The sequence below is a fragment of the Bufo gargarizans genome, chromosome 3, assembly GCF_014858855.1.
Source record: "Bufo gargarizans isolate SCDJY-AF-19 chromosome 3, ASM1485885v1, whole genome shotgun sequence".
Taxonomy (NCBI): domain Eukaryota; kingdom Metazoa; phylum Chordata; class Amphibia; order Anura; family Bufonidae; genus Bufo; species Bufo gargarizans.
Genome location: NC_058082.1, coordinates 497,046,612 through 497,190,790, shown reverse-complemented (window position 1 = coordinate 497,190,790; position 144,179 = coordinate 497,046,612). Strand labels below are relative to the sequence as shown.

The window sequence follows — 144,179 nt, the reverse complement described above, 5'->3', positions numbered from 1 at the left end:
CCTATACTATCACCAATATTCTATTTCTATACAGAGTTTCACCACTCCCCACGTTAGTATGTACGTTGCCCCCTTGGGCATCCACAATTTCTTTTCCCCAGGTGTATGTAAGAGTGGCGCTGTCTCTCCTTTTCTGGCTAGTTGGTAGACGCCCTATGTGATGTCATTCTTCTGACTACCAAGTTATAAATACTCTTCTGATCACCAAGTGTTTAGCTTCCGCTAACACTATCTCCAGCTGCCTTCTTCAACACCTGATATACCCTGTCTTTTCTCTTTATTTAGTCCCATCACCTTTGGCGCTCCGGGTTTAACAATACCTCTGGGTTTTCATTGACCCAAGTAACATTCGTTAACCTCCTCCCCCTTTTTTTTCTCTTATGTGCTCAATGGGTTGTCTCTGGTCCTAACCTTATTCCAGGGTGTTTTAGTTTAATAAGGGCCTAGGTATACCGCATATGAATATTCCTACCTTTAAGGTCTATTCATATTGATAGGTAGTTAGGGCCCGGATTAGGGTTATTTAGGAGGTGACCTGTTCCTTCCCTAGTGTCCAGGCCCAGTTACTGTTCCCCTTCCCTCCTGTGTTCACTGTGGAGTTTTCCCCCACACTGATCGTGAGTGACATTCACACACCAGCTATCCACAACTCAAACTGAAGCTATAAACCGCATAGCATAGTGGGAGAAACAACAATAAATAGAGAAGGTTAAATGACCATAATAGCCACACCTGGGGAAAGAAGGTGTGGCAAGCACCAGAAACAACACAGACATCATTTGATCCAAACAGAAAACATGTCAGATCAAATCATGTGTTGCCAGTGTCACCGATCTCCGGCCACCTGTCGCGGGAACGTTCATGACACTTTAGCTCAGTAATATGAAGTAACTTGTCCTCCTATGTGATTAGGACAGGTTTTGTGTGCACTAATAGGGCGGTGGCCATTTAGTTTCCCCTGATGATTGCTCCCTAGACAACATGAGCCATTATAAATAATGAAAGGTATTTGGGAATATATTTAATATAAAGTAATATTTAAGTATTTTCATTTTCTTAATTCCTGGAGAATCCATTTAAGTAAAAAAATATCACGAAAGGTCAACTAACTCTTTCAATGTTTTTCAATAGTTTCTCACCAAATGGTATGAGATAACACAGTGCCTTGTGTTATCATAGTCGTTTTTTAGCTCAGATACATCTGTGGCTCTGCACAGGGGTGAGATCTTACTGCAGCAGTGGCATCACAGCAGCTCTAAGGATCCTGGGTCTTGGAATGGCTCATATGTAGCTTTTATGTATGGGTGAGTGAATTTTTATGTTACAATTACAGAACTCTGCAAAGAATCCCATAAAGCCATAAATGTTAGTATATGCACCAACTGTGGACAATGTAGATGTCTGCACCAACTGTGGACAATGTAGGAGATGTCTGCACCAACTGTGGACAATGTAGGAGATGTCTGCACCAACTGTGGACAATGTAGGAGATGTCTGCACCAACGGTGGACAGTGTAGGAGATGTCTGCACCAACGGTGGACAATAAAGGAGATGTCTGCACCAACGGTGGACGATGTAGGAGATTTCTGCACTAACGATAGACAATGTAGGAGATGTCTGCACCAACGGTGGACAATGTAGGAGATGTCTGCACCAACGGTGGACAATGTAGGAGATGTCTTCACCAACTGTTGACAATGTAGGAGATGTCTTTACCAACTATTGACAATGTAGGAGATGCCTCACAGCTGAAGGTCTCCAGTGCACACATGGTACAGAGGTTGTGGAATGGTTTACTTCTCAGTGGTCAGAAGCTTTCACTCCGGTCCTTTCCTCTTATATATTTATAAGACCTCGCTTATCTACAACTCCTTTTACCTTACCTCTTGCCTCATCTCATCTGGATATGGACTCTGTGATCAGGATTATTCTGAAGATCTTTGTTTCATGATGGCGTACCTTCATTTACCTCCATTATTAAAAGCTGTGCTAGCTCACCTTGAAATGGCTGCACCTAGAGGGGATAAGCCCAAAATGGATGAAAAAACAAAACAAAAAAAATACTCTAGGGTATTTCCAGATGATCCTATATAAAGGGATGTATGGCAGGAGTGTGGTCCTAGCCGGACAGGTAACAATATATGGGAGCTAAATTATAGCAGGGTGTTTCAGATCCTGCAGTCTCAGTTCAGTGGGGAAACCCCCCTAAGGTAAATAGTCCAGGGGCCAGTCTGGCTAGGAAGACTTTTTTTTTCTGGCAGTCGGTTATTCCCTGTCAGGGAAGTTCTAGTCAGAAAGATTGTTTCCTGCTGAAACATAGTAATTCCTTATCTATGGCAGTGTGCAAAGCGTTTTTTGGCTTCAGTTTTCTAGGGACATAAGGATAGATTCCCCATGAAATCTCGCTTAGTCACTAACATTGGGGGTCCATTCACAGAATCATATCCAATTTTGCAGACCACAAGTTGCAGATCCATAGGACACAGATACCGCCGTGTGCATTCTGCAATTGCGGTTCAGAACATCCTGCCCTATGGTGGTAATTCCTATTCTTGTCTGCAATAAGGACATGGGTAGGACATTTTCTATCTCTTTTCGGGGCTGCAGAATGGATGTGCGGATGTGGACAGCACACTGTGTCCCATTGTAATAATGGGTCAGCATGATATCTGCAAGTTGAGGGACATGTCGGAAAGAAAAAATACTTTTGTGTGAATGGACCCTTAATGACCCTCTGAGTTCATGTGATTCCCATAGACACTTGTTGTTACAGAGGGGTCTCCTTTCCACAATATATCTCTAGTTTCATTCTTGTCATTTTCATTCCAAAAATCACCTAGAGGGGCTCAGACTAGACAGATAGAGAAGAGTAAGTTCTACGTTTCAGGCTCTCCAAGCACTAGAAAGTAGAAATATGGAACAGGGAAACTTAAAATTTAGGACACCAGGCTTGCGGTGGGAGCGAGATTACAAAACCTTTTCTCAAATTGTGAAAGGATTATGTCAGACACCTGGATAGAATCTTGTACCCAGGTTACTCCCTCAGGTTAAAGAAATTGCCCCCCAAGGCAAATAAGTCAACCCTTCACAAAGCCTCATATGGTAACATAGTAACATAGTACATAAGGCCGAAAAAAGACATTTGTCCATCCAGTTTGGCCTGTTATCCTGCAAGTTGATCCAGAGGAAAGCAAAAAAATAAAAACTGTGAGGTAGAAGCCAATTTTCCTCACTTAAGTGTGTGTACCATTAATAACCACCCTCTGTTTTCTATCACTGAGCCAGTTACTTACCCACTTACAGACGTTTTTCTCCCAGTCCGAGCAATCTCATTTTATATACTAACCTTTTATGTGGTACAGTGTCAAATGCTTTGGAGAAGTCCAGATATACGACATCCATTGATTTGCCGCTGTCAAGTCTAGAACTTACTTCCTCATAGAAACTGATTAAATTAGTTTGACATGACCGATCCCTCATGAAGCCATGCTGATATGGCGTTATTGGCTTATTTTCATTGAGGTGCCTCAAGCACCGGCGTACCGCCCATAGCAGCAGACCACGCATTTGCTATGGGGCCCGGGAGTTTAAGGGGCCCGGGCAGGCTGATTGACCCCCGCCCCCCTTTCAATCGACCGTCTTCCTTGCTCCTGCAGCCACCTGCGAAATCACTTCACTGCTCTAACCTCCCCCTGACCTCCCGACTACTGACCTGGAGAGCCCTGGCCTGCAAGGTATTGTGTAAGCTCCCGCATCTCACAGCGACACAAGCAGCACATTCTATGTGACCGTTATGTAGTCGCTCACACTGTGAGCTGCAGAGAGGGAGGGGGACACACTAGTGTGCTGGACGGATGGTTAAAGTGTGTGATGTAGGTGTAGCAGGGAGACAGGGAGTTAGTGGTTGTGCTGGTGTGTGAATATACAGTATATATACATACATACCTATATACATACAGACCTGTCCACAGCTTATTAACCTCACAACAGCTTCCCAAAATTCTTAGATCCTTTTCCATGTCAGTGTTACCCAGTGTTTTACCATTTAGTATGTACGGGTGACTTGCATTATTCCTTCCCATGTGCATAACCTTACATTTGTCAGTGTTAAACCTTATCTGCCACTTATCTGCCCAAGACTCCAATCTATCTAGATCCATCTGTAGTAGTATACTAGACTTCAGACCCCCACACACATATGCTTGAAATTCTGAAGGGGGTTCAGTCCATGCCTCTCATTGCCTTACTACTGTTTCTAATAGGGCAATGAGGGGCAGGGACTGAATTCTTTTCAGAATTTGAACTATATGTCTATGTATTATTATTCGTTTTGAGCAAACTTGTTTTTTCAAGTTCGGCATACAAGGTTCGGGTTATCTAAGAATTCCGTTATGAATCCATAACAGACTTCTTAGATAACCCGATGTCACGGAAGGTGTATAGAAAACTAGAAGACACAAAATGAAGATCCGACTGACTGGATCCAAAACTAAGGAACAAAAGGGAGAACCCTGCAACAGACCTGGCTCTCTCCCTAACTGCTCAGCCTATGCAACAATCTCAATGGTAGATGATCGCATATCCTCGTACCTCAACTGTATAACACCTGAACACCCTATAATATTCAGGGGACACGACCACCGGCTCCCTACACTTGATACGGAGGGAGTCAGGGTCACCTGGGATCCAGCAAACAGGAAACACAAATGAATGAACAAAACTTATCTGTAGAAGACTCAGTAGTTGCATCCAGCATGCATACACTCCAGGATGTTGTATAAACCGCAAAGTGATGCAGTATGGGAAGGGATTTAAAGGGATGCAATCAGTGCAACTACATGACAGCTGAGAGAGGCTAACGAGATGAGAAAAGGAAAGCAAAACAAAAGGAACCTCAAGGAGGAGGTTCTGAAGGACGTCTGTCAGAGCTTCTTCGATGTCTGGTGGTGACACCCGAACCTTGTACGCCGAACTTGAAAACACAAGTTCGCTCATCTCTAGTTATTATGTGTGTGTATATAATTTATATATATATATATATATATATATATATAGAGAGACGAAAAAAGTCGGACTGCACTCCAAAATGATGGTGAAATAAAGTGTTTTAATCACCCATAATATGGCAACTTGCGACGTTTCGGCTATATATATATACACACACACACATATATATATAAATACATAATACTAATGACAACATCTGCATGTACTTTTATGGGGGGGGGGGCAATTCTAAGTTTTGCTATGTACGCCCCTGGCTCCAAAATAGCATCTCTTATAAAACCTTCAAAACTGTTTACCCACGACAGATGTTAAACTTACCGGCCTATAGTTTCTGGGCTCTGGTTCTGGACCCTTTTTGAATATTGGCACCACATTTGCTATGCGCCAATCCTGTGGAACACTCCCTGTCAGTATAGAGTGCTTAAATATCAGAAATAAGGGTCTGGCTATGACATTATTTAATTATCTTAGGTTACGGGGGGGGGGGGGGGGGCCCATACGGTCCTGGCGATTTGTCTAGTTTAATCTTTTTACGACGCCGCTGTACTTCTTCCTGGGTCAGACAGGGCACTTTTAATGGGGAATTTACTTTTACATTCTGCATTTCATCTGACAGTTTATTTTCTTCAGTGAAGACAGTGGAGAAAAAAATATTGCTTTCTCCTCATCGCTCTATGCAACAACCCCCTCATCACTCTGTAAAGGGCCGACACCTTCAGATTTATACTTTTTACCATTTATATAATTAAAGAACATTTTAGGGTTAGTTTTACTCTCTTTGGCAATTAATCTCTCGGTCTCTAGTTAGGCCATTTTTTTTGGTTTTTTTTTACATATCCTATTTCAGGATATGTTTGTTTCAGGACTTCACAGGAAAATTTTGACCTCTTTTCCAGGAAATTTCTGGGGTCTTTTCAATAGTGGATGCAGTGCCAAAGCCACAGGTTAGATGGAGGCTAGATCTGACGTGTCTAAACAAATACCTTCTCTGAAGAAATTAATGATGTGAATTTATGTTTTGTTATCAACATTCTCCAGCGGGATGATTTTATGGCCATCAGTCACCAGGGTTTCTCATCTTCGAATCACTGGCTTTTGGCTTCTCATCATCGGCTGGTGTTTTTACTAAGTTAGTTGTGGCACTAACTCAGCCCTTAGCTTCCAGTTATACTCCACAAACTGGTTGCTTAAGCTCTCACAGGAGCGGTGTCATGGTCTTACCTTCTGCTGTTCTCCTTCGTTTGACATGTGCTGGCGGCCATCTTGGTTTCTGGGTTTCTTGTAGCCTCCCACCCTGCGGCTTCTCCTTCCCACTGGGAGGAGCTGGATGCCTAGCTCATATATATAGGAGGTCTGTGGCTTCAGTTCCTTGCTTGGTCCTCCTGTGTGCACATGCTTCTAAGACTGCTGCTGCTTCTGGTTCCTGATCCTGGCCTCGTCTGACTACCCCGCTGGTTCCTGATCCTGGCTTCGTCTGACTACCCTTCTGGTTCCTGATCCTGGCTTCGTCTGACTACCCCTCTGGTTCCTGACCCCTGGCTTCACAAGACCCTGCTCCGGTTTAGCCATCCGTTTGGACTTTTGCTTACAGCTTGATTTGCAATAAAGCCTTCTTATTTCCACGTATCTCTTGTTGTACGTCTGGTTCATGGTTCCTTGACAAGCGGATCCAGAAATCAAAGTGGATGTGAGATCTAAGGTCCCATCACCATGTGCCAGTCAGGATCCAGTGACCCCACAGCAAATATTTGAACAAGGCTCCCCCAGCATCTTCTATGTAAGCCACCCCCCCTCCCGTGAAACCGCCCCTCCTGTCGCTAGTCAAGATCGGTAAAAGATTAGGCCAGGCAGCCGCTCTGTCTACAAATATATACTTTCCTGACCTCTTCAATAGAAGCAGTAACATGGGCATCAGTGTACATTGCAAACCAGTATTGTTTTAGGATGTTTATAAAGTCTGAGTTTAGCAAAATGGAGTGGCTCTACTACTCTGTAGGATAGAGAGGTGCTCAATATCTAGGTGTAAACTCCAAACACCAGAAAGTAAAAAATTCTAAGTAATATTGGAGATATGGCACTCAATATCTGGAAAGTTTGCTCAAACAAGTCACTTTATTGATGCAATAACTTTTTAAAAAAAATAATAATTAAAATGTCATACAAAGTACGTAATTTGTACAGAAATTAAATAACATAATGATAAAAATGTCACAGTTGACAGTATAAAAAATCACTTATAGTGTATATATACACACATCAGACAGCAAATGGGTGCTTGTCTGTAGTCTGATTGAATGGATCCAGAAAGTTAAATTCCCAACACTAGAGCACTGAATATGTTATTGCTCAGTAGTTTTCACTAGAGCACTGAATATGTTATTGCTCAGTAGTTTTCAATTGAGAAATTAATCAAATGTCACCATTAATTCGGTATAAAATAATCGCCGATTATCATTATTGTGGTGCAGTCGCAGGATTTTCGGATTTAGTTGTAGAAGTTATTCCGAATATACATATATCACAGTTCATGGAACTTATCGGATTTAAGTTCAGAAGTTGTTAGCTCTAGATAGATCAGATCAGATTTACAATTATGGAGAAAGAGCACAGAATTACATGAGACAAAGGACACCAACTCACCAAGAAATACAGAACAGGGTGAGACACAAATCACCAGGCCAACAAGAAATTCAGAACACAAGACACAGATCCCCAATACGGGAACAGAGAGATACACATTGGGAGGGAAAAAGAAGAAGATACGACGGGGAAAGGGGAAGAGGGGCACGAAAACACAGATAGAAGATATGACACAAAATTTAGTGGTCAATTTAAGTAATACAACACTAACAGAAACACAGATGCGTTTACTAAACAAGGGGCTTAAGTTCGCACCCACGCAGAAATTAAACCATTTCGATGCCTATATTGGCGTCGAGAAATTTGTTAGAAAGTTATGTCTTAAAAAATACCACCTTAAAAACCCTGTGGAGAGACCAGTGACGGTTACACAAGAATATACCCATACAGACTTAAAAAATAAATCTAAGAAGTATCCTATACAGGAATTAAGTCAGGAAATTATTGCTTTCCGTCAATCAGTTGAATATGACCTAAGAAAGATCAAAAATAACAATAGGGGATGTAACATTTCGAATCAGGAAATAAAAGCCATAAAGGAACTACATATGAAAGAAAAAATAGTGATTAGATCAGCAGATAAGGGAGGGGCCATTGTTATTTGGGGTGAGGAAGATTACAATAAGGAATGTCTTAAACAATTGGAAGATGAGACTACATATATGAGAGTAAAAGTCGATCCGACTAAAGTCTATCAAGAGGAGTTGAAACAACTGTGTGAAAGAGGAATCTCCCAAAATGTAATAAATAGACAAGAATATGAGTTTATATGTGATACACAGGCAAGAATGCCAATGTTTTACTGTCTGCCGAAGTTACACAAGAACCCAATACAACCACCCGGTCGACCTATAATTTCCGGGATTGGTTCAATTACAAGCAATTTGTCAAAATATATTGACACCCACCTCCAGCCGACAGTAAAAAATATGAAAACTTACATTCGAGATACGACACAAGTTATAGACATTCTAGAAAAGTTAAAATTTGACCCCAAGTGGACAATGTGCACATTAGATGTACGGTCATTATACACAATTATTGACCACCAACAAGGGACGATAGCTATGAAGGATCAATTATTAATGGAAGGTAGACTCAAAAAAGAACAGATAAGCTTCCTAGAAGAAAGTGTTAACTTCATTCTGTCCCACAATTATTTTTGTTTTGGCTCAAATTTTTATGTGCAAAAGTGCGGTACCGCCATGGGCACCAGGTTCGCCCCCCAGTTACGCGAACCTCTTCATGGCAGATTGGGAGGAGAGGTCTGTTTTACCGCGACTGGGGACGGACCTGGTGCTATGGTATAGGTATATTGACGACATTATTCTAGTATGGAATGGGGACACTGGTTCGCTAACCTCCTTCATAGATGGATTAAACAGGAATGACAGAAATATACACCTTTCATCCAAGATATATGATGGAAACATCGAATTCTTGGACCTAAATATCCAAATTGAAGGTGAGTAGAGTAATCTGTAATACCTTTCTGAAGGAGGTTGCGAAAAATAGTATGATCCCCTATACCAGCGGACATCTACCAAGATGGCTGCTAAATATACCATATGGACAGTTCCGACGCATAAAACGTAATTGTACTAAAGAGGAGCAATTTGAAGAGCAAGCATGCAAAATGAAGGAACAATTTGTAACTAGAGAATACCCAGAAATGTTAGTAGATTCATCTCTAAGTAAGGTGAGAGAATTAGACAGAAAATCCTTCTTCAATCCAACTAAAGTGAAAAAGAAAAATAAAGATGAGGGGACTATGAGAATGGTCTTACCCTTTAATGCCCAATACCGAAAAATACAACATATAATTAAAAAACATTGGCATTTTCTTAACGAAGATAGATTGATAGGCCCATTGATCCCGATCACACCACACATTGTGTATAGTAAGGCCCCTAATTTAGGATTAAAGGTAGCTCCGACAATAAAAATGAAGAAAACCAACAAACCCACGATACAGACAATGTTGGATATCAAAGGTTTTTATAGATGCGGCACTTGTATTAACTGCCGATCGACTAAGTTTCCACGAAAGACACAGGAAATAATATCCCCGACTAACCAACTTAGACATAAAATAAAAGAATACCTCACTTGTAACACTACTAGTGTTATTTATATAATAAGTTGCCCATGCAATAAAATCTATGTGGGAAGGACAAAAAGAACATTAAAGAAAAGAATTGCAGAACATCTTAATAATATTAGGAAAGGCCACATGGACCACCCACTGTCAAAACATTTCAAAGAACATCATGGTCAACAAACAGATCTATGTTTTGCAGCGATAGAGAAAGTGGAAGTAGATTGGAGAGGAGGTAACCATGTGGAGAAAATGTCCAGAATAGAATCAAGATGGATCTTTGAACTGGACACCCTTATACCACATGAATTAAATGCAGAGTTAGAAATCTTTGGCTTATTGTAGCAGATGAAAACTTGGGGTGGTTGCCTTCCACCGACACATGGTTGGATGGTATAATAATTACGTACATTGGACCGTGTCTTGGTGGACGGCACCCACCGCCTATTTAGCCACAATCTCATGTTCATCCAATCTGACAACAGCCCTCCATGTTGGATTGAGTCAGTTGATTCATCTACTTTTAGATGTAAAAAATATGTGAAGGTGCATTTATTTACTATATTTTTTATTAATTAAATACTTTTATATTCATTTATACATTTTAATTCATGTTATTGTGAATAATGAGAGTAAGGAAGCAAATAACATTAAATCCCTTATGTAAATGATTAAGGATGTAATTTCAGCAGCTTTTCTGAAAAAAACGCATCGACCCCAAAAAAACGCATGGAAACCGCACCATTACCGCACATGCGTTTTTTTCAAAAATAGCAAGATTTCGATGTATTATACTTATGGAAGAAATGTGGGAGCTATATCTCTGATTGAATTGACTTTATTATTAAAAATATTCAATTTTAACAATGTGTATAGTATATTGCAATAATCCAGACCAGATTTTGTCACTATGGTACCTGGATTGTGATCCAGGACTGATCTTTGGGACATCTGGAACCAATTAACAAAGATGGTATAAAAAAGGTGGTTTAGGGGGAGCCAGGTCACCACTGAGGAAGAAGTCAGCACCCCTTGGGACTTCGAAACGCGTCTGGGAGGAATCTGGACCCCACATTACCACCATTTTTTGGCGTACGCAAGGAGATCTACAGCTACACCTCCCTTACCAATAACCTCCTAAGTGATCAACTCGTCCTACATCAAGCTCGAAAACTCCTCAGAGTGATACACTCTAATTTACAAGTAAGGAGAAATCGAATATTTGGGACGCTGAGGAAACGGTGACTGAAAAAACCGTATTGAGAAGTGGAGGTAAGGGATTTAAATAGCTTGAAAAAAGGTGGGACGCCACCTAGAGCTAACAACTTCTGAACTTAAATCCGATAAGTTCCATGAACTGTGATATATGTATATTCGGAATAACTTCTACAACTAAATCCGAAAATCCTGCGACTGCACCACAATAATGATAATCGGCGATTATTTTATACCGAATTAATGGTGACATTCGATTAATTTCTCAATTGAAAACTACTGAGCAATAACATATTCAGTGCTCTAGTGTTGGGAATTTAACTTTCTGGATCCATTCAATCAGACTACAGACAAGCACCCATTTGCTGTCTGATGTGTGTATATATACACTATAAGTGATTTTTTATACTGTCAACTGTGACATTTTTATCATTATGTTATTTAATTTCTGTACAAATTACGTACTTTGTATGACATTTTAATTATAATTTTTTTTAAAAAGTTATTGCATCAATAAAGTGACTTGTTTGAGCAAACTTTCCAGATATTGAGTGCCATATCTCCAATATTACTTATAAAGTCTGGTTCGTCTCGTGGTGATCAAGCCAGAAACTCAGGAAGACCTGTCTTTATGGCTTCGTCCGAGAAATACTGAACAAGGTCGTTTTTTCTGGCAATTCCAATTACTCTGGTCAGGAAGTACACTTCCACATTCTTTGAGTTCAGGGGAGATTGTCGCCTCAAGAAATGTATCTGTGATCAATATAAGAGACCTGGGAGCAATATGTCTAGCTCTTCAGTTAGGGCAGGCTCAAGAATCAGTCAGATAATCTCCACCATGTGCTATATCAACAATTGGCACAGGACTCGCTCTGATACACGGAACAGTCAATACAATCAAATTATTACTTGGGCAGTGGAATGTCAAACCATAGACAGCCATCCACATTCAAGGTATTCTGAATGTTCAGGCGGATCTGTTAAAGGGTTTTTACCACCAGAATTACTGTTATGTAGCTGACTGATATAGCGATGCGCTAATGTCAGCACTACATAACAGTATGTTCTTTACCTTTCTCCCTGCAGCCGTTTTGGTAAATGGTCCTCAGGTCCTCTGTTCTGTCCGCCGCGCACCTCTTGATTGATGGCACGGTCTGCCGCATCGCTGCCGAAATCCCGCGCCTGCACCGTTCACTTCTGTATTTGGCGCAGGCGCAGTGAGTGAATGATGCGCTCCTGGTGCCGGATTCCTCACTGTGCCTGCGCCGACTGCGTCACAGTGAGGAAGCCGGCATCAGGAGAGCGGCCTTCACTCACTGCGGCTGCACCGAATACAGAAGTGAACGGCGCAGGTGCAGGATTTCGACAGCGATGCGGCGGACCGCATCATCAATCAAGAGGAGCGGGGCGGGCAGAACAGAGGACCTGGGCGGGATAAAGGGTGAGTGGACGGAGCATCTAGGTGCTGATTTTACGCCCACATAGCACCTATAGGCTCATTAGCATATTATAAAAGTGCTTTTTTTTTAACCAAAACGGCTGCAGGGAGAAAGTTAAAAAAACACACTGTTATGTAGTGCTGACATTAGCGCATTGCTAATGTCAGTCAGCTACATAACAGTATTTCTGGTGGTAGAAACCACAGTTGAAGTCTCAGCGACTGTATTTTTAACAGATTGTGTGCAGGTGGGGTACGCCCATTTAGATGCAATGGGGACAGCCTCCAATACAAACCTGAAGAAGTTCTGCTCTCTGAATCCAGAGGATCCACCAGAAAGAAAGAATAGATGGCCTGTCTTTCATTTGCGAAGGAATTTTTCATCCAAATTTTCCTCCATTTCCCCTCATATCCTGAGTGCTCAGGAAAATTAGACTAGAGTCTCAGCCAAAGCCATAGTGCACATCTGGCCAAGAGGGCATGATCCCTCACTGGCTACAACTTTCCAGAGAAAATTATTGGACATACAGTCCAGCCAGATCTTCTCGTTCAAGCAGGCCTACAGCATCCACACTGGAGATGTTTCAGCTTACAGCCTGGAATCTGACAGTTCAGGACTGAAGAAGGGCTTGTAAAATGTGGTGGTGGAAACTTTGCAGAATCCTGTCCAAAGTGTTACATTTATTTTACAGGAAGGTTTCCAGTTTGGGTTAAAACCTAACACTGTAAGAATGCTTTTTACTGCTGTCACTGCTTGCATAGATGGAGCCTTCGTTCATTCATGCATTTTTTTACATTATTTATTCAATGTAAATTAATCGGTCAAGCCTCCTATTCCAGTCTGGGATCGTGATGTTCTCCTCAAGAGCCTGGTTGAATCTCTATTTCAGCCTCTTACAGAAGCACCACTAAGGTTTGTATCTTGGAATGTTTTATTTCTGTTGGCTGTTGGCAATTGCATCAGCCAAGAAGGTGTCAGACTTTGCAAGCTCTATCATGTAAAGGGCATATCTGAAAGTACATCAAGAAGACTTGATTTTAAGGTTGATGCCCTATATCCTACCAAAGGTCTCATCTGACATGAATGTAAGTTAAGAAATTAATCTATCAGAATCCTCAATCAGCTGATCAAGACAAGCTTTATCTATTAGTCATTGGAGAACTAGGGTCCTTCAGGTCGGCTGACTAGCTGTTTATAGAGAAGTATAAAAGCCAACAAGCCTACACTGCTTGGATTAAGATTACTATTAGAGTCTGCTTCTAGATTTTAAGTACTCCAGTTACCAGGTGGAGTTACAGCACACTTAACTTGGTCCACTTAGTCACTTGGGCAGAGAAAATGGGGGGGGGGGGGGGGGGGGGGGGGAAATTGGATCAAATATGCAGGGCCATTACATGGTCTTCTCCATGCACCTTTACAAAACAATATAAGTAGGATGTATCTGGTGTTTGCGATTCCGCCTTTTGATTATTAAGGCTGCGAGTTTAACTCCCCACCCCCTTGTTTAATACTGCTTTTCAGATACCTTTGTGTTGTGCTGCCTGAAGGACAATGAGGAAACTCTAAATTTGCTTACCGAAATGTATCTTTCCTTGAGTCCAAAGGCAGCACAAATATCCCTCCCTGAAAAAGCCATTGCTTGGAAAAAACATGTCTGCCTAGTGGGGGCACGCCTTTATAGGGGGGGGGGGGGGGTAATTAGTCTGATTTACTAATGATTTATCTTCTGTCCTAGACGGGAGGAGCAAGACCTTAACGCTTTGTGTGTGCTGCTTTTAGACTCAAGAAAATATACATTTCGGTAAGAAAATTTAGACTATTTCCTCACACAGACACAATAGATCCACATCCCTGCACAGAATAAAAACCAAAAGAAAAACCCCTATTTGAAATACACAGTCCAATTCTACCAAAATGTATCATATAACCAAACAAATAAAGGTACTAGATCTGAAATTCCATAATAACCCCACCATCTTTATTAACAATTAATGTTTAAAAATTGATTAAGCCATATAGAATACAGATGAAAAGCAAGGAGGGTGAGCCCGCATGCAGAGTATACAAATATAACAGAAAATCAAATCACCAATCATGTAATACAGGCAAGTACCAAATGTAAGGTACCAAATCCCTATATCAGAAATACTGCAGCAAGGCTCACCCACCACTCCCGATGAGCATTTCACCAATGGCTTCGTCTGTGGGTCCCCGCACAGAATAGGCTGATGATTGATAAGAAGAGGTTGAGAAAAAAGAAGATAAAAAAACTTTTCAAGTTTGTTATCAAAGACAAAATATTAAAGGGTGTATTAGACACCCCGATCACACAGACGATTGTCAGGAGCGAAGCGTTTCCTTCCGGCAATCGCCTGCTCGCTTGCTGACGAGACCGATGCTATTGCATACAGCAATCTCCTCCGCAGCATGGGGAGGAGAGATTGCTAGACCATTGCTCATCCCCATGCTGTACAATGTTTTGCCGGCTGCAGAACACTATTAGGGCTCATGCAGATGGCCGCTGGACGACTGTTCCGTGCATTGGGGACCACAATTTGCGGCCCCCAATGCTTGGGCACCATCCGTGCGGCTGCCACAGACGGATCTCGACCCATTCATGTTGAATGTTCTATTTTTTTGTGGTGCGGAGGCATGGAGAGAAACCCCAAAGAAGCACTCTGTAGTGCTTCTGTGGGGTTCCATGCCTCTGTTCCACACCGCACATTCCAGATTGCTGTTTGCAGGCTGCAGAATTTTCCGTGACTGAAAATTTTTCCATTCATTTGAATGGGGCCACAAGCACATGGATTTCTGCGAGCCCCATTCAGGTGAATGGAACTGATTTCCGGCAAATTCTGAAACAAAATCTGTAGCATATGAAGGCACCCTGAGCAACTAATGACTTCTGAAAATGTTCCACAATAAATTTTTCATGTCTTGAAGCTTGGATGCGCAGTGTCAGGATTCATGCACAACGCCGTGCCTGTATTTCAGTCCGCAAACCACAGATCCGCGAAATACGGATGCCTTCTACGTGCACTCTGGATTTTTCTCACTACTATCAATCAACAGAAATAGCTATTCTCGGCAATATGGACAAGAATAGGACATGTTTTATAATTTGCAGAATGGCTGAGCGGATCCACAAAAATTATAGACTTATGCACATAGAAATGAATGGGTCAGTGTGCTATGCGCAAAAAATGCAGATAGCACACTGATGGATAATATGGTCGTGTGCATGAAGCCTAAGAATACGGTGTAAGTGCTGCAGATTTTCTGCAGCAGAATTTCTTGCAGAAAATCTGCACCATTTCCAGTACCAGCAAAGAGGATAAGATTTCAGAAATTTTCATTCACATGCAGCACAAAAAAAGTTTAAACTGACTTGTGCTGCGGGTTGTCAGTCTTTAGCATGTCAATCTATGCTGCGGTTTTTACATGCAGCTTTTAACCTTTGCAATGCAGGCGATTCCGACCGCGATTCTGATGCAAAAACTTTGTGTTGGTGAATTTCAGCCAGATCTGCTGTGGAAAATTCACAGCAGACAAACCACATGTGGGCATACCCTATATGTTCACACATGTTGATATTGAAGCAGCCAGACACTGTACCAAACAACAACACAGAATGGGGGTCATTTATGACAGGCGCTATGCTAGTTTTTAGGGACAAAAAATCCATAAGACCCCTTTTTTAACACCTGTGCAACAATATTTTGTTGCACAGGGGTTCTTCCTCTGTTCTCACCACTTGGGAGTGGTGAGGGAGTGAAGGGGCGCATGGCAGGGGCCAGGCCAGGGTTGGGACATCGGCCTGAACCTCGTCATAAATTAGGCACTTTCTCCACCAGTGCAAGGGGGAAATAAAACCCCCCTACTGCAGTAACCATCTACTGCCAATATACAGTGGATAAAGCTGTGTAGTTCCAGTGCCTATTTCCGATGTCGGGGATACTGAAAAATAGCTGATGATCAGGGATGCTGGGAATCGGACCCTGCCAATCAGATATATACAGTAAATTTATCCTAGGGATAGGCCTTCAATATAAAGGTCATGGAAAGCAAATTTAAAGGGTATTCCTGTAAGAACAAATTATTTTCATATACACTGGATAGGGCATAACTGTTAGATTGGTGGGGGTCCGACTGCTGGGAGACTGTCACGGATGTTCCCGCGACAGATGGCAGGAGATCGGTGAGACTGGCAACATGTGGTTTTAGCTGACATGTTTTCCGTTTGGATCAAATGACGTCTGTGTTGTTTCTGGTGCTTGCCACACCTTCTTTCCCCAGGTGTGGCTATTAGGGTCATTTAACTTTCTCTATTTATAGTTGCTTCTCCCACAATGCTGTGCAGTTTATAGCTTCTGTTTGGACCTTTGGATATATTGTGGTTGGATCTCGGCTGAGTTCCTGGTGCTTCCATTGCTCCTTTGAAGTTAAGTCTTTCCTTTCCCTTTTGTATTTAGTTTGGGTTTTGTGTGTTGCATTTCCCTATTGTCTGTATTAGGCCTGAAGGAGACTCCTGTTCATCCTTCCTTTTGGAGGAACAGGTAGTCTCGTCCCTGCCTTTAGTACCAGGGTCCTATAGGGCTTTATAGGACTCTAGGTATTCTTGCGTATGAACTCACCTACCTTTGGGGTCTGTTCATACTGGTAGTCAGTCAGGATTTTGGTTAGGGTTTTCACTAGGAGGTGTCCATTTTCCTTCTCTAGTTCTTAGGCCTGATTCCCCCCTTCCCTCCTATGCTCGGTGTGGTGTTTCCCTCTCACACCGAAGAGTGACAGACACCCACGATCACTAGAACAGAAGGAAGCATGTGGACTGCCACTCCATTCATTTCTACAGGACTGCCGTAAATATGTGGGTATATCCAAATTGACTATTTGTGGAACCCATGATCAGTGGAGGTCGCAGCAGTCAGGCCCCCTACCAATCTAACAGATATCCTCTGTCCAGTGGGCTGGGTATAATTTGTTCAAACTGGAATACCCCTTTAATGCATAAAAACAAGGTAAGTAATGGTAGAGACACTTTTTCTAGTCCTAGACGCCTATTTCATTGTGAACCTTTACAAAAAAGATTAAGCAAAGGAAGTGAGGGATGTCATAAATTACTACTACCAAGCGGTTTTACCTTCTCTGCTATCAGAACACTACTGAGTCATTTGAAACCACCTAACAGATAAAGCCTTTGGGGGACATTTATTAAATCAGATGTGTCAGTCATGGCGATTGCACTGTTTTCTAAGACATTTGGTCGATTTTTGCAACATTTGATGTTCCTTACCACTTTTCAAAGTGGTCTATGTTTAAGAGCTAAAAGTGAGATTAGACCTGGATTATGGCTTATTTATTATGTGCGACTTTTGCAAAAATTGCAACCCAAGCCAGGCAGCCCCCTGGTCTACTTTTACACATAAAGGTGTAAACCACATTGCAGTCATGTCAGATATATGATTAAGGCTACATGCACACGACAGTTGTTTTTCTCTGCATCCGTTCCGTTTTTTTGGGCTGATCGGATGGTTACCCACGCATTTCTATGGAGCTGTTAAAACTGTGGTGTAGTAAACCATTTCTTTTCCGCATCCGCTCTCCATGTTTCCCGTCCGCAAAAAAAGTATTGCATGTCCTATTCTTGTCCGAAATAAACATTTTGTGGACCCATTGAAGTCAATGGGTCCGCAAAAAAATGCAGATGACCAACGGAAGCCATCCTTATGTCATCCGCATCCATTTTTTTTTGCGGATGGTTGCTGGGAAACCTGTATATATTAAATTTCTAGAATTACAGCCTTCAATTTTTTTTTGCGGACCGCAAAAAAAAAATGAAGACACACGGAAACAAAACCTACAAAATTTGCAGACAAATGGAACAGATGTGGATGTAAAAAAAACAGGAACACGGATCCGCTATTTGCAGACCACAAAAAACAACTGTCGTGTGCATGTAGCCTAAGATGCACTATTTCATACATTTGGTGCAGGCACAAAAAGCAAAAACTGACTAAAAACTGACACAAAGACAACCGCAAATGATGAATGTCCGCCTTTATTGTTGTTGTCAGGCAACAAATCCCTAGCAACCAGTCTGATTCTGATTATATTGGATTTTTTGCTCAATGCAGACTTGGCACAAAGCTGTGGACGGTGACATTATTACTGTTCAATAATTTTACCTTTTGCATGAGAGTCAACTTACAGTTTTTTACACAAACTACAGAACTGGAGTTAAGCAGTGACATCATCAGTACTAAATTCTGCCCGTGCCAAGCTGCTTCTCTTGGTCAGCCGGCACCACAGACAGCCATTAAACATCCATCATTAATAATATGGTGATACCGATTTCACTGTATGGTTACTGAAAAATTTAAAACTTTTGTTGCAGATTTTTTTGTAACTGGTCTGCAGTGTGCCAGGTTTGGCCACTAGATGTCAGCAAACATGAAAATAGCAAATATTGATATATATACTGTATATATTTTTTTTTACACAAATAGAATTGATGAAAAGTATAACCACTGCTAAAAATACAAAAGAACAATTACCTATATTTTGTAATGTCACTTTCTGATGGAAGTGACTGCACCTTTAAACTTACTAAATGGCTGCAGGTACTTTAGCTTCAAAATTACAGCTTCACAGTAAGCAGTATTTTATATCAGTCTTCAAATGGTGGTTAAAGAGGTCACCCTATTCAGGGGTGTGGAAATTATAAAAAAAAAATACTTGTCGAAGGACTAAAGCGGGGGCTTGATCTACTTGTCCTGATACAAAAAATAATTTTAAATCAAAACCATATTTAATATAATGCAGTACATCGCGGCTGGCTCACTATGTTGTGGGGCAGGAGGGGGATGATCCATTGAAGTGAATGGCACTGTAGCCACAGCCGCAGGCGATTGGATGCACGGGATCGCAAGGCACAATCATGCCTGAGGTCTTAAAGAAGCATATTTTTTCTTAACAAAAAAAAAAACAGCGCCAACAGGTGACTTCGAGGGTCGGATGTGTTCCTTTCTCAGGCTCTCAGAGATATAAGTACGCATAGCGACTCTTTCAGGTTGGGAGAGATTGTATATTCGTGATTTTGGCAGCTTGGTGCCTGGGATGAGATTAATAGGGCAGTTGTACTCCCGGTGAGGGGGCAACTCGTGGACACCACTCTCGGAAAACACATCCGAAAATTCAGAGAGAAAAGATGGCAAAGTCTTGGTAGAAACCTCTGAAAGAGACGCCGTGAGGCAATTCTCTCTGCAAAACTCACTCCAACCATTTATTTGCCTTGCTTGCCAATCAATGGTGGGGTTATGTTTAGTGAGCCAGGGTAGCCACAACACTAGAGGAGTAGATAATCCACTTAAGACGAAACATGACACATCCTCAACATGAGCGTCACCCACAGTCAAACGGATATTGTGAACTATGCCCTTTAACGATCTTTGAGAAAGTGGAGCGGAATCGATAGCAAAAACAGGTATATCCTTTTCCAAAGTGCGCACCTGGAAACCATGCGTTGTTGCAAATTGATTATCAATGAGATTGACAGCTGCTCCACTATCTACAAAAATCTCACAAACAATGTTCTTGCTGTCTAGCGCCACCCTGGCAGGTAGGACAAAACGAGAACTACAAGCAAACAGCAAACCTTCAATTTCCGCATCAACCTTGACAATAGTAGCAAATGGAAAGTTCTTAGAGTTTTTTTTTGTTTTGTTTTTATTACCCTCAGAAAATGCCATGAATCTCTTAGAGGGGCAAACAATAGCCAAATGATTTATACCCCCACAACAGAAACAAACCCTCTGAGAGCTGAATCCTCTACTATCAGAGGCAAGCAAACCCAGCTGCATGGCCTCCTCCTCAGAGGGGATTGAGACAGACTGAGACCCCTGCGCACTGAATGAGACAGCCCCACTGTCCTTGGGCTGAATATGACAGGAAAGAGTAGTCTCCTCTCTCTCTAAGACGCCTGTCAATACGAACAGCTAGATACATGGCTGACTCTAACGACGCTGGTCTCTCATGAAAAGCGAATGCATCTTTCAATCTTTCCGAAAGACTATGGCAAAATTGACTTCGGAGTGCAGCATCATTCCAACCAGTATCAGCTGCCCATCTCCGAAATTCTGAACAATATATCTCTGCGGACTGTTTACCCTGGCATAAAAGACACAGTTTAGATTCAGCCAGAGCAATACGATCTGGGTCATCATATATCTGCCCCAGGGCTACAAAAAATTCATCCACCGATTGGAGGGGCCGTGCCCCCACCGGCAGCGGAAAGGCCCAAGACTGAGTGTTATCCCTGAGCAGCGAGATGATGATCCACACCCTGTGCTCCTCATCACCAGAGAAATGGGGAAGTAGTCAAAAATTTAGTTTGCAAGCCTCTCTAAAGCAAACAAAATTCTCACTACCCCCGGAGAACGTATCCGGGAGCGAACTCTTAGGCTCGGAACAAACTCCATGAATGCCAGCAGAACCGGTCACCTGAAACTGAGACACAGTTTTACGAAGATCTGCTACTTCCAGCGAAAGACCTTGCATGCGGTCAATCAAGGCTTAAACCAGATCCATGCTTAAGACGGTTATGGCGGTTTATAATGTCACGGATAAAGTTAGCAGATAGCTGGAACATATAAATAAACGAGCGGCTGGCTGTCACGGACGGTGTACAGGAAACAAGACAATGCAACATGCATATATGACTCACTAGATCCAAAGCTAAGGAACAAAAAGGGAAACCCCTGCACCAGACCTGGCACTTTCCCTGGCTGCTCAGCCTATGCAAAAATCCCAAAGGTGGATGGTTGCATATCCACGTACCTCGACTATATAACACCTGAACACCCTACAATAGTGAGGGGACACGACCACCGGCTCCCTACACCAGACACGGAGTGAGTCAGGGTCACCTGGGATCCAGCAAACAGAAAATAACAGATAAATGTACAGCACTTAACTTAGTAGCAGACTGGGAAATAGGATCAGCATGCACACACACTCCAGGAAGAAGTATAAGCCGCCCAGTAATGCATTATGGGGAGGAATTTAAAGGGATGCAATCAGTCCCACTACATGACAGCTGAGAGAGGCTAACGAGATGAGGAACTGAACACCACAACAAGGAAAACTCAAGGAGGAGGTTCTGAAAGGCTTCTGTCAGAGCTTCTCAGCTGTCTGGTTGTGACACTGGCTTGATCCCAAACTAAGGAGCTTATAGGTGAGCCCTATAAAACCCTAAGAGCTCTCCCTGACTGCTATGCACATGCAAGGGTCTGTATGGTAGACGATTGCATGCCCGCGTACCTAATACTGTGTGACACCTGAAAACCCTATAATAGTGAGGGGACACGACCACCGGCTCCCTGCACTTAATACGGACGGAGTCAGGGTCACCTAGAATCAAGCCAGCAAGGAAACACAATAAAGTAAATGACTTATCTGAACAAACAGCAGAAGCAGCCTTCAGCAATGAACACCTCATCCAGGAAGTAGTATAAACCACAAAGTGAGGCAGTATGGGAGGGATTATAAAGGAAGACGATTAGTCGAAATAAGTGACACCTGGCAGAAGGAAAAGAGATGAGAAAGTGAAACCAAAACAAAGAAGATCATACAAGAGGTAGAGAAGAACGTCTGCCAGATCTTCGTACAGAACTTGCGGTGACAGACATGCTTCTCTGAGCTCTGTGCCACGAGCCGAACTAATCCCCCTACAAGTGCCGCTTTACCGGCTCCACAAGCCTTCAAACTTGGTGTCCGACAACCCGAGAATGTCCCGCAACAGAGGGAAGTCGAGAACGATGAGTACACCAGCGCCATCACAGACTTTACCTGAACTCTTTAGAGGTACTGGGCGCTCTGCAATGGCGGATCCCTCTCCAGCTCCAGCTAGCCACGCCTCCTCCACTAACAGTGGCTGCATGCCGGAGCCACAAGGCCAACAACAAGGCCAGGCAGAACTCTTTGCCAACATTGCAGCACTGTTTCGTACAGAACTCTTAAAAGCAGTGGCAGAGTTTACACGCCAAATCCAGGACTTGGGGCAACAGGTCTCTGAACTGGAGACCCGCACTGATGATATTGCGGACGCGCTGGGCTCCGACAGAGCAGACATCAACTCGCATGCAGCGCAACTGGAGGCGCTGGAGTCCAAAATAGAGGACCTTCAAAACCGGCTTCGCAAAGGAAACCTCCGTGTAAGGGGTCTGCCTGAATCATATCTGGACTTAGAAACCACCATGACAGCTCTATTCACGGCCCTCCTGCCACAAGAGGAGCAAAACCTCCTGAAAATGGACAGGGTCCACAGGGCTTTGTGGAAACCCCGCTCGAATGATCTACCAAGGGACGTGGTCCTAAAATTTCATAATCCTGAGGTCAAAGACCTGATCTTGGCTGCAGCCAGAAATATCCCGGAGCTGCCGGGCCTAACTCCATCTGTGCACCTGTATGCGGATCTTGCACCATCTACCCTCCGTCGACGACAAGAGCTGATGAAGTACAGATGGGGCTTCCCCTTCGCACTGTCTTCCCAGCTCAACTCTCGGAACCACACAGTCCGATCGCTATCAGACGGTTTGGAGACACTGCAACGGGTGGGGACGGACCGGAGGCTGCCCCCAAGCCTCAAAGACCGGCTAGGATCTGGACCACGGTGGCACCCACATCAGGCACTGCGAGCCGTTCACCCAGGACCTGAACTTACGAGACCGGGGTGACATGATCTACCTGTTGGACTGACGCTACGTACCATCGACATATTGAGGCACAAGTGTTGCCCTTTTTTGCAAAGTTTTGTTTTTCTATAAGTTTTTTATTAGTGGCCTTATCCTACAGATTTTTGGAGTCCTATATCAGGGATTCAGCTTAGTGGACTTTACTGTTGCCTCAACTAAAAGGGTTGATGGAGATGGAGATTCGCGCCATTTTTGGGCGAGACTTCCTCTCACTCAACCCATCATTATGTGCTGAATTGGTTCAGCTCTTGCCATACTATGCAGTTTACACATCTGTTTTAATGTTAAACGTTTTGTTTCATAACTTTTGTTCTAGAGATCACCCAAATTACAACATTGATAAGGTCCTGCATATAAGTGTAGGGGTGAAGGTGGGGATTCATGAGATAAAGGACGTCCCCTACTTTAGCACACACATGAACTTCTCATACTATATCAGCAATGTATAAAATATTATCCCATAATGTGGGGGGCTTGAACTCGCCTAGAAAACGGAAGAACGGCATTTGCTGTGTATCTGAAACTTAAACCTGACGTCCTTTGTCTACAGGAATTGCACTATACACCCGGGTCCCACCCGAAATCTTTTCACTCAAAGCAGGGGTGTGATAACGTTGTTAAAAAATTATTTCCCGATGTCAGTGACGCAATCGATCCTCGACCCCAATGGGAGATTTGTTATTTTGCTGGGAACATACCGGGAGGAAACACTATGTCTTGTCAATGTGTATGCACCTAATGAAGATCCTGTATCATTCCTAGGGGAGATGGGAACCATTATTGAATCCCTGACATAGCATTTGGTGTGGGGACTTTAACCTTACTATTAACCCTGTATTGGACCATTCGTCCCCCCCCCCCCACTCAGCCACGTACACACTCACACGAGATCAAGATTCGAAAGGTCTTAGAGTCTTTAAATATAGCTGACACGTGGAGGGAACATAATGGGCCACAAAGGAGTTACACATATTACTCACCTATACATCAGTTATACACACGCATCGACATGATATTCACCTCCACGGCCCTTCTCCCCTATGTCTCATACTCTAGACATATTCTCTCTTCCTGGTCGGATCATGACATGGTGTTGACCGACGTAGCTATGGCTGATCGTACTACTTCGGCTTATGCGTGGAGACTAAACGAGTCCTTACTGACACGCTCTGGACTGGTTTATCAACTTCAAAAAGACATCCAGTTTTTTTTTGTGGATAATGTTACTTCTGAATCTGACCCTATGATAATGTGGCTAGCCCACAAAGCTTTTATGAGGGGGAAACTTATCAGTGTAGCCTCACGTATGAAACAAGAACGCCCAGAAGCTCAAAGAGCTTTGGAGGCTAAACTTGAAAGATTGGTACGGGCACATCAGAGATCCTCCTCCCTATATCTCCTAAAGGCCATTAAAGACACTAAACTGCAACTAAACGCTATCCTCTCTAACAATACAGAGAAAGCCCTACATTGGACAGCATCATATTATTATAGATACGCAAACAAACCCGATAAGATGTTAGCCTCCCAGCTTAAGGCAAAACTGAAAATAAACCAGGTTTTTCAGTTAAGTACGTGTTCCCTTGGCCTACTTACCTCCAACCCAGACACTATACACCACACATTTCACTCCTTTTATCAGAAACTATACTCCACTCCCAGCACTCCCTCCGATTCCCACATACAGAACTTCTTATCAGCTGTGTCTATTTTCCGGATAACATCAGAAACTTCATTAGAACTAGACAGACTGACAACCAATGACGAAGTTAAATATGCTATAAACAACCTGAGGAACTACTCCTCTGTAATGTCCCCCCACAAACGAAATAACTATTGCTAAGAAATTTCCCCTTTCAGCACAAGTTACATTATATCTCATATCTAGGGACGCTGTTACCAACCAAAATTGACCTGGTTTATAGAACCAATTTTCTCTCGATGTACCGTAAAATCAAACACGACTTGAAATCTTGGGGCTCTCTACCGGTTTCATGTGTAGGCAGGATACACATAATTAAAATGGTAGTCCTTCCGAGACTTTTATACTTGTTTAGGACGCTCACTGTCCCTGTTCCTTCAGCCGATTTAAAGTCCTTACAGAAGGACATCATGAAGTTCATATGGGCTAACAAGAGACCACGCATCCCTAAATCAACTATGTGTAGGCACAAAGCACAAAGCACAAAGCACAGGGGGGGCTTATCAGTTCTGGATTTGCTGAAATACTATAGGGCAGCAAGATTGGCCCAACTGTTCTTAACGCATTTAGAAAGGAAGAAACAGCCTCTCTGGGTCACACTAGAGATGTTACACATGACACCCTATACTTGGACAGCTCTGATATGGACAGTACCCTCGTTACCACCAATCATCCGCACTACATCCCTCGTATCACATTACTCATTACTGCTCTGGAGATCAGTACGATTTAAGTATAAATTGCAATCTGCCACATCCCCATTGACTCCGATATTTGGTAATCCGCTGTTCCGCCCCGGGTTTGCAACACAACGCCTTTACTTGGTGGATTAACAAGAACCTCTGTTCTCTACATAAATTCTTGCGGCGGGGAAAATTGGAACCAAAGGGCGACTTTGTAGACAAACCCCCCCCCCCCCAGGGGAACACTTAAATGTCAATAGGATATTCTCCTTTCTCCAGTCATTGATGGGAACCGCCCAGAAACTAGATTTTACCCCTTTTGAAAGAATGATGGCTTACTCCCTATACAAACAGGGGCTACTATCCAGAATATATGGACGTTCATCCAGAAGGGGTAAAACTCCCATATATGCTAGCGTGGGAAAGCGACATACGTACAGAATCTTCCATATCTACTGGCATCAACGCTCCCAAACGCTTACGAAGGGCTCTTGGCAGGTCACACTGGCAGAGACCTCTATAAAATTTTTGCATAGAACGTATATGGTGCCGTCCAGGTTGCATCGTGTATTCCCGGAGGTATCTCCGAAATGTTTCAGAGGTTGTGACATGGACGGCACGATGCTACACATATGGTGGAACTGTGCAGTGGTCAGGCGTTTCTGGGATCAGATTTGTTCTTTAATCGCAACGACTCTGGGCTGTAATTATCCCACCACACTCTCATACTGTTCATTAGGCGACAAGCCTTCATGGTTAACGTTCCCCAGATTTTTCTTTTTTTGCTGCACTTGCTGAACTCTTGTGAGGCAGACATCTGTTACTTAAACACAACAGAGTCAGAATTAGTTAACCCCTTCTACCACTGGCCAGTTTTTGCCCTTCTGCCCAAGGCATTTTTTGCAAATCTGACATGTGGCACTTTATGTGGTAATAGCTTTGGAACCCTTTTTTATCCAAGCCTTTCTGAGATTGTTTTCTCGTGACACATAAATTTGAGTCAATATATTACACCTTTATTTATGAAAAAATCCAAAATTTACCAAAAATTTGAAAAATTCACAATTTTATAAATTTCAATTTCTCTGCTTTTAAAACAGAAAGTGATACCTCATAAAATATTTATTACTTAACATTCCCTATATGTCTACTTTATGTTGGCATCATTTTGTAAATATCTTTTTATTTTTTAGGACGTTAGAAGGCTTAGAATTTTAGAAGCAATTCTTTAAATGTTTAAGAAAATTTCCAAAACCCACTTTTTAAGGACAGTTCAGTTCTGAAGTCACTTTGTGGGGCTTACATAGTGGAAACCCCCTATAAATGACCCCATTGTATAAACTACACCCCTTAAGTTACTCAAAACTGATTTTACAAGCTTTGTTAACCCTTTAGGTGTTCCACAAGAATTAAAGGAATATGGAGATGAAATTAGTAAATTTTCCTTTTTTGGCAGATTTTCCATTTTAATATTTTTTTTTCTTTAACACATCGAGGGTTAACAGCCAAACAAAATATTTATTACCCTGATTCTGCTGTTTACAGAAACACCCCACATGTGGTTGTAAACTGATGTAAGGGCACACAGCAGGGCGCAGAAGAAAAGGAGCGCCATATGGTTTTTGGAAGGCAGATTTTGCTGAACTGGTTTTTAGATGCCATGTCCCCTTTGAAGCCCCCCTGATGCACCTTACAGTAGAAACTCCCAAAAAGTGACCCCATTTTGGAAACTAGGGGATAAGGTGCCAGTTGTATTGGTACTATTTTGGGGTACATATGATTTTTAATTGCTCTATATTACGTTTTTTATGAGTCAAGGTAACAAAAAAATGGCACAGTTTTTATTTTTACAACATTCATCTGACAGGGTAGATCATGTGCTATTTTTATAGAGCAGGTTGTTACGGACGCAATGATATCAAATATGTTTACTTTGTTTATTTGTTTCAGTTTTACATAATAAAGCATTTTTGAAAAAAAAAATATGTTTCTGTGTCTCCATTTTCGGAACGCCTTTTTTTCTGCCAATCGTTTTGTGCAGGGGCTCATTTTTTGCAGGAAGAGTTGATGTTTTTATTGGTACCATTTTTGGGTACATATGATTTTTTGACCATTAATTATTACACTTTTTGGGGCAAGGTGACCAAAAAATTTGTAATTTTAGCACAGTATTTATTTATTTTTACAGTGTTTACAGTAAGATCATGTGACATTTTTATAGAGCAGATTGTTACAGATGCGGTGATACCTAATATGTATACTCTTTCTTATTTATTTAAGTTTTACATAATAATAGTTTTTTTAAACAAAAAAAATGATGTTTTAGTGTCTCCATAGTCTGAGAGCCATAGCTTTTTTATTTTTTGACCCAGGGTCTTATTTTTTGCGTGATGAGGTGACGGTTTGATTGGTATTATTTTGGGGGAAATTTGTCAGTAAGCTGAAAAAAAAATGGCTCTTTTTGAGTCATGAGACATTTTTGTATAGCTTGTTGTTACGGACGCGGCGATACCTAATATGTATACTTTTTTTTATTATTTCACTTTAACACAATAATAGCATATTTGAAACTAAAAAATGATGTTTTAGTGTCTCAATGTTCTGAGAGCTAAATTTTTGTTGTTGTTTTTTTAGCATTTTTCTTATGTAGGGTCTCTTTTTTTTGCGGAATGAGGTGACGTTTTATTAGTATTATTTTGTGGGATATATGCCTTTTTGATCGCTTGGTGTTGCACTTTTTGTGATTGAAGGTGACAAAATGGCTTTTTTGACACAGTTTTTATTTTTTTTTCTTATGGTGTTTATCAGACGGGGTGGATCATGTGATATGTTTATAGAGCCAGTCGTTACAGATGTGGTGATACCTAATATGTGTGTTGTTTCCTTTTTTTTCTATTTTTTATTATAAAATTTGGGGAAGGGGGCGTTGTTTTCTTTTTTTACTTAGAACTTTTTTTTATTAAAAACCCTTTTTTTTACTTTTTTTTTTACTTTATTTCTGTTCCACTCTAGGACTTCAACTTTTTGGGATCTGACGTCTGTATTGTAATGCATTGCCTGTTAGTGTGTTACACCGAGTAATACACTAACAGGTTGCCTAGGAGACCCCTGGATCTCCTGGGCACCCGTAGAAGGCAGGTACCGATGCCATGTCACCCTCACTAAACCCCTTCTATGTCGCGGTCAGAGCAGATACAGCCGGCGGATACAGCAGGGGCCCGACTATCAGTGACTGCTGGTCCCCTGCAGTGATTGGGCGCTCACCGCTCAGGTGCCCGCTCGATCACCATGACGTACTATTAGGTCAAAATGAGGGAATAGTACGTCAGGAAGGGGTTAATAATGTGGGGGGTTCAGCCCGCACAACCCAGTATGCAGGTGCACATTGCTATGGCGAAATACAGATACAAACGCAAAAAAACAAATGCAATCGCACTCTGCAAACCAGCACTCTGCCCTGCCTTTATGCTGGATGTTGAATAAGGCATTGGTGTGCATTTTGGCCAAAGCGTAATAAGCCAGTTGGGCTGGTTTTAAAGTCAGTATAAAACTAAGTCTGCTTATATAGCACCTACCAGTAGCCATTTGGCTCCAGGAGAAGTATATAGTGGACTCAGCATGCATGTTGGTACTTGCATTGCTGGATCCGATGAAAGCTGTAATGGCACCGGACGGGGTGAAAAGCAGAGTGTGCTTGGCGAACATGCTGTACCTGCGCTCCCTGGACTTTGTGTGGCTGTCATGGCCCATAACAGGTAGGAACTAGTGTTAGGGACCACTCATGGAGGCGACCTTGACATGGTGAGTGGCTTATTAGGCTTTGGCCAAAATGTACACCAATGCCTTATTCAACATCCAGCATAAAGGCAGGGCAGAGTGCTGGTTTGCAGAGTGTGATTGCATTTGTGTTTTTGCGTTTGTATCTGTATTTCGCCATAGCAATGTGCACCTGCATAGGGTTGTGCGGGCTGAACCCCCCAATTTTTTTTCTTTGTAGTATATATTGGAGGCGTGGCGATCTCCAAGCAGTCATGCACACCTGACCAGTTAGTCTGCCCTGGAGGCTGGTTTTAAAGTCAGTATAAAACTGAGTCTGCTTATATAGCACCTACCAGTAGCCATTTGACTCCAGGAGAAGTATATAGTGGGCTCAGCATGCATGTTGGTACTTGCATCCCTGGATCCGATGAAAGCTGTAATGGCACCGGACGGGGTTAAAAGCAGAGTGTGCTTGGTGTGCATGCTGTACCTGCGCTCCCTGGACTTTGTATGGCTGTCATGGCCCATAACAGGTAGGAACTAGTGTTAGGGACCACTCATGAAGGCGACCTTGACGTGGTGAGTGGCTTATTACGCTTTGGCCAAAATGTACACCAATGCCTTATTCAACATCCAGCATAAAGGCAGGACAGAGTGCTGGTTTGCAGAGTGCGATTGTATTTGTGTTTTTAAGGGGTTAATATACACAGCCAAATCCCTGGTATGAAAGGGCTCATAAAGCAACCATTAGTATGCCCCATGAATGGTAGCAAGCTGTGGCAAACATATACTGTATGTCACTAAGAGTGAACGGGAACGGAAGTGCGGATCCGGAAGTGTGGATGCAGACAGCACATTCTGGCACCATTAAAAATTAATGGGTCCGCACCTGTTGCGCAAGATTGTGGAACGGATGCGGCCTATTTTGTGGACGTTTGAATGGACCCTTAGGAGAAGTTAAATAGCCCGCCTTGAGGGAAGCTCAGTCCTTTAAATCCAGAGGGAAAAAAGCTGGCTGGTTTGAGAGCTGCATTTATACAGGAAGGCAAATAACGCGAGTTTGGGAGCGTTTGCGTGTTTGAGTTCCAGTGTTTGTTTGTATTAAGTGTGTGACTTTAGATTACGTGACTTCAGTAAGTTAGATTTTTATCACTGCACTATATTGTATTTTTCTATTTTCTTGCGTAATCCCCATTTAGTATTTGTTCCATTATTGACAGCACAGTCCAGTGCACATCTTGTCTAATGTATGCAGTCCTGGAACAGCCGTTTGAGGGTGCATATCTTTGTTGAAAATGTGAGCAAATTGCCCATTTGGAATCGCACATCGAGTATCTAAACAGGCGAATTTCAACATTGAGAAGCGTTGACAATTTGGAAAAGAGTTTGCTGCTCACTAAGCAAGCACTCTATATAGTAGATGTGGGGGAGGATGGTAGCAAGGAAGCTCAGGAAAGTGAGGTAGCTAGCTGGGTAACAGACAGCGGGGTAGAGGGAAGAGTGCCAGGGAGGCTAGCCCTGATCTGACACACCCCAACAAGTTTGCACGGTTGGCAGATGAGGGGGATGTCAGTCCAGGGATGGCACTGTTGCAGCTGGACACTTCCTCTGCCAGTCATGGGAATGTCAGCTCCAGTAAGCAGGGGACCAGGAGAGCAGGGCAGGCTAGGCAGGTGCTGGTAGTGGGAGACTCAATTATTAGGGGTACAGATAGGGCAATCTGTCACAAAGACCGGGATCATCGAATAGTGTGTTGTCTTCCTGGCGCTCGAGTTCCACACATCGCGGATTGGGTTGACAGATTACTGGGAGGGGCTGGAGAAGAACTAGCGGTCATGGTCCATATCGGAACCAATGAAAAAGTTAGAGGTAGGTGGAGCGTCCTTAAAAATGATTTAAGGGATTTAGGTCAAAATCTTAGGGCAAGGACCTCAAAAGTAGTATTTTCCGTACCACGAGCCACACAAGAAAGGCAGTGGGAGATTAGGGAGGTTAACAAGTGTCTCAAGAACCGGTGTAGAAAGAAGGGGTTTGGGTTCCTGGAGAACTGGGCCGACTTCTCTGTTGGCTACAGGCTCTATCGTAGGGATGGGCTGCACCTCAATGGGGAAGGGGCAGCTGTGTGGGGGAGAAGATGGCTAGAAGGTTGGAGGAGTGTTTAAACTAGGGACTGGGGGGGAGGAAAATTACGTTATAGGATGGGAAGATAGTGCAGATAGAGAACGGGGGCAAGGTAGTGGAACTGGGGGAGGAATGGAAGGAGGGACTAGAACAGTTCAGAAGGAAAAGTGTAGGGTAAAAAAAATATACATAAACCATTAAATGCATGTATACTAATGCCAGAAGCCTGACTAATAAAACTGGGGAACTGGAATTAGTGATGTGTGAGGAGGACTATGACATAGTGGGAATAACTGAGACATGGCTGGATGATAGCTATGACTGGGTGGTTAACATACAGGGTTACAGTCTGTTGAGAAAGGATCGCCAAAACCGGAGAGGGGGAGGGGTCTAAAGCCCACACTCCGGGACATGAGGGACATGAACATGTGGAGTCACTGTGGGTAGAAATACATGGAGGCAAAAATAATATTAAATTACTAAAAGGAATTTATTATAAACCACATAATATACCAGAGTCCACAGAAAATATACTGCTAAATGAGATTGACGAGGCGGCAAATAATAATGAGGTGGTTATTATGGGGGACTTCAACTACCCAGATATAGACTGGGAAACTGAAACCTGTATATCTCATAAAGGAAACAGATTCTTGGCAATAACCAAAGACAATTACCTCTCCCAACTGGTTCAGGACCAGACTAGAGCAGTGATGGCGAACCTATGGCACGGGTGCCAGAGGTGGCACTCGGAGCCCTCTCTGTGGGCACTCGCACTCTGGAAAAAGTTTATGGTGTACAAATAAGCCTTTGACTTTTCCTGCCATTTATCAGCGAAGGGCACGCTATGAACGGCACAGTCAGAGCACTGAATGTAGGCAGTTATTATAGCTAAATGATAAAGTACATGGAAGATATACTATATTGGTATTAACCCCTTCACGACCGCAATCTGTATATATACATGATAGCTGCACATACCCCGTGCAGCTACCACGTATATAAACGTCAAACAAGCTCTTTAATCCAAGCGCTGCAAAGCGCTTGGATTAAAGCTTCTGCCCCTGCACTGTATGCTGTCACGGACAGCATACAGTGCAGTAATGCCGGCAAGGGACCAATCAGAGTGGCCCCTTGCCGGCAATCGATCCGATTGGTTAGTCTGTGCAGACTAACCAATCGGATCGCGGCAGTGTTAAAATGCCGGTTTCAGGCTCTGATCTGCGCTCTGCAGATCAGAGCCTGAAAGCCGATAGTGTTCCTCATGCACCCCCCCCCCCCCGATCTGTGCCGCTCTAAGACCATGATGCCCCACTGTGCCTTGCCGATCTGGCCCTCATCTCCTTCCTGCCATGCGATCCGCCCCTCCCCGCCCCCTGCATTAATTTTCTGTCCGCCCCTCCGCCCCTCCTGTAGTTTGTACCCCCGATTTATCCCCCCCTCCCTTCCAGCGCTGCCCCCAATTCCCCATTCTGTGTGTGATGGCGGCGGCTCCATTCCCGAGCCGCCGCCATCAGCAGAGTGTCAGCTCTATGCTGACACTCTCCTGTAACCCCATAGATGCCGCGGTTGCGGCATCCATGAGGTTAACAGAGGGAGGGAGCTCCCTCTCTCCACCATCGGGGCTGCAGCGCTGTGATTGCAGCACCCGATGGTTGCCATGGCAACCGGACGCTTTGCAAAAGCGTCCGGTTGCCATGGCAAAGGTGTCCAGTGCTGCCACCTACAGGCAATCTGGAAGTACTATACTTTGGAATGCAAGAGCATTGCAAAGTATAGTACAACTATCAGCCCCACTGGATCTTCAAGATCCAAGAGGGAACTGATAAAAAAAAAAGTGAAAATAATAAAAGTAAAAATAAATCAATAAATAAAAAAAATGTAAATAAAAAAAGACATTGCCTTTTCCTATAAAAAAATGAAAAAATAAAATAAAATACACATATTAGGTGTCACCGCGTCCGTAACGACCGTCTCTATAAATATATCACATGATGGACCCCGTCCGATAAACACCATAAAAATAAAATTAAAAAAACAGTGCCAAAAAAGCTATTTTTGTCACCTTACATCCCAAAAAGTGCAACAGCAAGCGATCAAAAAGGCTTATGACCCCCAAAATAGTACCAATCAAACCGTCACCTCGTCCCGCAAAAAATGATTCCCTATTTAAGACAATCGCCCAAAAAATAAAAAAGATATGGCTCTCAGACTATAGAGACACTAAAACATCATTTTTTGGGTTTCAGAAATGCTATTATTGTGTAAAACTTAAATAAATAAGAAAACGTATACATATTAGGTATTGCCACGTCCGTAACGATCTTCTCTATAAAACTATCACATGACCTAACTCCTCAGATGAACGCTGTAAAAATAAATAAATGAAAACTGTTCCAAAACAGCCAATTTTTGGGTCACCTTGCCCCATAAAGTGTAATAATGAATGATCAAAAAATCCTATGTACCCAAAAATGGTACCAATAAAAACCTCAACACTTTCTGCAAAAAACGAGCTCCTGCACAAGACAATCAGCAGAAAAACAAAAAACATATGGCGTTCAGAAAACCAATCCAGCACAATCTACCTTCCAAAAACCGTATGGCATTCCTTTCCTTCTGCGCCCTGCCGTGTGCCCGTACAGCAGTTTACGATCATATGTGGGGTGTTTCTGTAAACCGCGGAATCAGGGTAATAAATATTGAGTTTTGTTTAGCTGTTAACCCTTAATGTGTTAAAGAAAAAAAATATATAAAATGGAAAACCTGCCAAAAAAGTGAAATTTTTAAATTTCATCTCCATTTTCCTTTAATTCTTGTGGAACGCCTAAAGGGTTAACAAAGTTTGTAAAATCAGTTTTGAGTAACTTGAGGGGTGCAGCTTCTATATTGGTGTCATTTATGGGGGTTTCCACTATGTAAGCCCCACAAAGGGACTTCAGACCTGAACTGGTCCTTTAAAAGTGGGTTTTGGAAATTTTTCTTTAAAATTGTAAGAATTGCTTCTAAACTTCTAAGCCTTCTAACGTCCTAAAAAAATAAAATGACATTTCCAAAATGATGCCAACATAAAGTAGACATATGGGGAATGTTAAGTAATAAATATTTTATTAGGTATCACTCTGTTTTAGAAGCAGAGAAATAGAAATTTGGAAAATTGTGAATTTTTCAATTTTTTTTGTAAATTTGGGATCTTTTCATAAATAAAGGTGAAATATATTGAGTCAAATATATGACTATCATGAAGTACAATGTGTCACGAGAAAACAATCTTAGAATGGCTTGGATAAGTAAAAGTGTTCCAAAGCTATTACCACATAAAGCGACACATGTCAGATTTGTAAATTTTGACCTGGACACTGGGGCATCAATGACCCTTGGTCATGAAAGGGTTAAGGTTAAATTGCCGTGTTAGCACTTTGTGATAAATAAGTGGGTTTAGGTTGCAGTTTGGGCACTCAGTCTCTAAAAGGTTCGCCATCACTGGACTAGAGGGACGGCCATACTGGACTTAGTATTAACCAATAGACCTGACAGAACAACAGATGTGCCAGTCGGGAGACACCTGGGAAATAGTGACCATAAAGTAATAACCTTCCAATTGTCATTTAAAAGATAGCTTCTTCAGGGAGGAACAAAAATACCAAACTTCAAAAAAGCTAAATTTAGCCAACTAAAAGAGCCCATAGGCCTAATTACCTGGTATAAAGTCCTCAAAAATAAAAATACAGCCACAAAATGGGTTTTTGCCTGCGAGTGGGGTGAGTTTTGTATGCGATTGCGTTGCGTTATTCAGTTTTTTCCGCGCAAGTGCAATGCATTTTGCACGCACGTGAGACAAAAGTGAATTTGGTACCCAGACCCAAGTTCGGGTTTGGGTTAGGTATTCTGTAGATTTTAATATTTTTCCTTATAACATGGTTATAAGGGAAAATATTAGCATTCTTTGTTTCAATAGTTTTTATTGCAATTTTTACAATTAAAGATATTTTGGGCATACCTGATGCACATAGGTACAGGAAGATTACATAATAACTTGATAACAGTAACCAAAGTGGTGCTCCTAGACGGAGAACCTTCTAAGAGTATTAGGCTGCTTTCACACCTGCGTTCAGGTGTCCGCCTGGCCGTGCGGAGGTGAGCGGATCCGTCCAGACTTATAATGGAAGTCAATGGGGACGGATCCACTTGAAGATGACACCATATGGCTCAATCTTCAAGCGGATCCGTCCCCCATTGACTTTCAATGTAAAGTCTGAACGGATCCGCTCAGGCTACTTTCACACTTAGACATTTTTCTAAGTTATAATGCAGACGGATCCGTTCTGAACGGATGCAAACGTCTGCATTATAGGAGCGGATCCGTCTGATGAAACATCAGACGGACCCGCTCCGAACGCTAGTGTGAAAGTAGCCTTATTAACATGTGGTGCCTGTAAAGGAAGAATATTACTTGCGCAGAAGAAAGTGGCTACCTATGCCAAGTCTGAGGAAACCATTGGGTAAAGCCGACACTGCTAAACCTGTGTACTTTTGGGGAATTGGCTGTGGTCGAAGAAAAAAGGTCTGTGGAGGCTCTAAGGCGGGGAACAATACGGGGAGGGCGACCAAGGGTTCCAGCTTAGCTGAAATCTAACATATTGCCCTCTGCCCATGGAAAAACCCTTTTCATAAGAGTAAGTAGTGTTAAGTGCAGTTACTAAGTCAGAGAGGTCTGGAGTGTCAGGGGTCTTTCATTTCCGTAACAGTAGCAACACAAATTATGCAGAACAAAGCCCTCAGATGGGCTGGCAGGAGGTCAACTGGCATAATCCGGCCTAACAGGTCTCGGCAAGCGGACCAATATCCTTGGATGCTAGTGCATCGCCACAAGATATGGAACAAGGTCCCCCTACAACCACAACCTCTCCAGCATAGGTTAGAAACAGAAACATACATAAGAGCCAATCTGTCCAGTGTGTAATACCATCGAAGAACCATTTTTACCGCGGATTCTACGTGGGAAGTGCAATTCAAGTGTTTATGAATGATTCTGAGGGCCTGCAGCCAGTCCGCTTCAGAAAAAGACATGTTCAGATCCCTCTCCCAAGCGGTTATAGGATGAGAACGTTTAAAGTGCGTTGGCTAAAAGATGGAATTGTACAGGGGCTTCAATCCCTTCAGGTTGCCCGAAATATATAGTTTAGCCAGATTGTCTAGTTTTACCCCCCGAAGGTTGCAGGTCCTGTAAAAATGGCGGATCTGGAGATATTTAAAGAATTCCCTGCTCGGGATGGAAAACTTTTCACATATCAATTGGAACGGCTGCAATACCCCTTGGTCTAATAGGTCTCCCACTGTATGTATATTGGCCGAGACCCAGAGTGACAGATCTGAGTGAGGGAGCAGAGACCGGAGCAGAGAAAAGGGAAGAGAGGCAAGCGGGGGAGGGTCATCAGCATCTGCCAACGCGTGGTACGTAGACCATGCCCTCAGAGATGCCAACACCGTCGGGCCCAGACCCTTAGGAGTAGGAATCTTCCAAAATGGTAAGTACAACAGCTCCCACAAGGAGTACGGGGCGGCTTGTGATGCTTCCAAATGAACCAAGGTAGGTCTAAAGACAACTGGGCCCAACCCTTCAACATGGAGACCAAAGAAGATATATAGTACAGTTTCAGATCCGGTAACGCTAAGCCCCCCGTACGACGTTCCCGTCCTTCCCAAATATATTTGGAGAGTAAAGCTTGTGCTTGAGAAAAGAACCTCTCCGGGAGGATTATAGGCAAGGTGCGATACATATATAAAAACTTAGGGAGGACAAACATTTTAAATGTAGCAATCCTACCCATCCATGAGGCGTCATATTTGGCAAACTCTATAGGTTCCTTTTCTGTGGAAATTAGGAGAGAATAGTAGTTTAGTGCATACAATTGGGTTGGGGTGTGAGACATGTTAATGCCTAAGTATTTAATGCTATGGTGCTGCCAATCGAAAGTCCAGGTATTACAAAGGGTCGACACCAAAGTAAATTAATAGGTAGAGCTTGCGTTTTGGAGGAGTAAAGGTGATAGTATGAGAGGTCACCATAATGGGAGATTGGGCTATCACCGCCGACAGGGACCATTCTGGGTTTGTGAGGGTTAGACATACGTCGTCCGCATATAAGGAGATGACGTGGGAACGACCACCCACGGTAACCCGATATATTGGTGTCTTGTCTAATCGCCTGGGCCAACGGTTCCATGGCTATTATAAAAATAAGATGAGATAGGGGACAACCCTGTCTGGTGCCATTCGTGAGCGCAAACACATCGGACAGGGCTCCATTTACAAACGTTCTAGCCGTAGGGTTACTATAAAGTGCTCTAACGGTGGTGAGTATAGGGCCACTGAATCCCAACCGCTGAAGCACCGAGAAGGTGAACGACCATCGAAGTCTATCGAACGCCTTCTCGGCATCCAGGGCCAGGGCCAACGCGGGAATGCCATTCTTGTGAACATGATGGAAAATACCTAGCAGGAGTCTCGTATTATAGTAGGTCTGACGGTCGGGACGAAGCCGGCCTGGTCCACATTAATAATGAAAGGGAGAATTTTAGCTAAACGGGTGGCCAATAACTTCACATATATTTTGACATAGGGATTTAGGAGGGAAATGGGCCTAAAATTCTGAGGTTTATCAGGTGATTTGCCAGGTTTAGGGAGAGTAATAATAAGGGCTTGTAGGATTCAGCTGGCAAAGAACCAGAGGACATTGCAGCTTGACAGAAGTCTCTTAGATAGGGGCTAAAACTCTGCCTAAAATGTTTATAATAATGGCTGGCAAAGCCATCAGGGCCAGGGGCTTTGTCTCTAGGAAGAGACGCAATCACAGCCTCCACCTCCTTGGTAGTAATGGGGGAGTTAAGGTCCTGAAGCTGGGAACTAGTTAGTGTGGGTAAATGTAGGGAACTGAGATAAAGGCTGACCCGGTCGTCTACCTCCGCTGGGGCAGGATGGCAGTTCTGTAAATTATAAAGATCAGCATAGTATGATTGAAAGCCATTAGCAATCTCTATGGGGGAGTAAACCTTCTCCTGAGAAGAGGGATGAATAAGGTGAGGGATTCTGCTTTTTGTATGACAAGCCTTAAATCTAGAGGCCAAAATTTTACCCTCCTTGTTGTCCTGCGAATAATAGGTTGCTTTCGTTTTGCGAAGCATTTTCTCATAAGAGGAAAGCATATAACTTCTCAACTCCTGTCTAAGGCGTCTAAGCTCGTCCGCTAACAAAGGAGCAGGATTTGCTTTGTTTTTCGCCTCTACCTGTTGTAACTGGGCCAGGATGTTTGATATCTTTGCCTCCAGTCGCTTTTTTCGTATCGCACCCTGCTGTATAAAAGACCCCCGGATACAGGCCTTATGAGCGTTCCACAGGGTCACTGGATCTGTGTGAGAGGAATCATTAAATTTGACAAAGTCTTTGAGATCTGCTTCTATGCGGGATCCATACTGAGGGTCTGAGAGCAAGAAGGGGCTACTCCGCCACAAGTATACTTGAGGGGAATTAATAGATTCAGAAACCGCCATGGTAATAGCTGCATGATCGGACCATTTGATAGTTTCTAGGAAAGAGTCTTGAGTGTAAGGGAGAAGTGCTCTATCCAAAAGAAACATGTAAATTCTGGAATACACATTATGAACCCCAGAATGAAATGAATAATCTCTAGCAGACGCATGGTGGATACGCCAAACATCATAAAGCTCCTCCTTCCAGAAAGTAGTAGCAAGGGAAGGGGCGGCCCGCAATGGGGAAGAGGAAGTATCCACAGACGGATCTGATGTCAGATTAAAATCACCACAGTTCACCAGTTTTCCCTGTCTTTTCTTCTGGACCAGTTTCATAAACTTGTGAAAGAAGTGTATTTGGCCATGGTTAGGAGCATACAGAGACACTATGGTAAATAGTACATTATTGAGAGTGCATATCAGTATAACAAACCGTCCATGAGGATCTATGTGGTCAGCTACATGGGAGAATGCTACCGTATTTTTAATAGCTAACATGACCCCCCTAGATTTGGAGTGAAAGTGCGATTGAAAAATATGCGGAAACTGTATATGCCTCAGCCTGAAAGCATCTCGCTGAAACAAATGCGTCTCCTGCGCCCCTCGAACATCACACTGTAATACCTTAGATTTTTTTCCACAGGTACGCTCTGTGCATTGGGCTGTTTAAGCCATTGGCATTTATGCTAGCAAATGTAATTACCATGATAGGTTAAAATAAACAGCATTCTATTACTAGCAGTAATAAGAGAGATACCAGACACAGAACGTCTCCCAGCGAGGACGTCTGCATCAAAAGGACATAGGCAGCACAAGAAAAAACAGGCATTGTATGAGCACCTAGAGAACTTAACCCCCAAGAAGACAGGAGGTAAGACAACAAACTTAAACAAATGTAAAACATAATAGGCCTAAAAGAGGCTCAATACAAGGAGTAGGGCAAATGTCTCGTCTGCAACCTAGGAACAAAGTAGGTGTAAGATCCTCACCTGCTTTGCACTCCAGGGGAGCCAAGAGGGGTCCTCGTGGAGTTGCGGGACAGGTTATGCGTGTCTCTGATGCACCAGCGCTGACCCCTTTGCGAGCCAGTGCGGAGATGCGTTCGCGTGGACATCGGAGGGGAGGACCGTCGGAGTCCCGGGGACAGAGTGGCCAGGCGAGTGACAAGACGCCGCGGCCAGGTTTGTCTCCGGTGTCTCCTGCGACTTCCGTTTCCGCATCTGGGTCCACGCGCTTGCATACTCGCGCTGAGTCAATCATGCGTCCGTGCGTACGCACGAGGGCAGGTTCGCAAAGGGATACACGGTCGCGAGTACGCGCTTCTTATGCACTTCGTCGACCAGTGGCGCATATTATACTGACTCACAAGAGCAAAGTGGATTAGGGAGCCAGCCATGGGTTAATCAACTTGTGATTGCCTTAGGCCTTGTACTCAGGTGCAGGGCAATTTGTTCACCTATGGTAGTGGACACTTGGCACCCTGGGATTGGTCAGCAGGCATTTAAAAGGAGGTCTCTCAGGGTGATCAGTGCCCACTGTTATTTCCCCTCAACCAGGTATAGGTCACAACTCCTAGTGACTGAAGACTGCCAGGAACTTTGTCCTTACAGCGGACCCAAGATCTGGAGTGACTCGACTGCCAAGTGCACAGCATCATTCAGCACTGGTTGGGACTATTCCTGGAATCTCCTTGCCTGGTTTTTTGTTATTATTCCTTGTTACCAGCAAGTGTCCTGGACGTTTATGTTTCTGGTGAATAAACACCTTTTTGCTTTCATCACTGGTCTGTTTGTTGGTGCCTTGCATTACAGTAGGTTAGGGTGACAGAACCCGTACTACGTAAAGCACCTGAAGGCGAGGCATACTCGCCGTGCAACACGGTTCAGTGTACTCTTGACCAGTCTTTGCGGACTTTGGCTGGAGTGTGGCGTTGAGCTTCATCCGTGGAGGAAACAGGGATGTTCCAACTTTGTAGGAGTGCATGACCCTCTTCCAGGGTCTTAATCTTGTGGAACGCTCCGTTGTGGTGTATCAGCAGGCGGACTGGAAAACCCCAGCGGTACGGTACACTAGAACTTCTAAGGGCCGAAGTGATAGGTGAGAGGGCCCTCCGCATACGCAGTGTAGCTGCAGATAAGTCGGCAAATCAGAGTACCTTATGGAAAGGTGCAGGGAGTCCCCCATTTTTCCTCGCTGAGGACAGTAGCTGTTCTTTCACTCTGAAAAAATTAACTCTGGCAAGCACATCCCGCAGCACTGAGTCCTCCAGATGCTGCGGTCGAGGTATGCGGTGCGCCCGATCAATTTCCAAGTCCCGGTCAGGACAATCTGGCAGAACTGCTTTAAGAAGAGACCGCACATAGTCAGGAATTTCTTTGGGAGACACCGATTCCAGAATCCCTCTCAACTTAATGTTGTTGCCTCTGCGTCCATCTTCCAAGTCGGCCATTTTGGCCTTAATAATTTCCACCTCTGCCTCTAGCTCTGTGTGAGTGTCAATCAGGGTATTGTGCGAGGACGCAAAGTCCCCAAATTTATTTTCCAAATGGTCTGTCCTGACCCCCAGCTCCTCTATGTCAGAGCGCAAAGGTGCGATAATGGACTTTATGTCCAGCAGCATGGATCGCCGCTGCAGGATCAGCATGTCACGCATGGCGGTTTCCGTGAGGGCTGTATTGGACACCGGTAGCACCAGTAGCGTTATTTCCCTGTCCTCTACTGGGGCTGCAGGGGAGCTCTGTGCGACCCTGCATGAGGGTAAAGTATCAGCAGCATGGCAGGCATTGAGTTGCGAGGAGTCCCGCGGGGAGGAGGGAGAAGCAGAAGGCAGCTCCAGTGGTGTAGGGCAGAGGGGGGAGCTGCGACTCAGCGTTCGGTGTGCTCCTTCCAGACCCAGAGGGCTTTCTGTTTTGCTGGCTGCTGAGGGATGATCTCCCGGCTCCGGCTAGGTAGGGAGCACCGGGTCAGAAGGCGAGCGCTGCAAAGCTGAAGCTGGAGAGCTGTGTGAGAGGTCCGGTGTAATCGCGCGCTCAGGAGGAAAGACCGCTTTACCCCCAGCGCCATCTTAGATGTCTCCCGCGTCTCTGGAAAAGTAAAACTTTGTACATTTTGGCTGCTTGACCGACTTTTTCTTGCGCCCGGTCATGTCCTGAGAGGGTCCCCTCGGGTTTTAGGCAGGCTAGAGTAACACTGAGCGTTGTATAGTCGCTTTATTCAGTGCTAACACGGGAGCTCAGGCTCTATGCACCCATCCACCAAGGCAGCCAGACCACACCCCCCAATATTAGCATTCTTAATACAGAATGCTAAGTAAATTAGGGATGGAGGGGTTAAAAAAGTTTTAAAAAATTTAGCTCACCTCATCCACTTGTTCGTGCAGCCCAGCTTGTCTTCTTTCTTCTTCTTTGATGACCTGGGAGAAAAAGGACCTTTGGTGACATCACTGCGCTCATCACATGGTCCATCACCATGGTGATGGACCATGTGATGGACCATGTGATGAGCGCAGTGATGTCACCAAAGGTCCTTTTCCTCCCAGGTCATCAAAGAAAAAGAAGAAGACATCCCTAATTTACTTTGCATTCTGTATTAAGGATGCTGTTATTTTCCCTTATAACCATATTATAAGGGAAAATAATAATGATCTGGTCCCTATCCCGATCGTCACCTAGACACCATGCGCGAAAATCGCACCGCATCCGCACTTGCTTGCGGATGCTTGTGATTTTCACGCAACCCTGCTGCGTGAAAATCGGCGATAGAGCATGCTGCGATTTTTACAAGTGATGCGTGAAAATCCCCGCTCATGTGCACAGCCCCATAGAAATGAATCGGTCCGGATTCAGTGCGGGTGCAATGCGTTCACCTCACGCATTGCACCCGGCGCGGAAAACTCGCCCGTGTGAAAGGGGCCTAATTGTGAGAGGTACATATCTTATGGGAATAAAAGGTTAAGGAACAAGAAAAAAACAATGTGGAGGCCACAAAGAAGGGATATTTTATATGGGGGGCTCTGTATAGAGGCATTTCTATACTGGGGCACATTATGGCGGGTACTATGGGGAATGGAAGAGAGGAGTACTATGGGCTCATCTATGGGGGGCACTAAGGGGTATTTTATACTTGCAAATTATGTGAGACACTGAGGGCATCTACTAGGGAACTATATATAGGGCATTTTATACTGGTACATTATGGGGGCACTAGGAAGAAGTGGGGAGAGGAGCACTATGGGGAAATTTACTGGGGGCACTATATAGGGGTATTTTATACTGGCACATTATGGGGGCACTATGGGGACATTAGCTCAATTGGGGGCATTAAAAGGGGGTATTTTTTGCACTGGCACATTATAAGGAGAATTATTACTACTGGGGGGCATTATCATGGGCTTTATTACTATTGGGGGTCTATGGGGAACATGATTACTAGTATGGGCACTATGGGAGCATTTTTACTTCTGGGGCACAGTGGGGACATGTTGGGGGCACTGTAGGAGCACTATTACTACCATGTGTGCTCTAGCAGAGAATTATTCCTATTGGTGGTACTTTTGGGAGCACTATTACTGTAAGGGCACCTTGGCAAAGTATCAGCTTACCACAATTATTTTTTGGGGAAGTTATGTTTACTATGTCAGGGGCACTATTTGCTGGGCACAGTTATTTTAGGGCACTGTGTGCCAATAATTATTGAAGGGCACTATCTGCATGGTACTACTATTATCAGGGGGTTTATCTGTTTCTACAGTATAGTATTGGTCAGCACAGCAGCACAGTATTGGTGATGGTAGGATGATTTGTCCAGAAGATGGGAGGATGATGGAAAAGTAGCAAACTAAGATTTTGTTTGGGTCAAACTGCAGAGACGAGAAATGGATGAAAAATGGTGGTCTGGTCTGAAGGTCTAAAAGAAGATAAGGGAAGAGAACATCTACATCAAAGAGACATCACTGGATGTAAGAGGTCTGTGGCGCTGTATTACCCTGTATGTAGGGGTGGATGAAGGGGTTAGTAGTACAGTACTATCTACACATTGTAAAAAAAAAAAAAGTAATCTGCAAAATATTTTTTATTTGTGTCAGAAGTTGTGCTCTTTTAATTTTTCGAAAAATTATACAGCCATTTTATTTGATACTTTTGTGCTGATTCTTTTCCCCCTTCTATATTAAGGAACACTATAGTCACCAGAACCACAACAGCTAAATGTAGTAGTTCTGGTGTCTATAGCATGTCTCTGCAAGCTTTTTAATGTAAACACTGCCTTTTCAGAAAAAAAAAGGCAGTATTTACATTACTGCCAAGAAACACCTCTAGTGGCCACTCATCATTATTAAAGTTTACTACTCTACAAGGTGTGTGGATTATTTTTTTTGTGTGTGTGTTGTGGTGGAGGGCGTGATTGCATGCTAGGGTGTGGGAAGGCCCAAGTAAATTCTTGCCCAGGGTCCAATAAATATTTAAGACGGCCCTGTATATACTATGTTACTATGTTATTATTACGACTCCCATTTTCCCATTACCACCACTACCCTCCTCCACTTGCTCTGTGTGCAGTTGCACAGCTCCTTCTGTTAATCAGTTTCTGCTATAAATGTTGGACTGGCCACTCCTTGCTCAAGCTTAGGTTCCTAGATTACTAGTTTAGGGCTCAAGCACATGAACGTATTTTTGGTCCGCATTTGATCTGCATTTTTTGTAGGTCGGCTATGGACCCATTTACTTCAATGGGGCCGCAAAAGATGCAGACATAACACCCGTTTGCTGTCTGTATTTATATGTCCATTCCATGGCTCCATTTTACAGACAAGAATAGGGCAGGACGTTCCATTCTTCAAAATGTGGAACACACATGGCCTGTATCCGTGTTTTGTTAATCCACAATTTGCAGAACGCAAAAATGGAAACAGACATGTGCATGAGCCCTTAACCAGTGAAGGTGTGCTATTCTGATTGTCTGCCTGTGTACTGAATTTCTGCCTGTTAACCGACTCTGATAGGCCAGATTCCTGTGTATGGTTTAAAGGGTGAAAACGAGGGGATCAGAAGAATACGCATCTCAGGACTAGCCCAAAGTCAATCTGATTAACTGGCACAGTGGGTCCGCTCCCACTGCCCATTACAAAGTCCCAGAGCCAGACTGGAAGTGATGGGGACTCATTCTTGGTCACAATCATTCAATGGCCTCTGCAAGCACAGGTGCAGGACAGGTACTTCAATTCTGAGGCTCCCTGCTCAGGGAGGACAGTAATGGGCTGTAGAGGTATATGGGATGTCAGCACTGTACCCCAAAAAAACACGCCACAGCTGCAGCCCGACTGAGAGGATGTAGCAGTGGTGCTGGATCGGAGAGAGCTTCTTGCTGGATAGGACAGAGCTCCTGAAGGTGAGTTTAAGTTGTACTATTTTATGAGTTGCCTGCTCTTTGCACATGAAACCTTTCAAGTCGGACAAACACTTTAAGGATTAAAGCTGCACAGACTTCTAGACTAGTTGTTTAGAAGACAGTTTTACACCAACACTTTATTCAATGTACATTGCCTAGTAGATCAGGTGTTATATATATCAGTCCCACCATGACAGATACCATATGTTTCGATCCATAAGACACACTTTTCCCCCCCAAATGTAGTGGAAAAATGGCAGTGCGTCTCATGAAGCGAATACTAATGAGCACTTCAATTATAGAGGTGCTCATTAGTACACAGTAGAACCGGGGAGCAGTGAATATAGTGCTCCTGTTGCTAGCTTTACTCACCGCTCCCTGGTCTTCTTCCCGTGCCACACTGTGCTGTGTCTTGACTGTGTACAACGTCAGAACGTAGTGCACACAAGTACGCACTATAACCTGACGCTGTGCAACATCAGGTCACCGCGCAGCACTGAAGGAAGCGCGTACGTTCCTTTCTTTATTTTATGTCTGATCTGAGGCCTGATGAAAATTGGGGTTCTGATGTAGATTGGAGGTCTGATCTGAAGTCTGATAAGGCTCTAATGGAGATTGAGGATCTGATCTGAGGTCTGAATAGGATTGGGGGGTCTGATCTGAGGTGTGATGAAAATTGGGGGTCATGAAAGTTAGGGTTCTGATCTTTTCTCCTCTAAAACCTAGGTGCATCTTATGGTCAAGTGCATCTTAAAGAGCGGAAAATATGGTTCATCTTTCCCCAGAGTACATTTAAAGCTGTCATAATAACGGGCGAGGTGACTTCTAATTGGCTCCCAACACACAGAACAACTCTGAGATCACACCTGGAAGTATCTCTACTGGGTCATAGAGGTGGAGAGTAAATGCACAATTACCACAAAACTGTCACAGGGGCGGAAGAACTCCCATAATATGTAGGTTGTACAGAACAGAGTGAATGCTCTGTATATTCCTAAATTCCAGATTTTTTTTACTTAACCACTGTTGCTCATCATCTGTGATTTAGAGCTAACAATTTGTAACATTTCATTAGGCTTTGTAATTATTTTATGTTTTATTGATTTGCTGACAGCTTGTAGAATTTTCTCCTTCCTGTTCCTACAGGAGATTAAGGTCAATTAGAACTTTATTAAAAGTTGATCATTACTGGTCTTAAATTATATATATGCCTCTTTGTGAATTTTCAGTGTAAGTATTAATTCCATGTTTGTATGTCATAATTTATCTTGATTATTCGAATGTCATTATTTTACAGTTTTCAATGAGTAAAGTGGAAACTGGCAATACATGTCCTCAGCTCCCCTCAGTACCACCATGATTAAGTGCACCTATTTATGTGTTCTTCTTAGGCCTCTTTCACATGTCAGTACATTGCAGATATGTGCTATCTATGTTCTCTATGGACAGCACACAGATCGATTAATTTTAAAGAGGACCTTTCACCTCTCCTGACATGCCTGTTTTAACTCCTTCCTGACTATGACGTAATAATACGTCAATAGTACGTCACCGGACGTTTAGCGTCTCCCACTCCCGCACCACCTCCTCGTCTCATTCCCCCTCTGTTGGTGTCCCGCAAGGCTCTGTCCTAGGACCCCTGCTCTTCTCTATCTACACTTTTGGCCTGGGACAGCTCATAGAGTCCCATGGCTTTCAGTATCACTCCCTGCTGGGTGAGATAAATATCTTGGTCAAATGCCAACTTTGAATAAAGAATTGGGAAATGTTGTCTTTTGCCAAGATATTTCTCTCACCCAGCATGGGTATATGTAAAATGACACCCCAAAACACATTCCCCAACTTCTCCCGAGTATGGCGATGCCAGATGTGTGACACTTTTTTGCAGCCTAGGTGGGCAAAGGGGCCCACATTCCAAAGAGCACCTTTCGGATTTCACCGGTCATTTTTTACAGATTTTGATTGCAAACTACTTCTCACGCATATGGGCCCCTAAAATGCCAGGGCAGTATAACTACCCCACAAGTGACCCCATTTTGGAAAGAAGACACCCCAGGGTATTCCGTGAGGGGCATGGCGAGTTCCTAGAATTTTTTATTTTTTGTCACAAGTTAGTGGAATATGAGACTTTGTAAGAAAAAAATAAAATAAAAAAATCATCATTTTCCGCTAACTTGTGACAAAAAATAAAAAATTCTAGGAACTCGCCATGCCCCTCACGGAATACCTTGGGGTGTCTTCTTTCCAAAATGGGGTCACTTGTGGGGTAGTTATACTGCCCTGGAATTCTAGAGGCCCTAATGTGTGGTAAGTAGTTTGAAATCAAAATGTGTAAAAAATCTGTAAAATCCTAAAGGTGCTCTTTGGAATGTGTGCCCCTTTGCCCACCTAGGCGGCAAAAAAGTGTCACACATGTGGTATCGCCGTACTCAGAAGAAGTTGGTGAATGTGTTTTGGGGTGTCATTTTACATATACCAATGCTGGGTGAGAGAAATATCTTGGCAAAAGACAACTTTTCCCATTCTTTTATACAAAGTTGGCATTTGACCAAGATGTTTATCTCACCCAGCATGGGTATATGTAAAATGACACCCCCACACATTCCCCAACTTCTCCTGAGTACGGCGATACCAGATGTGTGACACTTTTTTGCAGCCTAGATGCGCAAAGGTGCCCAAATTCCTTTTAGGAGGGCATTTTTAGACATTTGGATCCCAGACTTCTTCTCATGCTTTCGGGCCCCTAAAATGCCAGGGCAGTATAAATACCCCACATGTGACCCCATTTTGGAAAGAAGACACCCCAAGGTATTCAATGAGGGGCATGGCGAGTTCATAGAATTTTTTTTTGGCACAAGTTAGCGGAAATTGTTTTTTTTTTGTATTTTCTCACAAAGTCTCCCTTTCCGCTAACTTGGGACAAAAATTTAAATCTTTCATGGACTCAATATGCCCCTCACGGAATATCTTGGGGTGTCTTCTTTCCGAAATGGGGTCACATGTGGGGTATTTATACTGCCCTGGCATTTTAGGGGCCCTAAAGTGTGAGAATATAAATGTCTAAAAATGTTTACGCATTTGGATTCCGTGAGGGGTATGGTGAGTTCATGTGAGATTTTATTTTTTGACACAAGTTAGTGGAATATGAGACTTTGTAAGAAAAAAAATAAAAATAAAAAATTTCCGCTAACTTGGGCCAAAAAAATGTCTGAATGGAGCCTTACAGGGGGGTGATCAATGACAGGGGGGTGATCAGGGAGTCTATATGGGTGATCACCCCCTGTCATTGATCACCCCCCTGTAAGGCTCCATTCAGACGTCCGTATGTGTTTTGCGGATCCGATCCATGTATCAGTGGATCCGTAAAAATCATACGGACGTCTGAATGGAGCCTTACAGGGGGGTGATCAATGACAGGGGGGTGATCAATGACAGGGGGTGATCAGGGAGTCTATATGGGTGATCACCCCCCTGTAAGGCTCCATTCAGACGTCCATATGTGTTTTGCGGATCCGATCCATGTATCCGTGGATCCGTAAAAATCATACAGACGTCTGAATGGAGCCTTACAGGGGGGTGATCAATGACAGGGGGGTGATCAGGGAGTCTATATGGGGTGATCAGGGGTTAATAAGTGACAGGGGGGTGTAGTGTAGTGTAGTGGTGTTTGGTGCTACTTTACACAGCTACCTGTGTCCTCTGGTGGTCGATCCAAACAAAAGGGACCACCAGAGGACCAGGTAGCAGGTATATTAGACGCTGTTATCAAAACAGCGTCTAATATACCTGTTAGGGGTTAAAAAAATCGTATCTCCAGCCTGCCAGCGAACGATCGCCACTGGCAGGCTGGAGATCCAATCGCTTACCTTCCGATCCTGTGAACGCGCGCGCCTGTGTGCGCGCGTTCACAGGAAATCTCGCGTCTCGCGAGAGGACGCGTATATGCGTCCAGGAGGAATGAATCAACCGCCTCCAGGACGCGTCCCTGCGTTCGGCGGTCCGGAGGCAGTTAAAGGGACAGCGAACAGGTGTTTTTTTTTTATGGTCGGAGGACAGAGGAGAAGCCGAGGGGTTGTTGGTTCCAAGGCCGGACAACTTTCTTAATTAACCTCTTCACCACCAGGGATATTACTAGAATTGGTTCACTAAGCTGGACAAGCAAACATTTGACATTAACCCCTTGGTGACATCTGCTGTATACAGGGAGTGCAGAATTATTAGGCAAGTTGTATTTTTGAGGATTAATTTTAATTTTGAACAACAACAATGTTCTCAATGAACCCAAAAAACTCATTAATATCAAAGCTGAATATTTTTGGAAGTAGTTTTTAGTTTTAGCTATTTTAGGGGGATATCTGTGTGTGCAGGTGACTATTACTGTGCATAATTATTAGGAAACTTAACAAAAAACAAATATATACCCATTTCAATTATTTATTTTTACCAGTGAAACCAATATAACATCTCAACATTCACAAATATACATTTCTGACATTCAAAAACAAAACAAAAACATATCAGTGACCAATATAGCCACCTTTCTTTGCAAGGACACTCAAAAGCCTGCCACCCATGGATTCTGTCAGTGTTTTGATCTGTTCACCATCAACATTGCGTGCAGCAGCAACCACAGCCTCCCAGACACTGTTCAGAGAGGTGTACTGTTTTCCCTCCTTGTAAATCTCACATTTGATGATGGACCACAGGTTCTCAATGGGGTTCAGATCAGGTGAACAAGGAGGCCATGTCATTAGATTTTCTTCTTTTATACCCTTTCTTGCCAGCCACGCTGTGTAGTAGTGATGGAGCATTGTCCTGCATAAAAATCATGTTTTTCTTGAAGGATGCAGACTTCTTCCTGTACCACTGCTTGAAGAAGGTGTCTTCCAGAAACTGGCAGTAGGACTGGGAGTTGAGCTTGACTCCATCCTCAACCCGAAAAGGCCCCACAAGCTCATCTTTGATGATACCAGCCCAAACCAGTACTCCACCTCCACCTTGCTGGCGTCTGAGTCGGACTGGAGCTCTCTGCCCTTTACCAATCCAGCCACGGGCCCATCCATCTGGCCCATCAAGACTCACTCTCATTTCATCAGTCCATAAAACCTTAGAAAAATCAGTCTTGAGATATTTCTTGGCCCAGTCTTGACGTTTCAGCTTGTGTGTCTTGTTCAGTGGTGGTCGTCTTTCAGCCTTTCTTACCTTGGCCATGTCTCTGAGTATTGCACACCTTGTGCTTTTGGGCACTCCCGTGATGTTGCAGCTCTGAAATATGGCCAAACTGGTGGCAAGTGGCATCTTGGCAGCTGCACGCTTGACTTTTCTCAGTTCATGGGCAGTTATTTTGCGCCCTGGTTTTTCCACACGCTTCTTGCGACCCTGTTGACTATTTTGAATGAAACGCTTGATTGTTCGATGATCACGCTTCAGAAGCTTTGCAATTGTAAGAGTGCTGCATCCCTCTGCAAGATATCTCACAATTTTTGACTTTTCTGAGCCTGTCAAGTCCTTCTTTTGACCCATTTTGCCAAAGGAAAGGAAGTTGCCTAATAATTATGCACACCTGATATAGGGTGTTGATGTCATTAGACCACACCCCTTCTCATTACAGAGATGCACATCACCTAATATGCTTAATTGGTAGTAGGCTTTCGAGCCTATACAGCTTGGAGTAAGACAACATGCATAAAGAGGATGATGTGGTCAAAATACTCATTTGCCTAATAATTCTGCACTCCCTGTAAATTTAGAGAAAAATGTATATATAGATGTCGTTTGTTTTGAAAAATTTTACAACTGAAAGTGAAAAATTTAATTTCTTGCAAAAATTTCCCCCTCAGACACAGTGATTAGTAATGACCATGACATTTAAGTGGTTGGAGGGAGCCCCCTCTGTCACCCAGTATGCACCCATGTGTTGCCAACGGGTCACCATAAAAAGCAGGACCTAAAGAAGACCCTAATAGGGATATTTGCCAACTCTCCAAAAAAAAAAAGGAGAGACCTCCAGGAGGAGTTGGCCTCTGAGCTCACACCATGGAGGCCTGCCAGGAACCAGAGTATGGCTTGTAAAGTGGGGCATCTCTAGCCCCAAAAATGTTGGTATTGTGCACAAATCAATATCTCAAGGATGCTGAAGCAAAAATGTTGGTAAGTATGCCGCCCCATTCTCCACATAGAAGTAGAGCGGAATACCCCTGTCCCTTGTGGTACAGAGTATTGTTGTGGTGGTCTAGGATAGTGAAGGGGTTACTGGTAATACATATATTAATACCTGGCGTGGATCACTGACATACAGAGAAGTGCATACCACCCAACTTTTAAAAATCACAAAGAGGGACAACCGTTTTTTTCCTACTAGGCCACGCCTCTAACTCCGCCCAAAGCATAATTACTGACTGCGTCACAATTGCAGCAGCTGGGGATCAGCTAGGTGACTGTAAGTTCCTTTATGTTTATTACAGTATGCGGAGCTCGTGGGACAATTTATTTTGTTGCGCTTCAATATCTATTTAAATATTAGCACATAAATCATCAGATCATAGATTCTTTAAGGTCCAAACTGCCCAAAATAATGATGTTATGGTCTAATATACAAATAGAAACCAGACAGATACTTCAGTAAGGAGCAATTTAGTAAATTTATTAATGCACATCTATGCATTAAAGGGAACCTGTCACCTAAAAAACGCCTCCCAAACCGCCAGCATTACCTTAAAGGAGCCAGCCAGTATGTTCCTAAAGATCCTTTTTCTTCCTCCGGCCAGATGCACCAAAATCTTGAAAAATGAAATTGAATCTCCTGCACGCGCTATGTAACAGCAGAGTTTGATGTCAAGGAGGCAGCGACCTCCTCGCTTCAAGTCAAGCTAAGCCGGCCCCTTACCCGTCCTCCCTTCACTGTGATTGATATCCTGCTGTGAGGCTGGGATTGTGCAAGTCTCGCGCATGCGCGGTGCGCTCCATGTCCGCTTTTGTCCCTCTGCGCATGAGCCGGGCGTGCGCACAATGGAAAAGCCCGGCGCATGCGCAGAGAGAGGAAAGGGGCCAGCTGAGTGTGGGAGCAAGGATCGCGCAGTGACAAGAAGCGCACCGCGCATGCGTGAGACTTGCACGATCCCGGCCTCACAGCAGGATGTCAATCACAGTGAAGGGAGGACGGGTAAGGGGCCGGCTTAGCTTGACTTGAAGCGAGGAGGCTGCTGCCCCCTTGACTTCAAACTCTGCTGTTACATAGCGCGTGCAGGGGATTACAGTTCATTTTTCAAGGTTTTAGTGCATCTGGCCGGAGGAAGAAAAAGATCTTTAGGAACATACTGGCTGGAGGGGTTGTCCAGGTTCATTTTCACCCCGACAGCCACCCTGATGTTAGCATCGGAGCATCTCATGCTCCGATGCGCTCCCTTGCCCTGCGCTAGATCGTGCAGGGCACAGGCTCTTTTGTTTTCGATAACACACTGCCGGGCGGAGGCTTCTGCTCGGCAGTGTGTTCGGTGACGTCACCGGCTCTGATGGTCGTGCTTTAGCGCTGCCCTAGGTGTTTCATTGGCTAGGGCAGCGCTAAAGCCCGCCCATCAGTGCAAGTGACATCACTGGGCTTCCTGGCAGCCCCATGGAGAGCCTGGTTCACCACCGGATTTAGCTCAGGGCAAAGGAGAGCATCGGAGCATGAACTGCTCCAATGCTCAAGTCAGGGGGGCTGCCGGGGTGAAAATGGAGGTATGTGGGGGTTCAGCTCTGAACCCAGACAACCCCTTTAAGGTAACGCTGGCGGTTTGGGAGGCGTTTTTTAGGGGACAGGTTCCCTTTAATTCCCCAGGTCAAAAAGAGGGACATTTTAGAGGGATCGAGGTACTTGGGTCAAAAAGAAGGACTGTCCCTCCAGAAGAGGGACACTTGGGAGGCCTGGAACTGTGAGCCCCAGTGGAGATGCTGCACAGTACATGAAGGCTGCCTGTGCGGGTCTCCACAGTGTATACTGCCAGCTGGGGTATCCCCGGGGAGTCTGCACCTGGAACACCGGCATATCACAGAGCGCGTTCTAGACATCTGAGCCTCTCGGCTTCCTGTAGCTGCCACCAAGCGACAGGAAGGTTCCGCCAATGATCCAGATGTTCCTGGCTGGGGGCGGGTCTTCAGGTAACGCGCCCTTGTCTCATCGCGCACCATTTTTGACCACCCCCGTGACGTAGTAGTTGCTGCAGCAACGCCCCGCCCCCAGCGCGGTGCGGAGTAGGAAGTGGCCGGTAACCTTCACTCGGGGCCGGGATCAGCGGAGGAGAAGATCGGGAGGCGCAAGGAGCGGCCATGGTGCTGGTAAAAGAGTTGTAAGTGGCGGGATGGGGGCTGGATGGGAACGTGCTGTCCTGGGGGAGGAAGAGCAGGCGAAGCTGGCAGGATGTGTGGAGCTGGGCTTTGGGATGGAGAGGTGACATACAGGTGACAGATGTATATACATAGTATGGGATCATATAGATCAGATCTGAGGATGTATATGCATAGTATGGGAGCCTATAGGTCAGACTGGGGATGTATATACATAGTATGGGAGCCTATAGGGCAGACTGAGGATGTATGTACATAGCACGGGAGCCTATAGGGCAGACTGAGGATGTATATACATAGCACAGGAGCCTATGGATCAGAGCTGAGGATGTATGTACATAGTATGGGAGCCTATAGATCAGAGTCAAGGATGTATGTACATAGTATGGGATCCTATAGATCAGACTGAGGATGTATGTACATAGTATGGGATCCTATAGATCAGACTGAGGATGTATATACATAGTATGGGAGCCTATGGATCAGACTGAGGATGTATGTACATAGTATGGGAGCCTATAGATCAGAGCTGAGGATGTATGTACATAGCATGGTAGCCTATAGATCAGAGCTGAGGATGTATGTACATAGCATAGGGGCCTATAGATAAGCGCTGGGGGATACTTGCACGTAGATGTATACATGAGTACGGGCACATTACTGTATAGCATGTGTATGTGGAGTGCTATACGTTCTATGTACTGTGGACACAGGATCGTACCTGTAGGCTGCTCAACCTGTTTAGGACCCGTCTATCCACCTGTAGTGGATGTGACACCTCTGTGGTTGCGGGATTTACCCCGACGCCTGACACTCCCTGGGGCTGTCATGTTGTGACTCACATTCAGTTTCTTGGTGATATAGGTGTCCTGTGTGTACGTACCTGTCTATTTCCCATGTAACGTCTAGAATCGGTCACCATGTGTCATACAAGATACATGTTCTATGTCAGGCTGTGTAGGGATAGCAGCGGAGTCTACAGGTGACAGGCCATACGGTGCTATCCATCACCTGTAGGGTCCCTGCTGCATTCTGTACAGGGGGTCTTCCGTTCCTTGTCTTGTCTCAAGGTGTTCACGGATCTACTGAGCTGCTTCATTTTCTTTTCCACCCTTCTGCCTGGCGGTGGCCATTGTAACCCCTCTAGGTGCTGTCACCCAGCTTTGTCAGACACCTGAGTGCCAGGTGATGGTGCCATGTATAGCTGTGCCTCTATATTTTTCTATAGGTAATAGAGGAGAATTGTCCTTGGCAGATACTAGTGGGTGACTGTGTAGGTGACATATAGAACTTGGCACGGCTCAGTTTCTCAAGACTTGCAGTTAGCTTGTATCTGACAGCAGAGAACATGAAATCCTCTACAGTACGACGTAGCCCATTCATTGTGTGCAGGCGTTGCCATTGTTTAATTAATAGAGGCCTAACTTGGCATTGGGTCGCTGTTGGGCACACACCCTGCTGAGCTGTACTTATTACACCTGGAGGTTGTACAAAAATCACTTGTCCTAATTAGAATTTATTCTAAAATAATATACGATGATCTGATTATAATATAAAACTGATTGCAAAGACTAGAAGCCAGCAGTGATGTGCTAGTAGTAGGTTGGGTAAGACCAAAGTCTAGGCTGGGTTCTTCTTCAGTTGACTGCCTAGCCAGGTGTCCATATACCCTCATCAAGGCAGAGTGGCTTTTTGTTGTCCCCTTGGCCCCTAGAACAGAGGGCTTATACCCCAACAGCACCCTTAGTAAACCCAAGGATTGTTTCCTGATGGGTTAGGTTCTGATGTAATTGAGCCATGCTTTAACGGGGCCTATGATGTCCACCAGTAGACAGCCTCTTCTGAAGCTGTGGAAGATTACTTGGGGCCAGGGTCGGGTGGGGTTCTTGGGGCCCACTTGATGTAATTGAGCCATGCTTTAACAGGGCCTATGATGTCCACCAGTAGACAGCCTCTTCTGAAGCTGTGGAAGATTACTTGGGGCCAGGGTCGGGTGGGGTTCTTGGGGCCCACCAGAGAAAATGATTCTTAGGGCTCAGCCCCATAACATCTATAAAGTCTAATAGGTTTTTATTTAATAAAACACTGTAGCTACTATTGGCTTTTGTTTTTGTCTCCAAAGCCACCTCCAGATGTCTGTATTTTTCTCAGGACCTTTAGGGCCCACTATGGTATCAGAGTTTGGGCCCACCTGTGGATCCTTTGGTACTCTGGTACTGCTTGGAGCTAGGGATTTCCTGTTAGGGCTCATGCAAACGAACCGTATTTTCTATCCGTGTCCATTCCTTTTTTTTTTTTTTTTGCAGAACCCTTCATTATAATGGGTCCGCAAAAAAACCTGAAGTTACTCCGTGTACATTTCGTTTCCGTATGTCCACAGGTCTGTTCCACAAAAAAATTGAACATGTCCTATTATTGTCTGCATAATGGACATGGATAGGACTGTTCTATTAGGGGCCAGTTGTTCCGTTCCACAAAATACGGAATGCACGCGGACATCATCCGTATTTTCTGCAGACCGCTAAATACATACATGAGCCCTTATGGACACTTCTCCTTTTGCACGATCACACAGCATTAGGCTCCGTGCACACAACCGTATTGTTTTTTTTTTTTTTTTTGTGGTTCCGCAATTTGCGGATCCCGGCTGTGTGCATGTGGGAAAATACGGTCATATGTATGAAATAATGATTTCTAATGCAGTGTGACCCTGCCCAACCTGACATCTACTGAATTGAACTGACATAATGCCGTCAGAGATACACAGCATGATAAATGAATATAATGTGGTCCTGTGAAGGCGCAGTGTCCATAACGGGAGATCACGCTTCCACACGGCGTATGTTTTCCACAGCGGACACGCTCATCTGAAATTAGCGATGGTGATTATGTGGGTTTTTGACATTAAAAGGGTTGGCCCATCTGATACATTGATGATATATTGCTACAATATGCCATCAGTGTCAGGCTACTTTCACACTCGCGGCAGAGGAATTTGTCGCCGGAACTGCCTGCCGGATCTGTCAAAACGTATGCCAACTGATGGAATTTGTAAGACTGATCAGGATCCTGATCAGTCTTACAAATGCATTGAAATGCCGGATCCGTCTTCCAGTATCATCCGGAAAAACGGATCCGGCATTTATCTTTTTCACATTTTATTTCAGTCTGTGCATGCGCAGACCGGTAGGATGGGTCCGGCATTTTGGTATTTTGAATGCCAGATCCGACACTAATACATTCCTATGGAAAAAGCATTCAGGCAAGTGTTCAGTTTTTTGGGCCGGAGATAAAACCGTAGCATGCTGCGGTATTATCTCCGTCCTGAAAAGACTGAACTGAAGACATCCTGATTCATCCTGAACAAATTTCTCTCCATTCAGAATGCATGGGGATAAAACTCATCAGTTCTTTTCTGGTATAGAGCCCCTGTGACGGAACTCAACACCGGAAAAGAAAACCGCTAGTGTGAAAGTACCATCAGACAGGTGTGGGTCCTTCTGTCTCCAGTATGGGGCCCCCTGAAGGAGAGCCTGCAGCGCATGCACAGAGAGCTCCACTGCTATGGGAGTTCAGAGAGAATGTGAGTGAGTGAGCACGCTCGGCTGTTTTTTAAAACTCCCATATTGGTGAATGGAGGTTGGCTGCGCTTTCTCAGTGCGCTCTCCTTCACTCCGGGGGACCCATTCTTCAGATAGGAGGGACCCCCTCCTATCTGACATTGATGGCATATCCTAGCGATATACCACCAGTGTCTGAGATGGGAGTACCACTTTAACACTAATGGCTTTCTTATATACTTTACTTCCATTTCTCATTTTCAAGCTTTATTTGCCATCAGGAAATGAAACCGGAGGCTGAAACCTCCTATAGACTTGTTTTTTTTTTTTTCCCACACAGCTGAGGGTTTGCTATTATTGCGTCCAGACTATGTGAGCTAAATACATCATCACCATTAGTGCTGAGTGAACGTCTGTTTTCAAGTTCGGCGTAGAAAGTTCGGGTTATCTAAGAATTCCATTATGGATTCCGCTATCACGGACCATAAGATATGGTCCATGGTAGCGGAATCCATAACAGTATTCTTAGATAACCTGAACCTTGTACGCCGAACTTGAAAGCAGAAGTTCGCTCAGCACTAATCGTGAGCACAAATCTCTTGCCCTGTTTGCTACAATGTATCGATCGAAGTAAAATACACAACATTATAAAGTTGCTTTTCATTGTTCTTTGTTGACAAACAATTAGACTCCCCGTCCCCGACTGTGGCTGAGTTCACATCACAGTCCAGCCTTTCCGTTCTCCTGCTCCGTTATAGGAGGGGAACCCCTTTAATTCACACGGAATAAGGTGACAGGCCTCCTATTGTAGAACGATGAACATTTGGAAGAAGAATTGGCGAGATCAAGGTTACCTTGAGTTTTCTGAGAACTGGTTATTGATTAGAGGAAAGTACTGCATATCATTGTGCGCCGTGTGTCACCGATCAATAAGACACGTCGTGATGAGTATGCTATTGTGTGGTTATCTGCCATTGGTGCCATCAACGGGGGTATCCCATGATAAACCTTTATCTCCTAGGATAGGTGATGAACGTGTGATCGCTGGGGGCCCCACCGTTGGAACCCCCGCTAATCACACAAAAGACTGTTTCTGTAGGCCCCATAGACATTGGATGGAGAGGCGGCGTGACCGCTGCTCTGTTCAGGCTCTTGTGGAGGGGGCAGTGATCATACATTTCTATGAGTTTATTTGTTCTTTGACAGGAGGAATAGCAGAGGAATGGCATAGAGCAGGGCTCTAAGAAAAGACGCTCCAGCATTATTTTTTAGGACGTATTTCAGAAATGCCGAGAGATTCCCTCTAAATGCATTTTTTTTTTTTTTTCTAAAATATTCAATAGATTTGTTATCCTGAAACAAAGTTGCAGTGTGTGAATTACTTCCTTCCGTGGTCGCACCTTTTTGTTATTTTAGAGGAAAAGGGTTGGGACAGAACTTTCTGTAACCTATCAAAATAGATTTCCTTGACCTTAGTTAGCAAAAATCAACTTCTGCTGCCGCTGCACTTTTTCATACGTTTATCTCATTTTTTTTTCCAGCCGAGTTGTGTTGCCTGTTTCCGTGGAGGAGGTAAGAACGTCTCCTACTAAATTACTAACGTAAAAAAATCCCTCTGCCCTGTCCGTGCTAGTACATGTGTAACGCCAAGTGAAGTGGTGTGGGTTGCCCGGCTCAGTCTGGTTACGATGGGACGTGGGCAAAACTGAGCCCTGATCTTCAGTTTAAGGCCTCATGCAAACGACCGTATATTCAGCCCTCAACCGATCCGCATTTTTTACTAATCAAATGCGGACTTATTTATTTCTATGGGGCTGCAAAAAATGGGGCCAGCTCATGGCTGTCAGCTGTGTGCTGTCCGCATTTATGCGGCTGTGCTGCAGATTACAGAACATGTCTCATTCTTGTCCGTTTTTGGCCAAGAATAGGAATTTCTGCATTGGGGCCCGTTAAAAATGCGGGCTGCATACAGACCGCATCCGTATTTTGCAGATTCATGATTTGCAAACTGCAAAATGGATACGGTCGTGTGCAGCAGGCTTAGAAATGGAGGTGACCCTCGGGAGGTTTAACCCCAGGCTCATTTTGCGAGATTTCTGCTGGACTTAAAAGGGCAATCCCATGATTGATGTAAAAATGAAAATCAGACATATAGTACTTAGCACCAGCCCTGTCCCCCCCCCCCCCCCATGGATCCAGAGATCTCCCCATTCATTGCTCTGCTAGATAGTCTTCAGGCTGGCAGCTCATGGGACGTGTCCTTTCTCAGGGGGGCATTTCCTTTCTGCTGCTGCTTTCTCCCTATCGCAGCTCAGGAGGCAGTTGAAGGATGGAACTGAGCAAGGTGGACAAAGAAAAAGGAAAGAGAACAAACAGCAGGTGGCGCTATACACATACATTTTATTCAGTAGCTTAGTGGCTATACTAAATTTTCAAAGGTCATCTATCAGCAGATTTGTACCTGGCTGACCTGTTACATGTGCGCTTGGTAGCTGAAGGCATCTGTGTTGGTCCCATGTTCATATGTGTCCGCATTGCTGAGAAATATGATGTTTTAATATATGCAAATGAGCCTCTAGGAGCAACAGGGGAGTTACCATTACACCTGTAGGCTCAGCTCTCTCTGAAACAGCCGCAGCCTCTGCACTTTGATTGAAAGGGCCAGGCAGCGAAAACATCATCACACCTGCTTCTTTCACTCAAAGTGCAAAGGGTGCGGCAGTTGGAGAGAGAGCAGAGCCTCTAGGTGTAACAGTAACACCCCCATTGCTCCTAGAGGCTCATTTGCAGATATTAAAACATCATATTTCTCAGCAGTGCAGGCACATATGAACATGATGTCTTCAGCTGCCAAGTGCACATGTAACAGGTCAGCCAGTGTCATAGGTACAAAATCTGCTGACCTATGCCCTTTAAAGGGGTTGTCTCATCATGGACAATGGGGGCATATCGCTAGGATATGCTCCTATTGTCTTGTACGTGCGGGTACCACCTACAGTACAGACCAAAAGTTTGGACACACCTTCTCATTCAAAGAGTTTTCTTGATTTTCGTGACTATGAAAATGGTAGATTCACACTGAAGGCATCAAAACTATGAATTAACACATGTGGAATTATATACATAACAAAAAAGTGTGAAACAACTGAAAATATGTCATATTCTAGGTTCTTCAAAGTAACCACCTTTTGCTTTGATTACTGCTTTGCACACTCTTGGCATTCTCTTGATGAGCTTCAAGAGGTAGTCACCTGAAATGGTCTTCCAACAGTCTTGAAGGAGTTCCCAGAGATGCTTAGCACTTGTTGGCCCTTTTGCCTTCACTCTGCGGTCCAGCTCACCCCAAACCATCTCGATTGGTTTCAGGTCCGGTGACTGTGGAGGCCAGGTCATCTGGCGCAGCACCCCATCACTCTCCTTCATGGTCAAATAGCCCTTACACAGCCTGGAGGTGTGTTTGGGGTCATTGTCCTGTTGAAAAATAAATGATGGTCCAACTAAACGCAAACCGGATGGAATAGCATGCCGCTGCAAGATGCTGTAGTAGCCATGCTGGTTCAGTATGCCTTCAATTTTGAATAAATCCCCAACAGTGTCACCAGCAAAGCACCCCCACACCATCACACCTCCTCCTCCATGCTTCACGGTGGGAACCAGGCATGTAGAGTCCATCCGTTCACCTTTTCTGCGTCGCTCAAAGACACGGTGGTTGGAACCAAAGATCTCAAATTTGGACTCATCAGACCAGAGCACAGATTTCCACTGGTCTAATGTCCATTCCTTGTGTTCTTTAGCCCAAACAAGTCTTCTGCTTGTTGCCTGTCCTTAGCAGTGGTTTCCTAGCAGATATTCTACCATGAAGGCCTGATTCACACAGTCTCCTCTTAACAGTTGTCCTAGAGATGTGTCTGCTGCTAGAACTCTGTGTGGCATTGACCTGGTCTCTAATCTGAGCTGCTGTTAACCTGCGATTTCTGAGGCTGGTGACTCGGATGAACTTATCCTCCGCAGCAGAGGTGACTCTTGGTCTTCCTTTCCTGGGGCGGTCCGCATGTGAGCCAGTTTCTTTGTAGCGCTTGATGGTTTTTGTGACTGCACTTGGGGACACTTTCAAAGTTTTCCCAATTTTTCGGACTGACTGACCTTTATTTCTTAAAGTAATGATGGCCACTCGTTTTTCTTTACTTAGCTGCTTTTTTCTTGCCATAATACAAATTCTAACAGTCTATTCAGTAGGACTATCAGCTGTGTATCCACCTGACTTCTCCACAACACAACTGATGGTCCCAACCCCATTTATAAGGCAAGAAATCCCACTTATTAAACCTGACAGGGCACATCTGTGAAGTGAAAACCATTTCAGGTGACTACCTCTTGAAGCTCATCAAGAGAATGCAAAGAGTGTGCAAAGCAGGGCTGTGGAGTCGGTAGATAAATGCTCCGACTCCGACTCCGACTCCTCAGTATTTTGTACTTCCGACTCCGACTCCCCGACTCCGACTCCTCTGTATTTAATATGCAAATGTATTTTATACATTCCTTGAAGGAAAGAAAGAAGTTCTTCTAAGCTCTTCTAGCACAGAGAGGTAGTTGGGCAGAAGCTGCTACCTTCTCCTTTGTGTGCTGATCTTCTGCTGAAGATAGGGCAGTGGGAGGATCCAGGAAGGGACATTTATTTTAAAACATGATTTCCCTAGAATAATCCCATAGTCATGTTTAAAGTTTAAGATAACATTCTGAGTTTACACGTTTTATAGCCTTAGGCCCCATGCACACGGCCGTGTGCGGGCCGTGGAACCGCGGCCTGGATCCCTCCTGAGAGCAGGAGCGCACGGCGTCACTGGTTGCTATGACGCCGTGCGCTCCCTGCTGCCGGCACAGTACAGTAATACACTGGTATAGATCGTACCAGTGTATTACTGTACTGTGCCGGCAGCAGGGAGCGCACGGCGTCATAGCAACCAGTGACGCCGTGCGCTCCTGCTCTCAGGAGGGATCCAGGCCGCGGTTCCACGGCCCGCACACGGCTGTGAAACACGGCCGTGTGCATGGGGCCTTAGCTGAATGACAGCAGTTTTTCCAATGGTTTACAGCTTCAGTCTTGAACTATTGACCCTCCATTCCCTTCACTTATACAAGTGTCTCTAGTCCTGCAAAACACATATTTACTTAATCCCTTATCAGTGAGAGGCTAGGTAAACCATGGGCATTGTGTTCCCTGTAACATCAGAACACAACACAATGGAAAGTATATGTATTGCCACTCCAAATTGTGCATTGCGTGCCATATAGTGAAGCATATGAAAAGCATGCTTCTTCACATCACTGAACGCGTTTGTTTTGCGGTTACATGAGGCATGCATTGGCCTTTATTCTTACAGTAGAGAAGTCATTAATTATAACTGTTTATGAATTCGGACATTTAAACTTGCTTTTTTTTTTTTTTATTCCAATTTAAATTTAGTAGGAGTCGGAGTCGGAGTCGGTTCATTTTTTGCCGACTCCGACTCCGACTCCAGGTACCCAAAATTGACTCCGACTCCTCGACTCCGACTCCGACTCCGACTCCACAGCCCTGCCAAAGCAGTAATCAAAGCAAAAGGTGGCTACTTTGAAGAAGTGTTTCACACTTTTTTGTTATGTATATAATTCCACATGTGTTAATTCATAGTTTTGATGCCTTCAGTGTGAATCTACAATTTTCATAGTCATGAAAATAAAGAAAACTCTTTGAATGAGAAGGTGTGTCCAAACTTTTGGTCTGTACTGTATATCGAGAACAGAGTCCCGTAAGGTGGCGGCTGGAGGACTCCGGTCCGGCCACCACCAAGCCGGCTTCCCATAGAAGTGAATGGGAGCGGCTCGGCTATTTTTCGCCGGCCCCATAGAAAATGAATAAAGGGTGGCTGCGCATGCGCAGTGCGCCCTCCTTCATTTGCGGGGCTCCGTTCTCGATATAGGTGCGGGTCCCAGCGGTGAGACCCGCACCTATAAGACAATGGGGGCATATCTTAGCTATATGCCCCCATTGTCCATGATGAGACAACCCCTTTAAGTACATGAAATGACAGCAAAAATATTCCAATCAAGTTTTCAAAACTGCTGAATATTTTTCGTGGGAGAGCCCCTTTAATATTTTCAAGAAGTAGAGTCGTCGAGAATGAAAAATCTATCTTTTCTGTTCTTTATCTCTGTGACTACCAGTCATTGAACTCTCTAGTGAGTAAACCCTTACCCGTCTGCCGGTGGTCACACCCAGCACTTACATCCAACGCTCTGATGTTTCCTGTAAATACAGGTCTTTTGCTCCATGGTGCTCCGTGTCCTGCATTCTTCATGTAGGAAGACAGGAGGTTCCATAACAAAGGTCCAGTGAAGCATGAAGTGTGCAGAGGAATTGTAAATCATTGATTAGCCATGGGTACTGTTTGTTAAAGGCGTCACAGCGATCAGTTGTATGGCAGGCGGTAAAGAGAAGCCTCGTCCATGGTAATCTTTCTCTGACCACTCATAACCAAGTTTGCTGTTGGACTTGTATTATTTCTGTAAAGTAGGTTAGCAGCAATCCATCTTGTGTCTAGTATTGGATATGTACAAACTTATTCTCTTATGTGAAAAGGACTTTAAAGTGATTAGACCACAAAGAATATCATTTTATTTAAAGGGAGTCTATCAGCAGTTTTGATCATGCTAAACTTTTTACAGCACTAGTTAGAGGCTAGGGAGAGCAGGACAATCAGCTTTTATTATCAGGAGTAGTATGAATATGAAGTTTTATTCTGCCAGATTCAGCTCCTGGAGGCGGAGCTTCACTGTAAAGGGTTCACTGCTCTCTGTGTTGAGCAACTCCCCTCTGCTCTGAGTGGTGGCTGTAGTGGTCTGCTAGTTGGACGCTACATCTGTCACTCAGAGCATAGGGGAGGGGCTGTGAAGCAACTCAATACAGAGAGCACTGATTGTATAGTGTCAGACTGTGCAGGGACACACCCCACAACTGGTAACACCTATCTGGACCTTCATTGCAGACTTTGCTAATTAATTCATAAACTTCTAGCAGGAATAATGGCAGAACATAGTCATAAGAAAAGACGCTTCAGAATTATTACATGGGGAATGCCAGTAGTTACCAGGAGAGGTGACTGGCAGGTCCTATTAAAAAGTGGTCTGTCCTAGTGATAGATGCTCTTTGAGTTAAAGCTATGCACAAGCCTTTTCAGAGTAACAGCTGCACTCCACACCACTGAGGCCCTGTTCACATGGTGCCTTTTGATGACGAAATTGCGATGTTGATTTCATGCCACAAAACTGCCACCAGCTGCGCGGAATCTGCCTCCAATTTATTTCAATGGGAGGCTGTGATGAGGTTTGTGTGGCGCCAAGAAACGACATGTAACAGACGGACATGACTTCCCCGGGCGAAGGAAGAGGCTCTGAGCGCTGCGGCCCCTTCCAAAAACTGATATCAGTCCCCCACCAGATTGATGACCTATCCTGAGGTTAGGTCATCAGTTTGTAAATCCTGGAAAACCCCTTTAGGATAACTTCGCACGTTTCGGGTTGCATGCGTCATTTTTCAGCATGGATTTTCTTACCCAAAAAAAAAACGCAGCATAATACAGTGCTAGCAAAGTGTATGAGATTAGATCTATCTCATGTACATTTTTCTTTTTTTTAGAAATCTGCTGCAATACAAGGGTGAGATCTGCGGAAAATCTGCATCAAATCCGCAACAAAGAGATATGCGGTTTCTGGTTCAGATTTGGTGCAGAAGTGCCCAGAAATCCGCATGAGAATCTGGGTGCAAATTTTTTCCCAATCCGTACCCGTGCGCAGGTACATTTTTAAAATATTGAATGTTTAACTTGGACAGATTTCTTTTTTGTTCTTTTGATGACTTTTGGTCAGAGAATTGCTAGTGCATCTGATACAAAAATGTCCCAGCGTTGGTCTGTTTGGTCAGTATCCTGTAACCCTACAATACTTCATCGGCTCCCGATAAATATCTTCTGCGTCCAGACCTTTTTTTCGTTTTGCTCCAGCGTTCCTTTATATTTTATGAAGTTGTGGTTCTAGCGCTGTGTCCCTCTGATCCTCAGGGCAGCCCTGGAGATGGGCGATGCCTGTGCGAGAAATGTTTCTGAAACCTCATTTAATAGCTCTCCGTAATTAGCCTCCTTGGTATCTCGGAGCACATACCCAGTGACTAATACAAAGCTGCAAAGTCCAAAAGTACAAAATGGTTATTCACCATGAGTGTTATTTAACACTATAAGTCCTTCCCTCCGCCGCGCTGTTGAAGCTGATTAATTTCGTCTTAAGCTGTGAGATTGTCGCCATAAAAGATCCTGTTATTATGAGGAATTTTTATTTTCTCTCTGATTCACAATACGTGACGCCTTGATGGTGACTCCAGACAAATAATAGAGTGGAGACCTATTCACGTTTTTTTTTCTGGGATACAGATGATTTTATTAATTTTTTAATGCAAATTTGCTTTAAATAGGGAAAACACGCAACCCATACATTGTTATCTGCGTGGCACCCCTATCTGGTAATGTAAGACTGTGCATGGGCTGAGAGCTATGATTGGAAGCTGTTCACATCCTGATCATACATGTTAAGGGTACAGCTTCATGGCAATTTTGGCAGCCAAATGAATTAATAGGGTCGTATGTTTTCTGCAACCGCATCACACAAATTGGAAAAATTCTAGCAGTGCCGCGGCCGAAATTGCTACGTGGCCGTCTTTTATTTACTAAGACACTTGGTGATATGACTCTCAATCATGTACAGAATTATATATATATATGACCCCTCCCCAATACACATGCAGATTCTCACTGAAAAGTTAGACAAACTCCATTAAGACCGGTCTCCTAAATGATCAGACCCCTAGACCAAGATCATGAACCCAGACCCTTAAATGAAATGATTAGACATCCCATCCAGGTCAGTCTCCTAAATGACCAGATCCCAGACCAAACGTCTTAAATGATCAGACCCCCAGACCAGACCTCTTAATGATCAGACCCCCAGACCAGACCTCTTAATGATCAGACCCCTAGACCAGACCGCTTAATGATCAGACCCCCAGACCAGACCGCTTAATGATCAGACCCCCAGACCAGACCTCTTAAATGATCAGACCCCCAGACCAGACCTCTTAAATGATCAGACCCCCAGACCAGACCTCTTAAATGATCAGACCCCCAGACCAGACCTCTTAATGATCAGACCCCCAGACCAGACCTCTTAATGATCAGACCCCTAGACCAGACCGCTTAATGATCAGACCCCCAGACCAGACCGCTTAATGATCAGACCCCCAGACCAGACCTCTTAAATGATCAGACCCCCAGACCAGACCGCTTAATGATCAGACCCCCAGACCAGACCTCTTAAATGATCAGACCCCCAGACCAGACCTCTTAAATGATCAGACCCCCAGACCAGACCTCTTAAATGATCAGACCCCCAGACCAGACCTCTTAAATGATCAGACCCCCAGACCAGACCTCTTATATGATCAGACCCCCAGACCAGACCTCTTAAATGATCAGACCCCCAGACCAGACCTCTTAAATGATCAGACCCCCAGACCAGACCTCTTAAATGATCAGACCCCCAGACCAGACCTCTTAAATGATCAGACCCCCAGACCAGACCTCTTAAATGATCAGACCCCCAGACCAGACCTCTTAAATGATCAGACCCCCAGACCAGACCTCTTAAATGACCAGACCCCCAGACCAGACCTCTTAAATGACCAGACCCCCAGACCAGACCTCTTAAATGACCAGACCCCCAAATGTCTAAATGATCAGACCCCACAACAGACCACCCCTTATGTTTTTTTTTTTTTTTAACATAAAGCCATCTTTTCAGTTCTCTAGACAACTTTCTTTGGGTTGGGTTGTCATACATTAGTCTTCTTCACTTGCTGAATCTTACATTGTCCAGAGCCACCCACATAATATCCTAATTCTGGTTAGTATCAGTATGTTGGGTGCCAGCTGGCCCGGGTCCCCCTGAGACGCTATGGCTGCTACTGCAGTATTGGCCTCACTGGATGTATGCTTTTTATTGAGGGCTGTAAATGGTAAATCTGTTTATTATAGGAGCTCTTTGCACAAAACTGCTACACTGTGTAATACGAAGTGCAGAGCCCCAGGGTGAGGTGCATGACATAGCAAATCAAATACCAAAGCTAGAATCCCTGTGTACTTCAGGCCCCATACTCAGACTCTGCATGACGCACAGCAGTGTCGCCTAACTTCTTAAAGGCGTTGTCCATGTTATTTTTATTTGCCGAAACTGATGAAATAATGAACGCTCTTACACTCGCATTCTCTGGGCCCTCCGATCCAGTGCTGCCCCTCCGTCCTCTGCCCAGGCTGCAGCCAGTAATATGTTGTTGCGGCCAATCGCTGCTTTGTGTACTGATTTATATTTTGCTTATAAGCAGTTTTAGGTTCAAAATATAGTAACAAAAATAACATAAAATAATGCACATGTAATGCACTCAGATATTTAAGTACTTTTCCTTATCTTCGACTCTTCTGTGGTTTTGTTAACTTAAAGAAATGAAAAAAACTAATCATTATAATGTCTTGCCTTAAATAACCCATTTTGTTATCCATATCCCTATGAGTCCAGTAAAGTTAAAGTTGTTTTCCTGGTGGAGAATATTGATGATCTATCCTCAGAGTAGGTCAGCAATATCTGATTGGTAGGGGTCCGACTCCTGGCATCCTCACCGATCAGCGCTGAGCTTGATATTGCGGTTCGGGCCCATTCACTTTGGATTGAGCTGCACCAAGGCCATGGGACTGCTGATTGAACGTGACTGGCCTAGGAAGAGCTGATCGGCAGGGTGCTGATCAAATACTGATGACCTATCCCGAGGATAGTCCTGGAAAACACCTTGAACCATTTAATGAAAAGACCATAAGAACGACACAAATCTTTTTTCACTTTTTCCTCTCTGCGTTTCATGAGCCCTTGTTTTATGCAGGAAAAATATTAATATTATTTATTTGCCATTTTTGCCCAAAATTACTCTGTAATATATAAATATATAAAAAAAAAAGCTATTTAGGTATTTCATTTTTATTTTTTATGATGTTCAGGTTTCACACAAAACAACCTGATAACTTCAGGTTATTATGGTCACATGGATACCTAATGTTTATTTAATATTTGCACAACAAACTGTATTTTACACTAAATATTTGTTGTTGTTTTTTTGGTAGGGGATTTTTTAATTTTATATTACATTATTTATAAAAAAAATATATATATATTTTTTTTAAATCCTACTATGGGATTACTATTTTCTGACTTTATTTATTAGCATACGCCTATGTGCCCTAACAGCTACCTAACTGATCCTCAGGACTGACTGCAGATCACTCCCCCATCCTCGATTGGCTCACTAAGAGACCCAGTGACCTGATTGCAGGGGGTATGGACCATGGCATGATTAAAGGGTTAACAGCTGGGATCGGAGTAGTTGTACTCGGTGGCAGCCCTCACTCCGGAGCTCACTGGGCGCACCCTTTCTTCCCTCTGGCCACACTGGTAATTAGGGGCCTCCTGTCTGATGGTAGTGGAGGTGCCCTTTGTGTAAGTGGTTTTGTATGCGCAAGGCACAGGTGTTGCGGTCAGGCTGGCAATGCCAGGTGGCAGCGTGGTACAATAAGGAGGCAGGATTTTTGTGCAAGTTCTTTGTACTTTTACTGAGGCAGTTTTGCAGATGGTTCATATATCAAGCACAGACATTACAGTTACCATGTACAGTTTTCAGAGCATCTCTTTTAAATGGCCTGTGAAACATGGATAGCATCCGTGTGGCGTCTGTGTATTTCACATACCTATAGACTATAATAGGCGTGATGGATCCGTAAACATGACAGGTGTTAGAAGGTCTGAAAGACTGACTGCACATGAGGGATCTGACAGCCTCTTTTGGTTTCACTTTGTCTGTGTGTTGCTGGTATGTCCACACCTCCTGTTCAGGTGTGGATCATGTGACCTTTACCTGTCCCTATTTAGTCTGACTTTACCCATCACTCCTTGCTCTGGACAGCTTAATTTGGTTTTGGAAGAGCTGGAGTGTGGTTCTTGTTGAAGTCCTGTTTATCCATCATCCTCAGAAGTTAAGTGTTCTGCTTGTTGTGTTTTGTATTTCCCACCCCCTGGTTGTCTACTAGTCCTCAGAGAGACACTGGTTCCTTCACCAGGGAAGGAATTACCTTTAGGGCATCTGAGGGTCACCAGGGTTTTCTAGATTCCTGTGTATGGGCATCTCTACCCTCGAGAGGTGCCCATATGGATAGGAGTAAGGGCCAGGAGCAGGGTTTTATAGGTGGTGACCCTTTCCTTCCCTATCGGTGAGGCCTAGTGTCTTTCCCCTTCCTTCTTGTCTTTTGGTGTTCTCCCCTACTACATCCGTGACACTTCCGTGCAAGAACCACGGATGTGTGAATACACACGTTACATTAAATGGATACGTGTGCTGTCTGTAGAGAACACAGACAGAACTTATCTGTGATTCACTGATGTGTGAATAAGGCTTAAAAGGGATGTCCCGCATAAAATATTTTCATTTTTCAAACCAGGACCTGGATCTGAATACTTTTGAAATTGCATGTAATTAAGTTTAGTAGCATTTAGCATAGCCACAGAGTTAGTCAATTAATTGCATCTGTATAGCGCCACCTGCTGTTTGTTCTTATCCTTATTTCTCTATCCACCTCACGTAGGCAACATTCACACTAGCGTTTTTGCTGGATCCGTCATGGATCAGCAAAAACGCTTCCGTTCTGATAATACAACCGTCTGCATCCGTTATGAACGGATCCAGTTGTATTATCTCTGAAATAGCCATCATGAACTCAGTTGAAAGTCAATGGGGGGCGTTTTCTATTGTGTCCGAGAAAATCCGTCTTGCTCCGCACCACATTGCGGACAGAAGAACGCTTCTTGCAGCGTTATTTTGTCCACCATGGGGACGCAGCCGAACGGAAGGCATTCTGGTGCACTCCGTTTCGTTCAGTTCAGATTTGTCCCCCTTGAGAATGAATGAGGACAAAACTGAAGCGTTTTCCTCCACTATTGAGATCCTATGACTGATCTCAATAGCGGAAAGGGAAAACGCTAGTGTGAAGGTAGTCTAAGGTGGATGCACATGCTCTGTTCCATCCTTGGAACTACCACCAGCCATATCTACTGTTAGAAGCTGTGACGGTTACAGGGAGAGAGCTGAAGAAGAAAGGACACACCCCTGAGAGGCCCCGCAACCTGACCTGTTATATGGAGAGAGTGGCAGCAGAAAGAACATGCCTTCGAAGAAAGGACACACCCCTGAGCTGCTATTTTTTAAATAAATCTAGCAGAGCAATTGGAGCAATTAATGGGGAGATCTCTGGATCCATGTGAGGTACAGGGCTGGTTCTAGCTTTGCCAGAAAGAGATTTTCATATACTATATGATGATTTTTATTTTTTACATTAATCATAGTAAAACCCCTTTAATTGAATGACACAGTTTGGTCTGTTCGAGAGACTGTGGTCACTAAGGCAGGAAGTGATGTCATTTGATTGACAGATGGACAGGAGGACATTACTTGGGGCAGGAGAATGACTGAAATCATGGTACAGGGCATGTTGTATCTATTACATGTCTGTCTTGTCACTTAGAGGGGTTGTCTTATCTCAGACATTGATGGCATATTGCTAGGGTATGCCATCGGTGTAAGCTCGGAACGGCCCCAGAACTGAAGGAAAGTGCACCACGCAAGCGCGGCCACCCTTCTTTCCCTGCTATGAGAGCTGAGCCAAGTGCTCAGCTATTCCAAACTGTGCCATTGTGGTGAATGGGGAGGTGACCATGCATGCATGGTGCGCTCGCCATTCACTTCTATGGCACTTCCAAAATAGTTAAGCATGCTAAAAAAACTAAAAACACACAAAAAAATGCATGCAGTTTTTGCAACAGCGTATTTGTTTTCTTCCAGCAAAGTGGGAGCAGACTTAAATTACATTAAGGTAACTCTAGTTTTCACTTGGTCTTTATTAAAAATATGGAGCCCTTTTTTCAGTACATAACTGAGATGCTCTAGTAGCAGCCTCTGGATTTTCTCTCTTTTCTGTCAGACAGGGAGCTGACGGGCTCATTATATCTGCTCTCTGACCTTATAAACTCTCAGTTCTTATCTTACGGATAAGGCCTCATGCACACGTACGTTGTTTTGGTCCGCATCAGAGTTGCAGTTTTTGGGGCTTGGATGCGGACCCATTCACTTCAAGGGGGCTGCAAAATATGCGGATAGCACTCCGTGTGCTGTCCGCATCCGTTGCTCCGTTCTGTGGTCCGCAAAAAATATATAACCTGTCCTATTCTTGTCTGTTTTGCGGAGAAGAATAGGCAGTTATAGTAATGGCTGTCCGTGCCGTTACGCAAAACACACAATGGTCCTGTGCATGAGGCCTAAGAATGTGGCTTAAAGGGAACCTGTCACTGGGATTTTGTGTATAGAGCTGAGGACATGAGTTGCTAGATGACCGCTAGCACATCCGCAATACCCAGTCCCCATAGCTCAGTGTGCTTTTATTGTGTAAAAAAAACGATTTAATACATATGCAAATTAACCTGAGATGAGTCAGGAACAGGACTCATCTCAGGTTAATTTGCATATGTATCAAATTGGTTTTTATACACAATAAAAGCACACAGAGCTATGGGGACTGGGTATTGCGGATGTGCTAGCGGTCATCTAGCAACTCATGTCCTCAGCTCTATACACAAAATCCCGGTGACAGGTTCCCTTTAAATAAGTGTTTATGACCTTTCAGTCGTTTAGAAATAAGGTTTATTGGGCACAAAGTGAAAGTGAATGTACCAGTCACACAGCTCGAAAAACAGTTAACTCTTCGCGACAGAACGGCTTTTTAATAAAGGCCAATTAAAAATATGATTTTAAGCCAAAAATTAGTAAAATGTAATCATAAACAAAAATTGCCTGCAAAGGCTACATGCACACAACCATATGTGTTTTGCAGTCTGCACATCCGTATGCCATCCGTTTATTTTTTTATTTATTTTTTGTGGATCGATTGTAACAATGCCTAAAACAGACAAGAATCTTTTTATTTTTATTTTTTGGCGGGGCTACCGAACGGACATACTGATGCGCACAGCACACGGTGTGCTGTCTGCATTTTTTGCGGACCCTCTGAAATGAATGTGTCCGCATCCGATCTGCAAAAAAACAAAACAGAACGGACATGGAAACAAACAACGTTCGTGTGCATGTAGCCAAAGGTGTACATAGCCTTTTAAGGTGGTTGCAAAAACCGCATGCATTTTTGAGAGTTTTTTTGCCATACAAAAACGCAACACGACCGCGACGTGTAGCAGGACCCTAATAGTTAGGAGACTTCTCTGCTATAGTTATTAGAAAATGCAAATGCACAATTAAGAAAATTCTAGTCGTATAATGGAAACCCTTGTTTACCATCATTCACAAAGTGTTCGGAGCCAATGTTAACATTATAAAAGCCAGGGCAAAATGTGTTAATTTCTGTTTGGGAAAATATTTAGCTGTTGAAATAAATTTGGACAACTTGCTTGGGAAGACTTCTGAAATCGTGTGGAACTTTGTTTCTCATTTGGCTACACTTGTGAGGAGCTTCCTTTTGTATTTATAGTAGCACAGGGTTTTTTTTCTTCTTTTTTTTGTGTATTGGGGGAGGGAAGAAAACGTGCTATTTTGCTAGCACCCCACCCTAAAAAAGAAAAAACAAAACTTTGAAGTCGTTGCCCTGTGATCATCTTTTCTTCAGTCGTGGCCAGTTTTCCAGTCTCAGCCACACCACCAAGCTTCAATGTGGGACTGGTATTCATGGGGTGATGGTATGTGGTGGTACTGCGCGACACGTAGCATTTCCCATGATTGCCAGAAAATTCACTTTTGGGGTAAATGCAGGATTTATGTGCAGGGAAATCCGTGTGGTCTATCTGCATCAATTGGTGCGGATTTTCCTCTCCCCATTGAAGTGAATGGAGAAAATCCAGCCAGTAAAAATTAAATAAATTGACATGTTGCGGATTTTAAAATCTGGACGAAAAAAAATCTGCATTGTGTGTATGAGAATTTCAAATTCTCATAGAATACAATATACAATACAGACCAAAAGTTTGGACACACCTTCTCATTCAAAGAGTTTTCTTTATTTTCATGACTATGAAAATTGTAGATTCACACTGAAGGCATCACAACTATGAATTAACACATGTGGAATTATATACATAACAAAAAAGTGTGAAACAACTGAAAATGTCATATTCTAGGTTCTTCAAAGTAGCCACCTTTTGCTTTGATTACTGCTTTGCACACTCTTGGCATTCTCCTGATGAGCTTCAAGAGGTAGTCACCTGAAATGGTCTTCCAACAGTCTTGAAGGAGTTCCCAGAGATGCTTAGCGGTTGTTGGCCCTTTTGCCTTCACTCTGCGGTCCAGCTCACCCCAAACCATCTCGATTGGTTTCAGGTCCGGTGACTGTGGAGGCCAGGTCATCTGGCGCAGCACCCCATCACTCTCCTTCATGGTCAAATAGCCCTTACACAACCTGGAGGTGTGTTTGGGGTCACTGTCCTGTTGAAAAATAAATGATGGTCCAACTAAACGCAAACTGGATGGAATAGCATGCCGCTGCAAGATGCTGTGGTAGCCATGCTGGTTCAGTATGCCTTCAATTTTGAATAAATCCCCAACAGTATCACCAGCAAAGCACCCCCACACCATCACACATCCTCCTCCTTGCTTCACGGTGGGAACCAGGCATGTAGAGTCCATCCGTTCACCTTTTCTGCGTCGAACAAAGACAAGGTGGTTGGAACCAAAGATCTCAAATTTGGACTCATCAGACCAGAGCACAGATTTCCACTGGTCTAATGTCCATTCCTTGTGTTCTTTAGCCCAAACAAGTCTCTTCTGCTTGTTGCCTGTCCATAGCAGTGGTTTCCTAGCAGATATTCTACCATGAAGGCCTGATTCACACAGTCTCCTCTTAACAGTTGTTCTAGAGATGTGTCTGCTGCTAGAACTCTGTGTGGCATTGACCTGGTCTCTAATCTGAGCTGCTGTTAACCTGCGATTTCTGAGGCTGGTGACTCGGATGAACTTATCCTCCGCAGCAGAGGTGACTCTTGGTCTTCCTTTCCTGGGGCGGTCCACATGTGAGCCAGTTTCTTTGTAGCGCTTGATGGTTTTTGTGACTGCACTTGGGGACACTTTCAAAGTTTTCCCAATTTTTCGGACTGACTGACCTTCATTTCTTAAAGTAATGATGGCCACTCGTTTTTCTTTACTTAGCTGCTTTTTTCTTGCCATAATACAAATTCTAACAGTCTATTCAGTAGGACTATCAGCTGTGTATCCACCTGACTTCTCCACAACGCAACTGATGGTCCCAACTCCATTTATAAGGCAAGAAATCCCACTTAATAAACCTGACAGGGCACACCTGTGAAGTGAAGACCATTTCAGGTGACTACCTCTTGAAGCTCATCAAGAGTGTGTAATCAAAGCAAAAGGTGGCTACTTTGAAGAACCTAGAACAGGGATCAGCAACCTTCGGCACTCCAGCTGCTGTGAAACTACAACTCCCAGCATGCAAACATGGTCGGCTGCTCTGACAACTTACATAGAAGTTAATAGAGCATTCTGGGAGTTGTAGTTTCAGAACATCTGGAGTGCCGGAGGTTGCTGATCCCTGACCTAGAATATGACATATTTTCAGTTGTTTCACACTTTTTTGTTATGTATATAATTCCACATGTGTTAATTCATAGTTTTGATGCTTTCAGTGTGAATCTACAATTTTTATAGTGACAAAAATAAAGAAAACTCTTTGAATGAGAAGGTGTGTCCAAACTTTTGGTCTGTACTGTACATGACCTACGATGTGGAATTTTCCACACGCAATCCTGATCCTGTGCATTTACTCTTGGTCTCATCTGACCATAGGACCTTCTTCCATATGTTGGAGTCTGCCACAGTGTGTTTTCTTAGGTTCTTGATTGAGAGGGTCCTGTATAGTCTTCTTTCCTGGCCCTGTAAATCAAAGAAGGAAAGGGTGGGGCTTGCAAAGAAGGCAGGAGCAGCTATGGTACATGGAGTGCCTTGGGACCACCCTGTGTGCACTTAAAGGGGTTGTGTCACTTTAGCAAAATAGCATTTATCATGTAGAGAAAGCTAATACAAGGCGCTTCCCAATGAATTGTGATTGTCCATATTGCTTACTTTGCTGGCTGGATTCATTTTTCCATCACATTATACACTCCTCGTTTCCGTGGTTACGACTGCCCCTGCAATCCATCGGGGGAAGGGGGGGTCGTGCTTGCACACTAGCCTATGTGCGCTCCCATAGTCCAGGCCACCAGAGAGGCCGGCACATTTTCCTATAGTGTGCAAGCACGGCCACCGCTGATGGATTGCAGGGTGGTCTGTAACCATGGAAACGAGCAGTGTATAATGTGGTGCAAAAATGAATCCAGCCAGCAAAGGAGGCAATATGGACAATCACAATACATTAGTCAGTGCCTTGTATTAATGTCTACACGATAAATGCCACTTGCTGAAGTGACACAACCCCTTTAACTGCTAAGTGGAAGCTATCATTACATCCAGCTGAGCTAGCCCTTCCTGGCTTTGTGCTTGGTTTGAAGCCACTTTCAGTATTTGATCAGTATTTTTCATCAAGCCAAAACACATAAAGGCATACAGCTTTCCATGATACTTTTTCTCTGTAGGTTCCAGTCCTGGTTTTGGCTTACAAATACTGGTGGAAACTGCTGACCAATTACTAATCATGCGAGAGAGGCCTAACTGTGAATTTCCTGGGGACAGATTCCCTTTTAAAGAGGTATTTTGTGAATAGAATATTGATGGCCTATCCTTAGTCAGTATCAGATTGTTGAAGGATCCGACACTCTTCACCACAAATGATCACCTGTTTGAAGAGGCTGCGATGCTCCAGTGAATACTGCGGCCTCCTCACAGCATAGCGCCGCACATTGCATAGTGGCTGTGCTTGGTACTGCAGCTCTGCCCTATTTACTTGAAAAGGACTGAGGTGCACCTAGGCCTCGTGACCGATCTAGGAAGAGTCAGCAGCACTGACACGAGCTCTGTGACCACTTCAAACAGCTGATCCGCAGAGGTGCCGGAAGTCAGACCCTCATCGATCAGATATCGATGACCTATCCTGAGGATAGACCTTCAATATTCTACCCCCAGAAAACCCCCCCTAAGCAACGGCCTTTCTCCCTAGCCCCACTGGAGAGTACGGCTTGTAGTGGTGCGATGGACACACATTTCCATGTTTGCTGTAGACCTTTGGAGCTCCTTCAGTGTTATCATAGGTGAGTCTCTGATGAATGCCCTCGTTACCCGCTCTGTGAGTTTCGGCGGGCGGCCTTCTCTTGTCGGTTCGGTAGTTATGCCTTATTTTTTCAATTTGGTATAATGTATTTAATTATGCTCTGCTGCGGGATGTTCAAGGTTTGTTTTTTAATAACCCAACCCTGATCTACACTTCTCCACAACATGGTCTCTGACCTGCTTGGAGGCTCCTTGGTCTTCTTGTTGCTTGCTTAGTTGTATTGCAGACTCAGAGACCTTTCAAAGCCATTATTTTTATACTCGGGTCATGTGACACTTTGATCGCACACAGGATGACCTTATGTACTAACAAAAAAAACTGAAAATGCGTCTGATCAGAAAGGGGGTAAATGGGCCTGATCTTGAACTGGTTAAACAAGATAATTTTTTTCATTCTACTGTAACTATGTGAGTTATTTTGTCAGGTCCATTACATCAAATCTAAATTAATATAATTTAAAATTCCAGGTTGTAATACAACAAAACAGTAAATACACCAAGAAAAGGGGGGTGAATATTTTCGCAAGGCACTGCATTTGCTGAGCTGCTCAGACCCGTTTTGTTTCACAATAGAAAGCGACGCATCATTGTTAAAACTAAGTGCAACTTATGACCTAAGGAAGGACGGGAGATCTAAGGAAGGCCTGGCAATTCCTTTAGAGGGGTTACCCTCTGGATAGGTCATCAGTATTTCACCGCTGTGGGTCCGATACCTGGGAATCCCGCCGATCAGCTGTTTGAGAAGGCGCCAGCGCTCACAGTAGTGTCGCCACCTTCTTTCCGCTCACCAAGCACAGAGCCGTACGTTGTTACAAGCTCACCCTTGTGATATAGTGCCGTACCGTACCGGTTACAGACGTCCTGGCTGAATAGACTATAAATTCACACAAAACCTAGAAATCGTTGCGGTCAGCAGTCTGCGAGAGTGCTAGTCTGCAGAATTTCCTGTTTGCTCCATCTTCTAGATTCTTCCTCCTCGTTCTTCTATTTTTGAGATACAGGACTTCACAGGGGGAAGGAGTTTAGCGCGCCTGCTTTCCCTCAGCAGCCACATACTAGATTTGTCACTGGCTTCCTTCTTCAGGATAAATTCACACGGCCGTATCTATTTTGCAATCTGCAAAACGCGGATCCGCAAAAATCTGGTTAACGTCCGTGTTTTTGTCGGACTCTTTGTTACAGTGTCTATTCTTGTCCATTTTGCGGACATGTTTTTTTGCAGGACTGCGTAATGGACGTACGGGATGTGGACAGCACGCAGTGTACTGTCTGCGTTTTTGGCAGCCTGATTGAAATGAATGTGTCTGCATCCAACCTGCAAAAAATGCCGATCGGATGCGGACCAAAAATGGTCGTGTGAAGGCACAGGTGGGACTATGGGAGCCACATAGACTCCCTGACAGTCATGTGGAGAGGGGTTGGCACCTGCCGCTGCTCGCGCCGCCAAAGACAGTTCTACAAAATGGCAGCTTCCTAAAGTTGGAGTACAGACTGCTGCACGAATATGAGAAATACAAACCTCTTCTCTGTGTTAGAGCTTATGAGACTCCTGCTGACGGCTGCTCCCCTCTGTCCTTTATCATTGTCCTGGCGCCTGTCGCGTCTGTACAGCTGTTTTCTATCACAACCGGCGTACTAAATGCCTCTCTTTTATAACAACAGTGTTTTTCAAGACTCTTATTTTTTCGTGTCTTCCATAGCAACCGAACAACAGATGTCAGAGGCACAGGGATGGGGTTACTGTAATCCTCATAGCTTAAAACAATGGCCACAGAAAGAGAAGTATTTAAAGAGGACCTGTCGTCTCTCCTGACATGTCCGCTTCAGTAACCATTCTGGAGTATCTATTCTTATGACTTTCCTGCTAGAAGTTCTGAATGAATTACTAACAGTTTGCACTGAAGGTTCAGATGGGTGTTACCAGTTTGGGGGGGGGGGGTCTGAAACTGGCAGCACCGATTGGAAAGTGTCCGACTGGTAACACCCATCTGGACCTTCATTGCAAACTGCTAGTAATTCATTCATAACTTCTAGCCGAAATAATAAAGGAATAGCACAGCATAGAGTCATAAGAATAGATGCTGCAGAATTCTTATTACATGGGGAATGAACGTGGTTACTAAAACGGACATGTCAGGAGAGGTTACGTGAAATGAAGTAAAAAAAAAAAAAAAAAAAGCTTACAACAGTTTTAAGTCCTACTGCACACGAACCTATCCGTTTTGCTGTCCGCAAATTGCAGATCCACAAAACGCAGATACCAGCCAAGTGCATGCTGCCATGCGGATCGGATGCGGCCCGAACATACGGTCTTGTGCATGAGGCCTAAAATAACAGGGAGCGATATTCACCTTGCTACTCCCTTTCTGATGCTTATCTTTCACTCTTCTTCCTGCTTTACCGATGACGGGTCAACATGGCAGCTGTCACTGGCTGTAGCAGTGACCTCAGTGGTCTCCACCCGCCACTACCACCACCAATGATTGGCCGCAGTGGTCACGTCATGTGAACATGTCACCGCTGGCTCTGGAAGACCAGAGAGTATCTACACCAGAGTGGAAAAGGATCGTTGTTACTCCTTCTATTATTTTACACCATGGTGAACGATTTTCTACAATGTCATGGGGCTGGACACCCCCTTTAATATACAGCTTTTCTAAATCCTCCTTCTTCCTAACCATAGCATGCTCGCCCCAGAGGGAGTCCTGTATGTATTCTCCTGCCAGCTAAACACTGTGGCAAAGTTGTAATAAGGAAAAACATGACTCGCGGCTCCAGTAAACCGATGGCGGCACAGATGTCGTGTCCTGAATAAGCCCTGGCAGAATAAGGAGACGGTCGTTCAGTAATGACAGCTCTGCGCTAACCCGAGAGACCGCCGTTGCTGTGATTCCCTCGCCTCCATGTCTCAGCTCACATGTTTTCAAGCAAGATCAACACATAGTAACCATCCAAACAATACCAACCTATTATACAATATACAATACCAACCTATTATACAATATACAATACCAACCTATTATACGATATGCAATACCAACCTATTATACAATATGCAATACCAACCTATTATACAATATACAATACCAACCTATTATATAATACCAACACATTATACAATATACAATACCAACACATTATACAATATACAATACCAACACATATTATACGATACCAACACGTATTATACAATATACAATACCAACCTATTAGGCCTGCACAATATATTGCAATCGCAATTAATCGCCAATTGGCCGACCCAAAAATGCTGCAATTATATTACCATATTTTTCGCTTTATAAGACAAACTCCCCCCCCCCCCCCCCAAAAAAAAGTAAAGGGAAAATGGCAGTGCGCCTTATAAAGCGATGGTTGACTTTTTACGTGGTTGACACGGATGTACCGCCGGCCGCTATGCTGCACAGCGCGGCCGGCGATACATCAGTTACAGTGCGGGGAGGGAGGAGGGGCTGGAGGGAAGTCGTTATTTTAATGAACAAATGTTCTTTTATTTATTCTATTTTATTTCTCTGTTCTGTGCAGCGCTATTAAGAAAATGGCAAGTTTTGCATTTTGTACTTTTGCAGTAATACAAATATGTTATTTAGTAAAAGATGTTTTATTTTTAAAAACACTGTGCATTTCAGTTCTTGAGTTAAGCATAACTACATTTCAGCATTATCAGTAATTTGTGTGTGCTTTTGCCTTGAAAATCCAAGCAAATAGACCTCTAGCACCATTCCCTTAAAATATCGCATAACATACCGTTATCACAATTTTTAGGGCCCTAATCGCAATCGCACAAAATTCCCATATCGTGCAGCCCTACAACCTAATATACAATACCAACCTATTATACAATATACAATACCAACCTATTATACAATATACAATACCAACCTATTATACAATATACAATACCAACCTATTATACAATGTACAATACCAACACATATTATACAATATACAATACCAACCTATTATACAATATACAATACCAACCTATTATACAATATACAATACCAACACATATTATACAATGTACAATACCAACACATATTATACAATATACAATACCAACCTGTTAGGCTGTGCATTAATTCCATGAGAAGCAGATATAGTCGCCCTGCAAGATCCCACATAAATCTGCGCCCTACTTGGCTACGTAAAACCTTTGCATTGTGATCAGTGGGATTGCACACCTGGCGTGGACGCTGCAGCTTGATTTTAAAGGGGTATCCAATGCCTAACACATTATTCCCCCCCAATGCCTGGGCACCCGCGTCACTTATAGTTTATACTTACCCTGATCCCCGCACAGCCGTCGTTGCCTCACCCGCGATGCTAGGGTGCCGGGGAGCGGAGTAAGTATAATCTATATGAGGGGTCCGGGCATTGGGAGGCATGTTTTAGACACTGGATAACCCCAGTGTAATACAGCCTTGAGTATTAGTTATATAAGTGACAGACTCTCTTTAAATGGGTGCAAATGGTTTCCTCGAGAGCTTTTCATTTGATATTTGATGTAAACATTTTACACTTTATATATGGAAAGTCTAATATCATTTATAGGTAAAGAAAATACCAAGGATCTGGATGAGATATCATAGGGAGACCAGCCAGGCGGATATTTGCTTAGTGTTAACTCAAACCAAGAACATAACACGTGGTGAACATAACCTGATCTGATGTGTTTTCGGCGGGGCTATACATAGTGCTTGATAATCGTTTCTGTATTTCTTTATAAGACCATGCGTCTGGGATAATCCCCTCTGCTTAAACCACCAGCATTTGTATGGTCTCGGCTACGGTACATGTATTACTGGAACCAGTACCTGGCAGATCAGCAGAAGAGAAATCACATTTCCTGTATCGGCGCCTCCTCTGCCACCAGTACAAACTGTACACAGCAAGAACAAAGGTGGCAACTGATACATTGTGACAGTCTCCTGCTTTCCCTGGTTACAAAATACAGGCACTGTTACAAAGGATGTTCTCCATGTGGCTCTAAAGGGAGCCACTGTTACAAAGGAGTAGGATATTTTGCCACATAGGTGAATTTTCAACATCACTCATATGGCAAAATGTAACACTGTGAACCCTTCCTCTTAAAAATGATCCAACACTGTAACAGTATGTGATATTTGGAAAGGGCTGTTGGGTGGTCTTCACCTTGATCACCCTGACTTACCAAAAATGACCTTCAGTTGCTATGTGTATTGGGCTAGGTTTACTCGTTGCGCTGTGGTTTGTTTTTTTTGCAACGGCATTCTGCAATCTCGAGAAAACGACAATAGTTTGCCGCTATTCCGTAAAACCACTGCAGAAACCGCACTGTGGCTGGAAAGTGTAAACCCAGCCTTGCTGTAGAATAAGATCGGGACGAATCGTAAACTACATAAAGACACATTTACTATAGTGATTATCTGAATACAATGGCCCTGATCTACGGAGGCACAGGCCTCGTCATAAATGACAGGCCTCCTCCAGCAGTTCATGCTCCAGAATGAAATCCGCAGCCCCGCAGAAAAATAAAACCTGTCCTATTCTTCTCCATTTTGCGGCAAGAATAGATATTGTTAAAAATGGTCCGCAAAAAAAACAAAACAATGCAACATGGACTTCATCCGTATTTTTTGCGTTTTGCGGACAGTAAAATACATAGTCGTGTGAATTCACCCTAATTATGGACACCTTTTTTTGTTTTAAGATTGCATTTTACTCATTTGGAGCTAAAAATATGTTTTTTCAATATATTTTTAATGCGTTTTACACGCGCGTGAGAAAAAAAGGCATGTTTGGTACCCAGACCCGAACCCGGACTTCTTCACAGAAGTTTGGGTTTGGGATCGGTGTTGTGTAGATTTGTATTATTTTCCCTTATAACATGATTATAAGGGAAAATGATAGCATTCTGACTACTAGTATGCTTAGTAAAATGTCCATTGAGGGGTTAAAAATAATAAGCAAATTTAACTTACCCCATCTACTTGATCGCATAGTGGATCTCCTCTTCTTTCTACTTTCTTTAGGACCTGGCTAAAGGACCATTGATGACGTCACTACACCATCCATGGTGATGGACCATGTGATGAGTGCAGTGACGTCATCAAAGGTCCTTTAGCCAGGTCCTAAAGAAAGTAGAAAGAAGAGGAGATCCACTATGCGATCAAGTAGATGGGGTAAGTTAAATTTGCTCATTATTTTTAACCCCTCTACCGCTGTTTTACTATGCATTCTGTATTCAGAATGCTATTATTTTCCCTTATACCCATGTTATAAGGGAAAATAATAAAGATCGGGTCCCCATCCCGATCGTCTCCTAGCAACCGTGTGTGAAAATCGCACCGCATCCGCACTTGCTTGCGAATTTCACGCAGCCCCATTCACTTCTATGGGGCCTGTGTTGCTCCTGTACGCAGCCCCATAGAAATGAATGGGTCCGGATTCAGTGTGGGTGCAATGCGTTCACCTCACGCATTACACCCGCGTGGAAAACTCGCCCATGTGAAAGGGGCCTTACATAATTAAAATGGTAATACATTTTTTTTGTAAGCCCTCAGATTCAAATACTAGTGGAATCCTGTATTCTATACTCCCTCATCTATTAGCCAGAGACAGAACATGTCTCACCCTGGAGAACCTGACATATCCATCTATTACATTGCCAGTGCATTGGGTTGCGGGTTCCCCCACAGATTCCAGTTGATCCCTGTGGGTCTCAGCAGTGAGGCAACTTGTGATCAACTTCTCATCTGGGAAACCATCCAACAAGAAGGGATTGCCCAAAGCAGACTACCCTCAAACTACTAATTATCAGGCAAATTTCCTATGATCCTGTTCTTACATAAATAATAGGCCATTACTGAGAGGACGCCTCGGGCCAGACTCCCTCACTGTCTGTGCATCTTTTTGACAATGCATCTTGTGGGATCCTGAGCTATTTCTCATCCATTTCATCTTTTTTTTTTCCATTGTAAATGAGATTAAAGGATCAGAAATAACAGAAAGGATTAAAATGGACCCTGCAAATGCTGCTGGGACCAGCTGATCCTCTTAAAACTGGTTATGTGACCTGCAGAGAAGAGATCAGCCCCTATATAGCACCCATAGGGTAGTATCTGTGAAATGAGAGCGTCCCTCGGGGAGAGGATTGAGGTCCACAGGAGAGGGGTGTTCAGGGCAATGGAGACTGGAATTGAAAAGGAATAAAATGATTTGTGGGTGCATCTTACAATTGTAGTATTTAGGAGGTTATTATCAAAGAGTCCTGTATTATTATTATTATTATTATTATTATTATTATTACCAGTAGAATAAGTCAGATTCTTGACTTTTCCGTTGTTCTTTTACATAAAAAATAATGGAAGCCTAACCAAGTGGACACAGAGCATAGCCGATGCTCACAATTTCCCATGTAAACAAATGGAACGTAAAACAGACGCATTGTTTTACAATAATGGAAATGTCAATGCAGATGTGAACAAACCTTTAAAGGGGTTATCCAACTCCTAAAATGCCTCTCCGTACTCCCGGACCCCTCGCACGGATAGTACTTACCTCGCTCCCCGGCACCCGCGTTGCTCCTGGTGCCCGCACGGCGGCCGCTGCAACCCCCGTCGCACGGATAAGAACATCCGCAGTCGAAGGGGGAGCCAATTTAGGCTGCGACGGAAACGAGCCTCCCTAGCATCGTCTGCGATGCTAGGGAGGCTCATTCCCGTTGCGGCCTGCTATTGGCTGCCCCGACGCCGGATGTTTTGATCCACGCAGTGCTCGTGCAACGAAGTAAGTACTGTCCGTGTGAGGGGCCCAGGTGTACGGGGAGGGCATTTTAAAGGGGTTGTCTCACCTCAGACATTGGGGGCATATGACTAGGATATGCCCCCAATTTCTGATATATCTGGGACCCGCACACATATACTTAGAACAAAGCCTGCAAAGTAGGGTGAACGGCATATGTGCAGCCTCCCTCCATTCATTTCTATGGCACTGGCTTTGCTATTTCCGTCAGCCCCACAGAAGTGAATGGAGTGGTGGCCGCGCTTGCTTGGTGCGCTTGCCATTCATTTCAATGGGACTGCAGAAAATAGCCAAGCGCAGCGCTCAGCTATTTTCGGTGCTCCCATAGAAATGAATGAAGGGCGGCCACTCCTTCACTTTGCGGGCTCTAAAGAAAGGTGCGGGTCCCGGACGTGGCGGTCATGTGACTGCACCCAAATAGTGACCTAAGATTTGATGGTCCATTTGGGTATGTCTGTTTCATAAGTCTGAGGCTACGCAGTGACTTTAGGCCAAAGATCACAGTACTGCATGGCGACATAACGAAAAAGAACGCGATCACATTGTGACCCATGAAACGAAAAGCGCCTCAAATCTAAACTTAACCAGAATTCTGCCAGCTTGGGTGTCGCAACACGGCCAACTTCCTTTTCATTGTCTTGTCATGTTTCTTTGCGATCTTTGGCCGCGTGACATTTTGCATGAGTAGCCCCATTGTAAAGATTAACTGAATATAGCGCAGAGCAACACAATTTCTAGGCGTTGCTGAGGTTTCACATATTTCCGCTTCGCCTATATCTGGCGTTTTTCACAATGGCGTTACGGCACACACCGCTGACATTTTCCTACTTTCTGCAGCTCACTTGTCAGCTCCGTTGTACTGCTGGAAGCCCAGATGACCTTTCTATACATGCTGTTCAGTATATGCAGTGGTTGCAGAAAAGTGTAGCAAAAAACTTCTTTTTTCTGCGTTTTGTGTGAATGTACCCTAACGGAACACTTTTTGTTAAACCTTTCTGCCATCGATATATGACTATTTTGAAATTACCGGTAAATCTTTTGACAGGGATGGACAAAAACAGGATGTAGAAAGGCAATCTGTCTAGATATTGGATACTGACTACTATGGGGGAGGGGGGGTTTATTAAAAGGAGTCTATCACTCTTGTATGGCTAGCTCAGTAGAATGTCATGATACCTGTCACTTTAGGGCCCTTTACACGGGTCAAGAATCGCCTAGATCAGGGATGGCCAACCTGTGGCTCTCCAGCTGTTGTAAAACTACAACTCTCACCATGCCTTGCTGTAGGCTGATAGCTTGAGGCTGTCTGGGCATGCTGGGAGTTGTAGTTTTGCAAGAGCTGGAGAGAGTGAGGTTGGCTATCTCTGGCCTTGCTCATCGCTAACGAGCGTTCATAGTAACACTCGTTAGCAATGATCTGGCGGTGTAAATGCACCACCGATTACCCGAGGAACAAGCTAAATTCTTGTTCATCCGGTAATTGGATCTCTTGTGCGAACACAAAAATCCTCGTTTCCCAGTGGCAGATCGTGCTGTGTAAACAGGATCTGCTGCCGGGAAACAACGAGTTAGGATAGGGAAGAGCGATGACATTAGCGATCGCTCCTCCCTATACTGTGGAGGAGATTGGTGCATGTAAAAGCAGCGGGACAATCTGCTTGTACATTGTCCCATGTAAAGGGACCTTTAGTGATCTGTTGCTTCATTCTGGAGAAAAAGCCATTTTAATCCATAGGCAAATGAGCAGTTAAATGCACTGAGGGGAGGGCCAAGCCACTCCGTGCACCCTTGCTCCTCCTGCATAGTCATCTCACCTGGCCTTGTCAATGGAGAAGGGCTAGCGGAAGAAGTATGGATTGCTAAGTGAAAGGTATCATTACATTCGGCTGAGCTAGCCCTATAAGACTATGGGGTAGATTTATCGAGACTGGTGTTTGATATCTCCTGCGCTGCCGCAGGATGCGCTATAAATTAGGCGCAACCTCCAGGAGTCTCTGATGTTGGCCATACCCCTTTCCCACCCTTTCCACACCCCCTTTTGGATATGTGGTGAGGGCAGCGTAATAAGAGGCACTTGCAACTTTTTTAAGTTGCATCAAAAAGTCAAACAGCTTGCAACTTTTTAATGCCACTTTTCTGGCACAGCAGAGATAATACAAGTGAATTTCCTGTTGAAAGATTTCCTTTAAGACCAGCATTTTATGCAGTGATCCTAATATCTGTCTCGCTAACATCAGATGTGCTATGTGCTACAATTATTAAGAGGCCGTTCAGAGACCAGAACTGAAATCTATGGCAGCTACGAGATTTTGGGTATAAGTTACGCCAGTTTTCCAGCATAAATTCTAAGAACTGCACAGCCCCCCCCCCCCCCTTTTAAAAAAAATAAAATATATATATATAAAGAAAATCTAATTTTTTCACATGTGAGTTTTGCATCAAAATGTGTGCCTTTTTGAAGACTAGCTTACAAGGTTTAGTATATTTCCTGTGTGTTTGGATCGCTTTTCTATTATCTATGACTGGTTTTATTCCCGGACCACTAACAAAGTCCAGTTGGGGTCTGACTTGCTCCTAACATCTAACAGTGTTTTGTCCTACCTTGCCCTTGAAGATTTAAAGTAACCCTGTGTATGCTGAACTAACTGGTTTTGTTAACTCATTTAGTACCAAGTGGGCCAGCTCTACTCGGTAGCAGAAGCCAGTAAGAATGAAACAGGAGGAGGCGAAGGCGTGGAAGTACTTGTAAATGAGCCTTATGAGAAGGATGGGGAGAAAGGACAGTATACACACAAGATTTACCATTTACAAAGGTAATTTTATATTTTTTGAATTGTTTGGTGAAGTCAAATAAAGGGTAATCTGTCAGCAGTTTTGCTCATGCTAAACACTTGGTAGGGTGCGGAGAGAGCAGGATAAGCATAAACTTTTGTCGAACTTTTATCATCAGGAGTAGGATGAATATGTAGTTTTATTCAGCCAAATTCTGCTGTGCAGGTGCACTGGAGGCGGAGGTTCACCATGAAGTGCTCTCTGCATTGAGCTGCTTCACAGACCCTCCCTTCTGCTACAGTGAGAGCTGTAGCCACCAACCAGGAGACCAATACATCTGTCCCTCAGTGCCGAGGGGAGGGGTTGTAAAGCAGCTGAATGCAGAGAGCACTTCATGGTGAATCTCCACCTCCAGTGCAGGAGTAGAACCTGGCAGAATAAAAGTTCATTTTCACACTTCTCCTGATAATAAAATCTCCACAAAAGGTATGTTTGTCCTGCTCTTTCGAGTCCCTGCCTAATGCTGTCAGCAATTTAGCATGGTGAAAACTGCAGGCAGATTCCCTTTAAGGAGGCGAGTCCAGATTGGACAAACATAGCTACGTACTTCCCAAAACAGTGCCACACTGCAATACCACCTGTGTGCGGTATTGCAGTACAACCACCTTCACTTCAATGGCGTTTAGCTATAATACTAGACACAACTCATGGACAGGTGTATCGCTGGTTTAGGAAGTAAACAGCCGTGTTTTCTTCTGGACAATCCCTTTTAAAGGGGATAACCCATGAATAATTTAAAGAATGAAAATCCTACATAATCTAGTACATGACAACCTCTTTCTAACAAAGCTAGAATCAGCCCTGCACCTCACATGGATCCAGAGCTCCCTATTCATTGCTTCAGTTGTTCTGCTAGATTTATTTCAAATAGCTCGGGAGGCTTGTCCTTTCTGCTGCAGCTCGGGAGGCTTGTCCTTTCTGCTGCAGCTCGGGAGGCTTGTCCTTTCTGCTGCAGCTCGGGAGGCTTGTCCTTTCTGCTGCAGCTCGGGAGGCTTGTCCTTTCTGCTGCAGCTCGGGAGGCTTGTCCTTTCTGCTGCAGCTCGGGAGGCTTGTCCTTTCTGCTGCAGCTCGGGAGGCTCGTCCTTTCTGCTGCAGCTCGGGAGGCTCGTCCTTTCTGCTGCAGCTCGGGAGGCTCGTCCTTTCTGCTGCAGCTCGGGAGGCTCGTCCTTTCTGCTGCAGCTCGGGAGGCTCGTCCTTTCTGCTGCAGCTCGGGAGTGCTCGTCCTTCTGCTGCAGCTCGGGAGGCTCGTCCTTTCTGCTGCAGCTCGGGAGGCTCGTCCTTTCTGCTGCAGCTCGGGAGGCTCGTCCTTTCTGCTGCAGCTCGGGAGGCTCGTCCTTTCTGCTGCAGCTCGGGAGGCTCGTCCTTTCTGCTGCAGCTCGGGAGGCTCGTCCTTTCTGCTGCAGCTCGGGAGGCTCGTCCTTTCTGCTGCAGCTCGGGAGGCTCGTCCTTTCTGCTGCAGCTCGGGAGGCTCGTCCTTTCTGCTGCAGCTCGGGAGGCTCGTCCTTTCTGCTGCAGCTCGGGAGGCTCGTCCTTTCTGCTGCAGCTCGGGAGGCTCGTCCTTTCTGCTGCAGCTCGGGAGGCTCGTCCTTTCTGCTGCAGCTCGGGAGGCTCGTCCTTTCTGCTGCAGCTCGGGAGGCTCGTCCTTTCTGCTGCAGCTCGGGAGGCTCGTCTGGCTCGGAGGCTCGTCCTTTCTGCTGCAGCTCGGGAGGCTCGTCCTTTCTGCTGCAGCTCGGGAGGCTCGTCCTTTCTGCTGCAGCTCGGGAGGCTCGTCCTTTCTGCTGCAGCTCGGGAGGCTCGTCCTTTCTGCTGCAGCTCGTGGCAGTTGAAGGTTGGAACTGAGCATGTGCTTCTGTTTTGGTGAGCAGGACAGAGAAATTAGAAAAAGAGCAAACAGCAGGTGGCGCTATACAGATAGTTTTAATTGGATAACTCAGTAGCTATAATAAATTTTTAATTACATGCAATTAGAAATGTATTCAGATCCAGGTGCTGGTTTGAAAACTGTAGAATATTTTTGGCGGGCCAGCCCCTTTAAGGCCTCATGCACACAACTGTATCCGTACTTCAGTCTGCAAAACACAGATCTGCAAAATACAAGCACCTTCCATGTGCAATCCGCATTTTCCTCACTCCCATTACTAGAAATAACTATTCTTATCAGCAGTACGGACAAGAATAGGACGTGTTCTGTAATTTGCAGAATGTACACACGGATGCGGGCAAAAAACAAACACAACGGACAGCACACAGGTGACATCTGCATAGATGATACCTGTTTACTGTCCGTTTTTATTTCTATTAGTTTTTTTGTGGTCCCGTGGAAACGAATGGGTCTGTGTGCACTCGGACACTAAGGGAAAATACGGTCACGTGCATGAGGATGAAGTGCAGCAATCCATCCTTATAGTCTAATTTATTTTAGGCTGGATAGCCAATAAGCTTTAGCCATAAGAACTAGTATTTTGGGGATTGGCGATACTGGTAAATTCTGGTAATTGTGATTTTATGGAATCCAATAAATTCTGCACAATTTAGGCTACTTTCACACTTGAGACGGATCCGCTCATATAATGCAGACGGTGGATCCGTTCAGAACGGATCCGTCTGCATTATATTGTAAAAAAAATTCTAAGTGTCAAAGTAGCCTCAGACGGATCCGTCCAGACTTTACATTGAAAGTCAATGGGGGACGGATCCGTTTGAAAATTGAGCCACAGTGTGTCATCTTCAAACGGATCCGTCCCCATTGACTAAGGCTACTTTCACACTAGCGTTCGTCGGTCCGCTCGTGAGCTCCGTTTGAAGGGGCTCACGAGCGGACCCGAACGCAGCCGTCCAGCCCTGATGCAGTCTGAATGGAGCGGATCCGCTCAGACTGCATCAGTCTGGCGGCGTTCAGCCTCCGCTCCGCTCGCCTCCGCACGGACAGGCGGACAGCTGAACGCTGCTTGCAGCGTTCGGGTGTCCGCCTGGCCGTGCGGATCCGTCCAGACTTACAATGTAAGTCAATGGGGACGGATCCGTTTGAAGATGCCACAATATGGATCAATCTTCAGGCGGATCCGTCCCCCATTGACTTTACATTGAAAGTCTGGACGGATCCGTACGAGGCTATTTTCACACTTAGCTGTTATATGCTAAAATAATGCAGACGGATCCGTTCTGAACGGAGCCTCCGTCTGCATTATTATGATCGGATCCGTTCAGAACGGATCCGATCGAACGCTAGTGTGAAAGTAGCCTTACATTGTAAGTCTGGACGGATCCGTTTGCCTCCGCGCGGCCAGGCGGACACCCGAACGCTGCAAGCAGCGTTCAGGTGTCCGTCTGCTGAGCGGAGTGGAGGCTGAACGCTGCCAGACTGATGCATTCTGAGCGGATCCGTATCCACTCAGAATGCATTAGGACTGGACGGAAGCGTTCGGGGCCGCTTGTGAGAGCCTTTGAACGGAACTCACAAGCGGAGCCCCGAACGCTAGTGTGAAAGTAGCCTTATTGACACAAAATAAATGTAATGTTAGTGTAATTTCGAGCAATGAGCAACAGAAAATAAAGAACTCAGCTGATCCACTATTTAAATGAGTGCGCTATCCGCTAGTTTCTCTCCTGGCGACATGTGCTATATTAATAAACTGATAAAGTGATAAATCTTTATTCTTTTTCCATATTGCTTGTGTTTCAGTTTGACCAGGCATTTAGGACATTCTGTCTTTGCTGTAGTAGCGCGTCACAGCAACGGCACCGACTCAGGACCTGGGCCCACACTATCTCTAGCGGGTTCTGGTGATATTACACAGCTGACAACTGGTCCTCACTGCTGGGATTAGAGATCCTGCCCCCCCCCCCCCCCCACAGACCTGCCGCCACTGTCAGAATGCCTATGTACTGTAAATTCAGTAGTAGTATAAACAGTTCCAGCTTCCAGGCCCGCTGAGGGTACTAAAAAATGTGAAAAATGAAATGACCCAATCTATTAAATTATTCATTATAGAACCTGCACGGTGATTGTTGTAAAAAAAAGATTAAAAAATCCCAAATACCAGAATTATACTTTTTGGTTACCTTGCCTCCCCAAAAATGAAATAAAAGATGATCAAAAGGTCGCATATATCTAAATAAAAATGAGCCCCTACGCAGCTCCATCAGTAGAAAAAAAATAAAAATTATGGGTATATGGCAACAGAAAACAATCTTTTTTTGTTAAAAAATAAAAATAAAAAATTATAATAATAAAAAATATATATAATTTTTTTTATTATAATTTTTCTTTATTTTTTATTAAAAGGGTTATAGAGTTATCCAAGACTATCAAACCTTCCAGGGTGGCCTACCCGCAGTGGTAATCATACTTACCTGTCCCCCGCAGTTGGGTTCTACAGCCAATCGCTGGCCACAGTTGTGAGCTGCTCTACATTCGTCACAGGTGGCGCAAGAGGAGCAGGTCACCACTGCGGCTCAGGAGCTGGGCCTACTCCATCTCTTGCAGGTACTGGTGGTATTACACAGCTGACACCTTACTCTCACTGCTGGGATCCCCCCCATCAGGATGTTGATTTTAGTGCAGCAGGGATGTGAAGAGCTGCCCCCCCCTCCGGAGACCAAACCCTGAGGGGGGGGGGGGGGGGTTCCAGGTAAAGTTGATCACCCACTACAGGAGGTCTGTTATAGTCTTGAATAACCCCTTTTTATGATTTAATCGTATTGATCTGCAGAATAAAGTTAACATATTGTTGATACCGGGCAGTGAGCACCGTAAGAATCTAACCCTAAAATGAGTTGCGGAATTGCATTGACAGTGTCTATACCGGAAAGTAAAAAAGTGCATATGAGAATATCCTGTGTATATGATGTGTGTGTGTGTGTGTGTGTGTGTGTGTTTTATATCGCATGGTTTGGCTTGTGTATAGCAGTTTTTGAATTTAGACTTTCTTGCAGTCTGTGTCTGCAGAACGTAATCACTGTGTATCTTGTCTGCAGCAAAGTACCAGCATTTGTAAGGATTCTGGCGCCTGAAGGAGCGCTGAATATGCACGAGAAGGCCTGGAATGCCTACCCCTACTGCAGGACCGGTGAGTACGGAGACTGGCGGCTGATGAATAGCAGTCCTGCCGACCGGATTTTTACTGTGCGGCCTCCTTGCTCTAGCTGGGACTTTGTTACCTAATCTGCATGTGCTTCTCACTGGCCTTCTACATGAATAATGCAGGCTATCCTGACAGGCATCTTGTTACCTTGGCTGGAGGAAGGCAAGAGAGCCGAAATGATGCTAACTTGGCTCCGGTTTTCTGCGTTTGTCTCTCTGAGGATATCTCCTTGCACGTTGGTTTCCCTTGACCCATTCACCCTGAAGTGGAACAGTTTGCAGTGCAATTTTCATGGGGAACTAGATTTAGAGCTGAGGACAGTGACCTTTTACAGAGTCACGTATGAATACCCTATAGTCATTGTTTATATGGGCATGATATTAAAGTGGATCTGTCAGCAGGATCAATCCTATTAAACCAGACACTGTCTCTTAGGGTTCAGCCTGCTGTTTCAAACGATACCCGGATGGTGAAACATCAGAAAAAAAGAGTTTTCTGGGACTACAATACTGATGAGCTATCCTCAGGATAAAGTCCTCAATATCTGATTGGTGGGGGGGGGGGGGGGGCACTGACACGGCACTACTACCCACGCTGCTCCAGTGAGGATAGGTCATCCATATTCTGCTCCTTGAAAATCCCTTTAATTCCATATGCAAATTAGGGCTTTAGTGCACCATGGGGCAGGCCCTAGCGCCTCAGTGCACCTCCGCTCCTTTGATTTCCTGTGTTTGCCACACACCATTTCTGCCACTCTGGATTGGTGCACTGGATTTTCACCATCCAGGTATTGCTTTAATAAGCAGGATCAGTCCTAAAATACAGGTATACCTGATTTAATTGTGTTGATCCTGCTGATCGACCTCATTAAAGAAAATCCAGCAGTGCCACCTCATGCTGCGCTCCCCAGATGCCTCCGACTAATACCTCTATTATTTTATTTTTTGGGTGGTACTTTAATAGCAGAATACAGGTATGTTCACACTTCCGTTTATCAGATCCGGCAGGCTGCCGGAGTTCCCGCTCTGACCTACCAGCATAAGTTCATGCAATGGGTTTTGTCAGGCTGAAAAATGGCCCTTCACTGGTACCCATTATAGTCAATGGGATCCAGCCGGGAATGGTAGTATAACCTGTGGTGCAGATTTTAAATCCTCAGGATGTCAATGTGTGCTTTGCTATTCATAGGATAAATCCACGGCAGACATTCTAAATGAAATACAGCCACAGAGACTGTCGGGGTCATTTATCAAACTGGTGTGAAGTAGAACTGGCTTAGGTGCCCATAGCAACCAATCAGATTCCTCCTTTCATTTTTGACAGCTCTTTTGGAAAATGAAAGGTGGAGTCTGATTGGTTGCTATGGGCAACTAAGTCAGTTCTACTTTACACCAGTTTGATAAAGGACCCCATGTGTTTGCCCCTCTCAGTGTAACATTGTTTAGGGCCAATTATCGGGTCCTACGAATGCTCATTCCTGATAATTGGTTTGTGCAAAGGTGCTGCCAATCAGCCAACAAATGCGCAAACACTCGTCAGGCTTTTGCATCCTCTCATATGGCGCCTAAAATCGCTCTTTGGTAGCACGTCGCCCTGTGGCCAGTTTGCTTTTCTTACTAAACAAGTCATTCTCTGTCTTAAATCCCCTCCTGTCATTCTGCAGCCTCTTCCTAGGCCAAATGAATGTGCCCGGGCTGCAATACCAAGCACAGTCACTATGCACTGTATGGCGCTGTGCTTGGTATTCTGTAAGGAGGCTGCAGCGCCTTTTCAAGCGGCTGATCGGCAGGGGTTGTGAGGCTCAGACCCCCCCCCCCCCCATCAAATCTTGATCACCCACCCTGAGGATAGGTTCATCAATATGTACTGCCGGAAAACTCCTTTAAGTATTTGATGACTTTTTATATGGAATCTGCCTCGGCTTTGTTGAAATGACATGCACTAACCCTTTTTTCCTTTGATTTCTTTGCATGTGTCCTCTCACAGTTATTACAGTAAGTACATTATTTTCCTACAATACCATATTATTACAGATTTATCATCCCTGTAAGGGCGGTGTCACAGTAGATTTAAAACCATATCCTAGTTGTAGACATGGATTGTGTATGACACCTACCCAACGGATGGTAAGGTGCAGATATGAATGGTTACTTATTTAGTTCTCATCTTGTCATACAGCAGTGCATGGTGAACCTTTTACAGACAGAATGCCCAAACTGCCACCCAAAAGCCACATATTTATCGCAAAGTGCCAACACGGCAAATTACCCTGAATACCAATATCGTATATCTTCTATGTACTTTATCCCTTAGCTATAATAGCCTGCCTACATTCAATGAGCTGCCTGTGCTGTTCATAGTGCGCCCTCCGCTGATGAATGGCAGGAGAAGTCTAAGGCATATTTGTACGCCATAGACTTTTTCCAAGGCGTGGGTGCCCACAGAGAGGGCTCTGAGTGCCGCCTCTGGCACCCATGCCATAGGTTCGCCACCACTGTCATGAAGGAATGTCAGCAGATTACATCGGTGATGGTCAGTATTATTCATACTGGTGGAGACACTATAGGGGCCATTATTCATACTGGGGGGACACTGTGAGGGCCATATGATGTCCAAGAGGCACTGAGGGGGGTGCATAATATATACTAAGGGCACTATGGAGGTTGGTATGTTTAAAAAAAAAAAGGCCATCAATGTCCCAGATGGGACTACCCCTTGAAGGGTCCATTCACACGTCCATAAGTGTTTTGCGGATCCACATAACACGGACACCTGCAATGTGCGATCCGCAATTTGCGGACCGCACATCACAAACATTATAATAGAAAATGCCGTTTCTGGTCCGCGGACAAGAATAGCACATGTTCTATTTTTTTGTGGAACGGAATTGCGGATCCCGAAAAAACTGATGTGGATCCCGAAAATGCAGATTCGCATCCATTCCAGCCCCATTGAAAGTGAATGGTTCCGCAAATCTCGGAACGAATGTGCTGACCCAAATTACAGACGTGTGAATGGACCCTAAGTAGAAGGAGCCACATGGCAGCTTTTAGTTCTGTCTCTCATCAGACACAATCGTGTAATACCGCAGATAGTATTTGACGACTAGCAGATTTCGTCGCTGTCTGAGCCAACTCTGTGACCTTCTGCATCCTGCTCCTCGACACAATCAGCTGTTTGTGCGCCAGAGCCGCCCGCTCTTACATTTTACTGCCCTTTTTACTCAGGCAGGAGGTTCCCTCAAGGGGCCATTTTGCTGGTGGCTCATGGGGGATGTGTTTGTATTAATAGCTTTACAGCTCGCGGTAATTATCCCCATGAATTGCTGTCTACGTTATTAACTGTTACCATTAACTCAGGGCTGTAAACCATGCCGGAGATTATAATGGTATAAAGGGGAGTAAATACCAATTATTCACTGAAATGAAAGCTATTAAATCTACATTACTCTCCTCTAGAAATGATTATGTCCAACGGCTTTTTTCCCCTAGTCAGAATGCATCCATTACATAGTCCTAGGCGGGGAGTATGTTAACTACTTAAGATTTTATAGTAAAATAATCTTGGGACTGCCCGAGATTTTGATATTGATGAGCTAGCCTCGGGATAGGTCGTCAATATCTGATCCGTGGAGTTCCCGCTTTCTGCACCCCGCTGACCAGCTGGTTGAAGATGCCAGGGCGCTCCAGTGGGCGCAGCAGGCTCCTCCTAAGCCCCATTCTAGTGGATGGAGATGAGCTGCAATCTAATTGTATCTAATGTATGGCGCTGTGCTTGGCAAGTTGTAAGGCTACTTTCATATCTGCGCTTTCCCTTTCCGCTATAGGATCTCAATAGCGGGGGGAAAACGCTTCAGTTTTGTCCCCATTCATTGTCAATGAACAACAGGGAACGGAGTACACCAGAATACATTCTGTTTCCGTTTCAATGCGTTCCTATGCGCAGCAAGCAGCGTTTGAGTGGGTCCTGGGATGCGGAGCAAGACGGATCCGTCATGACTCGTCAGTGGTGACGGATCCGTTTTCTCTGCCACAATAGAAAACTGATCCGTCCCCCTTGACTTTCAATGGAGTTCATGACGGATCCGTCTTGGTTATGTTAAAGATAATACAACCGGATCAGTTCATAACAGATGCAGATGGTTGTATTATCAGTAACGGAAGCGTTTATGCTGAACCCTGCCGGATCCAGCAGAAACCCAGATGTTAAATTAGTAGCCTAAGGCGGCTGCAGTGCATTTTTAAACAACCGATCAGCAGGGGTTCCGGCGCTCAGACCCCCACCCATCAAACATTGCTCACCTACCCTGAGGATAGGTCATTAATATTGTACACTAAATTGTACATTAAAGAGTAACTAAACTTTTAATTACCTTTTTGGTAAAATGTCCTAAATGCCCTAATATTACTTTTTGTAATATACTTGAAGAATGCATTTCACATTTTTACCCCCCCCCCCAAAAGCGCACCTCTGTCTTCCCTAAAGCGTACTTCTCAGTGGTGTACGGGCTCTACAGTTTATGAACTGGGCAGGAGCGCACATTGCTGTTCCTGCCTGTGCGCCCCCCCCCCCAACCATGTCCTATGCCAGGATTAGGTGAGCGGAGCGGCTCCTGCTTCTGCCTGCTATTGCTAAGCTAAAAACTGACTGCGTTTTAAGGGGGGAGGGGGGAAGAGTCTATTAAAAATACAAAATGAGACTTGTGTTTCTATTGCAGAATGAATACATGAAGGATGACTTCTTGATTAAGATTGAGACGTGGCACAAGCCGGATCTGGGCACACAAGACAATGTAAGTGGAAGACACTGAGCCTTTCCATTATCCTGCTCATTATGTAGTGGACACCAGAGGTGCAGCCTGACGTTACACGCTTTCATCATATTTTCCAGGGACGCCTATAGTGACATATTTGTTCTGCTAGTCATGCTATACTATGAGATTATTAGGAATACGGAGGGAGCTACAAGTAAGGTTTGTTTGGAGATTAAGGATCACTTGTAGACACAAAAAAAAGAAATGTGTATTTGTTAAAGTAAACCTCCACCTTGTACTACTACTACTACCCAAAAGGAATATGCGTCCTGTCACATACATGTATTATAGTCATGTATGACTTTGTATCTGCATTCAGCTGGAGGGAGAACAGGCGGATTAATCCTGTATCTCTAAGCATTAGGCGCACCACCGGCAGTCCGTGTGTTTGGGGCAAAAAACGACTCCAGCTTCTAACTGTTTGGTAAATGTGTCTGGCCTGATGCCCCAGCCTGGCCCCCTCCACACCTGTTACTCCCTCACCACTCCAAAAGATGGGGTCTTGTGATTTAATTTTTTTTAATCAAAACCTAGTGTAGAACCCATCGTAAATGACCCCCAACGCCTTGTAGGGCTAGCTTAGCTGAATGTAAATGTACCTTTCTCTTAGCGATCCATTTCTCCATTCTGGAGAAAAAGTACTTTTTATTTCATATGCAAATGAGCAGTTAAGTGCACCAAGGGTGGACCCAAACCTCTTTGCACCTTTGATCTGCTGCGTTCCTCTGCCCTCTCTCTTTTTCTTGCTGGAGGACTAGGTGAGATGACTATGCGGGAGAGATCTGATCAGAGAGGCCCTTTGTCTAACTGCTCAGATGTTGCAGTCGCTATTGACTGCAGCTGCTGAAAGGATAAATAACTGGCATTAGACTCAGTATTATAGAAGCAGGCTCCCGCCGCGTAAGACCCCTCTCCATACATACCCTGCAGACCTACGATGGATATAACTGTCTATATAGCGCAAATGGGTTAAAGGGGTTGTCTAGGTTCAGAGCTGAACCTGGACATATCCCCTTTTTACCCAGACAGCCCCTCCGAGATGAGCACATTTTTACGCTGCTAAGCCCGCCCATTAGTGCCGGTGACGTCACGGGAACACTGCTAGGCGAAAGCCTCCACCTAGCACAGAACCGGTATGTTACCAGATCTGCCCCTGCGCAATTCAGCTTTTCATGCTCCGATGCTCATCTCAGAGGGGCTGCCTGGGTAAGAGAAGGGGATGTGTCCGGGTTCAGCTCGTACATCATATGTTCATGTTCACGTCAACTGGTTGACCACACAGAGAGCAATAGAAGTAAAATATACATTTATTTGAACATCAATCATAAAAATTGTTTCTTTATAATAAAATCACTTTAAAAATTTCCCTTTAAAGGGGGGGGGGGGGGATTACCCTTCCATAAAATGGTACAAAAAACTAATAAAAATGGTACATACAATTAGTACATGGTAAGATTGAAAAATTGCAGATTAATACATGGTGAGATTATAAGGTGCATATACTTGCTTCACCCTTTTAGTGGGGAGGGAGGTTCCCCGTATTTATGGTGCTGAGTCAGTAAGAATCGGCCGGCGTTCACTGTATTAGCGATCTTTGGGGAGGGTTATAATTAGAAACGCTTCCAGGATGTTCAATGGTCGTATTCAACTAGTGGTTTTGTTGCGGGTTTGTTTGTATTTTCATCACCATACGTGTTTCGGGGGTCAAAACGGCCTCCTTCATCAGTGGAGAAGGAGGCAGTTTAGACCCCCGAAACGCTTCCCCAAAGATCGCTTATACAGTGAACGCCGAACGATCCGAGACACGTGGGACGCTAGATAGAAAAGTGATGTCATATACACGTGGGACGCTGAAAGAGAAAACTTACAGCACAAAGTCCAGAAAGGCGCATCGTCAGAGAAGGTATTTACAGTCAGGGCATATAACTCAAAATAAGGCAATAATTCAAACATATTATTAACTCTCCAGTCAACGAATTAATTACATTGAAAGTCATCTGGAATATATCAACGGATTTACACTTCAGAAATCATAGTGACATTTTATGATCGAATCACCTATTGGGGAATTAATGAATAGCAATATATGGTGGAGATGATCGTTGAATGACCTCTCATTCTGCCACCTATATTTGCACATTTTATACATCTGTGACTATTTACAAAAAAATATTCCACGCCTGATTATAGGCTACCACTGAGGAAATCCACATTCTTACTGACTCTGCACCATAAATACGGGGAACCTCCCTCCCTCCCCACTAAAAGGGTGAAGCAAGTATATAATCTCACTATGTATTAATCAGCAATTTTTCAATCTTACCATTTACTATTATTGTATGTACCATTTTTATTATTTTTTTGTACCATTTTATGGAAGGGTAACCCCCCCCCTTCCTTCAAATGATATTTCTTTCTCGCCCAGTTTCCTTGGGGGACACAGAAGACCTTGGGTATAGCTCATCTCCATAGGAGGCGTGACACTAAGTGAAGACTGTTAAGCCCCTCCTCCACAGCTATACCCTCAGCCTGGAGAGAGAGACTGCCAGTTTTTGCTTAGTGTCCAAGGAGGCAAGACACTCCCTGCTACTGCAGGGCTGTTTTCTCCTTTTGTTTCACTTTTTGATTTCTTTTTGTTCCAGATCATCAGGGACAACAGAGACGCACTAGACCTCTCTGTTCTCCCGGGGTTGAGCTGCGCCAGTGCCGGTCTCCGCACTGCTGCCTCCCCCACAGAAGGCAAGGTGGACCAGGGCAGCCCAGCTCCCCTGCATCCCGCCAGCGCAAGGGTCGCCCGCACGCCAAGTCCCTCTCCAGCGTCCTGCCACTACGGTGCCAGTAGCTGAAGGGGCGACCCTGCTGGAACGGACGGAGGGTGAAGACGGCTGTGGTAAGAGAGAGGCTTCTCCAGCCCTACGTCCCCCTCCCTGGCCTCCTGCGTGCTGGACTCCCATGCTGGTCCCGGCTGGACCTACGCTGACCCCTGGGTGCCGTAGGTGAACAGCCATGTTTCTGACTCCAGGGCTGTCGCTCATTTCTAGCTGTTGCCTAATAATTATATAGCCCCACACCACCACCATACTGGTGACCGCAGGGCGACAATACAATGCCCCTCCATAGGGGATTGCACAGGGGTGAGCATGACATTGCTGTGGAGGAATATAGAGCCAGAGACCTGCTCCTAGCTGCCCCTAACACGGGTTATGCCGACCCTCCCCCTTGCCGGTCGCAGTTCAGTACAGGGGGCCCGCGCTAGCTGCCCCTGTCTCTCCTCTACGGGGGCCTGTCCATTGGGGCAGGGGGCGCAGTGCTGGACTCCAGGGTCTCCCTCCTTACCGGTGTGCTAGGGCCAAAGGGGCGCTCCAGACGCTGCCGGACGCAGGACCTCGCGGCCTGCATGTGGAACGCGATGCTCCGACAGGCCCCGGCCGACTGCTGATGCATCGGGTCGGCCGGGTGCCGCAATCTTTGACCCAGGCTTTGGCCTGCTGTTCCGGTCCTCTGTCTCTGCCGGCCCGCGGGGTGGGCACCCGCGGCCGTTGGTACATGGGTCAGCCGGCTCCCTCCAGGTCCCGGCTCGCCGTCGCTGCCTCTTGGCCGGCCGGGCGCCGCAAAAATCTAGGCCCCGGCTTTGGGACCTACTAGGCCGCAACATCCCGGCCTCGGTTGGAGGGGGCGGGAACGTCTCGCGGCGCGAATTCTTCCCGCCCGCACGTCCCCCGCCCCCCAGGGGATCGCAGCGCCGCCCCCCCTGGTCGGATCTTTGTTAACCTGTTGGGTGCCGGCCATCTCCAAGGGCCGGCTCCCATCTGGAGGACCCCCTCTATGTTCTGGTGGGCTTCCTAATAAGCCTGTACAAGGCTGTGTCCCTGTATGGTGGCCCCTTTTCTTGCCTCAAGAGTGGCTGTGTTTTTAAAAAAAAAAAAAAAAAAAAAAAGAGGACTTCCATGGCGGAGTTACTAAATAACGGAATGGCTGCGCAGGACGCTGCAGCATGATACAGTAGTGCTGGCTGCATGCTGTGCCCCCCTTCCGTAGGCGACATGTCGCGCTCCCCGGCTGTGGTGCTGGCCGGCTGCAAGTCTCCTTTTTAGGCGGACCCTTGCCATCTCCCGGGATACGGCGCTAGCCGAGTGTAGGCGCCCCTCTTCCGCCCGTTCTATGGCAGGACGTCACCTTCCAGTATGGTGCTGGCCATGGGCATGAACCCCTGCCTCAGTGGAATTCTGCGCTCTCTGGCCGCAGGCTGGCCATGTGCATAACCCCCTTCTATAGGTGGAATACTACATTCACCGGATCGGTGCTGACCATGGCACGACACCCCCCTTCCTTAGGGGAACGCTGCACTCACTGGATTTAATGCTGGACAGGTGCATGACCCCCTTCTGGGGCGGAATAATTGCACTCTCACCGGATTCGGTGCTGGCCATGTGCACGACCCCCCCCTCCTTAGGGGAACGCGGCACTCTCACTGGATTCCCTGCCGGCCATGTGTGTAACCCCCTTCTTAGGCGGAACGCTGCACTCTCACTGGGTTCGCTGTCGGCCATGTGTATGAAACCCTTCTATAGGAGGAATTCCAAATTCTCGCCAGATGCGGTGCTGGCCATGTGCACGTCCCCCTTCCATAAGCGGAACACTGCACTCTTACTGGATTTACTGCCGGCCATGTGCATGACTCCCTTTCATAAGCGGAATGCTGCACTCTTATTGGTTTTTGCTGCCGGCCTTGGGCATGCCTCCTTCTCTCAGGAGGCATACATACACTCTTACTGGCTTCTCTCGCGGTAGGTTGCTGGCCACGTGCCTGACCCTCTTCCATGGTTGGGTGCTTGCACTCTCACCGGATCCGCTGCCGGCTATATGCATGGCCCCCTTCCGTGGGCGGTGTTCCGCACTCTTGCTGGATTGCTGCCGGCGTGGCCATGCCTCCTCTCCTCAGGCGACATTCATGCGCTTTCACTGACTGGGTGTCATTGTGCCAGCACGTTGCCGGCCAGGTGCATGACCCCCATCCATGGCGGATGCTCGCGCTCTCCTGGGATGCCATGTGCACCCCTCCCCCTTTTTGGGAGGATCACTGCACTTTCACCAAATACGTTGCGGGCCGTGAGCATGGCTCTAACAGGGGTGCGCTGCTTGCACTCCCTTTAGAAATGGTGCTGGCCTTGTGCATGACCATTTCTCATTCCATGGGCGAAAATTTGTACGCTCACGAGATTCACGGCTGTCCTTGTGTATGCTGTACTGGACGTTCCCCTTTCTTGGGCGGAGTAGTTGCACTCTCACGAAATTCGGTGTTGGGTGGATTATTGCACAATCATTTAATGCTAGGATAATCAGGTGCATGCCCCCCTTTTCAGGGCCTTTGCACTCTTGCCATCAGAGTTGCCAGGTACCTTTCCCCCCTTTTTTTTTTTCCGGGCGGGCTACTTGCGTTCCTTCGCATGCCGGTACTGGTCTTGTGCATAGCTCCTTTTCAGGTTGCACTTTACACTTCCGTGGATACTGTGGGACGCTGTGGCTGTGCGCTCTGTGCGTTGTTTGGGCCGTGTATGCCTTCTCCTCCCGTGGGTGGGTTGGCCTTCTCGCTGCCTGCAGGGTTGCTAGTACGTATGCCTCCCTTCTTCCTGCGACATACGTTTTTCTCTCTGGGGTGGGGTTGCTTGTCGCAAGCTTTGCACTCTTCTCTGTGGAGATCTTCTGTCCACTTGTGAGCCTAAGGTGTTGTTGTCCAACACGCAACAATGAATGCTCAATGTATTCACAGCTGTATATCTTGTATATACGTAGACGAGCTCTGCTGGCTCGCTACTGCACTGAGCTGAGTGGTACCCATTCTCCGGTGTGGTCCCGTTGTTGTCGGCACCCACCATGTTCGTTGGCCTTTCCACCTGGGGAGTGTTCGGGGTTCCTTGATGCGTACCCATTCGTCATCTCGTGACATTGTTTCCCTACGCAACCGGTCGGGGTCGAGAGTGTTGTCTGCAGTGCCGCTCGACCTCTACGTTGGCTCTGGCGGGACTACCTTGCCTACTACCATTTCCTCCTCTCGGATGCAGTGTGGTGTGGGTCCTTCCTATTGGCGCCCTTTTCGCTCCAGTCTGTTGCTACCAGGTTCACACTGCTCCTCTCGGGTAGATCGCCCAACTCTTCTTGGGTGCTTGATTATCCAGGTCCTGGGGACCTCCACTTTGGTTTCTTCAGGGTATTCGCCTGCTGCGAGGCGGTGTGCAGGTCGTCTCACAGAGTAGAGGGGATTCGACTCTGCCTTTCCTCGCCGGCTCGGTTTTTGGGCTTCTGCTCTGGGTTTGTCGCTCCAATGTGGCTTCTGCCCCGGCCAGGCCTCAGAGGCTGTTCCGTCGTTGCCCCCCCCCTCCTCTGGGGTGGGAATGGTTGTTCAATTGGATGGTTCCGGTGTTACTTGCGGTCTCGTACCATCTCCCTCGTTCTCGCTGGTAGTGCTAGCTGTTTGCCGGGCCTACCGCGTTTTGTCCTCCCACTGGGTGCAGATTGCTTTTCCGTCTGGGCGTGTGGTCCTGTGGGACTTACTTTCTCGGTGACTTGGGAGGACTGCCCTTCGGTCAAGATTGTCCTTGGATCTCCCACACGGGGCTGTAGAACTCCTTCTTTGGTGGCTACATCGACTTAGATTTGGCCTGTCTTGTCTGGGCATCTGTCTGATGCTGGGCAGACCCTTCTGGGTTCTTCCGTCTGTCCTTCTGCTCCCCCACGCCGGTTGGATGCGGGGCTGTGTTGTTCGGGGGCCGACAGGACCGTGGTTTCCGATCCTTCGGCCGTGTTGCTGGTCTGCGCCTGATCGCTTTGGGTTTTCTCCCGCTTGCTGGGTGATTCCTGCGAGCACGCTAGTGTTCGCTCCCGACTGCTTAGTCCAGGTTTGGTTGTCGGACTTAGGGTTCTTACCTGGGGTTTTGTGGGTAGCGGGGCATTCCCCCACTCTGCCTTTCTCGCCCTTGGTTCTGTCTTTCTCTAGTCCAGCCTGACCCTGGGACTGGGACTCTGTTACTTGAAGTGTCAAGTGTCGGCGCTGTCCTTCCCCTTCCAGCGTTTCCTGGGCCTTGTCATGACCTTCTTCCACAGAGTGGCTCTTTGGTTCCTCTTTCTCGTTTCCTGGTTCCACCCTGGGACCTACATACTGAACTCTCGGCGCTCCAATCTTTCCCTTGGAGCCGTTGCGGAAGTTCTCCCTACTCCTTCTGTCCTGTACAGTTGTGTTTCTGTTGTCATCATGTCTGACGGGTGCCTGATTGGCGGCCCTTCGTGTTCTGTGCCTTCTGTCCTTTTCCAGGACGGGGCTGTTCTCCGTCCTGTCCCTTCCTTCCTTCTGACGGTGGTATCTGCCTTCTTGTCAACGAGGCTTTCGTCCTTTTCCTCCCATCGCCGGGAACGGTCGCTTATCGTTTGGAGGTTGTGGGGCCTTGCGGTTGTTTGCTTGGAGATCTCCGACTCTGGTCGGCGTTCGGTCTCTTGTGTTTCCAGGAGGTCAGTGCAAAGGTTGATGGCCTCCAGGGTGGCTTCCTCCGCTTTCTCAGAGTGGCCTTTGCTGTGGTTATCGCACCAATGGCAGGGTTCTGCTTTCGGTGTCACCGTTCATTTCACCAGAGCGGTCGGTGCCTCCTGGGGCGGAGGCGTTAGGTTTCGGCCATTCATTTGTGCAAGGCGGTCACTTTTTCCTTGCGCACCTTACCGAGTTCTACAGGGTGCATACTCGGGCTTCGGCGTATGCTGCCTTGGGCCGCCTGGTCTGCAGGCGGTGGTTTCTTGATTCCTTCGGGTGCTTCGCCTTGGTGCTGTGGTCCCTCCCCTCTTGGACTGCTATTGAACGTCCCAAGGTCTTCTGTGTCCCCCAAGGAAACTGGGCGAGAAAACGAGATTTTTGTATAACTTACCAGTAAAATCTCTTTCTCGCTCTTTCCTTGGGGGACACAGCACCCACCCATTCTTGTTTTTTCTTTACACGGTTTCCGAGTTTGTTTTACCCGTTGGGTAGTTGGCTTGTTGGTTCCACTTTTGGACTTTGCCTTTTTACACTACTTGGACACGCAACTGGCAGTCTCTCTCTCCAGGCTGAGGGTATAGCTGTGGAGGAGGGGCTTAACAGTCTTCACTTAGTGTCACGCCTCCTCTGGAGATGAGCTATACCCAAGGTCTTCTGTGTCCCCCAAGGAAAGAGCGAGAAAGAGATTTTACTGGTAAGTTATACAAAATCTCGTTTTTAGGCTACTTTCACACTTGCGTTCAGAGCGGATCCATCTCAGATGGATCCGCTCATATAATGCAGACGGTGGCTCCGTTCAGAACGGATCCGTCTGCATTATATTGTTAAAAAATTTCTAAGTGTGAAAGTAGCCTCAGACGGATCCGTCCAGACTTTACATTGAAAGTCAATGGGGGACGGATCCGTTTGAAAATTGAGCCATAGTGTGTCATATTCAAACGGATCCGTCCCCATTGACTTACATTGTAAGTCTGGACGGATCCGCACGGCCAGGCGGACACCCGAACGCTGCAAGCAGCGTTCAGGTGTCCGCCTGCTGAGCGGAGCGGAGGCTGAACGCCGCCAGACTGATGCATTCTGAGCGGATCCGCGTCCACTCAGAATGCATTAGGGCTGGACGGAAACGTTCGGGGCCGCTTGTGAGCCCCTTCAAACGGAGCTCACAAGCGGACACCCGAACGCTAGTGTGAAAGTAGCCTTAAAGGGACATTTTTTTTAAGTGATTTTATTATAAAGAAACAATTTTTATGATTGATGTTCAAATAAATGTATATTTTACTTATATTGCTCTCTGTGTGGTCAACCAAGTGAAGAATGCCGGTTTATTACATTTACATTTTATACCAAACTTCTTCTGATTGGGTGAATCAGTTGAACCTTGAGCACCTACACATCGTATTGGTTGGGTGAGCCACCAGTAACCCACAATGTGCACGTCAACAGCTCCATTCCATAAGACATGCTATTTTTCGTTGCAGGTACATAAACTAGAACCAAATGAATGGAAGAATGTGGAAGTTGTTCAAATTGATATTGCAGACAGATCTCAGGTTCTCTCTAAGGTAGGTAGGTAGGACCGTTCACTAATGTTTAGGGATGACCATGCCTGTTTTATTATGCAATCTATCACAATCTTTTCTTAAACTAGGTAGATCAGCAGTTCATTTGAAGGGTAAGCCCTGACCAGTCCAAATCGGTGGAGATTTTGCAATTTAGATGCAGATTTTGCTATAGATTGTGCCACGGATTTCATCTCTATACACTTAAAATTCTACAGCTTGCTTGTTTCCTGCTTCATGTGCATAGCGCCTTCACAACCCTATCCACGTGTATTGTACCGTCATGCATTGTAGTTTTGCGGTGCAGAATCTGTCCTGCTAATCCTAGAATATTTCATTTTTAAATGAATATAAATTCAGTTAACGGCGTTCCGCAAGTTTTCCTGCAGCAGTGATGCAGCCTCGCATCAAGTACAGATCCATCATGTTATACATCATGTTGTGGTCAGATTGTGGCATTTATCTTTACGTAGTATCTTTCATTGGAAAGCTGATGGGTCCAGTTACACCAAGCTGTAGTCGTGTCCAAATTCCACTGTAGTTTTCCTGTGGTGGCGCAGTGCTTTTCAACAGGCTGAAATAACCTAAAAATGAGTCACATTTTTTAGATTTTTTTTTAAATTATTTAAATTATATATATTTTTGGAATATAGGATTATAAACCAGAGGAAGACCCAGCAAAATTTAAGTCTGTCAAGACTGGACGTGGACCCCTCACTCCTGATTGGAAGGTAATGACTTTAATGGTTAATGATCTGTAACGCGAAAAAATATTTGTGGCCGTTTACTAATGAGTTGTTGGTGGCCAAACCTTAACAACCTCAACATTTCAGTATAGACTAATTGGAATGTCGTAAATGCTATAGCATGTGGTGTATATGTACAATGGAGGAGATGTGCACAGAAAAACAGGAGTGCATGTTGTTTACTAAGTTTATCATGTGTTTTAGACACGTTTTAGAAGTTTTTGAGAAGTGTGTAGAACAGGGATCAGCAACTTATAGTAAATGGCATGCGGGTTATAGCTCTCATACTGACTGCCACTAGTTATACATTTATAAACCTTTCTTATTGTATGTCCGTTGCTTCTTCTAGAAAACACTGGCGCAACGAAAAGACATACCCCATATGTGTGCATACAAGCTAGTGACCGTCAAGTTCAAATGGTGGGGCTTGCAGAACAAAGTGGAAAACTTCATCCAAAAGGTAAGTCGGGGGGAGTCTGACACATACCTGTTTTAGGAGACGCTGTTTTGTGGACGCATGCATGGATTGAAATTTTTCTCCCTTTCCTGCTGCCCTCCGTTCTCTCTTGAGGTGTAGCAAGGTTATAGTTTTCCTGTCTTCAATTAAACAGAACTTGGTGCCCCAGGCATGGACTTCCTGCTGAGCCTACAATGTGCTTTGTATATTTGGGCTTACGCCCCCCTCAGTTATTTTCCCTTCACATTGACGCTCCAGTGTGTGTAGGGAGCTACATCCCATCCTCATTCACGCTATACTGCAGCTCCTCGCTTAGCGGGCGGTGGGAAGGGCCGCTGTGCATGTAACAAGCAAACGCAGTGCTGTGGCCCCATCAACCTCAGAACTGCTGGTGGTATCAGCAATTGGACCCGCACCAATGCAAAGTGATGGCATATTGTAGAGACAAGCCATAACCCTTGAACTAGATTGTCTTTAACCCTTATATATAAGAGGTAAATTGTTTCCAAAAGTTTTTACATATAAGCTCTAAGGACACAACTTCTACAGTAAATAATGCTTCTGATGTGTCTGAACAGAGGAGATGTAGGAATTTGTGTTTAGAATTGCTTACCTGGTCGTGAAACCAATGAGACAAACGCAGCTCTCGCCTGCAACTTGAGAAGCACGGACACAGCCTGGACATAGCTGTAAGAACTTGAGAGAAGAAAATGGAGGTCCAGCTTCTTAAGATGATGAGCTTTATTTCATGCGGTAAAACTTTCCAAAACAAGACGGGGTACACGGTCTACGCGTTTCGGACCACACAATCCAGGTCCTTACTCATGACAAATATAATTACATCACACCCACCTACACAGCAAGCGACGTCATGTAACTATCCTTGTAGGGTGATCATAAAAACCTGGAACTGATTATCCAAGGCATACAACACCATATGTAAAGAGAAAAAAAAGAGAACAAGAAAAAACAAAAGAAAAACACAAATATTCATATAAAAACATAATTGTAAAAAATCTACTTTGACACAGCGGCAGGAACAAATACTAATACTGCAGAATCAAATCATATTTCCTGTTAAGGCCCGTAAGGCTGGGTTCACACCTGAGCGTTTTACAGCGCGTTCCTACGCGCTGTAAAACGCTCAACGAGGAGAAACCAATGATTCCCTATGGGAATGGTTCTCACCTGGGCGTTTTACAGCGCGTACGATAGCGCTGTAAAACGCCCGACGCCCCAAGAAGTACATGAGCTTCTTTGGGGCGTCTTGTCGCGCGTTCCCGTACATAGACTTTCGGGAACGCGCGACAATGGGCGTTCGCTTGTCTCTGTATGGCGATTGCAAACGCCGGTACAATCGCGCATACAGAGTGCTCCATCGCGAACTCTCAGGTGTGTACCCACCAACATGTGACTTCAACAAATACATTTGGTAGGTCCGCATCTATAACTGCCTTTACAGGTGAGCCAAATCGGTTTGGAAATGGGGCGTTCACAGTACATACTTGGACTTATCTTTTGACCTAAAGTAGGAGCTTTACGAGCTGCGCAGCAAATTCCTGCAGTCACTATATCACTCCACTCTTTGTCAAAATCAAAACCGATAAATGGTGCTTTACTATTATTCCATATCTCTTGATACTCCTCACCGTATCTTGTTATGACCGCAAACCTGGTCATATACGCTGTGTGGGAGTCCGACTCCTGTCGCAACTGTATGAGAAGGCCAGGGTGCTTCTGCATCTGCTTAGTTGTGGCGGTGCAGTGTACTACAATGTCGACCTGTTAAATTTAATCAGATGAAGCTGCTACATAACAGTACCACGCACCGCCACTACTAAGTGCTCACAAGCAGGGGCTCACTGGGAGCTTAAAGTGGCCCTGGATAAGACCTAAAAGTGGCCCCAAGCTGACATATGGTAGGGCCAACACAAGCCACAAGTATGCATGGGCAACAGAAGTAGACTGGGCCGGCAATATTGTACGGCACTAAACACCGCCCCAAATATAACAGTGCACCATAAAATACTGCCCTTTCATCATACGGTACAGTTGAATTCAGATGGGCACCAGTGGCTACTGGCCAGGTGTATAAGTACCTGATGCTCCTAGCATTAATTAATGCTGAGAGCATGAGATCATTATGTATCTGGCCAGTGGCCATGAGGAGGACACTCACTGGGCGTCATTCCCCTTTCAAACAACTGGTCAGTGGAGGTGCTCCCACCAATTTGATATGGTTGACCTATCCTGAGGGTATATTTTCATCCAGGCATTTTTTTTTATTCTTAAAAATGTTCAGCCTTTTCAGAGATACAGGGTTAAAAATCAGTCTGTTTGCAGGCTGTCCATTTCTGTTTTCTTTGAGTCCCATCATCTGACACATATTTAAGTCAGTTTGATAAGAATTGAGCTACGATGAGTATTTATTAGGTCAGGAGATCAGAAATAAGAGCTACATATGAGCCATCAGATAATGGGATTGAAAGAAAGAGAAGAAATTGACGGCCTGCAAGCAGACTGATTTTAACTCTGTACCTCAGAAATGGCTGAACGTGGTTAATAAAAACCTATTGAATTATTATTTTTTAACCTCAAAATGAGTAAAAATGCGACCATAAAACAATTTCCCAAAGATGCCCATAGCCTTTCAGTGTACTATGGAAAAAGAAAGCAGAATGAATGAATTGGTTGCTATTCATTCTCCTAAATTTCCCTTGTACGTCTCTAAAGGTGATATACACATTAGATGAATGACAGCCAAATCAGACTCTCCTCCTACAGCAGAGGTTGGGGGAGAGGGAAGGTTGTATATATTGAAATCATAATTATTGTTCTCTTGGAAATATTCTGTTTTCGTTCCCACACTGCACCATCGTCATTCATCACATGCTGACTCATACCTCCCTCGACTGAAAGGGTGTTCACGGCATCTGTTCCTCAAGCAGATATACTGTAGCTGTACAATCATTAAAACGTATGTGAATTACGTAGTGTTGTGTATTAAATGGACTGCCACTGTATCTGTTTATCAGGTGTCTGCAGTTCAATCATTTGTTTTTAGGCCTGACTGACAAAGGATTACATTGCTTTTTACCTTGTACCTCTGTATTTTCTGACCTGCAGAACGTTTGTTCTTATCCATTTATAGTATTACATTAGGCATATGTATAATGACCTACTACAAAAACAGGCACACAAAGATTCTAACATATGCGTATGTTAGAAAAGAACATGCACCACTCACAAAAGTTATGGATATTTGGCTTGTGGGTGAAATTTCAGGATGAACCTAAAATGCACTCTAACCTTTTACAGGTGAACTTGATGTGACCTTCTCTAAACTTTTGAATGCACATGTCCAACTGTTCAGTGTTTCAGTACTTTTTGCACAACTTGCTGTTCTCTAACAAGGAGCTTAACTGCAAAATTCACAACAGGTGTCTGATCCATGAATCGCCCAATAAATTTCCTGGTTCAATTAGAATTGGTATTCAAACAATCCTCCCCTTCATGCTGTTCACATTTTGACATCATGAGACCAAGACAACACCTAACAAGTTATCAACAGTACCTCGCCAATGCAAGGCTTCAAGCAGGATGTTCTTGGATGGAAGTGGCCACTGAGCCTAGAGTGTCACAAAGTGTCATAAGCAGGTTGCAGCAGAGATATCAAGAGAATGTAAGAGTCACAAAAAGGCATAGAAGTGGATGTCCTTTGGCCACATCCCACACTGATGACCACTTCATTGTGAACAATGCCCTGCGGAACCAGATGATGAATGCCAGGCCTATTTAAGGGAGGTGAGAGGCATCCAAGTGTCACATCAGACCATTGGAGACCATTCACATCACTGTGGCCTGCATACTAGACGACCTGCAAGGGTACCTGACCACTGACGCTATCGTCTTGCATGGGCCAGGGAGCATCTACTCTGGATAAGGGACCCGTGTGGCCTCAGAGCTCTTGACTGATAAAGGTCGATTCACGCTGAGCAGAAATGATGGACACCAATGATGTTGGAGACATCTGTTCGCCTTTGGTGGTGTTACAGTGTGGGCAGGTGTGTCTACTCAATATACAACTGCCCTACACTTTGTGAATGGTACAGTGACAAGCCCATAATAATAACATCATTAATCCAGTCATTGTGTCTCTGCATGAACAACACAGGCCTAATTTCATCTTCATTGATGACAATGTGCCAGCTCATCGAGGTTGCATCATTAGGGAACGGCTGCTGGAGACTGGGATACCTCAAATGGAGTGGCCTGCACTTTCTCCAGACGTGAATCCCATTCAAAATCTATGGTATTAGATGAGTCACCGTGTAGAGGTTCATAACTCTGTACCTCAGAACCTCAATGACCTGAGGGCCGCCCTTCAATAAGAGTGGGATGCCATGCCCAGCAGACAATAAGTTGTGAACAGCATGAGAGGTCGTTGTCAAACTGTAATTGATGCTCAAGACCACATGACAAGTTATTGAGACAGTGACATTTATTGTGGGGGTATACCCACCACTGCTGGTGGCTTTTGTTTCAATAAATTGTTTGAGATGAGGAAATCAACATTGCAGGCTTCGAATTAAATGTCCTACTTTCATTATATAATATCAGTGTAGCGTGAACTTACTTTTTCTGTAAATTTCACCCAAAAGCCAAATATCTCAAATTTTTTGTGAGTAGTGTATGCAAGTGTATACTCATGTTTCGATCCATCTGACTCATAAGGCTTCGTTCACACCAGCGTTCAGCCTTTCCGTTTAACGGAGCAGGAAAACTGAAAGGACGGATTGGGCACATAACTGAGCCGAGCGGAGCCTACGGACCCCATAGACTATAATGGCGTCCGTTAGGTTTACGCTCAGAAGATAATTTTGGAGCGGAGACGAAAGTCCTGCATGCAGTACTATGGTCTATGGGGTCCGTAGGCTCCGCTCGCCTCAGTTATGTGCCCAATCCATCCTTTCCGTTCTCCTGCTCCTATAACGGAGCAGGAGAAAGGAAAGGCTGAACACTGTGAACTCAGCCTTTAGAAGTGAATACGTTAACTCGGTGACTACTGAGAGTTGTAGTTCCACAACGGCTCAAGAGCCACACACTAGTAACCAGTGCTTCTGAAATGTATACTCCCGTAACACTCTTCACCATCCTCAGTCCCTCCATTAAAGAGAACCTTTCATGGAATTTTTTGGGGTTTAATTAAGTACCTTTACTTGCGGGGTACCCTCAGCTGATGGTTCCAACCTTGTTCTTTTTTTCAAATACCCCTTACTTGGCCCACTGTACCCTACTGCAGTTTTCGCACCCAGTATGTTAATACTATGCATTTGTACAGAGAGGAGGAGATGCCAGGGATTCTCGCTGGGCGTCTTCTTCTTCCTAGTTGTGCCGCAGGCCAATCGCAGCTGGGAGAAAAAAAAACAGCTCTCCTTCACCCTGGCTGTGACCCCCGATCCTATGCAATTGGACCACGGCACAGCCAGGGAGAAGGAGACGCCCACCGAGAAACCCTGGCTTCTCCTCATCCCTGTACCGATGATCAGTATTAGCATACTGGGTGCTAAAACTGCAGGGGGGCACAGCCGGGCATGCTGTAATATACTTTCTGTTACAAAAATGTTCCAGTTGTCAGATATTTCTTTAACTTTATTATACTGGCGCCTCCTGGTGTTTAATCTGTTTTGTAGTGTTCATGTCCACCTACTGATTTGCCCACACATGTTAAAGGGAACCTGTCACCAGGATTTTGGCCATAGAGCTGGGGACATGGGCTGCTAGATGGCCGCTAGCACATCTGCAATACCCAGTCCCCATAGCTCTCTGTGCTTTTATTGTGTTAAAAAACAGTTTTGATCCATATGCAAATTACCTGATATGAGTCCTGTATCCGGAGATGAGTCAAGCGGAAAGGAGCCCAGCACTGCCCCACGTCCTCCGAATCTCCTCCTTGCTGGCTGACGTCACAGAGCTGGAGCGCCGAAATCGAACATGATGCCGACACTGCGCAAGCGCTAGCTCGCGCATCGCGAGATTTCGGCGCTCCAGCTCTGTGACGCCAGCAAGGAGGAGATTCGGAGGACGCGGGGCGGTGCTGGGCTCCTTTCCGCTTGACTCCTCTCCGGATACAGGACTCATATCAGGTCATTTGCATATGGATCAAAACAGTTTTTTAACACAATATAGCGCAGAGAGCTATGGGGACTGGGTATTGCGGATGTGCTAGCGGCCATCTAGCAGCCCATGTCCCCAGCTCTATGCACAAAATCCTGGTGACAGGTTCCCTTTAAGTTGCATCCTTCACCTGTTACCAGCCATGTCCACTGTTAGAAACTGGGGAAAGGGAGGGGTTTGCAGACCTATTGACTTCAATGAGTCCGTGGACTGTATTTTGCGGGCAAGAATAGATGACCCGTATGCTTTCCACATCTGTATGTCCGTTCTGCAAAAAGATGTCCTACACTTTGCCACAAAATGTGGTCCACAGACCCAGTGAATGGAGTCTTTCGCGCAAGCACGGCCACCGCTCCATTCACCTCTATGTGACTGCCGTAAATGGCCGACTATTTTCAGAACTCCCTTAGAAATGATTAGACAGCGGCTGCACTTGTGTGGCTGTTCTCTGTTCACTTTGGGGGTCCCGTTGTAGAGATTGGTGCCTAGCTGACATCCTAGTGATATGCAACCAATGTCTGAAGTGAGACAACCCCTTTAAATATCCTTAGGATATCCTTCATTATCTGATTGATGCTGGTCTGACCCCCGCCAATCAGTCGTTTGAAGGGGCTGCGGTGCTTGGAGGAGCACTGTGGCCTCTATAGTATACCAGGCATAGCACCGTACATTGTATAGCGTCAGTTCTTAGTATTGCAGCTCATTGCCATTCACTTGAATGAGATTAAGCTTCACAGACACCATTTGACCAATGGATGCGAGGTCTTAAGCCAAGAAAGAGGCTGCAGCACATGCCAATGCATCGGGCCCTTTTATTAGCTGACCAGTAGAGGTACTAGAGACTTGCCCCCACCACTCTGATATTGATGACTAGTCCTAAGCCAGGGGTCATCAATATTTAACTCTTGGAAAACCCCTTTAATTCTAAATGCCCTGGCCATGTATTTCTTTCAGATGTATAGCCTCGTTTTCTATAACATGGATCGCAATATTTTATTCTTGCTATGTTTTTTTGTTTTTTCAGCAAGAGAGGCGGTTGTTTACAAATTTCCATCGGCAGCTTTTCTGCTGGTTGGACAAGTGGGTGGAGTTAACAATGGATGACATTCGCAGGATGGAGGAGGAAACCAAGAAAGCGCTCGATGAGGTTGGTACTTTTCTTGGGATTATCCCTAGGCTTTACTCCTTTATCAAGATATTTCCATATATGAAAGTTCATGCATGTCATCACGTATTCAGCAGAACAGATAATATCAATAATCCAATAAACTTCGAAAATTGGTCTGATTAGTCTCACGGGGGTGATTAACCCCTTCAGGCATTTGGACGTAACTGTACATGAAAATTGCAAGTGACTTGCTGCATTTGGACGTACAGTCACGTCCACCGGGGAAGCCGGCAAGGGACCACTCTGATTAGTCCCCAGTGGACGTGACTGTACGTGACTCTGCAGACTAACCAATCGGAGCGCTTTAGTGTTAAAATGCCGGTTTCAGGCTGTGATCTCCACTCTAGACATCACAACCTGAAATCAGGCAAGACCTATTGTGTGCCACCTTGCCCCTCATTCATGTGCTGCCCCCGATATGCCCCCAGATTGTGCCATTGCTTCCCATATGCCCCCAGATTGAGCCATTGCCCCCCATAATGCCCCCTGCAGCAAGTCTCGGTGTGATGGCAGCGGCTCAGGAACGGAGCCGCTGCCATCAGCAGTGTGTCAGCTGTAACGGACGAAATCGGTGCTGGCACCGATCTCAGCCGCTTAACCCCATAGATGCTGCGGTCAGTAGCCGCCCGCAACATCCATGGGGTTGATTGGGCAATCGCTGCTGGAATGTCAGCGGTCCGATGGTTGCCATGGCAACCAGACACCTTACAAAGGTGCCCAGGCAGCCATTTACCTAAGGCTGATCAGACTCTGAGGGTCTGATCAGCCTTAGTGTAAGTGTAGCACTGACTATACAGTGCATTGCAATAGAGGACTATTGCAATGCACTGTATAGTGATCTTTATTTTTTATTTTATTTTTGTGTAAAAAAAAATAAAAAAAATCTATAAAAATTGTCTTTTCTCATATCCGTTAATTATAAAAGTATCATGGTAGTATTCTGACGCGGTGAACGCCGTAAAAAATTAATGTAAAAAACAATTACAGAATTGCTGTTTTTGTCATTTCACCGCCCAAAAAAATAAAAATAAAAACAAGTGATCAAAAAGACATTATACTAATCTACCCAAAAATTATACTAATAAAAACAAAAGCCCGTCCCGCAAAAAATGAGCCCCCACACATCTACATTGGTGAAAAAATAAAAATGTTATGGATTTTTGTATATGGTGATGCAAAATATTTATTTTTAACACAAAAGGGATTTTATGCTGAAAAAGTAATGAAACATAAAAGAAACTATATAAATTTGGTATTGCCATAACTGTATCAACCCACAGAATAAAATAATCATACAATATTTACCACAAGAGGAACCCCATTAAAAATTAAAAACATTGACAGAATTACCATTTTGCCCACTTCACTCCACGAAAAATGGTATAAAAAGTGATCAAAAAGACATATGTAACCAAAAATACCAATAGAAACTACAGCTCGTCCCGCAAAAAACTAGCCCCCATACAGCTACATTGGTGAAAAAACTAAAATGTTATAGACTTTAGTATATGGTGATGCAAAATATCATTTATTTTTAACACAAAATGGATTTTAGGCTAAAAAAGTTGTAAAACATTAAAAAAAACTATATAAATTTGGTATCGCCATAACCGTATTAACCCACAAAATAAAATAATTATACAATATTTACCGCAAGAGGAACCCCATAAAAATGAAAAATTTAAAGCAATGACAGAATTGCCATATTTGCCCACTTCACCTCCACAAAAAAATGGTATAAAAAGTGATCAAAAAGACATATATCCATCCCGCAAAAAACAAGCCCTCACACAGCTACATTGGTGTAAAAATAAAAATGTTATGGTCCCTAAACTAATTTCAGCAAATTACATGTTAGAAAATCCAGATGCCGCTCCTTCCCTTCTGAATGCTGCTGCCGTGCCTCCAAACAGTGGTTTATGACCACATATAGGGTGTTCCTGTATTCTGGAATAAATGCATAACAAATTGTGGGGTGCATTTTCTCCTGTTACCCCTTGTGAAATTGAACAATTTGGGGCTAAAGCAACTTTACATTGGAAATAAAAGTAAATTTTTTACAGCCATGTGTTTCTAAATTTAATGAAACGCTTGTTGGGTCAAAGCATTCACTTCACCCCTATATTTATTCCTTTTTGGGGTTTTCTTTCTAGGGGTACCTCAGGGTCTCTTCAAATGTGACATGGCACCTGAAAACCATTCAAGCAAAATCTGCCCTCCGTTAACAATATGGCGCTCCTTTCCCTCTGCACCCCTCCGTGTGCCCATAAAGCAGTTTACGGCCACATATGGGGTGTTTCTGTAAACTGCAGAATCAGGGTAATAAATATTGAGGGTTCTTTGACTGTTAACCCTTGCTGTGTCACATGAAAATTGGATTTAAATGGAAAATCTGAACATTTTTTTTTTTTATTTCCCCTCCAATTTGCTTTAATTATTGTGGAACACCTAATGGGTTAATAAAGTTAGTAAAATCTGTTTTGAATAACTTGAGGGATGTAGTTTTTAAAATTGGGCCATTTATGGTTGGTTTCTACTATGCAAGTCCCACAAAGTGACTACATAACTGAACTGGTCCTTAAAAAAAAAAAAGTAGGTTTTGGAAATTTTCTTAATTTTTAAAATTTGCTTCTATACTTCTAAAATGACATTTACAAAATAATGCCAACATAAACTAGACATATGGGGAATGTAAAGTAATAAATATTTTATGAAGTATCACTATGCGTCTTAAAAGCAGAGAAATTCTAATTTTGAAAATGTTTCCAAATTGTCTGCAAATTTGGGATTTTTTTTATGCATAAAGGTAAAGCGTATCAACTCAAATTTACCGCTGTCATGAAGTACAATCTCAGAATGGCTTGGATAAGTAAAAGTGTTCCAAAGTTATTACCAGATAAACTGACACGTCAGATTAAAAAAATGGGTCTCCGAACTGGCTGTCGCTTGAAGGGGTTAAATGTACAACTGCTCATATTCCCACTCCTAAGGCTAAGTGTACATTAGTGCCACAACTCCGGTATTCTGTTCCAGCAGAATACTGGAAACATTGTATCCGGCATACGCCGCTCACTGCCAGTGCCTGACAAATCCCAATCACTACAGTAGGGTCTGTCGGGTGTCCAGCGTGCTTTGGCATTTTGCCGGACAAAATACAGCTGCATTCAACGGTATTTCATCCTTTTTTGCCAGAATATATGATGGAGGCTCCTGCCGCAGATATGAACCTATCCTAGTAGGGTCTATCAGAAATTAGGTTTCTTAGCTCATTGTTAAGAGGGTTCCGGTATCACACCCCTTAGGTCAATGGAAGACTGTATATGGGGAGAGGTTTGAGTAACAGCTATGCACCTTTTAATACATTTGGTGCAAATCATGCCAAATATCTCCTTCACGTAGATTGCCATCTCCAGTCTTCGGCTACTTTCATATGGACAAAGTTTCTGGACAGCACCCGGTCTGAACACTGACCCATTCAATTGAATATTTACAACATGTTCTGTCTTTATCCGATTTTCCCCACAAGATTTACTCACCGAAAGGAACAGGCCTCCCATGCAGCGGACAGATGCCAGAGAAGTCCCCGTCTCCTGATTTTGAGTTTGAAACGCTTACCGGCAACCCTATTGAATGCAGCAGACTAGCTGTTGAGGTAGCCAAGCTTCTCCTGCCTGGCATCCAAAGCACGCTAGCGGCCATGGCGGGGGGCGTCCCTTCACCAACTACAACAAGAAATCCACGAACATGGAGGGCGACTGGTCAAAGTAGATTCCAGAATTGCCCTTTCAGAACAAGCAGTGGAAACTACCCGGTCCTCTCTACAGGCTGCTACGAGGGAGAACAAAAGACTCTGGGACCGAATAGAAGATCTGGAAAGCCAGTCCCGGAGAAACAACCTGCGAATTCTGGGCATACAGGAGAGCGTCCAGCAAAAGGACCTCAAGCACCTTTGTGAAACTGAAATCCCTCAGATTCTGGGCATTCAAAAGAAGTGCTCATCGTGTGGGCCCTGACATTCGGGTTTATGACAACTCTGCTATGCAAGCTTCAAGAGGGAACCCGGTCCATCATTGTCCAATATCTGGATTATTCAGTAAAAACAGCTATCTTGCTGGCTCACAAATCCCGGAACAATGAAGTGGAATACTAGAGCAAGCGCCTACTTATTTTTGGGGACTATTCTGCGGAAATGACCGGACGCTGAAAAGCTTTCTCCCCTATTTGCTCGGCACTGTACAAGAAAAAGACGAAATTCACCTTACTACAGTTGTGTTCAAAATAATAGCTTTTATTTCCATACACACAAATGCATTGGGAACACTACACATTCTATTCCAAATCAAAATATGAAGAAAAATATATCAAATTTGTGTTGTTCCTCTAAAAAAAAATTGAAGAAAAGTGAATATTAGACTGTTCAAAAAAACAGCAGTGTTTGTATTCTTTACAAACTCAACCATTCACTATACAAACTGAAAAATGTTTGAAGATTTTGCTTTCCTTTGAATCACTTAACTAATATTTAGTTGTATAACCGCTGTTTCTGAGAACTGCTGTACATCTGTGTTGCATGGAGTCAACCAGGATGATTGGACTACATTCCACAGTTCTTCTCTATTTCTTGGTTTTGCCTCAGAAACTGCATTTTTGATGTCACCCCACAAGTTTTCTATTGGATTAAGACCCGGGGATTGGGCTGACCACTCCATAACGTCAATCTTGTTTGTCTGGAACCAAGATGTTGCACGTTTACTGGTGTGTCAGTCCACAAAATGTCTCTTTAGGCCGGTCAATGTGCTCTTTGGCAAATTGTAACCTTCAGCACATGTATTTTTTTCAACAGTAAGACTTTGCGGGGGCTTCTTGCAGATAGCTTGGCTTCACTTAGGCCAGGCATGTCCAAACTGCGGCCCTCCAGCTGTTGCAAAACTACAACTCCCAGCATGCCCTAATAGCTGTAAGCTATCCAGGCATGCTGGGAGCTGTAGTTTTGCAACAGCGGGAGGGCCGCAGTTTGGACATGCCTGACTTGGGCGTCTTCTAATTGTAACATTACTCACAGGTAACTTCAGACCTTCTTTGATCTTCCTGGAGCTGATTGTTGGCTTAGTCCTTGTCATTTTGGCTATTCTTCTATCCATTTGAATGGTAGTTTTTCACTTTCTTCCACATCTTTCAGGTTTTGGTTGCCATTTTAAATCATTTGCGATCATTTTAGCTGAGCAGCCTATCATTTTCTGCACTTCTTTATATTTTTTCTCCTCTCCAATCAACTTTTTAATCAAGGTACACTGTTCTTCTGAACAATGTCTGAACGGCCCATTTTCCTCAGAATTTCAGAGAGAAATGCACTGTAACCAGCATGTACAACATTTGCTGCCTTCCTTCCTTAAATAAGGGCAATAATTGCCACCTGTTTTTCAAAGAATGAATGCCCTCACTCATTGAACTCCACACTGCTATTATTTTGAACATGCCCCTTTCAATAAGTGATTGAATTACAGAGAATCAGCAGCAAGCATGTCATGACTGTTGGGTCTATTGGATTTCTATTAGTCTACTACACCTGCTAGTAAATTATTTGCCATGTAGAAATATAATTTCTACCAAAAACAGTGATTGATCAGATTAGTGATGTCTGACTGCTATTATTTTGAACACAACTGTATATCCTGCTCTATTGAGGGTATTTCTTGCCGATGGAAATATACTTCCCTTTCATCTCCGGCCGAAGCAGTTGACGGTCTGGATCTGGGATCTCCTGCATCTTCTCCTCCCCAAACGCGTACCATAGTCTCCTCACTGAAGGGATTTCTGATGAAAGTGGCAGAGTCTTATATTACATATCTGGGGATTAAAATTGGGAAAAACCCTGAATTCCTATATGATTTAAATTACTGAACTAGATGGACAGATGTCTTCAGCCTTTTCAGCCTTGTATAAACTATGTTTGTTTTGGAAGGTGGTGGGAGATTTTAAAGGGGTTTTACCATCACATACAATGAGGGCATATGGCTGATGGGTGCGGGGAAATGAATGGAGGGCACACTCCATCTGCCCCATAGAAATGAATGGGAGCAGGGGCTGCATGTGCGCAGTGTGCTCCCATTCACCTGTATCGGAGCAACGCTTGGTGGTGGACGGACCCCAAGAAACCCGAGGTCCACCAGCCACGGCTCTACCCGCTCAGTTCTCCTTGTAGGTGCGGGTCCCAGAGGTGGGGCACGCACCTATCAGACAATGGGGGCACATCCTAGAGATATGCCCCCATTGTATGTGATGGGAATACGCCTTTAAGAGATAATGAATTTACCGCTGTCTCTCGTGGGTAGATGCCATCTTATAAAAATGTTTTATTTATTATTACATTGTCTTTATTTCATTTTATTGTCTTTATTACAATAATAGTAAATATTCCCAACTGAATAATTATTCTCATGTTTCAATTCTAGATGAGAGAGAGAGATCCAGTAAAAGGCATGGTGGCAGCAGATGACTAGCACAGAAGTATTGCGTTTAGTAAGTATATTGAGTGTATGGTCGCCGTTCTGGTTTTGATGTGATTACTGTACAGGCCTGCACCTGTTATAGAGTTTATTGCTATAAGTAGTAAGAGGAGAGATGTTTCGTCAAAGTGACAGGTACCACGCCCCTTTTACACGCCCCCTTTTTATATAGTTTGATATCAATTTTATATCAAACTATAGACTTTTTATATCTAGTTTGATATCAAGTTTATATCTCTTGAAATTGCTGAGCACAAATGTTTGCAAACACATTGCTCAACATTGCTCAATTCAAGATCACAAATGTTTGCAAAACACATTGTTCAATTCAAGATGGCCCCAGCCCCTGTCATCGACACGCCCGCTTGCAAAGCACATTTTCAATGATGTCAAGTTTATATCTCTTGAAACTGCTGATCACAAATTCTTCAAATAGCTTGATATCAAGTTTATTTCTCTTCAAAATGCTGATCACAAATGTTTGCAAAACACATTGTTCAATTCAAGAGTGCCCCAGACCCTGTCATCGACACGCCCGCTTGCAAAGCACATTTTCAATCGATACGGGCCTAAATGGCTTATCTACAAACACATTGCTCAATTCAAGATTGCCCCAGACCCTGTCATCGTGTTGCTCTACAAGGCCATAGCCCCCTGTCAGGGACATCAAAAACACATTATATCATTCAGAGAAGTACGGAAATTTGGAATAAGAAAAGACTCTGTCAAAAACTGGTTGAGTAACGAGGATACTTACACATTATACAAACCTGTTAAAAAAACCTTTACAAGAAACAAGGTTGTGGTGTCTGATATAGATGCGCAATGGCAGGCAGATCTTGTGTCGATGATGGATTTTTCTAAAGAAAATAATGGTGTAAAATACCTGCTGACGGTCGTTGATATTCTATCTAAATATGCCTGGGTGTCGGGCCTTTCAAATAAGTCCGGGGCGACCGTGGCTACCGCTTTTGAGCAGATATTTAAGTTAAGCGGCCGAACCCCCCAAAAGCTACAGACTGATCGGGGCCGTGAGTTTATAAACAAACCTATGCGGCATCTTTGTGAAACCTATAAAATACATCATTTTTTAACTACAAACGCTGTTAAGGCAGCGTTGGTCGAGCGTTTTAATAGAACGCTGAAAACTAAAATGTGGCGCTATCTTAGAGAACAAAACACGTACAGGTACATCGACAAGTTGCAAGACTTGGTGTTTAGTTATAACCACACATACCACAGAACTATAAGGCGGCGCCCCATCGATGTGTCAAAAGAGAACTCTTTAACCGTTTGGAAAAATATCTACGGGTGTTACGATACTATTAAAAAAGTTAAACAGGTATTAAAAATAGGTGACCATGTCAGAATTGTTCGTTATAAGGGTGTTTTTACAAAGGGGTATGAACAAACCTATACGGACAAGATATTTAAAATTCATGCTGTAAACACTAGGGGCCTCAGACCCCTTTATAAGCTGAAAGACCTGTCCGATGAGCTCATTGAAGGCTCGTTCTACCCGGAAGAAGTCCAAAAAGTAACTCTCGACAAGCGACGCGTTTACAGGATAGAAAAAATACTGAAAAAGAAGAAAGTTCGGGGTAAAACGTTGTGTTTTGTAAAGTGGATAGGTTACCCTGAGAAGTTTAACTCTTGGGTGCCTGAAAAACAGTTGATGCGTCTGTAAACTATGGAGGACGGATCGTTTTTTATCACGCTGCCTTGCAACGCCTCCGCCAAACTTTATCCTGAAAACAGCATCGCCGATTACACCACTAAGTTAGCAAAAGCGGTGCATCTTCGCGGCCCTTACGAAGTAGCTTTAGTGGAGATTCAGTATCCACATACGTGGGAAACCTTTGGCCCCGGAGATGGTGTATTCTACGTCGCCCAGCGAGACGAGACGATCAGCGAACTTTTTGTTAAATTGGGTTATTACTCCAATATGCAAGATCTCATCAAAGCCATTAATAGCAAGCTTGAATCTATAAAAATACCTCCCGATCAATTGCGTCTAAGATACGATGATATTGACAGAACCGTTTATGTACTGAATTCACCAGCATACAAGTTCATGCCTTGTGTGAAGTTGGGGAATATTTTGGGGCTTACGGGGTATTCGAAAGCTCCGCCGCTCAAGAATGTCGACACCGAGCACATCACTCTCCGCTACAAAGGACCCGGATTACCTGTTTTAGAACATCATGTTGGTGGTATAAAGGGGCTTGCTCTAGTTTCATCAAAAGAGAAAAAAATTAATGCCGATATTAAAGCCGGTTTTTATACATTGTTTGTATGTACCGATATCGTCCAACATCAACTTGTTGGCGATAGTTACGTACAACTTTTAAGAACTGTCGAGTTAGGCGGCAAGAATGGTGATATCGTCACGCAAAAGTATCACCGGCCGGACTATATACGGTTACAATATCGATACTGACGGATCAGGCTAAACCTGTTAAATTCAAATACGGTAAGACTATTGTGCGATTACACTTTAGACCGCGCGCGGTGACGACGCACTAAAATGTTGTCCCAGAGAGTGTACGGTGACCCGGACGCTTATACGCATTATTACATAACGCAAGCCGGTCATGGCTTGGACGGCTTCCACGGTACTGAATTCATGCATGGTTCTGGACTCGCCGGGTTATTTCGGGGTCTGTTCCGCCGTGTCGTTCCCCTATTTAAGAAAGGTGTGGAGCTTGCAAAACCACATGTGAAAACAGCCGCCCGTAACATCGCTAAAGACGTTGTTACTACGGCTTCGACCGCCTTTATGGATCGTGTAAATAGGTCGGCGCAGAACCAGGAGGGCTCTGGTGTCGTTCAAATACGTAAAAAAAACGCGTAAAAGAAAACGTGAACGAGCGGCCTTTGTCTTACCATCTTTTATGAATAAAGTAGCACAACCTAAGAGACGTCGCAGCCAGAAAACAAGTCGTCGCTCACCAAGTGACATCTTCTAGTTAGACGCTATGGCTTTCGTGCATGACGCCTCCGCCGAGTACGCCAAATCAGAGTTGGATATCTTTCAAATACCACCTACCCAAACAAGCATTGAAAAATCGCTTTATGTAGAGGTGCAGCCAATCGCCGCAATAACTGACAATGCACCTTTGGAATTCTACATCACGGGCAGCGGTGAATATTATTACGACCTTAATAACACATTGTTACACGTCGTTTGCAAAATCGTTAGTCCTGATAACACCCCCATACCGGAAGGATCCCGCGTTGCACTTATTAACTACCCTATAGCGAGTCTTTTTAATCAGCTGGATATAACGCTCGGCGACACGTTGATTTCAAGAAGCGACAACCTTTATACGTATAGAGCGTATATAGAGTCCCTAATAAATTATAATTCACAAACTTTAGCGTCCCAATTTACAGCCGGTTTATTCTATAAAGACACAGCGGGACATCATGATGACCGGGTTCTCGACGGGCGTAATGACGGCTTCAGCAAGAGAGCAAAGTATTCAGCCCGCTCTAGGAGTGTTGAATTAATGGGCCCCATTTACGCCAATATATTTAATCAACCAAAGTTAATACTGAACGGTTTAGATCTAAAGATAAAATTGACAAGAAACAAAGACACTTTCTGCCTTATGTCGGCCGAGGCGGCACATTTTAAAGTACAGATACAGCACGCTTCCCTGTTTGTCAAAAGAGTACAAGTATCGCCCGCTGTAAGAATCGGTCACAGTCGTGCTCTGTTAACCGCTAACGCAAAGTACTCGATCGATCGGGCGCCGCCGGTACTCGCATATGTAACCACGAGAATCTTTTCCTCGGCAACCTACCAAAAACAGTAATACTAGCGTTTGTGGATAACGAATCATTTTCCGGGAGTTACCAAAGAAACCCTTTGTGCTTCAACCACTATAATGTGAATTATGCAGCCTTATATTTGGATGGTCAACAGATACCTGCAAAACCTTTTCAACCTAACTTCCAAGACGAGTCAGCTGTTCGTGAATATATGTCACTAGTACATATTTCGGGGAAACACAAGGCCGACAACGCTTTATCAGTCGATCGACGCGAGTTTTTGAACGGTTACACTTTGTTCGCTTTTGATTTATCGCCGGATCAGGAGCCCGGCGGTCATTTCTCTCTAGTAAAAACTGGCAATCTGCGAGCTGAAATTAGATTTGCCGAGCCGATTGCGAACACAATTAATATGATTGTATATTCAGTTCATGAAAATATTATTGAAATAAATAATCGTCGTGAGGTATTATATGATTTTCAATAGACATGAATAATTATGAAATTGCATGTGTTATTAAAGCTGATATTAACGCCAGGCGCATATTTAAAGGTGTATTCCCGTGTGATTTATTACCGGGGGGTAAGATCATCGACAGGCCCGCGGCCTACATTGTAAATACGGATAATTCGTATCAGCGGGGGAAGCATTGGATTTTAATTATATTATACCCGAATGATATATCTATTTTTTTTAATAGTTATGGTTTATCCCCCGAAAATGAAATATTTCCGGGCGAGTTTATGCAGTTTTTATATAAAAATTCTAAGACTATAAGGTACCAAAACAGACAAATACAAGACGCCGTTAGTACGGTCTGCGGCCATTACTGTATCTATATCTTGCAATGCCTCGCTAAAGGGAGCTCTTTTGAAAATGTGTTAAAAATGTTCACTAACGATTTTAGAAAAAATGACCGTATTGTGCGATCATTTGTAACAAAACGCATGAAACTGTTATGTATACGATGCTATAATTACAGTCAAACGTGTCTGTCCCTACGGGGATGTTGTAAATAAGGAAAATGAATAAAGCTTTTTAACCAAATTATATTTGTCATCGTTTTGATTTTTAATACTATTATATTAAAATATCATGCATTATACGTTTTAATATCAAACACGATAAATTTTAATAGCGAGTCCTATAAATTTTAATAGCGATGGCGAGACCTATAAATTTTAATAGCGAGTCCTATAATTTTTAATGGCTTGACCTATAAATAATAGCGAGCCCTATAAATTTTAATAGCGAGCCCTATAAATTTTAATAGCGAGCCCTATAAATTTTTATATTTTAATAGCTAGACCTATAAATAATAGCGAGCCCTATAAATTTTAATATTTTAATAGCTAGACCTATAAATAATAGCGAGCCCTATAAATTTTAATAGCGAGCCCTATAAATTTTAATAGCGAGCCCTATAAATTTTAATATTTTAATAGCTAGACCTATAAATAATAGCGAGCCCTATAAATTTTAATATTTTAATATCAAATTGATATCAAGCTATATAAAAAGGGGGCGTGTAAAAGGGGCGTGGTACCTGTCACTTTGACGAAACATCTCTCCTCTTACTACTACTGCTATAGACTGGTTTGGATGAAGGCCGCCAGGGCCGTTTCCAGGTTCATGTGGGCCCTTGGGCGATAAATCTTAGTGGGCCCCCTAGTGGCATTTTTTTTTTTTTTTACATTTACATGTCCCCCTGTGGCTCCCACACCATATAGTGCCCCCCAGAAAGTATAGTGACCCCCCCAGTGGCCCCCATACAGTATAATAACCACTAGGGTTAAAGTGGTTTGTGCGGAAAAGTCGAAAAGCAAGTCATGGATTACAGAATACTTATGCTCAGGTGAGACTGACACACCCTTGCCAGGAGTGAAAGGGATGGCCACTGCTCATATATGGTGTGTTCACATTTACAGTTTTAGCCATGTTGATGTATTGTATCGTCCGAAATGCGTAGCTATTTTTTCTCACATGGTGTGAGGTTTCAATTATTTTTAAGACGACAAAATAAACATTGTATTTATATACAGCAATATTTTGGATCTACTTGGGCTACTTGCGGTGGCAGGGTAACAGCCTGCCGGATCTGTGCTAACGCTAGCCCACCGTGCCGCCGGGAGTCCACTCCAGCCCCATTCACTGTAATGGGAGCGGGCCGGAGGTCCGGCCGCAGCACGGCAAACAGGCCGAGAGGGGGCCGGACAAAAACCGCAGCATGCTGTAATTTTTGTCCGGCCGCCTCTCTGCATGCAGCGGCACGGTGGGCTATCATTAGCACAGATCCGGAAGGCTGTTCCCCCTCCGCCGGAACAGCCTGCCGGATTCTGCTACCGCAAGTATGAAAGTAGCCTTAGTAAATTCACCCCTTTGTTCTAAAGGCCCCTTTACTCGACCAATTACCATGAACAAACGTTTGTGCAAACACTCGTTACCGATGATTGCCGCCGATCATCAGATGAAAGCACTGTTAATGCAGCTGTTTCTGGGCAGCAGATTGTCCTGTGTTATCAAGGATCTACTGTCTAGAAACGGTGCTTCTGTATGGGGATGAGTGATCTCTTGTTCCCATACAGTGGAGATGATTGCCACAAGGAAATACAGCTGTCACCTACTCTGATGAGCAAGCAATTATCAGGAATAATAGTTCGCTCACAATAATTGCCTGCTCAGTCTGCCCATGTAAATGGACCCTTGGACAGCAGCTGGGATATGCCATAATTCTCCACTGTGACCCCTGCTCACGTCTAGAGTGACAGCTGGAAGGGCACTAGGATAACACTGTGCCCCTTGGCATTTTTCAGGTGCCTATTAAAGGTCAATAGATGACCAACTCCAAAAAATGGTGGTGGTCATTTGGTTGGAAACCTACCAATGAGACCTTGATCAGAGGAGATTCGTGAAACTGTGTAAAATAAAACCAGTCTCTGTTGGCCATAGCAATAAAAGCTGCTTTTGCTTTGGGCAACAAAGATAATTTTTTGTTTAGACCTTTTTTTTAAATCTGCCCCATTGAAGTTAATTAAAATAACCCCTTAAAGCCCATTTTGAAAGTATTTTAGATAAAGATATAGATGAGATGGTCAGCTTTTTTTAAAATGTAATTTGGTTCAGTGAATGGAAAACCCATTGTGAAAATGAATGAGAAAAGATATACCATTTTTGAGTTTGATATTGCGGGGATCTGATGAATGGAAATAATTTTTGTTCTCTAAAATACGTGTGGTAATTTCCATCCATTATCCCATTGATTTACAGATCTCCAGACAATTTTCATAATCCAGTAAAATGGAGCTCTTAGGGTTGATGTAACCTACAAGGGCCATTAACGCCTTAACTTTGGTCCCTCAGATATAATTTTCTGAGGTTCTCTGTTCACTATAGGTCCTTAAAGGGACACCTCCATAAAATAAAACAATATTATCCCATATAAACAGTACATTTGTGACTGTAGTATGTCATGTTATCTGATCGGCAGGGGTAGTCCTGCAGTAACCATTTCCATCCACTACACAATGGATGGAGCCGTGTAGCTCTGTTGCCAACTTCTGGTGCTGGAGCTAATCTGAAATAGCTGATCGGTGCGGGTTGTCGGATCCTCACCGATCAGATATTGCTGGTCTTTCCTGAGGATAGGCAGCCAATAGTAAAATCCTGGACAATCCCTTTAAAGAGCAACTGTAATTTCATATTTCTTGCCCATAAACGAATAGTATAGGCAAATACTGTATAGGAAACTCTGTAATGTATCTTATCAGAGCAAAATACTTTATTTTTTCTTATTAGCCCTTTATCTTGCCCCCTCCTTCAGTAAAGATCAATTCACTTATCAAATTAGTCTTCAGTGAGGCTACACTCTCTGCTTACTGAAGGATGAGATTGCATAGAAGTCTATGGAGACTGTTAGAAGGTCATCAGTATTTAAATCCTGGAAACCTCCTTTTAATTCTCTCAGATCAGTCAGACCAGAGAAAAGTGAGGGGTGGTGATCAATTAGAGACCTTCTAACAGTCTCCCTTATGCTATCTCAGTAGTGTGGCTGGTCAGGAAATTGTATGTTAAACTAGCCATTGTACTGCTCCTCTGTGGGAGTAAGGGGACATTGACCTTGTCTGTCTACTACATGTTTATCCAGGCCTGGCAAGAGAACAGTAGAGCTGTCATCCAGTCGGTTATTCCAGTCCTCCCCATATTTTTATGATGAGGATTACCTTGCAGATAAGAACTTTCCCACAGTAGTAAACGGACAATGGATTACCTATCTATTTAAGAGGTTTAATAATTTGTCTTCAGAAGGATGATATTTTGTATTTCATTTTGCAATTACAAACTACTGCTGAAAATACATTTTCTATGATTCATTTTCTATGATTTATTTTTAAATACCCCTTTCTGATGGAAGTGTCCTTTAAATATGATAGTGAATAACAAAATGGCTGCATGTTACTGGGCTGTATAGCAGAAGTTGCCAAAATAATTCCCCTTTCTCTGCCATCACATCTTGATCTACTGCTATTAGCTGCACCTCTCTGACTTCCAATTCTGCTCTCTCCCTGTGGATTAGAAAGCAATATGAATTCTCTTTCTAACAGTAAAGTTTGTTCAGACCACTTGTTTCATTCCACGGCATATATTAATTAGATACAATGTTTTATTACATGTACATTCATTTAGTAAAGTTGCGACAAAGTAGCACTAAAAGTGTAGTAAAGTCAAGGTGTAGTTATTGTGTAGTAAATGTGTAAGAAAGTTGCAGTAAAGGTGTATTAAAAAAAATGTGCAGTAAAGGTATAGTATGGTACAGGTGTAGTACGATAGTAGAGTAGTAGAGTTGCAGCAGAGTTGTGGTAAGGTAGAGTTGCAGCAGCGGTGCGGTAAGGTAGAGTTGTACTGTAGCGGTGCGGTAAGGTAGAGTGAGTTGTCCTGTAGAGGTGCGGTAAGGTAGAGTGAGTTGTCCTGTAGAGGTGCGGTAAGGTAGGGGTGTAGTAAAGATTTACAGTACAGTTTAGATCCCATGTTATTTCTGTTGCTGTCTAATCTGTATATATATATTTTCTTTTCTTTCAGTTTTGAACTGAAGTGATGGACAGAATTATCCTGTACTCCGGTCCTGATGAATAGCTCACTTCTAGATCAAGTCCACTACCTGTTTTTGCAAAAGATTTTACCCCCCCCCCCTCCCCCTCCCCCTCCCCCTCCCATGTAGTTAGGCACCCTGTAATATTGTGAGCTAGTAGCGCTATAACAAGCAAACACTATGATTATCATACCTGCGTGATGAAGGAGCTCACTCCTCAGGTGCATTGTGTATATAATGTATTAACAAAGCCCTCTGCTCTTATATTTTCATGGTCCCCAGAGTCTACTGAGCTTCTCTTTAATTTAAATGTCACTTTTAGAAAGAGAAAAAAAAATTATGTCTTGTGATAATTGTGAATTGCAGATGGTTCTGTTTTACTTATTTGAGACGATGATCTTATTTTGTCGGGGTACCAGTACAGTTGGTGCCACAATCCCATTCTACCTGCAGGACATCTAAAGCTCTGTATGAAATGAAGACCTCCGTAGCAGAAGTATCCTTTCTGCTTCAGATTTTTCAGACTCTGTTGCTTTTTGTCACAATTTACAATGATGTAAATAATTGCAAACCTGATGCTTTGTTATGGTAAGACAATCCAATTTCCCAACATGTTCCGGTCTTGACATGCCAAGTGTTCCTGCGTTGTAAGCGTGCTGCCCAACAACATCTCCCAATGTGGTCTCCAAAAATGATGACGATTCCGTGTAATTAAGATATCATAACCTATTTTCCTAAGAGATAATCATGTACTGTACATACAATTCCAAAAAAACCTCTTCCCACTGATGGCTACTGCCTCACAGAGCTAGCAGAACATGCTGGGATTTGTAGTTGGACAAAACGTACACAGCCACAGGTTTAAATGTTTTTTAAGCAACCAACAGTTGTGCAATAACCCGGATCCGTGTTGTATTTTCCGAAGCTTGACTATTTAAGTTTCTGTCCCTATCCCTAATGATGTCTGCATTTTGTTTCCAAATTTGAAGAGGTAAATGTTATAATGGGTGCAGATTGGTCCTGGAAGAGTTAACTAGATGCTTTATGTAAAAAGTAGAACAGTTTGAAAACGGTATTACTGAAGAAGAGACAATAAAATATGCTTATTTTATTATATATCACAAGTGGTTGAAGAAGATTGCTTCTGTAAGACCCAACACCTCACTCCTGGTCTTTTAGCCATCCGTTTTTATTATCTAAAATTTATGAACTGGTAAACGCATTGGGTGTCGACTCATTGGGGTTGTGTATCAATTGCGTCATTTGACCAAGATGTAAGCGGGAATTTATCACATCCTGTACTCCAGAATTCCCAAATTGCATTTTTTTTTTACACTACAAGTTTTGATAACGAGGCATGGTTAGATATGGTAATTCTTTTCACTCCAAATTTATTACAGCACTTTAAAAAAAAAAAAAAAGACACAAAAAAGGTTGCAAACTCGCCATAGCAGGGGGTGGTGTAAAAAAATAAAATAAATAGCAAGTGTTATGCTAAAGGATAAATTGGGTGCAAAGTACACCAATGCAGACTGAAGCAAAACTGACTTTAAAGGGGTTGCGCAATGCCATAATATTTATGACCTAGCCTCAAGATAGGTCATCAATATCAAATCGGCACACCTCGCCGATCAGCTGTTTGAAGATTGTGGCGCTCATGTGAGCACTGTGCCCCCGCCAACATTTTCTTGTATGCCGTCTCCCTTGTAGCGAAGGTGCAGTGTAATTACAGCTTCCTCTCCCAATAACATGAATGAGATGAGCACTTGTAGGTACACTGCACCGCTGCTATAAGGGAGAAGGCATGCAGGTCAATATTGAAGAGGACCCCATGAAACAGCTGATCGGCAGGGGTGCCAGGAGTTGGAACGCCAATCTAATATTAATGACCTATCCCGAGGATAATCAAAAAAAATTAAATGACTGCCGGATATCCCTCAATGGTTCTTTTATTTGATCAATCCAACAAATACAAAAAATGCAACGTTTCGGCTAAATCATAGCCTTTCTCAATCACGCTTGATGCTTATGAGGATCTCATATAGCCAAAATGTGTTGTTTTTTTTTACATGTTGGATTGATCAAATAAAAGAAGCAATTGAGGAAGTTGCTTACGTCGTTTGAATTTTTTAAGTTTATTGCATGCCATATGTGGATCCATCGGTGGTACAATTTGTTGTACTCCTGATGGGAAACGGTGAGAGACATTAATGCTCCTTGTAGAATTTTTTTGTGATACTGTCATTAGGATAAGTCATAAGTATTTTGCCATTGCACAACCCCTTTAAATCCCTACCCACCCCTACCCACCCAGATTGATACATGAGCCCCATTGAATCACACAAATTATTTGGTAGATCTGCAGGATGAAAAAACGTTGGTGTCTTTCTTTGAAGGAGCTTTCCTTGATAACACAGTTGCTCTCTATGGCCCCAATTTTGGACTACTTGGCTCTTCCTTCTGCCGTCGGATACCATGGTTCTCCCCCATTACTTCTTTGCTCCAATGTATTAAGACGTGTTGCAGCATGAAGACAGCATCAAATTACACCCTTTTTACATCGTGTTAATAAAGACTACTCCTCAGAAGAAAGGGTTACTATTGACCTCCATATTCGCGTCATGTCTTCACGGACAACATGTTACAATACAGGAAATGACAGTGGGGTGATCAAGGAGATTAGGAGTGCAAGAATAGGAGAAAATGAGTTACGTAAGGCTATGTTCACATTGGGGATTAAAATCCAATATGTATTTCGAGTGCTAGAAATTTGACCCTTCAATGCCATGGATCTGCACAAGGTTTAGCCCCATTGCTATTCAGTGGAGCTAAACCTCGCGCTTTGACCCAAATTTCCGCATAGAAAAATAATGGCAGCATAAAAAAAAAAAAAAATTGCATTTTGGGGTCATGGAGAGCAATGGAAATGGTAGCCATAGTTTACAAACATCCACTTCTTACCATCTTCATCACCAGTTCCTAGAAGACAAGATGGCGGGCCAGACAGTATGGTTTCTAGTAAATGTATGTTTAATCATGATGGTTTTAATAACTGTACATAGTGAAATAATGTGTTCCATGTGTGTGGATGTGATAAGGTACTCGTACAGACCCACGCAGCAAAAGAGCAACAGACACCCGCACTTATTTAACAACCAGCAGATGTTCGATAACTCCTCACCAGATATAGGATCTATTTTTGTGAAATGTTATAATTTATAGATATTTACATGCTATTAGCTATGAAAAAAAATTAAAATATCCACATTTACCTCAGACAACTATTCTCATTGCCCGGCAGTCGTAGCACTGGTTTGCCTGTTTTTCTCTTTGGTTGACAGGAAAGCAGCTGCCTTTTATTGCGTATGGTAAAAAATCGAAATATGTTCTGTTCTGGTAACGAGTCTCTGGAAGGGGTGAACCTGTTTCTTCCATTGCCCCACTTAACAAGCAATAACACAAACCACAATTTTTTTGGGCAAAAATGTGGGGCATAATTTTATTAATGCAGATTATTAAGCAAAACATCAGGGAGCCTTACACAACTCGCGACATTTCCTCTGAATGATCAGCCGGGCCATTCCCTGCTGACGAAAATTCTCACAAAAACGCCCTCTTAACCGGCCGCCTATTTATGCAACTAAACCCAGCTTCTTTTACACACCTTTCACAATTCCCTCCATACTTCTCTTCCCAACGTAACTCTCCCCTCTTTAACAAAGACCCTCCAACTCACATCCTCTCCCTACCATGACTCTATCCCAAATCCCCTAATTATACCCACTTATCCTAGCAAAAGCCCATGTTAAAGACGAACTACCGTGGGTCGTAGAGACCCCATTTATAGCTTATTTGGAGTTACTACATTTGTTGCTCTCTTTCTAGATATGTAACTGTCATGCACTGGTGTCAAATGGCATCAGAACCTGCTAAATCGCCAGTGGATTTACCTTAGCAAGCATGGAGTTGACTGCTTCAGTGATCAAGGTCTGTGATTTAAACAAGTGCCGGCTAGCTTTTCCAAGAAGGTGCTTCCATCTTCTACTGCACATGCTCTGATAGTGTTCAGCGCAGGAGCAGATACAGAACATCCAGTGTAGTGATGGACACTTTCAGCACATGCCCAGAAGAAGACAGAAGCTCCATCTTGGAAAGACTATGGACTTGTTTACATCGCTATCCATGAGCACCAGGGAGGCAACCCCATGCAGGCCAAGGTAAGTCTAGAGTTCTTTTAGTAGGTCTTATGCCATTACACACTAGTGTGTGGCATTACTGAAATTTATGTACAGAGTGGACCCACTTGAGGATGTGTTCTTGGGGAATAAAAGATACATTTTTATTGGGGTGGGGAGGGGGGTTTTGTCAACCCCTAACCAAAATATGCAGCAATACAGGTGGCCTGGCAGCCCCCACCCTTCACCAGAGGAATGAGGTCAATAGCTGCAACAGAAACATATTTTATCTTGGGTCTAAGGGCAATTCTAGTTTCAAAATCCAGCTCTACTCAAGCATACACCTCACACCTATAGTATATGGCTTACCCACAATCTCCAAGCTAGCTGAGATATCTTCTACCTACAAGGGCTCTGCTTCCTGCTATGATGGTGACTGGTTGCATGACGGCAATGGGGAAATAGTTAAAATCATTCACTTCAGATTATCAAGCTGTAAATGGTTTGATTCTTGCACGGATGGTGCTGGCAAATATTTTTTTTTTTTTTAGCTCTGTTTCTTTTTTCATATATTCTGATTCACGTTTCGAACAAGCAATGTAAGTTACCTAGATACAGTCCACGCAGCCAACATAATGCAGCTTATTAATTTACTTGCTTATAGACAAGCAAAATGGCTGTTGATCCAGCCCACCAAGCAGATGGTCCCACCATCTGGGCGGAAAAGACACTATTCACTGTATTTGCTGGTCTGCCATGATACACTGCTGCTTTTGCTTTTCAAGAACCGGTCCAATCTTTCCTGACAATAGAAGTGAATGAAAACCTCACACTTGATATTCTCAATTGAAACTGCTGCTTTCTTGTCCTGTTATACTTTGAGTAAAACCTTTCTGATCTTCAGACAGATTCTGATTGTTTGATAACATTTCTTTTTGGAATAAGTACTATTTGTAGATTTGACTAGACTATTACTGTTGTTTCTTTTATGTGAGTTTGTGCCTTTTTTGTCTAATATTCCAATGCAGGTATATTGGAAATAAATATTCTAGAAGAAGTATGATTTGTAATTTTCTGTTTTTACTACATAGCACATACCTTGTATGTATGTATATATATGTGTGTGTGTGTGTGTGTGTGTGTGTATGTGTATATGTATATATATATATATAATATATAATTTGTGGTCGGATCGGCTATCAGAAAGGTGAACCTAACCTATCTACAACAAGCAGTAGAGTTATGCCATAACTGCTGTGGTAGGGCAGCCTAAAGGGGGCCACCCTAATGAGAAGTGACTGTAAGAAGGTGTGGGTGGGTGAAATCAGCTGAATTAGCGTTAGCCTGGGCCCACAGGTGCCTGTAAATAGCCTAGTAATCAGCCAGCCTGGCCCACAGGTGCGTATAATTAGCCTTGTAATCAGCCTCCCCTCCCACAAATGCAGCAATACATTGCTTAATACTTGTGGTCGGATCGGCTATCAGAAAGGTGAACCTAACCTATCTAACCCTATCTACAACAAGCAGTAGAGTTATGCCATAACTGCTGTGGTAGGGCAGCCTAAAGGGGCCGAAAAGAGCAGACCTTAGTTTAGAGTAATATATACATACCGTTACGACACCAGATTTTGAACGGAAAAGATCTTTCACGATGAAGGTGCGGAATATGCCGTATATATCAGTGACTTCCATCTACCTTACCTTTTTGTTATGTGCACCACCACATCGTTCTTGGAGATGGTAAATGCTGATGCGATTGAAAGAGTGGCCGGTAACCAGAAACTATTTATTCCTATGTTGACTAACATATGACCCTATAACGAGAAGGTCTGAATCCTGAGAGCTGCAGACTGAAACAAACAATGGTGAATCTGTTGGAAGGCCTAGATGAACTCCAACCATCCACCAAGGGCCCTGATCAGGCACCAACTGTTCCTGGTGGCAAAATACTTACCTCTACTTATTCCCCAGGCCACACTTTCTATTTAGGGCCCAAAAGTTAGAACATGGCGTCTTCTGTCTTACTGTAGTAGTAAATTAAGTGAAATGTGTAAACTCACCAGGCCTGGGGAACCATACACAGGAATACATGGCTATTTCAATTAACAAGCTAATGTTGCCTGTAATAAGGACAGAACGTACACATAAAACCTGCAGTTGTGACAGAAAATAAGCTTAAAGTCATGATAAACTATGTATGCTGCGCCTGTAGTCGTGATAGGACTTGTTGTGTCTGAAGACATGACAGACTTCATAAACTGCGCCTTATTACTGTACCTCCTACTGGAAGACGGCCGATACCCAGGACTTAGGCCGGACACCAACACCCTCGGCCCAAGTTTGTAGATGAAGTAAACATGCCTGGGAGAAGATGATGTCCGCAAAGGCAGGCTTGGGATGACTGTTTATAAAGAAAACAATGAAAATCCAACAACCTAGAAAATAAAAGTCAGGGAAAACAATAACGCAAGTGAGACTCTAATGGCACAAGCCACGCGTGCGAGCCACCCCAAGTATTGTATTGTGAGCCACAGATGACCGAGCCATGCAAGCGGGTCCGAAAGCAGAAAAAGACATGGAACTTACTTGGTGTGGGACCACGCAGCCGGCCTCGAATGGCGGAGTTATGTGTGTAAAATTTAAACGGAGAAGTCATGCGTGAGAGACTGATGGCGGAGTCATGTGTGTAACACTAAAAAGGAGAAGCCATGCGTGAGAGAATAATGCCGGATTCATATGTGTAACACTAACAGGGGAGAAGCCGTGCGTGAGAGACTAATGGTGGGGTCATATGTAACACTAAAAGGGGAGAAGCCATGCATGAGAGACTCTAATGGCGGAGTCATATGTGCAACACTAAAACGGAGAAGCCATGCGTGAGAGACTAATGGCGGAGTCATTGTGTAAGATTAAAACGGAGAAGCCATGCGTGAGAGACTAATGGCGGAGTCATATGTGTAAGACTAAAACTGAGAAGCCATGCAAGAGAGACTAATGGCGGAGTCATTGTGTGAGACTAAAACGGAGAAGCCATGCTTGAGAGACTCTAATGGCAAAGCCATGCGTGAGAGACTCTAATGGCAAAGCCATGCGTGAGAGACTCTAATGGCAAAGCCATGCGTGAGAGACTCTAATGGCAAAGCCATGCGTGAGAGACTCTAATGGCAAAGCCATGCGTGAGAGACTCTAATGGCAAAGCCATGCGTGAGAGACTCTAATGGTGGAGTCATGTAACACTAAAAGGGAGAAGACATACGTGAGAGGCTCTAATAGCGGAGCCCTGCGTGAGAGGCTCTAATGGCGGGGTCATATGTAACACTAAAAGGGAGAAGCCATGCGTGCGAGACTAATGGCGGATTTATATCAATTATTATTATTTTATTTTTATTTTTTAAACCACTTATGCAGCACCAGTATGACTTGGGGGCTCGCATAACCATGACCCTCTCCGACAATAAACCTAGGATGCTAACCAGCCTACAACCATATTGTACCCCTAACGAACAACATAAAGGACGGTCATCGGGCCCCCGAAGCCAAGACACTGACCTGGATGACCTTACAGTGATGATAAATAATTAAAACGTGAGCCAGACCTAATAGAAAATGCATAGACATTAGAGATCCGAACCACTTGCATGAACGAAACATTAAATGAACCGCGAAATTGAAACATGGGAGAACAACAAGAGCCAGAGGCATTGCAGTTCGCTAAGAAAAGACCCTTGTTGTGACAAACTAATGAACAACTGTGAAAACATAGTAGGAAATTACTCCTATTGGCCCACTGACCGCTAGGGAGCTATTTGGTTAACTGGAGCGGGAGATCAATCTGAGTGAATGCGAACCAGAAGTAAAGGAGACCAGTCTGAGTTAATGCAAACCAGGACTAAAGAACACCACCCAAAATTATTTATTTATTTCCCCTTTCTCCCCCCCTCCCCCCAAGTAAACAGAAAAAGGTAGGCCTAAGGAATGTAACAAACCACCGGGGAAAGAACCGTAAGCAGCTATGTTTATCGGAAGAGCAGTATGCTGATAGCCCTAGTAAGAATACTGAGTAACCATTATGTAGCAATGAAAAGAAATGCAGCTTTAAGTGGAATCAGAGTATAACACATGATGTAAGAACAAGTGGGTAAATGCAGTTCTGGATGTGAGTGGTGCCTAAAAACATGGTATGGGTACAGTTCTGAGTATGAGCAGGAGGAGCATGGTATAAAGCAGCCGTATGAATGCAATCTGAAAGTGAGCAGAGTATTAATGTAATGTAACAGCGGACGTATGACTGCAGCTCTAGTAGTGAATGGTGTACAGGACAAAATGTGAACGCAGACACACGGACGTAGCTTTGAAGGTAACCAAGTTTTCTCCCCATTGATCCATGACCCTTCCAAAAACTAAATGAATAAAATACCATCACTTAAACACAGCGTGCGTAGCTTGGACACGCGTCCCATATGTAACAGGTATCAGAACATGCGACCATACCTATTCTAGGGACATGCTTACACCAATAACCATATGTAATAACCCCCCACAAGCTGGACAAAATATACTAATTATTATATTTTTTTTTTAAATCGACCATTGAACCACATTTACCATCACTTAAACCCAGCACGCGTGCTTGAGCCAACTGCAGACACGCGCCCCGCATGTAAACCAGGTATCAGAAAACATACAACCATGCCCACTCTAAGCACCTGCTACCCCAATGACTGTATGCAATGGCCCCGCCAGGCCTCTGAATAGCCAGACAAACAATACCAACAACCATGGTTCGACCATTAGCGCCCAAACTCTGCTTCATCCCAGAGCAGTACACGTCGCGGACCGCAGCATGGGTCCTGTGCAAACAACTCCGATCCTACCACGAATACCAGCGCCCTCCTGAGACATTCTGTCGTTGCTCAGCCATAAGGAGCATCCACACCATGCTGCTGTATCCTAGAGCTGACTCAGAGGTAGTGAAATCAGCTGAATCAGCGTTAGTAGCCTGGGCCCACAGGTGCCTGTAAATAGCCTAGTAATCAGCCAGCCTGGCCCACAGGTGCGTATAATTAGCCTTGTAATCAGCCTCCCCTCCCACAAATGCAGCAATACATTGCTTAATACATATATATAATTATGAAAACTAGTGCAATTTCTTTTTTCCATAGTGAAGAGATTACAGTTGCCATAAAAAAAATAATTTACGCAGAGAACTGTGCATATTCAGTTCAGGAAACATGCTTCATGTGACAGCTGTATTTCCCAGACTAAACACCGCTCCTCTGCCCTGAACTCAAAGCATCATAATGATTTTTAATGCTGTGTGTTCCTCCCTCACCATGGTCTATTGTAATGCTGTGACTGCAGTACAGAAGACCTGCTGTGTGTTCGGGGCAGAGGAGCAATGTTCAGTCTGGGTAATAAAGCTATCACATAAAGCATGCTTCCCAGACTGAATACGATGGTATGAAATTGGGTCTACTGCAGACTTCCCTCATCGGAAAATCGGCTGGTTATCCGGCCTAAATCTGCACCAAATATTGGATTTCGGTGTGGAAATGCTCTAGATTAGCAGTCAGTATCAACTTTAAACCTTTCATGACCAAGAGTCATTGATGCTCCAGTGTCCAGGTCAAAATTTACAAATCTGACATGCGTCACTGTAATTGCTTTGGAATACTTTTATTTATCCAAGCCATTCTGAGATTGTTTTCTCGTGACACATTGTACTTCATGATAGTCATAAATTTAAGTCAATATATTTCACCTTTTATTTCTCTGACTTTTTTCCATTGGGGGACACAGACCATGGGTATAGCTTAGAGGTATTAGTAGGAGGGACACTATGCAAATACAAAAGAGCTGCTCCTCCTCGGGCTATACCCCCCGACTCCTCCAGGAGGAACTCAGTCTTTGCTTAGTGTCTGGTGATGGAGGGTGACACTTTTTGATTCGTCTCCCTTTTGTTATTTTTCTTCTAGATCGGGACACAGGTCGGCATGGCGCCTTCCTGGTCCCCCATGGAGTGCCCGCCGCCGTCTGTTGGACGTTGCCAGGCTGCCTCCATTATCCCCCCAAGAAGACAAGTGGATCCGGGCTCGACCTGTCAGCTCCGGCATCCCACCAGCTCCTGGGTCACCTGCTGCCACCCTCCACCAGAGCACTGCACTCCTGGGCAAGGAGTCAGAAGTCTGAAGAGGTGCATCCCTGCTGGTCCTGGAGTCGAGGGAGAAGGAGCAGATAAGTATGAAGCTGCACCTCTGTTCCAACCCCCCCCCCTCCCCCTCCCTCCCTCCCTCTGCACTAAAGACCTATGGGCCTCCTGGGTGAAGGGGATCTGGGTGTCATTGTTTGTTCTGTCTGGGGCGCAAGGGTCTGGAGGCACTTAGCTGGGCAGGCGTCTCTGGACGCTCCTGCCCCTTATGGCTTTCTCTGGCGGCATATCATTTTCTATGAAGCGGCGCCGCTTTTCTCTCTGCAAGCAGCGCACTTCCCCCTCCGGTCTCTGCTCTCTCTGGGCCTTACAATCCCCTTGCTGCGGACGCCATATCTTTGTTACTCCCCCGCCATGCCGAGCGGCGCCGGGGCCATTTTATTCATCTTCTTTAAACAGAGAGCGGAGCGCGCGCTTTTTTCGCGCTCCTATGACCAGACGGGGGCGGATCCTAATCGGCGGTCGGGGCGGAGCCTAACCAGCGCTCCGACTCCTTCCTGCTGCTGCTGAGAAGCTTCTCACACCAAACGGCTGCTCCCCCGCTCCTCTCTGGGTTTGTGGCTTGTGCTGTTGCCTGAGCGGTAGGATTTTTCATCTCTCAACTGATTCTAGTCCCTTTTTGTGAGGGACCATCATGCCTAAGCCTAAGTCTGTTAAGACCGCTTATCAGACCCCAATGGGGTCCTGTATGGAGTGTCTGCTCCCACTTTCAGTCACTGGTACCTGTGCCTCCTGCCCTGCTCCTGGACAGAATCACCCTTCTCCCCCTTCTCTTGCCCAGTCCCCCCCCCCCCCCCCCCCCGGTCACTGCGGAGTCTGCGGCTCCCGCTTGGGCATCTGCCATGTCCAGCGCGGCCGCTGATTTGGCTCTGTTCGCCAAGGCAGCCATGTCCTTTATGGAACGTATGGCAGTTTCCAATCCTGCGGTGCCAACCACTCCGTCCCCTCACAGTGGTTCTCGCAGAGAACGCCTGACTACTAAGAGGCAGCGTGAGCGACAGCATCCCTCCTCGGATGACTCCGCTTCCCCCCCCCCCTCGGCTAGAAGCATACTCAGGGAGCGCAGGTCTGAGGGGGAACTGTCCGGTTCGGAAGAGGTCATTGAGCGAGACCTTCCGCCTAAGCTCTCCACTATGGTGGCTGACTTAGTAGCGGCTGTCAGGGACACCTTTAACCTCCAGGGGGATTCTCCTCCTTCCACTAGGAGGGAGTTCACCTTTTTCCTCCCAAAAAAACGGAGGCTGCTGTCTTTCCGGTCCATGAGGAATTTTCCGCGGTCATATCCAGGGCCTGGGACAGTCCTAGTCATAAGTTTTCTCCCCCTAAGGTGGATCCCCCAGTGGCCAGGTTAGCAAAAAATACGGCCCTCCCGGTCCTGGACGGCTCCTCTCTGCAGGACGCTGTGGACAGGCGCATAGATTATCTGGCAAAATTAATTTTCTCCCTGGCAGGCACGTCCCTGCGACTTGCCTTTTCCTCAGCATGGGTGGCCAGAGCTCTCTCTATGTGGTTGCAGCGCCATCACCAGGACCTGGCGGAACAAGATGCGTCAGCTGACACACTGGATTTGGTCCTCCAGATGTCTCAGGCTTCCAAATTCCTATGCGAGGCTTCTAAGGACATTGGTTCCCTTTTTGCCCACATTTCAGGCCTCTCGGTCATTCAGCGCAGGGTGGTCTGGTTGAAAGTATGGGACGCCTACGCTTCCTCCAAGCGTTCCCTTGCTAACCTCCCCTTTGAGGGTTCCAGACTTTTTGGGGCTCAACTGGATGAGTTCATCTCTGCCGCTACTGGGGGCAAGAGCACTCATCTTCCCCAGCCCAGGTCTAAGTGCTCCTTTCGGCCTAGGACTTCCGGTTCTCGGTACCAGTCCTTTCGCCACTTCTCTAACAGGTCATCACCTGCTTCCTCCGCTGGGGGGGGGTCACAGGACTCCCGAAAGAAGCCCTCTTTCAAGCCCCAGCCTTCCTGGCGCCCAAGGGCACAGTCAGCCTGCCCTGCGGCTCCCAAACAGTCTGCCGCATGAAGGGGCGCCCCCACACCTTGTGGTGGGCCGTCTGCTCTCTTATCAGCAGGTGTGGAGGGCTCATGTTCAGGACGCATGGGCTTTAGAGATTGTAACGTCTGGTTACAAGATAGAGTTTGCGTCCAGACCGCCGGAACGTTTTTTCCCTTCTCGCGTTCCGGGGGATCCGACCAGAGCCTCGGACCTCTTAATGGCAGTTTCCTCCCTTCTGGATCGGGGGGCTGTTCCCCCCGTTCCCCCAGAGGAACAGGGCACAGGCTTCTATTCAAACCTGTTCGTGGTCCCAAAGAAGGAGGGGTCGGTGCGTCCGATCCTGGACCTAAAACTGCTCAACAAGTCTCTACGGGTGCGGAGGTTTCGAATGGAATCCCTCCGCACCGTTATTGTTTCTCTTCTTCCAGGGGAGTTCCTCGCGTCCGTGGACACCCAGGACGCATATCTGCATGTTCCGATCGCGGAATCTCACCAATGATTCCTGCGCTTCGCCATAGGTGGTCGACACTATCAGTTTGTCGCCCTTCCCTTCGGGTTAGCAACCGCCCCCCGGGTCTTTACCAAGATCTTGGCACCGGTCATGGCGATTCTTCGTACCAGGGGCATTCCTTTACTGCCCTATCTGGACGATATCCTGATAAAGGCCCCCTCGCTTCAGCAAGCCGAGGACAGCGTCCGGATCGCTGTTCAGACTCTGGAACAGTAGGCTGGATAATCAATTTCCCGAAGTCCTCTCTCCTCCCATCCCAGAAGCTCTCCTTCCTGGGGATGATTTTGGACACCTCGTCCGCCAGAGTGTTCTTGCCAGCCTTCAAGTCCTCCCAGGGGGCAGTTTTGCATCTGATGCGCTCCCGGTTCCTCTCCATACGGGAATGTATGCGGGTCCTGGGTCTTATGGTGGCCTCTTTCGAGGCCGTTCCATATGCCCAGTTTCACACTCGCTTGTTGCAACAGGAGATCCTTTCCCTCTGGGACAAGACCTCTCGGGGTATGGACGGTCGCATCTGCTTGTCTCAGCAGGCTCAGGCAGCTCTCCCTTGGTGGCTGTGTCCGGTGAGCCTGAGGTCGGGGAGATCCTTTCTCCCGCTTTCCTGGATGATCGTCACCACCAATGCCAGCCTCTTGGGTTGGGGCGGCGTTCTCCAGTCTCGCACGGTTCAAGGGATTTGGTCAGCGGCAGAGTCTCGCCTTCCGATCAACATTCTGGAACTGAGGGCGATTTTCCACTCTCTCTCCCATTGGACTCCTCTCCTTGCGGGCCTCCCTGTGAGGATTCAATCGGACAATGTCACGGCTGTGGCCTACATCAACCATTAGGACGGGACTCGCAGCCGGATGGTGATGCAGGAGGTGACGAGAATTCTGACGTGGGCGGAGTCGCGCCTTCCGGTGTTGTCAGCGGTTTACATTCCAGGAGTGGACAACTGGACAGCGGACTATCTAAGCGGCAACAAGGTGGATCCAGGCAAGTGGTCTCTGCCGCAGATGGGTCTGTCCGGATGTGGACTTGATGCCGTCCAGGCTCAACAACAAGCTCCCGGTGTTCCTGGCTCGCGCCCGGGATCCGAAGGCATACGGGGTGGACGA

General features: G+C 44.6%; 1 protein-coding gene across 1 annotated transcript; it reads left to right on the top strand.

The window, feature by feature from the left end:
• Positions 1-53,535: 53,535 nt before the first annotated feature.
• Positions 53,536-135,422, top strand: PITPNA (phosphatidylinositol transfer protein alpha). The gene is made up of 12 exons (XM_044283870.1): positions 53,536-53,656; positions 58,756-58,786; positions 87,132-87,277; positions 92,274-92,365; positions 94,367-94,374; positions 97,098-97,172; positions 106,191-106,274; positions 106,925-107,002; positions 107,367-107,477; positions 114,676-114,798; positions 121,272-121,338; positions 130,180-135,422. The coding sequence occupies exons 1-11, from the start codon at positions 53,637-53,639 to the stop codon at positions 121,317-121,319; spliced, it is 816 nt and encodes a 271-aa protein (XP_044139805.1). The 5' UTR covers positions 53,536-53,636; the 3' UTR covers positions 121,320-121,338; positions 130,180-135,422.
• The last annotated feature ends 8,757 nt before the right edge of the window (positions 135,423-144,179 follow it).

What these genes read in the sequence shown, in the direction of transcription:
- PITPNA (XM_044283870.1), top strand. Translation starts at nt 53,637, where the DNA reads ATGGTGCTGGTAAAAGAGTT. An exon ending in TGCCTGTTTCCGTGGAGGAG is followed by an intron (nt 58,787 to 87,131) that starts GTAAGAACGTCT and finishes TAACTCATTTAG; the next exon opens with TACCAAGTGGGCCAGCTCTA. An exon ending in TGGAAAACTTCATCCAAAAG is followed by an intron (nt 107,478 to 114,675) that starts GTAAGTCGGGGG and finishes TTGTTTTTTCAG; the next exon opens with CAAGAGAGGCGGTTGTTTAC.